The sequence below is a fragment of the Balaenoptera physalus genome (genome assembly GCF_965194825.1).
Source record: "Balaenoptera physalus genome assembly, chromosome: 5".
NCBI classification, from domain to species: domain Eukaryota; kingdom Metazoa; phylum Chordata; class Mammalia; order Artiodactyla; family Balaenopteridae; genus Balaenoptera; species Balaenoptera physalus.
The window spans coordinates 76,404,063-76,548,241 of NC_138884.1; the positions used below are offsets into that span (position 1 = coordinate 76,404,063).

Genomic DNA, 144,179 nt, shown 5'->3' on the forward strand with positions numbered 1-144,179 from the left:
CCTGGTTCTACCATTTCCTAGTTGTGTGGCCTTGGGCCAAGTTACTTTAATTTCCTTTTGCCTCAGTTTGCATATGTGTAAAATAGGAATGAAAATGGTACCTATGTTATAGGGATGTTTGTGAGGCTAAATGTGTTGGTATACGCAAAGTGCTCAGAATAGTGTCTGGAATACTATATATACTATATATACTACATAAGCATTTGTTTCTTTTCCCAAATAGAATAGCTTCTGCCCTCAAGAAGCTCCCACTCTAGTTTAGATCACCTTCTTTCCCTCTTCCTCAGTCACCACAGTCGTTCAGGTGACTGTGGAAGCAGAAGAGGATAAGTGGTGCTCCCCAAAGGGCTTTCACACACTTGTATTGCACACAACCTTTCCTTAATCCTAGGGCACTGGAGCAGCAGTGCTATTTTTCACTAGTAATAAATACTCTGAGCACCACAAACTCTAAGATTGGGACACATAGTGTCAATTTTATGTTAAAAAAGATTTTAAAAATGATCAGTGTGGGGGGGCTTCCCTGATGACGCAGTGGTTAAGAATCCGCCTGCCAATGCAGGGAACACGGGTTCAAGTCCTGGTCCAGGAAGATCCCACATGCCGCGGAGCCGGTGCACCACAACTACTGAGCCTGTGCTCTAGAGCCCGCGTGCCACAACTACTGAGCCCACGTGCCACAACTACTGAAGCCTGCGTGCCTAGAGCCTGTGCTCCGCAGCAAAAGAAGCCACCGCAATGAGAAGCCCGCGCACCACAGTGAAGAGTAGCCCCCCGCTCGATGCAACTAGAGAAAGCCCGCGCACAACAACAAAGACCCAACGCAGCCAAAAATAAATAAAATACATAAATTTTAAAAAAAATGCTAACGATCAGTGTGGGTTGAGAAGATTAACTTCTTTTTTGGAATTATACCTATGAGTAAAGACTAAGTAAGACATTTTATTTGTTTTCCCAGAGGACCAAGAAATTTGAATTTCTCCAGACAATTTAAAACGCTCCTGATGCAATTTAAAATTCTTCCTCTCACGTAGGAAGATGGTACTCATTGCTGGCACCAAATATTTCTGCTCCTAAGGCCATGTTCCCTAATACCACATCTACCCTATCCAAATATTAAGAAATTAGGCTCAAGAACATACAAAATCATACGTTAGTATTATTGTCCTTATCACTCTTCTTAGATAGTAACAGAGATAGAGTAATAAGAAGAAAAATAGCTAACATCTTCTGTGAGATTACCAGGTTCCAGGCACTGTATTCTAGATCCCAACCCATTTGCTTTTTTTGAAAATCTTATGCTAGATATGATTCCTCCCTCAACTAATTTCTTAGGTCAGCCATTCCTCTATTACAAGTTTGGTGTAAATTTGGATATGGCAGTTAAGCAAGGTGTAGGCCTGGGGCTTTGATTTTTCACCAGAGATCTTTATCTCCTCAACCCAGAATTCCACGAGAAAAATTTTCCATGTTGCTTCCTTGGCCCATGGGCAGAATTTTTCTGGTTTCTGTCTTGCAGCCCTTCCTGGTTAGGTGCCATGGTCCTGCCTTGAACCTTCCCAGGCCCAGGTCTCCTATCACAGCATATTGAAACTCCTGCCTTTAGCTGCTGGGACCTACTTCTGGTCCAGTAATTCCCCCTAACCCTTCCCTTCCCAGCCCCATGATGTAGTCTATGAGTCTATCACTCAAGCTTTAGGCTTCATCTTTGCTTCTGGCACTAAAAAACTTTATCCGTCTCTCTTTTGAATTCAGTATTTACTATATTACTAATTTTTAAAACTTAGGCTTTATTTTTTAAGAGCCGTTTTAGACTTTAAGGAAAATTGAGAAGATAATACAGAATGTTCCCTACACTACTGCATGCAAGTTTTCTGTTATTAACATGTTACAGTTACAGTATGTTTGCTAAAATTAATGAACCAACATTGACACATTATTATTAATGAAAGTCCATAGTTTATTCAGATTTTCTTAGTTTTTACCTAAGTTCCTTTTTCTGTTCCAGAGTCCCATCCAGGATGCCACATTACCTTTAGTTGTTATGTCTTCTTAGGCGCCTCTTGGCTGTGACAGTTTCTCAGAGTTTCCTTGTTTTTGATGACCTAGGCAGTCTTCAGGAGTACTGTTAAGGTATTTTGTAGGATGCATCACTACTGGAATTTGTCTAATGTTTTTCTTATGATTAGAATGGGCTTATGGGTTTTGGGGAGGAAGATCAGAAAGGTTAAGTGCCATTTTCATCATATCATAACAAAGGTACATACTATCAACCTAATTTATGGTCAACATGATGTTGACTTTGATTAGCTGGCTGCAGCAGTGTTTGTCAGGTGTCACCACTGTAAAGTTAGTCTTCCCCCCTTTGCTTTGGAAGGAAGTCTCTATGTATGGTCCACACTTAAGGAGTGGGGAGTTATGCTCCCCTTTATTACTGTTTTTTTTTAATGGTTATATTTAATCAAGAGGTTCTGTGTTGGCTCTATCAAATTACTGGTTGTAGAAATTGAGTCCTTCCTCAGGATTTGCTGTTCTCCTTAATACAGTGGACACTGGTTTCTTACACTATCTCTGCAGCATCTCACATGAACAGCTACTACCTCCTTCTTTTACTTTTTTCTCTCCCCTTACTTGTAACACCACACTCTCTGAGCTTGCCTCTCACCACTTTGGCTAGTTTCTCTCAATTTCCTTTGTCAGTCCTTCCTCCTGTCTCCATCTCTACTCACTGTAATTCCTTCACCCTACATCCTCTTATCTTCTCACTCTCTCCCGGGGACCTCACCTCTTGGCTTTTGAGCCATCTAGGGCACTTCTATGGCTACCTTTACCATCTATGAGTTGATGGATCCCAAATGTTTTGTTTTGTTTTTTTTAATTAATTTATTTTATTATTTATTTTTGGCTGTGTTGGGTCTTCGTTTCTGTGCGAGGGCTTTCTCCAGTTGCGGCAAGCGGGGGCCACTCTTCATCGCGGTGCGCGGGCCTCTCACTATCGCGGCCTCTCTTGTTGCGGAGCACAGGCTCCAGACGCGCAGGCTCAGTAATTGTGGCTCACGGGCCTAGTCGCTCCGCGGCATGTGGGATCTTCCCAGGCAAGGGCTCGAACCCATATCCCCTGCATTGGCAGGCAGATTCTCAACCACTGCGCCACCAGGGAAGCCCTCCAAATGTTTTTATTTCCTGCCAAGACTTATCTTTTGAGCCTCTCCCTCTCCTCATTCTCTCTTCTCCCTGTCTTATCTATCTCTTCATTAATCTACCCACACATCTATCCATCTGTCTGTCTAATATCCCTGTCTATCTATCTATGTTCTACTGGGCATCTCCACTGGGTGTCCACTAAATCCATTATTCTCTCCTACAAACCAGGGAAATTTTTAGGTGTAGCTGAACTCAGGGGACTCAGGACATGGTCATCAGGAAAAGTCATGTTTGCTTCATCCCTTGGTTCTGCTTCCCCCAGTGTTGGCATCATTCTTAGACAGTTTCTACTACTGTAAGAGCAACATGGTTCCTAGTAGATTCATAGAAAAAGAGATCCCCCTCTTCCCAATAGTTATGTTAAAAGTTTTGGTATTGAATCTCATTGGTTCTGTCTGAATCATGTATCTGTTCATACCAATCACTCTGCCCCAAGGTATCCCATGCTCTCTGACTCTCTCTGACTTGCCACCCTAGGTGATATGCACACTCTTGGAATTGGGGATGTGCTCAGCTTAACCCAATCATCTGTACTGAGAGTAGGGGAGATATGATTTACCACAAATTGTCCGGGGAGGGGAGGATGAGTGCTGTTTTGCAGAAGTAGGGTATACATGCTGGGTAGGTTGGACTACTGGTTTACCATTTGGGGATTTTTAAAATGCACATCTGATAATATCATGGCTTGGCTTCACATCCTCAGTGTATCTTCCTTACTTTTAGGATGAACTTCTGGCTCTTTACCAAGGCCTTCAAGTTTCTCTCAACCTCTTTTATCCCATTGCATTTTGGCTCTGCCTTCCTTGCTATGGTTCAACCACACTTTGGTTTTTACCTGATTTGGGCCATGTGCTTTTCTGCCTCAGAGTCTTTAAGTATTGCTATAGACTGAATGTTTGTGTTCTCCTCAAATTCCTATGTTGAAATCTTACCCCCCAGTGTGATGGTATCAGGAGGTGGGGCCTTTGGTAGACGATTAGGTCATGAGGGCGGATAAATAAATTTCTGTTGTTCATAAGCTACCTAGTCTATGGTATTCTGTGACAGCAGCCCAAACTAAGACAAACATGCCATTTTCACTACCTTAGAACTTTCTCCTCTTTTCTATTTCCCCACCCCCATACTTTTGCTTAGCTCATTATCTTAAATGTCATTTCCCCAGAGAAGAATTCCTGATTTCTCAGGGTAAGTTAGGTCCATTAGCTCTCATGGTCCCCTGTATTTCTCCACAGGATTGATCACAATTCTGATAGTTAATTATTTTTATAGTTGTCTGTCACCCTTCCCCCATGGACTTTATGCTTCATGAAGGCAGGGACTGTGTTTCATTCACTACCTTATTGCTAAACCCTAGTTCCTGGTGCAGAGTATGGCACACGGGAGTAATTCAGTGCATATTTGTTTAATGAATGAATGAGTGAACAAATGAGGGTTTACATGTTGTCTTAGCTCAGGCTGCTGTAACAAAATACCATAGACTGGGTGGCTTAAACAACAGAAATTTATTTCTCACAAGTTCTGGAGACACTGGAAGTCTGCAGAAAGATCAAAGTGCTCGCCAATTTGGTTCCTGGTGAGAACCAGCTTCCTGGCTTGCAGGTGGAAGTCTTCCTTCTGTGTCCTCACACCAAGGCAAGGGTGGTGGGGAGAGTAAGCTCTCTGGTGACTTCTTTTTTTTTAAAACATCTTTATTGAAGTATAATTGCTTTACAATGGTGTGTTAGTTTCTGCTTTATAACAAAGTGAATCAGTTATACATATACATATGTTCCCATATCTCTTCCCTCGTGCATCTCCCTCCCTCCCACCCTCCCTATCCCACCCCTCTAGGTGGTCACAAAGCATCTGGTGACTTCTTATAAGGACACTAATCCTGTCCTGAGGACCCCAGCCTCATGATCTCATCTAAACCTAATTACCTCCCAAAGGCCCTATCTCCAAATGCCGTCCCCCTGGGGGTTAGGGCTTCTGTATATAAATTTTGGGAGACACAATTCAGCTCATAGCACATGAATTATCTCATTTGACCCTTGATAACCCTATGACATAGGTCCCATTTCAGGATGAAGAAAAGGAAGCTTAGAAAGTTGAAACTACCCAAGGCCACTCAGCTAGGTAATGACAGAACTTGGAAGTTTTCAAATCTAGGGATATTTGCCTTAAAAGCAACTGTAGATTTGCTGCCTCATGAGGCCTCTGAGGCATCTTCCTGTTTGGTTTTGAGCCTTTTGGTGTGAGGGTAAATGTGAAAGTGTGTGAAGCAGGAATGTAAGGGGGAGCTCAAATGGAGGGGAGTCCATACTGCAGAGCGCAGGAGAGCACCTGAATGCTGAGGGAAAAGATACTGAGGAGGGAGATTTGTCCCCAGGAAGAGACTGGAAAATGAGTGTGACAGGAAGCTGGACCCTGGAGGGCTGGAAATGGAGTTTGGGATCATGATGTCAACCATCATCAGGGAAATGTTTGACTCATCTTCCCTCACCCTCTCGGCCTTGTTCCCAGGTCCTACACCCTTTTGCTGGCTCTGACAGGTTTTTCAGAACAGGAAAAAGAAGCGTAAAATAGGAGGAGCAAAAATAAGGTAGCCTCCGCCTTATACTGAGGCAGTGGGAGTTACAAAGTTCTCTCTGTTGAATAGATCTTAGAATAAGAACATTTCTCCCACACAGAACCAGTATTAAGGTAAGGGTGAGATTCTCACAGTCCTCAGAAGCCTAATTAACTCATGATGTTCTGGAAACAGCACCAGTAACAATATATCTCAATTCAGAAAGCATTTATTGAGCTCCTTCTCTGAAGCAGGAGCTATGGCAAGTGCTGGAGATTTAAAGGGCTGTGGGTGACTTCCCCTGCCCTTGGGAAGTTGTCAGCTATGTGATGATTTAGAAACTTTGGGGCACCAACCCCTTATCTTTGCCATTATTTCTACAGAAAGGTGAATTCTCAGTCACAGCACACAGGGTGTGGGCCATGTCTGGAACATACTGACCTTTCTTCCTCTGGTTCCCTTTTCTCACCCTCCCATTTGCAGCCATTCCTTTAACTGAGTGCAGCCACTTGGCCTCCTAGTTCCTGCCAAGAAAGAAATTCAGGAGCTTGGCCTACCCAGTGCACTGAATTGAAGCCCTGAGTTTGACTCTTAGATAGCCATTTGGCTGTAGGGCAGTCACATAGCATCTCTGAAACTAAGGAATAAATTACATCCTAGATTACCTCGCAGAGTTCTTGGGGAATATTAAATGATATATCTGTGCTTCATAAACAGTAAAGCATTACATAATGCAAAAAATTGTGGTGACCCTCATAGAGCTGATTAGTTGGATGGGGCCTTAGAGATCTCCTATTGCCGCCCAATATTTACTGTGTGCCAGGCTTTCTTCTACGTATTTCACATGTAGTAATCTGTTTAATCTGCAGAGCAGCCCAGTGAGGTAGTACTATTATTATCCTCATCTTACACATGAGGAACAGAGAAGTTAAATGACTTGTCCAGGGTCACATTGTAAGGAGCAGAGCTGAGATTCAAAGACAGGCAGTCAGGCAGGCAGTTAATCACCAGACCAAGCTGCCTCCTGTGTGCTCTATTACCACCCTCTGATACTCCTCTGGGAGCACTCGACAGGATGATGATTGCTTGCCTTCGTGATAAATAAGCTACTGGAAGGCAGGAACTGTACCTGATTACACACACACACACCCCCCACAGTGCCTGCCACATGGTTGGAGCTCAGTAAATGTTTGTCGAATGAATAAGTGCTCAGGAGAGATACGTAGCAAGTCTGATACTATCTACTATGTTTTTCCTTCATCTTTTCTTGGCTAACTATGCTCATTTTCTTCAACTATTACCAGTAGGAGGTTCTTTGGCATTTCTCACTCACTGTCCTAATTGCCCTCCCTTGCACTTTCTCAACTTTAACAACCGCCCACCTAAACTGGTAGGAGTGAACACTGTACTTGGAGAATATTCTCACCAGCACTGGGTATGACTACCCTTTCCTGCCCGCACAGTATATGTTCCCTATCCTGGACTCTCTCAGGAGCCCACTCCTGCCCCTGAACTATTTGCCTGGGCAGGTTCTTGACTATGAAGCCAAGTGCCCAATGTGAACCTTAAGCCTTTACTGGTAGCCTAGACTGGTAAGGGGAATCCATTAAACTGTACCTCCCCTCTCCTTCCTTCACTTTTCCTTTCCTGGGAGGAGCTTAAGAACTTAACGGATTCCCTAAGTTCTTAAGGGAGAAAAGAGGTTATGGCTGGTGAAGAAGTTGGGGAAGGAAACTGCTTCTTCTAATCTGGAATCCAGAGAATTTGTCAGTTTTGTTTCATGGCATGACTAAAATGAGTTTTCTTGTAGGAAAAAAAAAATCAGCAGAATTGGCTTCATCTACTGGACTATATTTAAGGGGATAACGGGACAAGATGTTTGATTTTGGACATGTTTTGAAAAATCCTGTATTATAGTGGACAAAAAATATTTGCAGTGTGTCTGTTGGGTTCCTGAAATTGGAAAAGTACAGACTCTGGTTCTCATCACAGACTAAAAAAACTGACGAAAAGTGAGATTCGATTATTAGATAAACTGGCAACCACATGCACAATAAATTCTCTATTCCAACCAGGGTTTTTATTTTTTGTTGTTTCGGTTAGACATTACTCTGGGGAACTAAGTGCGCCACTGGACACTCAGAGATCTGTTCTTTGAGTCGGGGTCAACGCCACCAGCTCCCAGAGACACTCCCTCCTGTGGGTCCGCGACCCCTTTGCTGAGGGGCGGTGCCGCGCCTGCGGGAGCGCGCGTCCGAGGAGCCGTCGGCGGGTGGAAGTGGAGGAACGAAAGCGACCTGGGGGAGCGAGCGAGGCCTCACGTGCGCGCTCCCGCCATCCAGCCCGCGTGCTCGCGCCCGCGCGCCCGCCCGCCCGCCGTCCCGGGAAGTCTCGCGATGCCGTAGCCCGATGCTCCCGCTGCGGGAGGCGCAGGCTGTTGCTGTGGTTGCCTGAGTTGCTGCTGCTGCGGCGGCGGCGGCAGCGCTGGTGGAGGTGTCGGCTTTTGGGCGGATGTTGACATTGTGTTGTTGTTATTGCTGACGGTAATGGCGGCGGCGACGGCCGGGACCCCGTCTCCTCTGTAGCCGACGCCGAGACAGCCCAGAGTGAACTCCGCGGCCTCGGAGCCCGCGGCAGCGACTCCCCTCAGCCTCCGCCGCCTTGCCAGCCCGTATCCCGGCCTCAGCCCCTGGACAGGCCCCTTCGGGCAGGGGGCCTCGGAGGCTCAGGATGGCGGATTTCGACGAGATCTATGAGGAGGAGGAGGACGAGGAGCGGGCCTTGGAGGAGCAGCTGCTCAAGTACTCGCCGGACCCGGTGGTGGTCCGCGGCTCCGGTCACGTCACCGTGTAAGGCCCGGAGGAGGGCGAGGGCGAGGACGGGAGGTGCATGGCTGGGGCGGGCCCCTTACTCCGCGGGGGCCCTCTCGCCCCGGTGTGCGTCTGGTGTCGGAGGCCTGCGGGAGGAGTAGGCGACCAGGAAGTGAAAACTTGCTTTATTTTCATTGGTTTCGGTCTCTGAAGTGGGGACGGACGCTGCCCTCCCTCCCCCCACACCCCTCTTAGTAGGCCCTTCGGGCCTGGGTGCCTTGACGGATCCCAGAAGGAAGGTTATTCTTCAGGGTCTGCCCTTCCGGCCACCCCTTCAGCTTTGGGGTGGAAATACGCATTTCTGAGGTGTCTCCCCCTGTTTTCTCATTCAGTTACCCTGTGGTTCTGTCTCCTCGTCTGTGCCTTTGAGCCTAGTGACATATGGCTCAGAGGCCAGATCTGGGCCGGGTGAGACCCCGGTGACGATCGGTAATGAGTGGTTTCGTGTCCTTGTGTATTTCACACACCCACAGGTCTTCCCAGTTTCTTGCAGAGTCAGTTTCTGCGGAACTAGTGCAAGTTCCTGTAATTGTATATGATAAAAGAAAGTATAGATGAACATATGTATTTAAGATGCAGAACGATGTATGCTTACACATAATTAAAAAAAAAAAATCTATGTGATGGGCACACACCGCTCAGGTTACTGAGGGTTCTCAGTAATCTAAGTCCCTCCTTTGGGCATGAACTCTGGGATGGCTTCTTCATTTGATAAGGGTTCCTGTAAGTCCAATTGGCAACATTTTAAAAGCGCAATATTATTCAAACAATAAGGAAGGAGAGCTTTCTGAAAGGTCATGACTAATAAAGGAATGTGAAAACTTGAACCAAATAATGAGCTGTCCGGAAGCAGGAAGTTTTGTAATGTTTCTCTGAGAAGTCCAGAGTTTTGTACCACTTGAAGTATTTATACTGTTTTTCATTTTAGATCTCTGTTCAAATTCTAGGTCACACTTCATGCTTGTCAGATATCTCCCCACTTCACCTTTTTAGTAAAATAAAAGGGCCAGCAAGTCTGAGACTGCCTGGAACACTTTTTATTATATTTTTGGTTTAGGGTGAGTGGGTCGTGCAGTGAATAACTTTTAGTGAAACAGTAAGACTTCTCATATAAGATCGTCAGCAAAACCCTTGCATTTCTCAGTACATGATGTGACCAGCCATATTGCTGTTTGGGTGTGCTTATGTAATGCTTTGATTTCTTTAGCACCTGTTAGTTTATATTCAGGTGACTTAATCAGGGTGAAAACGCTGCATAAGTGCTGTCACAGTGCCATGAGAAGACAATGGAATTTATCACCACGATAACAGTTACTTAGTATTTTAACTGTTATCACCAGCAGAATTAAGAAATATAACCAAATATAGTGGGATATTAAATCTTTTTTTAACATATATCACAAAAAGTTTTAAGTCTTCAGAGCCTGCCATTTAAGTTTTGTTTGACTATTAGGACCTTTTTACATTCTTTTAAACCTAAGGAGTGCTTAAAGAAGAGTTTTCAAACTTTATCATGTTGTCTGCCCACCCTGCCCCTTACATTCCTCTTGTCAAAAAAAAATCTGGCAAAATTTTATTTAAAAAGGTGCAACTATAGTTATAATGTTTCCGCTGTTTAAGGAAAAGAAAAGCTAAGTACTTTCCTGGGCATGATGGAAAATATAATAGGCGAAGTGCTCAGAACCAAATAGGTGATTAGTAAATTTGATTTTAGTTGGCTGCTTAGAGAGGTTAACAGAGTGGAGAGAATTATTAGTGGTTCTCAATGTTAGTTGCCCATTAGAATCACCTGGGGAGCTTTAAAAAAAAAAAGCCTTGTCTTTGCCCCAGTTGAAAGCCGGTTATCTGGGTGAGTGTCCCAGGCTTGCATAGTTTGTTTAAAAAGTTCCACAGGTGATTCAAATATGTACCCAGGATTGAAAACCACTCTTCCAGAGTGTAAGAGGAACTATATGCCACCAGTAAACAGTATGCCTTTCTACAAGGGGAGTTAATTTTTCTGCGATCTCCCTCAGCAACTTACCTTTCTTTCCTTTTATCTTGGTTCTAGGCTCTGGGTTCAGATCTATCCTCTGCCACTTTTTGGGTAAATTATTTATCTACGACTCTTCATTTAAGATGGGGATAGTCCCTCACTGTTAAAATTATTAAGGATTAATTGAGAAAATACATGCAAAGAATTCATCACATTGTATGGTACTGTGCTCAGTAGATATTAGGCTTTATTAATTATCATTCACACACAGTGTTCCACTTTGAGAAACATAGGTGAAAAGCACAGTACTAAGAAATCCGAACTGCCATTTTCAAACCTAATAGTGATTCACTTTAGTCTTGTTTTTCCATTTCTAGACAGTTTGTATGAGGTTAAATTATTGTGTGAAATATTTCAGTGAGGATCAATAAGAATCTTTCTGCATTGAAAACCTAATCCTGTTTTGTGGTGCCGTATATAAATATAGTAACAGTAATCCAAAACTTTTTTTACATGACTCTGTCATACGTAATTCACAGGCATACTATGCCAATAGGAGCCCAGTTAACACCTATAAAGGTTTTTGAAATTGGTGTTTATGGGTTGCTATATCTGTTGAGCATATTCAGTTTTTCTTGCCTTTAAGTATAAATGGGGGGACTTCTCTGGCGTTCCAGTGGTTAAGACTTCGCCTTCCAATGCAGGGGGTGTGGGTTCGATCCCTGGTTGGGGAGCTAAGATCCCATATGCCTCGCGGCCAAAAAACCAAAACATAAAATAGAAGCAATATTGTAACAAATTCAATAAAGACTTGAAAAATGGTCCACATCAAAAAAAAAATCTTAAGTATAAATGGGAAGAGCTATTAAAATAGTTATAATAAGACTGGTTAAGCTTATCACTGCAGCTGCCCTACCCCCTACCCCTTTATTTAAACTAAGGAACTGTTCAGAGCCCTTTTCCCTTGAAAGTCAATTATAGTGTAATGTATAGAATCATCTGTAATCCAGATCAATCTGAAAAGATTAGATCCATCCATATGTGTTTTTCACAGATTTCACTTTTGAGTAGACCCTTATAGTTGAATATTTCTACTCTTTTTTTCCCCCTATGATTTACTACATCGTATTATAATATTACTCTCATTTTAGACATCACTATATTCTCATATGACGTAATTTGGCACGTCATTATAGTGACGTGAGAAATTAAGTCACCTTCCATTTTCTACTACACAGGCAGGTCTTGGTTAGTTTTGTGGCATAATCAGAATTTGGGAACGTAAGTATTTAAAATGTATAATTTGCCTAAACGAAGCCTGCTTTAATGTAGTTTCTAATAAAATATTTTCATGTTGACCCCAAATCAGGCTTAAACTGTGTACCTCCATTAAGATCAGTATTCTTTCTTGATATTCTTCTAGATGAGTATAATAATTTCCTTCATTTTTGGATTTGCATGTAGCAATAATGAAACAAGGTGGCAGCTCCAACAGGAAGAAATCTTGTGCAGAAGCATGTTTTGAGGAAAGTGGCATTTGAAGGAAGAGAGGGAAATCATAAGTTCCTGTTATTGCATAATGTTTATGTACATGTAATTTAAAAGGCTTGAACTCCCACTTCAATTAAAAGTGGATTTCCTCTGTGTGTGTGTGTGTGTGTGTGTGTTTGTGTGTGTGTGTGTGTGTGTGTGTATTTCTCATTATGTAATGAAGATGAGGGGAAAAAAGTGATTAACTTATTAGGTGGTATTGGCCAAATTGGTTAATATTTTTAAATTATGGCGTTCTTTGCCCCTTAGAGTGAATTTGTGTAAAATATAATGATCATTTGTTGAAGAGTTTGATTTTTCACAATGATGATAGTGATGTGTTAGTATAAAAATTAGAATTTAAAACTAGTTTTAGGCCAGTATTTCCTATCTAAACTATCATTATAACTGACATTAGTTCCTGTCTCATTTCATGCCCTCCCATATCAGAATCAAACTTGGAGCTTTCATAGGGCATGTATAATCTTTGACTTCTAACATAAGCCCTGTCATAGAGCCAACTTATTTTACTGAGGTTTGTTTCTAATTTCACTAAATTATTGTGTCTTCGGGTACTTTCTTCTGAGGTATAATCTTCCTGTCATGTCCACAAATAATTCCTCATCCTTTACCAGTTTTTATCAATGGCTGTGGGACATCACTCTCTTTGTCTTCATCTCAGGTAAGCTGTGGAAAATTGAAAGATTTAGAAATGTGACTTGAAAAAATATGGGAACACTTTGGGATAAAATAGGATCTTTGCATAGGAGACATCACAGGAACACTTCAGTGTATATTGACCTTTCAGATGGTAGAGTTAAAAAAAAATTGTCTTGAAATGTATTGGACCAAGACTGCTACTAGATGCTGTGGTTAGCAACAAGAAACCTGAACATGATTTGCCCGAATAACAGAGTCATTTTAGTTTAACAGTTTTTTTTAAACTTATAACTCCCACCTCCTTTCTTCCACCCAACATAATTATTCCATTTTTAAAGATTAAATTTTTTGTTTGGAGATTTTTGAAGATCTTATTGATATTTCTGCACAAAGCTGGATAGTTCTTTGAGGGCAGGAATTATGCTTCTTGGTTTTTATTTCTCCATTGCTTAATATAGTGTCTGGGATGTTATAGGTCCTGAAATGTTCTCTAAATAAATGAGGTGATTGCATACATCTTTGGATCTTGTTAGAACTGTCAAAGTAATAACTGTTTTCTTCTTTTTTCTGTACCTACTAATGAAGGCAAACAATATTTTACAATAGAACTCTTATGAAATCACATTTATAAGATAAGTGGCTTGTCTTATTTTATTTATTTATTTATTGGCCGTGCTGTGCGGCTTGCAGGAGCTTAGTTCCCTGACCAGGGATTGAACCCGTGCCCTCGGCAGTGAAAGCACAGAGTCTTAACCACTGGACTGCCAGGAAATTCTCTGGCTTGTCTTTTTTTTTTTAATGTATATATTTGTTTATTAAAAATCCATGCACAAACATATTCATTTTTGTAAAAACACATACAAATGAAAAGATGCATGTTAAATATGTTTAATTGATTGCCTAAGAGGAGAGAAAGAAAATAAGAGCAATGTAAATAGGAATAAAAGGAAATTAATTCCCATGTCATGTACCTATCATTTTAAAATAACAATAAAATAAGAATGCCAGGGAATTGAGAAGCCAGGATAGCAAAGGCAGAGAAGAATAGGGGTTGATGCCTAAGTCTGGGCTTCTATTTGCTCCACATGATTCGCAGGGCAGGCTTATGTCTTTTCTTAAAAAACAAAGTTTGGTGAATGTGAGGAAATTGTCAACTTAAAGTAGATATTTTTTTCCCAGAGAATTTTCTTACTCCTTATAGTTTGAGAGGAAATTAGTTTGATTTAGAACATAGCATTGAATGTATCTCTGATAATATTAAGAAAAAAATGCTAAATGTTTTAACTGGATTAACTGCCAAAAATTTTCAATGGGTAGACTTTCTTGAAGAAATGAGAAATATGGTAGTAAACTGAAGTTTCAAAATTTTACTGTATTTGAATTTGAAATTCACATGATATTCCAGTCCAAACAGTTCAATGTGGGATTTCTGCCTGCCAACAGATGTGAAATTAACTAGTACTTAAGATTTTATGTGTCTAGCTAAGTGGAATATAGGAACTAAATGGTGGGACATAAATGATATGAAATTATTTATGATGGTAAGTAATCAAATACTAAATATTATTATTCTGAATAACATTACTCTAAATAATAATGTTATATGCTCTTGAATTCCAACTTGAGTTTATATTCCTAGCAGGTTAAACACCTAGGATATTAGACTAACTATATACTCAGAAGGGAATCTTTTAAGTCTCTCCAGTATCTATGTCTGGCTTAGCTTTCAGATCTGTTATAAAGCTACTTAAGATTTCATTCTCAATAAAATTAAGCTTTAAAATATAACAGCAACAGATGCTGTTAGGTATCCTTACTCCAGTATCTTCTGTGTAAGATTTGTTGGTGACTTTTCATAATTTGTTTCAGAATCCACTTGTAAAATCAGATCTTATACCAGTGTTTCCATGTTCATGCAGTCTAGCTTAATCCCAGTACAATATTTTTTAAACTTGCCTGATTATCAGAATCACTAAGGACATTTTAAAAAATATACATTTCAGGTTCTTACCTAAGACATCCCCAATCAGAATCTTTAGGGGAAGACTAGGAATTTTTATTTTTAATAAGACCTTGGGTGATTCTTATATCAGGTGCATTTGGAAAACAATAGATGGTACTGTGGAAAGAGTGTGGTCTTGGATGTCAGGGAGATTGATTTCAGTTCTGAGAAACTTCCTAACTGTAACCATTAACCTTTCTGAACTTTAGTTTTCTCATCTGCAAAAGGGATATCTACCTCAGAGATTTAGGTGTGACAGTCAGAAATAATTTATCTGATTACCTGGACCCATAGTAGGCATTCAGCAAATGATTACCATATATTTTGATATTTATCCCTTCATGCATATTTTTTGGTTAATCTTTACCGTTTTCTTGGAAATCAGTCTAAAATGTGACATATGCTTTCCTGCTTTAAAGCAAGATCCTGAGCATAAATCAGAATTATCTGATTGAGTAGGGGAAACATTTAATCAAAAGAAGATATTAACAGATTGGTACACAGTGATGTTCTTCGAGGCTGTTGAGGTATTTTGGGGTTTGAGGATCTTCTCTAAATGGCACTTTCTTTTGAATTTCATATGTGAGAGATTTTGCTTTCTGTTTATGTTCTTCTTTTCTTTCTGATTGATCAGTTGTAGGTTGGAAATGAGACAACCAACCTTATTAGAGCTATGTGTAAAGTAAGAGAAGTTGGTTGTGAGTGCTAGATTTAGATGCTTGAATTTTAATACTTGGGTTTTAAGATACTTGTTTGCTCAGAGTATTTTCGACTAATCCTTCATTATCAACTGTCTCATTGAGGTTTCCTGATAAGTAATTTAACAAGTATTTATTAAATTTTATGCTAAGTATCATGTGAGGCTCTGGGTATATAGTTACGAATGAAACATGCATAGTTCCTCTGCCCTCTTGGAGCTTACAACTAATAGACAAATTATGTCTGAGAAAATTGCTGTGAAGGAGACCATTAGAGTCTCTGATAGAAAATAATGTGATCAGGGAGAACGCTTCTGAGAAGGAAACATTTAGGAAGGGTGAAAGAGTCCTGTGAAGAGCATTGCAGGTCTGGAGAACAGCAAAATAAGTTTGACTTGCCTGAGGAACTGAAAGGATACTACTGTATTGTGGCTAGAATGTAGGAAACAAAGGAGATAGTGCCTTGAAATGAGATTGGCGAGCTCAGGTAGGGGCCAGAAAGGATTGCAGAGAGATTAGAGTGAAACTGGGAAGAGTAGTTAGGAGCTCTTGGAACAGTAAAGATGAGATGATAGTGGCCTGGTCTAGGGTGATGGACTTTAGATAAAGGAGGTATTTCAGTTCTGGCTGTAAACCATCAAATTTAGCAACTTTCCTGTGAGGTATGGCAGAACTCGCATTGGCCACTTTTACCATCTCATTCCCCAATTGTGGTATTTTTTGTTTTGTTTTTGGTTTTTGTTTTGGCTTTGTGGAGGGTGAGGTCAAAGAACTGTGGCTGCCCTTACTGTTGACTGGAGACTGTCTTGATGACATACCTACATTTCCTGTTCTGCTGCCACAGGGCAGCTAGTATGCCAAGAGAACAGCATGCGCCAGAAGTGGAGAGGGGCTTTCCCACAAGATCGTGGATTTTGAAGTGAGGACCTTTGTACCCTTTAGCTACAAGATGTGTGATGTTTGACAATGATCTGTTCATTAGATTTGAGGAAAACACTGTGCTTTTTACATTTTTACACTTAAAACTGAATTGTCTACATAAGGATTGAAATTTTCTCAAAGATCGGGAAAAATGATTTTCTTCTTCTTGAGCTCTTTTCCATCCTACATCTAGTAAGTGAAGTTTACTTAGGGTAGAGTTGGTTGGACTTTGTGTTAACTTACCTTTGTTGTTTTGATTGATAAGAAGTGAATGTTTGTGTGTATCTCTATTTGTCTATCTGTCTTGTCTGTCTGTATGCTTCCTGCAAGAGCACCTTGTTTTATTCTCTTTGATCTTGCATTGTATTGATAATTACAATGGAGTCCTTGATTAGTGCGGTGAAGGAGTTCCTGTGTATCCAGCCTTCTTTCTCTGCCCTTTCTAAACTATTCAGTTATAAATGTTACTTGAAATAGATATGTTGGTAGTCTGTACTATAAACCAATTCAACTATATATTATTTCTTAAATGAACATAATTTATCATTGTATTGCTCATAGTATTTATATAAATATGAAGAATATTGTAGAATATATATAAATTAGATATATAAAGTCTTTTTTCCTTGGTCTGGTACAGATAATGTAAAGTAGTTGAGTTGGATTAGTTGAATCTCTATATCATCAGACGTTAATACCATGCAGTTTAATCAGTATACATTTACATAACTTTATTGCTTAACATATGTAATCGTCTCTTAATACTTGAAAATATAATCTTAATAATTGAAAATTAGTAAAATTCTAATGCTAGAATATTATAGAACTGTGTATAATTATGAGGTTATGATAGAGTGATTGTAATACATGATTTAAATAAATTTTTGATTTCACTAGTTTATGAATGAGATTATACTTTCACAGAGCTGGTTGAACCCAAATGTATAGAATTTAGTCACACAGTTAAAATTTTTAGAGTTATATTATGAGACATATATATGTCTCCAACTCCAGGGGTTCTGTATCTTCTGGGTAAATATAGTACACTTTCAGTTCTATCCTTCCATGAGCCACATTGATATTCAGATGTGTATTAAGGCAGACAGATGAATTTAAAGCGTGATTTTTATGCATTGAAATCTGTTAATTTCTTCTATGGTTATGACTTCATCTCCCAAAATAGCGAAAAAGCTGATTCCATTGAGCTCAGAGTTCAGCATTAGGAAATAAGCGTTGTCTTCACTTCCCATTTGCATAACCCATGTGTTCAGGTTGACTCTGAAATTTCTAGTTCATATGTGTTGTCATATCGACAGGAAGATAAAATTCTTTTAGTCTATAGATTTGTACAGGTCAAGTGTCTCAGAGTCCAAAATATCCAAAACTGAATTTATAATCTTCCTCCCAAATCAGCTTCAAGTGCAGCCTTCCCATTTTCAGTTGATGGCAGACCTGGCATCCTATTTGCTTAGACTAAAAAATGTTTGACACATTCTTGATGTCCCTGTTTCTCTTTCACTGCCTCTAATCTGTCAAGAAATCAATCTCTTGGCTCTGTCTTCAGAATATATCCAAAATCTGACCACTTTTTACCATCTGTACTGCTGGTGTGAGTTATCATTTTCTCTCTTCTGCCTTGTACTCAATACTTTTCTTCCCCCTGCTCCCACCTTTGCCTCTCAACCTTTACAGTCTCTTTGGTACATCTGCCACAGTGATTCTTTTAAAACATAAGTCAGATCACATCTCTTTTCTGTATCAGGACTCCCTGAAGCTCCCCGTCTTCAGAATTAAAGTTCCTTTTAATGGCCTGTAAGACCCTACCTGATCTGGCCCATTTCTCTGACTTCTACCATTCTTTCATTTGTTTACCCCAGTCTAGGCACACAAGCCTCCTTTCCATTCCCTGAGTTATTCTAGGCACACTTCTGGTTAGGGCTTTGCACTGGCTGGTTCCACCTTCTGGAATATTCCCCCCAGATACCCAAATGGCTAACTCCTTCACTTTCAAATCTTTCACAATTATCTTAATGCATCCTACCCTACTTTCTACTTAAAATTAAAACTCCTCTACTTCCCCTTACTCTGTGCTTTCTCTTTTTTCATAGTGCTTCCTCTGTCAGAACGTGAGGTGAGTCAGGCTTGGTAGAGTACAAACTTTAGACAACCTTCTCTTGCAAAGAGGAAAACTCTCAAACTTTTTTGACAAGAATAAAGTTTTAAAACTTTCTTCCTTTTTTACAGCAGCTGTTCACCTATAAAATGTGAACCCAGAAAATATTGCTTTTTTTTTTTTCTTAAAAACTTTGAGACTGCATTTGACTTTTGGGCCATAAATGACCCTGAGAAGCATGTTGTCTTACCCGAGCCAAATAAAACCAGAAGGTAGATTTGCTTTGTTGAGATAATATACCTAGTTGATACCTGAACCAGGGTTAGAATTCAGGCATTCTGTCTCTCCATTGTGTTGCTCTTATATTTTCACCACAGTAACTTCTTTGTGCTTTTCAAACTTTGTCTCACCTGCCTGGATTCCTGGCCTCATGCTTGCGCATGATAGCTACAACTGTTTAATTTTGCCTGGCTTTCCTGAACCCAGCACCTCTCTATGTACCCTGTTTCCTCCACATTACCCCTGACCTTGAAGAGGTTGGCAGAAAGTTGGAATATCTTTGACAGTTAACAGTAGCCAGTTTTATCATTGGCTATTCTATTTGCTAAGCTATTTGAAGAGGATATTTGTGAAGTCATTGAGATCTGGACATTCTCTAATTTAGCATTACCTATAGTGGACATTAAATGATAATATTGTCAACTTTATTAGAAGGATGATAACCGTAATAAAAACTAAGCATACATTTACATTGTTTTATAATAATAAAAGCAGTTAAACATATAGAGTTTATGCTGTGCACTGTTGGTGCTTTATGTATATGAACTCATTTAATGAGTTAGGGGTGATTATTATCCCTGGTATATAAATAGGGAAACTGAGGCTCAGAAAAGGTAAACTTGCTCAAAGTGACACATCTAGAAAAGTCAGTATCAAGATTTCTATCAAGGCAGTCTGGCTCCAGGGTATTGTTTGCTTAATTGCTTTTATTTTATTGAACCAGAGCAACAAACTTAAGCATTCTCTATATTATTCATCAACAGAAACACTTATAACAAAATCCTATACATTTTGGGATTTTAGGTACAAATGTGAAAATCTCAAAAACAGATTTTTTCCCCTAGATCCATATGAGAATTTTAACATTTGTTATGTGTTAGTTTTATAATTTCTGTTTGATGGAAAAAGTTTTTTCCCTCCAATTCTCAAATATTTTCTCAATTTAGAGTTTCTAGTTCAAGGAGATAAACATTTTCTATGCTGACAGAGAAAGTTATTAGAGGCATTGTCCTAGAGTAGAAATTGCCCCGGGCTTGGGTTCAGGAGAATAAGGCTCTAGCCTAGATCCTACATATTAATTAGCTGTGAGACCCAAGCTGTTTGTCTTTTATGCATCAGTTTCTTCATCTGCAAAATTAAATGTTTGGACGAAATGATAGTTGTGGTCCTTTCTAGCTCTCAGATTCTGAGATTCTGTTGTGGAATTAGGAATTATTTTTTTCTATTTAATTTTAAAATTCTTTACAGTATACTTAATATATATTTAAATATACTTTAAAAATCCTTAAAATATACTCTAAAATACACTTTAAAACTAGTAGAATTATCTTGAAATCTAGACATGTCAATTGCACATATATTTCCTTAGGCTGAGTTAAAAGTAAAAACAAAACTCCTTTAATCATCTACTTTTTCTTCAGGTTTAGTGCTTTTTCTAATTATAATGAAAAACATAAAGATTATTAAAAATTGGAAAGTAGTACTTCCCAGTGAAGCAGAAAATAAACCATCTATAATCACCAGGAGGAAAAGGTCATTTAATATTTTGGTGTGTTTGTTCCTAGTCCTTATTAAAATATTTTGTTTAGTTTAAAATACTAATATATGTAATTATTGAAAATTTGGAAAACATGAAATTATGAAAATGAAATATCACCCATAATATTTTTGCCTAGGGTTAGCCACTATTAATATTTTGATGGATAAACTTTTTCTGTTTTTCTGTGTATATATAAATATTTTTATTAAAAATTGAGACCATACTTATAAAGTATTTTGTACTCTGCATTTTTCATTTAACATATTGGGAACATTTGCCAATATTATTACAGGTTCTTACATAGTCTGAAACATTAGGCTCTATTAGATTTCAAAGAACAGAACCACCCAGGGGGCCTTAAGCAGTGCACGTTTTTTGTAAGAATGCATGGAGACTAAAGAAGACAGGAAACTTTGCCATTGTATAGCCAGACTTCAAGGAGACTGGAATATTATTATTTTGGATAATTGAGTGCAGCTCTGGTGATGAAGTTATTCTGTCATTTTTCTCAGCAGCATGTGTCCTTTGGTCTAGTGGTCTGTCACAGCGACTTACCTTCTTTCAGTTCTAGCTTGTGCTGTTGCAGTCGTGAACTGGCAGACTGCTTCTCCCCTCTGTCTCATAGTTTCTGCTTACTGTTGGCTTCAGCTTAGTCTTTTTTTTTTTTTAAATTCTTTTTAACCTCTACTTATTCATGACTTTACTATATCTCTGCTTCCGCTTAAGCTTCATGTTACCAGCTATTGTCTCTTATTCAGATACCTCAAGAAAGAGGATCAGATTGAGTTAGTTAATGTTGTCCAAGTTGGGTAGGCCCTGCCATCCCATATGCTGCTAGCCAGCCCAGGAATTAGCTGTTCTTAAAGCAGATGCCTGTTTGTGGTCTAATTCACCAGAGCTTAGGGAGCTCCTAGTCAGGCACGCAGAGTAACAGGCTACGCTCTAGTGTACATGGTTTTGAGCTGTGTAGTATCTTTCAAATTGGTATATCATAATTAATTTCATACAATTGTAGTCTTTCTATTGTTTTAAAACCTTCACTGTTAAAAATAGCGCTGCAACTCAGAAACAAGGAAAATAAACATAGCACAAAACAAAGCTGAAGAAATCAGATTCTTGTACTTCTGTATTTAAAAGACAAAATTTACCATGAGTTCAAAACATATTTTAATTCAAAATAACAATGCATTAGTGAATTCTAAGAGACATTAATATGAGGAGATACAAGGAACACAGAAGAATTAAAAATCGAAGTTAAAAAAAAAAAAGGTCTGGGGATTATGTAGACTAGAACTATAGAAAAGGTTGAAATGCATTCAGGAAAGCTATTGATTAGTGAACCTCAAACTTGTTTACTTATGATAACATACCTAGTTAATGCCAAATAAAAGATTTAAGTAGAAAAAAAATTATACTGACGTTATTGTATATTATAAAATGTGTTTGCTTAGCAATTACTGTACATCTGCTGAAAAACAGATCCTATTTTAAGAAACAACAAATGAAACAAAATGTCTTTAATACTCCCTCACCAAAATAACACTGCAGAATACTTGATTATTCGTGAACATATCTGTGCCACTGTAATTATTTTCTTCTAATACATTTCTAGAAGTAGAATTATTAGGTCAAAAGGTATGAATTTTTTTTAAGACTCTTTTTACATACTATCAAATTGTGCGCTTGAAGGGTCTTTCATTTTGTAAGTTTTTTTCCTTTACATTCTAGATCATATGTTACATGTATGTTTTTGTATTTTCTTTTTAACAGTATATGTACTTTCCATGTTATTAGTTTGCAAACTTCATTTTTAATAGTTGTCTAATATTCTATTATGCTGAGATACTGTAATTAACATTCCCATTATTTTATTTTATTCTTCTCTATTGTGAATAAAGTTTCAGGGAACTTGTTTATGCATATATTTTTATTCACATTTCAGATTATTTTTTAGGCAGGATCCCTAAAGGAGAAATTACTGTGCCAAAGGTATAAATATTTTTAATGCCAAATTGATTTCTGGAATGGTTGTAATAATTTATAGTTCCACCGACAGTACATGGTATTTTCCATCTTAAGACCTTCTTGCTAACATAAAGTGTTTTTTATTTCTATTTCATTTATTAGTCTTTGTAGATAACTAAGATGCCACCCGTCTTGTATTATATCTTTTAAAATTATTAAGTGCTACTTCCAGTTTTTTGGATTAATAGAATGTTAGCTTATTAGGTTTGAAGGGAGTTCAGCTTCCTACCCATTACTCTTCTTTCCAGCATATCAAATTATTATTTTAAGAAATTTGGCCTTTCCATTACTGTCCAGGGCCAACTGTACTTTGACTTAGAATAAACTAAATTATTATTATTATATTTAAAAACTTTAAACTTGAAGGAACATAATGGATAAAAGGAGTAATTTATAATGCTGTCAAGTTAAACTGAAACATATATCTCATTTTCATTGCTAACAAACCCCACCTCCCGCCAAACTTAAAAAAAACCAGCACCACCACCCCCCGAACTGGAACTAAGGTAGTATCAAAACTAAGTAACTTATGTCACATCAAAACCTTTAAAGATGATATTTTGTAGTTATATTAACAAACATGAAGTGTGTGGCTTTTCTTATCCATTTAATAAAAAAGGATGGTTTTGTTAAAACTTTATCTGACAGTATTGTTTGGTTGGCACAGCAAAGGAGGTATTTGCTGTAGCCAATAACAAGTAAAAGATTTGCCCCTCTGGTGCTTAAGCTCTTTGCTAGGAGGAAGCATGCTATATGAAGTGGGACTCGCTGAAGAGAGTGTTTTCAGCTGTTCTGTTGAGAGCAGTCTCATCTGTAAAGAAATGTGAATTAAACCCTGGGTGGTAGTGGTTTGAATAATGAATGGGAGGTGAGATAAAGAGGTGAACGTGGAAGACTCTTTCAAGACACTGGATGAGGAAGGAGAAGAGATGGATGCCATCATGCCTTGAGGGAGAAGAAAATAGGGGTTCAGATTCTCAGGCTGGGTAGACTTATGCAGGATTGTAAGCTATGTGTAAGGAGCCAGAGAGAGGGAGAAACGAGTGAATTGCAGAGGAGACTGAAGGAGATGCAACCAGGAGCAAATGATTAGTTTGCCTCCATTGAGAAAGATGGTAAAGATACTGAAGACATAGGTAAATCTAAAAATGAAAGGGAGAGAAGGCAAAGCAGTTTATGTTCTTGATCTTGTTTCCTCTGGTTGGAGTTAAGGAACCATGGTTATCTGCAAAAAAGTGGGTTGGGAGGATAAGGCTGAGCACCTAGAGGAGCAATTGTGAAGTATGGAAAAGGGAGTTGATTAGGAATGAATAAAGATTGCTATAGCATTAATCTAACTGAAATTAGAAATAATTTGTGTGATTTTTTTCTATTGTAGCTGCAGGCAGTGGGAATTGAAGTGAAGAAAGTAAACATTTCAATAGAATTGGATTGACAGGAGACACTCTAGAGGTGCAGAAAATAAAGGGTTTTGTTGGAGTATGGTTAAATGATTGTGTAGTTCTGGCAGATAAAGGAGGACGTGGAGTCATAGGGAGCAGATTTGGAGTAGAAAAGCAAGGAGGAGTGGTAAGGAGTAGGTTACAACCAGAGACAGAAAAACAAATTTGATAAGGGTGGGAGAAATGAAATGATTGATGGTAGTGGTAAGAGGAGAAATTTACAGTTCAGAATTTCAGAGGTGATACAGTTCCAAATGATGGCTTGGGTTGCTGAATAAATAGAGGTGAATTTCCTCAGAATAGATGAGGTCAGTTAATCAGTTAGGTTTTGGTGCTGAGTATTGAATTATTTGGGATGAAGACAAGAGTTCTTGTAGAAAGAAAAAACTGTGATGTGAATGTCTGTGTCATTAGAGAGTGTGAAGCTGTGCAAAAAAGAGCGCAGCAGACTTGAGACTGCTATCCTTAAAAAGCCTTGCTTACTGTGTCGGCTTTTGGTTGGTTGTCTGAGAACTTGGACTTTGGAAATGTTCCCAGTATGCCCAGAATTGATAAGAATGGCTCACTGTGCCTAAACTGTTTGTACAAACAGTATGGTGTATACTGAACACCTGCTTTCCTTCTGGGAGTCTGGAATTTTGGTACATGCTAAGTAGAGGGGGCCTACGTGACTAGTCCATGGTAAAAGCTTTGGCACTGACTCTCTAATGAGCTTTCCTGGTAGACAACATTATACACATGTTGTGAAAACTAGTTGCTGGAGGAATTGAGCACATCCTGTGTTCTTCACTGAGAAGAGACTCTTGCACGCTTCTGGTTTCCTCTGGATTTCACCCCATATGCCTTATCCCTTTGCTGATTTTGCTTTGTATCCTTTTGCTGTAGTAAATCTAGCTGTGAGTATAGATTTATACTCACAGGACTGTATGCTGAGTCCTGTGAGTCCTCCTAGTGAATCATCAAACCTGAGGGTGGCCTTGGGGACCCCCAACACAGAGGGAGTGACCTGCAAGGCTGAAAATGATTGTTGGGCTTGGAACAATGTGGAAATCATGTGCATCAGAGGAAGAGAGAGCAGTGGTGTGGAAGTTTGCAATGAGGAGGTAGTGGAATGTAGACATTTCTTCTTGCTTGGAAATTATTTAGCAAATATTTCATGGATATTTATCAGGCATTGGACCAGACATTTAGGATATAAAGATTATTAAGATACCGTACCTACCTGTAACCAACTCATTGACTATCAGGGTAGGGAGTTAGGCTTATGACATAATTATAATGAGATACGATAAGGACTATGCAAGAGAGAATATAGTCAAGTATTATGAGGACATGGAAGATGGAGTCTGGAAGATGAACTCCAGGGAATGAGCTATAGTTGAGAATTTCTAAGGAAAGTGTCATTTCAACAGGATTTTTGGTTAAAGTGAAGAAAAAAAAAATTTTTTTAAAGAGAAGATGTAAATAGGTATCCAGGTAGCGGATCAATAGATCAGGGGTTCCAAAGTTAAAGATTAAAAGAGGTTTGGAAGGGGAAGGATCTATCAGGAAAGGGAGGTTCTGCATTAGATGAAGATGAGAGTGCAGGGTAACAGATTAGTTTACTTTTTGAATTTTGGCTATAGGTTTAGGAACGAGGTGACAGTGAAATGGAAGTAAGTGGGATATGAGTAAAACAAGCCTATTTCAAGATTCCATTTAGATTTAGGTGTAAAGTTGCAGTCCCTTTGCAGAGCTTTACCAGGTATAAGAGCTTTGAAAATTACCTCAATTTATATAAAAGTAAAAATTGAGGGAATTCCTTGACGTCCAGTGGTTAGCACTCTGCGCTTTCACTGCTGAGGGCCCAGGTTCAGTCCCCGGTTGGCAAACTAAGATCCCGCAAAAAAAAAAAAAAAAAAAAAAGTAAAAATTGGCCTCGTACATGCATCCTTTTTTTTTCGCCGCACTGTGGGGCATGCAGGATCCTAGTTCCCTGACCAGGGATTGAACCCGTGCCCCCTGTATTGGGAGCGCGGAGTCTTAACCACTGGACCACTAGGGAAGTCCCATGCTTTCTTTCTTAAAAAAAGTTTTTTAAAGCTATATAAGCCTGTTGTAGGACTTTGTGATCATGAAATGTTACATAGAAGGTGCTCAGTAGTTTGATTTGAATGAATTTCTCTCTTTCTCCAAGTACTAGTAGACTAGTAAACTTGTAATAGGTAAGAGTAAAATAGGTTGTTTAATGTGTTTTATCTTCTTGTCATATATGTCATTCCTTGAAAATAGTTTAAATCGTTTATCAATTCTAAAGCCGTGAGTATTTTAAGAGTGATTAAGGACAAGGTCTTTCAGGTCATAGGAATAGATGTAGATGTAGCACATGTCTACATTTTCTTTCAAGCATCTAATGGACTGACAGTTAATAGGTATTGAATGGTAAATAAGACAGTTGTTGGTAGCACTTTGCTAACCCTCACTTTCTTCTTCATTTCTTCTCTCCCTCTTTCCTTCTACTTCCCCTTTCCACCTTTTCCCTGTATTTTTCCTTCTCCTGCTTTTATTGCTTATGCATACCAAGGACGCCTGTTAAAATCCACAGCCATTGCCTATCTCCATTAGTAACATTCAAAGCTAGGAAAAAAAGTCATCTATTTTTTTAAAAATTTATTTTATTGAAGTATAGTTGATTTACAATGTTTTGTTAACTTCTATACAGCAAAGAGATTCAGTTATACATATATATACATTCTTTTTCATATTTTTTTCCATTATGGTTTATCACAGGATATTGAATATAATTCCCTGTGCTATACAGTAGGACCTTGTTGTTTATCCATTCTATATATTAAAATAATATGCTTTGAAGTTAGTTTTAAGGTATAGGTGGTAGCTCAAATTAACCATTTTTTTCTTTTGTTTATATAGTGCTGGTTAGTTATCGTTCAGCCTCTTATTTTTTTCTTTTTTTAAGTAAAGCAAGACTATCACTTCAAGTAAAACAACTGATAGCATTTGTTGTCAATAATTCCAGCTTTCAGATGAAAATTGGAATTTGGGAAAACTTACATCTGCCTCTGTGAGCTTGACAGCTTCTCAATACCTATGATGAGATCAGTGGTCATATTAATGAATGTGATGATTCTGATATCACACGATGAAGTGTGTCAACATTTGGAAATCTGCATAACTCAATCTACCAATATTTTCCAAGGGACAAATATATGAAGTTATAAAATCAGGTATGGGTAAGGAAAAAAAAATTCATTTAAAATGCAAGACATACTGTGGATTTTAATTGAACTGAGTATTAAAAGTTCATTGATAAAGCTTGTTTCCTCCTTTCAAGAAATCCTTAATAAGGTAGCGCTTATCAAGTTTTGTTATAGTATCAAAGAATATACACAATTTTCCAACTACATATCTGGTGAAACTCAATTTTCTTTATAAACATTAACCAAAAGAGCATATCACTACAGATTGAATGCAGAAAGAGATGTGAGAATTCAGCTGTCTTCCATTGTCTGACATTAAAGAGATATGTGAAAATCTCACTAAAATTTTTTGTTTTGAAAAATATTTCTCATAAAAACATTATTTTTGTTAGCGTAAAAATGAGCATTTTGGGCTCATTAATGAATAAAAATTTTAAATGTTTTAGATGTCTCAGTTCTAATGTATAATCAGAAATAGTGATAAATCTAAATCACATAAGCTTAAGCTCAGTGAGGTCCTCAAGGATTTAAGAGACCAAAGAAGTCCTGACACCAAATGTTTGAACACCCCTTGTTCACCCAAATGTTTGAATATAGTAGAGTACTATATTCCAAATGGAAATGAGGAAAGGGTGCCTGGGTATCATGGTATCATGGCTCAATCTGCCTGTAATCATGAAGTACTTGATTTGAATATTAAATGTCTTTAAACATTTTTAAAGTGAAAGCAGATTGCAGTTGGGGTTCACTCCTGTGGGCTGGGGAGACTCCAAGGCCTTCAACAGCAGCATCTTCTTGCCCCTCTTTACAGGTATTCTTGTTCAGCAGGTGGGAAACAAAAGTGAGGGGAAATGGGGCTTCCCTGGTGGCGCAGTGGTTAAGAATCCACCTGCCAATGCAGGGGACACAGGTTCAAGCCCTGGTCCGGGAAGATCCCACATGCCGTGGAGCAGCTGAGCCCGTGCACCACAACTACTGAGGCTGTGCTCTAGAGCCCGCGAGCCACAACTACTGAAGCCCGCACACCTAGAGCCCATGCTCCGCAACAAGAGAAGCCACCGCAATGAGAAGCCCTCGCAATGCAACAAAGAGTAGCCCCTGCTCGCTGCAACTAAAGAAAGCCCCCGCACAGCAACGGAGACCCAACGCAGCCATAAATGAAGGAAGGAAGGAAGAAAGAAAGGGAAGAAGGGAAGGCTGGTGGCAAAGCTAAGCACTCCCATCTATTGTGAACCATGTCATTCTTTTGGGGGTGAGATGAAGAAAGAGAAAGGATTACTGTCTGTTGTTAAGACACAACAAAATTATGACTGCAGAGGAGAGTGCCTAAAGAATGTCCTTGGAACTGCTAGTTCTTACTCAGAAGAATAACTACTAGCCTGACTTAAAAGGAGCCCTGACTTGCAGGAACAGCAGGGCAATTAGCTGGTAGTGCTCCCTGGGCAAAGCATCAACACTCAGCCTTATTATAAGGAAGTGTCCAGGCTTGGAAAAGAAAGGAAATTAAGGTTTATACTCATACTGGATTGCTCCCTCTAAATTAGCATATTACTGGCAAACTATAGGTATTTGATAAAATAATCTGTTCCAAATATTTAATGACTGAAGATGGAAGGGGAAGATACTTATCTTTAGGAGACTTGGAGGTATCTGGTTGTTGCTTTTCTAAAAAAATTTGAGGACCAGTTGGAAGGAGATGGTTAATTGCAATAATAAACATGGTTGAAATGAAACCTATTGCATGAAGGCGAAGATCTTCAGACCAAGGTAGATTACACAAGAGATGGAAATGTATAATCTAGAAGGTCCAGTATTCTATAAACATTTGTTGAATGGTATCTCCTCTAAGGGAAATAGATGAAAAGGGAGTCCATTATCTAGAGACCTCATAGAACTGTCAGCAAGCACTGCATACCTCTTCCTCATGCTAGGGCCTTTACAGTTGTAGGTGAGTTATCTGTAGGGGCATTTTCAAGTAGAACCACATTGCTCTGAGGGCCCTACAGAAAAAACAGGTTTAGCTCGGAGTCTTATTAAGAGAATATCACCAATGCCAGAATTATGTTAAACAGTAATGGTTTGCCAATTTATGTTTAGTGTCAAAACTTTTTTCATAAGTAGTATCCATTGTTTATGAAGACATATTGATGTTATTTCAATGCTGCTATTAAGTAATTTTTGAAAGTACTTTAAGATGATGACAAAATGGTCTCAGATGCCACCATCTACATGTTGTAAGGAAGTCTAGATCATGATGCAAATGACAACCTGACCCACAGAAGTGTTGTGATTGACTTGCACAATATTATAAAGGTGGGAAATTTTGCAGAGAAATCTGGTTTTCCAGCTCCTCTTAGAAGAAGAAAAATACAACCTGTCAAAGGTGGGCCTGCATTCTAGTGTGACAGTAATCAGCTGGATCTGACTCATTACATTCACACACACACAAATTGTATACCTCTACTTGGCTGGTCTCCACCACTCCTTATTGACTTCACACAGCCTACCTTATTTGATTTCTCTTTCTAGCTCCACTGTTGGTTGAGTTAGAACCCCTTGACCTGGCCAGCTGTTTCATACAGAATATCTTAGGGGATCCCTCTTACCAGTGCCAGCTACCGAAGATGCAGTATTGTGTATTCAAGCGTTGCTAAGAGAGTGAATTTTAAGCGTTTTCTTCACAGGAAAAAAAAATGTAACCGTGAGGTGATGGATGTGAACTAAACTTACTGTGGTAATCGTTTCACAGTGCATGCATGTATCAGATCATTAGGTTGTACACCTTAAATTAATGCAATGTTAAATGTCAAGTATATCTCAATAAAACCGGAAAAAAAATTTGGCTCCAGGGTCCAGTAAAAGTCATCATATGTAAGCATCTCAATTTTATTTCCAGGGTGCAGTCTGCTATTACCAATGTTGTCTATGAATGTTTTATTCTTTCCCACTAACTTATGCAAAGAAATAGTCAAGTGCCCAGTCAATCCTCATGATCTTTCAAGACACTTAAAAGGTTAAAGATGTTAAAATGCACTACCTTGGTTTCATTTCTTTGGGGGTGTGTGTAGCAAATGTCTTGGTATTTGAAAGTTGAAGTAGCCGTTTTGTTCCAGGTGTTTTTAACATTCTGTAGCTGTAATAACAGTGTAGATATGCTGATCTCAGAAAATGTAATTTGCATTCTTAGACATGTTATCACTTTTTTGAGAGTTAACAAAATGCTCTTGACCTAAAGAGTAATTAATAGCAGAGATTTTAGCTTTCTGTTACTTAATTGGAAGAATCTTAGTAATTTTGACAAAATTGGACAGTTGTGTTGTTTTCCACATTACTATTTGGCTCACAAAGATAGCTCCAAAGAAGTCATGTCTTTCTATATTCTCAGCCTCTTGTATAAAAGTTTTGATTCAGCTGCTAAAATTGCTTGTTACATTTCGTAAATTGCTGATGATAGTGTGTCTCAAACTTCCATTGTTATTCTGTGTATAAAGTTGCACTCTATTTACTTGACCTTTGATTAAGTTAAAGGTGTATTTGTTGCAACAATGACATGTAATAACATATTTTTCTTTTTTTAAAAAATAGATTTGGACTGAGCAACAAATTTGAATCAGAATTCCCTTCTTCATTAACTGGAAAAGTGAGTGTCAATTATTTAGGTATTATTTTTATGCCTCAAAACTAAAGTCTTTTCCTAACAAATTAGAAAAATTTATGCTAATGAGACATGTTTATTGACATTAATATTGCAGTGTTGTTATTTCTTAAAATTTTTCTTTAGGTAGCTCCTGAAGAATTTAAAGCCAGCATCAACAGAGTTAACAGTTGTCTTAAGAAGAACCTTCCTGTTAATGTACGTTGGCTACTTTGTGGCTGCCTTTGTTGCTGCTGCACACTAGGTTGCAGTATGTGGCCAGTTATTTGCCTCAGTAAAAGAGTAAGTTGAATTTTATATTTTAATTTAAATATAGAAGTTGACAAGCCAAATCTTGCATTTACCTAGTTTTTATTTTTTGTATTGAATGCGTCACACTATTCTGAATACTATACAAAAATAATTTGATCCAATAGAGGAGTGATTAAGTTATGTCCACATGCTGTTATATTAAATAGCAATCTAAAAATTAGACTCATAATTTTTATGACATAGGACATTACGTTAGAGTAGAATATAGCGTTCTCTATGTATACATTGATGGTGGTAATTGAAAATTTGGGTTCAGGTCTGCCACTTATCTCTGACCTTCTAGGCATGTTTCCTAACCTATTTATTTATTTGTTTGTTTGTTTATTTATTGCTGCATTGGGTCTTTGTTGCTGTGCGCAGGCTTTCTCTACTTGTGGTGAGCGGGGGCTATTCTTTGTTGCGAAGCTCGGGCTTCTCATTGTGGTGGCTTTCTCTTGTTGCAGAGCACGGGGTCTAGGCATGCGGGCTTCAGTAGTTGTGGCTCGTGGACTCTAGGGCGCAGGCTCAGTAGTTGTGGCGCACGGGCATAGTTGCTCTGTGGCATGCGGGATCTTCCTGGACCAGGGCTCAAACCCATGTCCCCTGCATTGGCAGGCAGATTCTTAACCACTGCGCCACCAGGAAAGTCCCTTCCTAACCTCTTTAAACTGTAGTTGACATATTTGTAAAATGACAATATTTACCTCCCTACTTGAATAGGACTGTTGTAAGGATAAAATAAAATAGTGTTTGTAAAGCTTTTAGTTGAAGAGCTCAGAGTAAGAGTCTAATCTATATTGATTAATAGCATTATTACTGATATGTAAGATAGTACCCATAGAAGAAATAAAATGGTAATAGTGCTTATTTTTATTTGGTGAAATTATGGGGAATTCTGTTTTCTTTTTTTATTTAAAGAAATTTTTTTTGTTATTTTACAAGTTTCCTGTGATGAGTACATAGTAATCTTGTAATCTGAAAAAATGATCTAAAGTGTAATAATTTTGACTGCTTATAATAAAAAATTTCCAAGATGTTGGTAGAGATGAGGCAAATTAGTATAGATTGAATGTGTTATATTTTTGTTAAAAAGCTTTAAAAAATTGTGGTAATTAAATGTATAAAAATGAAATACCATTACATTGAAATTGAATGTATAGTTTTGTGTGGCTGCATTTCATCTGTCATCAAATGATAGGAAATATGGAAAAGCAAATTTTATTTGTCCTTTTTTGTTTTACATAATAAGGTGTATATTTCTACTGGAAAAATATTTAACTAGTGCATTTTATTAATAGGAAGTAGATATTGCCTTCATAATAAAATTACTATTGTAATATTTACTGTAATATTTGTAATATTTACTTTTTTATATTCCAAGAATATTTCTTTTTTTTCCCCCCATAGTTCTCACCAGATCATCTTCCTACGATAGATTAAAAGGAAAAAAAATATGGTTGTCCCTGCATCCACAGTTGAATTTGTAGCTCTTATAGTTTAGAGCCTCTCACTCCCTCTTACTGTTTGGGCATTTCCATTGTTTAAGTGGCTGCTATATCTTACTTGGTTGGCCGTTTGCTGTTATTTAACCCAAGGAATCAGACAGTTTTATTACTGTAGAAACCTTTGTGACCTAGTTATTTTTATTTTTTTGAGGTTTTGAGATTCTGTTTTTTACTTTTTAAATGAGTAAACAAGATATTGCAATGTGCACACAGTGTAGGATTTAGAAAACAAGAGTAAACTTCCTACCCTTCTCCATGAATTCTTAGTAAGAAGATCATATTTCAGATGCTTTCATTAAATTCCTTCTTATTTGAGACATAAGCTAGATTGACTTTTTTAGGTTATTTCAGTCTGTAGTTTCAGACAGTACATTTCATTCAACTGTGTATTATTACGTATAAGGTCTTTCTTGTATTTATATGATATAATTTTATATGGACTCTTTTGTCCAGTGGGCATAATAAATTTGACTACTGCTTAAAAAACTGTGCATTTCCCTGTCGAGGGTTTAAACTATTTTATAATTGGAGAGAGGGACCCTTCATGCATGTATGAAGAGTATTAGAGGCCCTGAAAAAAGGGGTGCTTTGTAAGATGGGGGCAGGATGATTTGGAGCAGGGATTTTTAACCTTTTATTTATCATAGACCCCTTTGATAGTCTGGGGAAGCCTATGAACCCTTTCTTAGAATAATGTTTTATTTGTATTTGGAAAGGTTTAATGTATCTTAAATGTATATAATCAAATACATTGGATTATTCAGGAAACCAATTACATAGTTATCAAAATACTAAAACCCCTCAAATGTGTGATTTATAAATATTTATTAATGCATGCAAAATAAGATAGCAGGGGACTCATGGTAGTATGATGTGATAGGAAAAATCTGTGATTTCTATGAGTGATAAATATATAGGTCCTATTTAAACTACCACAGTTAGTTGCATGCATTCATAGCCTAAGGAAATGTAACATTTCATATGTAATATTTGTAACATTTCATATGTAACATATGTAACATATGTAACATATGTAACATTTCAGTTAGAGGTTAGTGAAATTAAAGATGAATATTTGTTCTGTCCACTTTCACAGACTGCTGGAATTCTATCTAGGTATTCCATGTGAAGAACCCTTGATTTAGAGGTACTAGTATAATTAAAAGCTAAAACCCAGCCTGATTGCCAGCCTCTGAACCCCTCTGAACCTCTGCTTTGTCCTCGTTTGTGATGTGGAATCGTCTTATACGGTTAGAATTGTCTCACTCTAAGGCAAATCAGGACCAAAGGCATACTCCATATGCAGCTTAGCGTTTTCACCTTCCTAACATTACTTAACAGTTTGAATAACTAGATTTCTGCCTTGCCTTTGAAACCCAACCCCAAATGAGTGATCCTTTTTATGACCTGGCCATGTTCCAGAGACCTGGTTTTTAATCTGTCCTATTATTATTATTATTTTTAGATCTTCCAAATTGCCTTTTCCTTTTAATTAATTTTTTTTAATTTATTTATTTTTTGGCTGCGTTGGGTCTTCATTGCCGCGCTCAGGCTTTCTCTAGTTGCGGGGAGCGGGGACTACTCTTCGTTGTGGTGCACGGGCTTCTCATTGCAGTGGCTTCTCTTGTTGCAGGACATGGGCTCTAGGTGTGCGGGCTCAGTAGTTGTGTCTCGCGGGCTCTAGAGCGTAGGCTCAGTAGTTGTGGCACACGGGCTTAGTTGCTCCGCGGCATGTGGGATCTTCCTGGACCAGGGCTTGAACCCGTGTCCCCTGCCCTGCACTGGCAGGCGGATTCTCAACCACTGTGCCACCAGGGAAGTCTGCCTTTTCCTTTTAAAAAAATTACCTTAGCCTATTTTTGAAAATTATTTAATATACAATAAAACTTTCTCTTTCTGATGTACAGTTCTATGATTTTTGACAAATGCATAGAGTTGTGTAACTACTGCCACAATCAAGATACATTACAGTTCTTTCACTTCAAAAAACTTCCTTTTTCTGTCCCACTGCAGTCACACCCTCTTCAGTTCTTAAACCCTGGCAACACTGATCTGTTCTCTATCCCTATGGTTCTGCCTTTTCTAGAATGTTGTATGAATGGAAGTATACAGTGTATATAGCCACTTGAATCTGGCTTCTTTCATTCAGGTAGTACATTTTAGAGTCATCTATTTTGTTTCATGTATCAATAGTTTATTCTTTTTTATTGCTGAGTAGCATTCTATTGTATGGATGTATCACAATTTGTTATCCATTCACCAATTGAAGGACATCCCTTGTCAGATATATAACTTGCAAATATATTTTTGCAGTCTGTAATTGTCTTTTTTTTTTTTTTAATAGTTGCGGCACGTGGGCTCAGTAGTTGTGGCACACGGGCCCAGTTGCTCCACAGCATGTGGGATCCTCCCGGACCAGGGCTCGAACCCGTGTCCCCTGCGCTGGCAGGCGGACTCCCAACCACTGCGCCACCAAGGAAGCCCCCTCTCTTATTGTCTTTGACAGAGCAAAAGCTTTTTATTTTGCTTAAGTCCAATTTGTTAATTTTTAAAAAATTGATTGTGCATTTGGTGTCATATCTAAGAATTCTTTGCCTAAATTAGGGTCACAACATTTTTCTCCTATGATCTCTTCTGCATTTTACTTTTAGATATATCACCCATTTTGAGTCAGTATTTGTATAGGTGTGAGATATAGATCAAAGTTCATTTTTTGCATATGACTTCAAGTTTTCCAGGATGATTTGTTGAAAAGACTATCCTTTTTCCATTAAATTGCCACTGTATTGGTACATTGTCAAAAGTCAATCAACCATATTTATGTGGATCTATTTCTGGACTCTGTTCTGTTGACTTCTGTGTGTCCATCTTGATTTCAATACCATGTGGTCTTATTTATAATACTTTATAGCTCTATAGTATATAGTATATATATATGCTATAGTGCTATAGTACCTACTATAAAACTATAAAGTACTATAAACAAGATACATCTCTATATATGTATATATAGTATCTAGTGTGTGTGTATATATATATATACATATATATACATATATATGTGTGTGTGTGTGTGTGTGTGTGTATATATATATATATATATATATATAGTTTAGTACCTTATAGCTTCATAGTAAGTGTGGAAATCAGGTAGGGCAAGTCTTCCAAACTTCATTCTTTTTCAGGATTGTTTTGGCTATTCTGATTTCTTTCATTTTTCATATATATTTTAGAGTCAGATTGTCATGTCTAAAAAAATAATGCTGGGATTTTGATGGATTGAAATTATAGATCAATATGGAGAAAATTGACATCTTAACAACAAGTCTTCTAAACCATTAATGTGGCATACCTCTCTATTTATTTAGGTCTTCTTTGATTTCTTTTTCATCAGTATTTTGTAATTTTTTGCATAGCATACAGATCATGCACATATTTTGTTAGCTTTATACGTATTTATTTCTTTGGTTTTGGTGCTATTAATGGTATTTTAAAAATTTTTGATTTCCAGTTGTTCATTGCTAGTACATAAAAAATACAATAGATTTTTGTATATTGACATTGTGTCCTGTGATCTTATTATATTCCGGGAATGTTTTTGTACATTCTATGGGATTTTCTACATAGATAACCATGTTGTTTTATTTCTTGATTTCTAATCTGTATACCTTTTATTTCTTTTTTTCTTTTTTCACTGAGTAGGATTTCCAGTAAAATGTTGGAGTGATGAGAGTAGACTCCTTTAGGCCTGATTTTCTCTATTTTTCTGTTTTCAATTTCACTGATTTTTTGCTCTTATTTTTATTATTTCTTCTCCTTGCTTTGGATTTAATTTGTTTATTTATTTCTAACTGCACTGACTAGAATCTCCAGAAAAACACTGATTAGAAGCAGTGAGAACATATGTCCTTGTCTTGCTCCTGATATTAGGGGGAATGCATTCTCACTTTCATCATTCCATATCATATTAATTACAGGGTTTTGTAGATGTCCTTTATCATCTGAGTAAGTTTTATTCTACTAGTTTGTGGAGAGTTTTTATCAGGAATAGATGTTGGATTTTGTCAGATACCTTTTCTGCTTCTTTAGAGTGGTTATATGGTTTTTCGTTTTTAGTTTAGAAATATGTGGAATTGATTGGATTTTTGGATGTTAAACCAACCTTGCATTCCTGGAATGAACCTCACTTGGTCATGTCTATTTTTCTTTTAATATTTTTGTTGGATTTGATAGACTATAAGTTTGTTTTGAAGTCTTATATCTGTGTTCATGAGGGATATTTTTCTGTAGTCTTTTCTCGTAATGTCTGATTTTGGCATTGGGGTAGTGATAGCCTCACAAAATGAGTTGGGAAGTGTTCCCTCCTCTTCAGTTTTCTGGATGAATTTGTGCAGAATATGCATTATTTCTTCCTTAAATTTTAGGAGCATTCATCAAGGTTCCTCTGTGTTGTAATGTGTATCAATTCTCCATTCTTTTTTATGGTTGAATAATATCCCATTATGCATATATATCACAATTTGTGCTTAACTTCTCGAGGAACCAGAGCAGTGTTTAGTCTAGGGCTGAGCACTAGTGAGGCAAGACCTTCCTGGTTACTTTACTCAGTAGCTTGTTAATTGTGATGTTCTCTAGTCTAGCTCATGGAAAGAGGCTTTGTGCTGGATCTTTGTCAGTTTTGGATACTCTTCCTCTAATCCTTTCTAGTAGTTCTTTGCTCTACCTTTGGTAGTTTCCTTACCCACATGTGCTGCTCAGCACTCACCTTAATACTCAGTAGGGAATATCCGTAGATCTTTGGAGTTCTTTGCAGCACTTTCCTCTCTGGTACTCTGTTCTGTGGCTTCTAGCTGCCTTGGTTTCCTCAGATTCTCAGCTCAGTCTCCTTAACTCAGAGTTGCCAGGCTTTGTCTGGGCTCTCCCTCCATTCACTGTGGCCTGGAAGCTCTCTGACATCAGTAATCATGGGAAATCATAGGGCCTTTCTCATTTGTCTCTGGTCTCCCAGGAATTCTGGTCTTTCGTTGTCGTCCATTGTCTTGAAAACAGTTTCATATGCTTTGAGGGGTATTTTGGTTTTTTGTTTGTTTGTTTGTTTGTTTGTTTTGGTGGTTTCAGGCCAGAGGGTAAATCTGGTGCCTATTGCTGCATCGTCGCTGAAAATGAAAGTCTGAATGTCCTCTTTTTATAGAAGTGTTTTGACAAATAACTACTGTGCTGCGGATTGAAAGATTTATATTAACGCTATACTCAAAGAGCATGTAGTCTATTTGGAGAATTGGCTAGATGAGTGCGGAGGTAGTTTAAGTTTGTAAGTACTTGTCATGTTTTTCATGAAGTAGCTCTAATAACAAAAGACAATAAATATATGTCCTTAGAATTTAGAAATATGAAGTAGCCACCTGCAATCACAAAATATGTTTGAAGTCTTGTGTTACATCTCAGACACTCATCTGAATTTTACATTCTATTACATAACATATATTTGTTTTAATAGAAAATGTTTAAAATGACTTATTGAATAAAGTTGCTACTCTTAGAATATAAGCATATCTGTCTTATGAAATTGCTGGTTTTAGCTACCACTTCTTTATGTTGCTAGTATGCCATTCTCTGGAAGTTACTTATTCATTAATTCAATTAATATTTCTAAAGCTGCACTGTGGGCTTGGTACTGTTTAAGATGCTGTTTAGGTACTGTTTAGAGGTTATATGTTTCCTCTTGTAGACTTAAAAAATAGACAAAAAGCAATGAGGTAATTACAAACAGTGATAAGTGCTTGGAAGACAATAAAACAGAAAACCTCAGCCTTTTGGTGTTCTTTGTAAGAGCTTGAGGAGCTTACAAGCAAATAAAATGCTTCAGCTTCATTAAATAGATTTTATGACCTTTACTTTGCAAAAGCTTATTTTTGTTGATACTTGTGATTATACTTTGCTTTTTGATTGTGCCTTAATTGTAATATTATAGTTTTGAAAATTGATGTCTAAGTAAGTGAACTCTTTATGACTTGTTTTGCTTTCAGCCTGGCTCATTTATTGAGGAAACAAGTTTCATAATTTTACTGTACATTGTGTTACAGTATTTTTTGTTTTAGTTTGTTTTCCATCCTAAAGTAACTATTAGTTTCAGTCTTCTAAGATTTTGCATATATATATAAAATATCCCACATTTAGTGGTTTTATAGACTTTGTTTATATATGCTCTCAGCCATTATCCTTTCTGACTGAAGAACTCTTTAAGTTTTAGAATGTTTATACACCAATTTCTTAATCTTATGAGTTGTCTTACCTCCTTTTTTTAGTGCTTTAATCTCTCTCTTACATATGATGACCAAAATTGTGTGACTTTCTAAAAGTGCTCTCTATATGGATTTGTTGTAAATAGTGTATCTTTCCATTCCCTTTATACTTTTATTTGTATGTCGTCCTATATCAGGGAATCATTTCTTTAGGAATAGGGAAATAGGCTGCAACATGTGGTAGCTGGGACCTGCACTTTGGTGCTAGAGGAACTGGTTTGGAAAGTGGTACTTACTCAGAATGACTAATCAGTTCACTCTCTCTAAACCTCAGTTTTTACCTCTGTAAGATGGCGTTAATCTCTTCTTTGTAGTGTTGTTTTAAAAATTAGAGCAAGTGCATGTAGAGTACTTAGTATAGTATTTTGGCTATAGTGTGTGCTTAGTTAATGGCAGTTGCTATTAATATCATTTTATTATTATTCTTCCCAGTGTCTGTCTTGCTAACTACTATATCCCCAGTGCCTCTCACAGTGCCTCTCATCTACTTTATGTTCAATAAGTATTTGCTGAATGAATAAACCTTTTGGCTTTTGAAATTCTTGAGTAGTAAGAACGTAACATTTCAGAAGATATAGTCCTCACTATTCAAAATAAGATTCCTAAGTAAATAAAAGCATCTTGTCTTTTAGAGTAAATAACATTTTTTTTTTTTTTCCAGGAGCAGTGTGATAAAGTATAAACAATAGTAAATCAGTGTTTGAAGCTGAGTGACTTTGAGAGAGTCGCTTAAAACCTCTCTGAGCCTGGACTTTCACCACCCACCCCCCACCTTCTTTTTCTTTTAATCTCAGAAGAAGAGAGGCTGACTGATCTCTCTAGGTACTTTCCAGCCCTAAAAATCTATAATCCTTTGAAATTGAGCTGTGTAGGTCTACAAAACATCGCTATTTCTAAGCTCTAAGTAAAGAAGTTCTCAATATTGATTTTTATTTCAAATCTAAAGAATTAACATTTTAGTAAAATATTTTCTTTCTTTTTTTTTTAGTTTTTCTTTTACTTTTTTGGCTTCTCTGAGTTTTTTTGGATAATTGCTATTTAGTTTTGAAACTTTGATTAAAAAAAAAAACAAACGGCCTGTATAGGCCTGTATCTAATCTAACTGTATTTCTTTTACTTTAAGTTGTAGTATGCTTAGATTTACTTCTAGATATCTTTTCTCTCAACCTCAAGTTTAGTTATCCAATAATTGTGAGTTACTTTGGTTGGGGTATAGAAGGGGTGGAAAATCCAAATGGAAGAGGTAGAAGCAAAAGGAATATATATAGAGGGTTTTGAGTGAGAATGCAGCCTTGTAAGACTTAAAAAAATTCAAGGGAAAGTGAACCTAGGACAATCATAACCAAAGAGCTGCAAATATTTGTATATGAGAGGAATTTGAAGTATACTTACTCAGTTATACTAACAGTATTAAAAGTTACCCAAAACTTTTAGAACTCTAATTTACTCTGTGTTTGAGATTTGAGCATTTGTATTCAGTAACTCTGAATCATAAGATGAGAATGTCTGTGAACATTTGGATGAAGAATTAGATAAAGAAAAATGCTTCTAACATGTTTCAGGTAATGAAAGCAAAACAAACTTAAAAACATCGTAATGAAATTTTAGTGAAGGGCGATCTTGAAAAGTTTCTGGTAAGCAAGAGATGATGAATTAAATGTATTCTTATGACAGTCATTATTATTAATTGAAAGTATAGGAAAACCAGTGCTAACTTTTTTTTAACGAATGCTATCCAATTGCTTTATTTCTATAAATATAACATATTTATAAGGGCTTTCATATGTTCAAGATAAGTGTACGTCTGTGAAACCAACATTATAAGTGATGCCATAAACCCAACCATCACCTCTAATAATTCACTCCTTTCCTTCCTCTTTTTTTGTGTGTGTAGGTGTGACGAGAACATTTAACATAAGATCTACCCCATGCATTCTTCCCCCACCCCCAGCTTTACTGAGATGTAATTGACACATAACATTGTGTACGTTTAAAGTGTACAACATGATGATCTGATACACATATATATTGCAAAACCCTCATGTTCTCTTCTAATCTTGAGTGTTCACTTTATGCCAGGGTCATTGAGTTAATCAATTTACTTGTACTGTGTCATTCATTCTTCCCCAAATTCCAAGAGTAGGCATTCATATTATTATTTTAAGGATGAGAAAACTGAGGCTCAGAAGTTAAGTAATCTATTTGAGATCCCACAGTCTACAAAGCTAGGCCATAATTTGAACCCAGGCTTAAAGCCTCAGATATGCTTTTTTTTCACTCTTTGATAAGGATACAAAATCAAGCTATTTTTTATTACTTATCATAATTTAATTTTATACATGGAAGCAGGGGGAGTTTAGAGGTTTGGAAGAAACTTAAAAGATCATTATTTCGCAAGATAGGAGATTCAGGCCCATTGAGTGTTGTAAGTTTATCCAGTTGATTTATAAATGGTAACAATGTTCAAGCATTTTATATTAGCTTTTGCAGTACTTTAGTTTTTCAGCAGACTTAGCTTTCCAATTATTTTTTCCCTAATATTTAAACAAATTTGTATTTCTTGAAAATACAAACTAACAGTAAAGGAAGGAGGCCATAAAGGAGGTAAAGATGCAGGAAAACAGTATACTTTAATCAGATTTTATACAAAGTTCCAGTTGGAAAACTAAGAGTTGATATATTCCTTTTGCTTCTATTTTACTGTTATAAAAACAAAAATCAACATCCCTGTCTTTGAAAAATTATCAGGTTCTCACTCCCTAATAAATAAGTACACATTATTTCTGGTAAAGTTTTTTTTTTTTAATAATATTACACCCTTCCTTAAAACTTGTGTATTTACTCTTAGAGAGACTGAGAATGTCATGTAAGGAGTTAATGCAAAGTAGGAGGGACAGGGACTCGCACTGAAGGTAGAGTGTGGTATTCTAACACCCATCTAACCTTAGGTGTTCAGTTTGCAGTTTCTTGCCTCTTCTTCAGTATCTCCCACATTATAAGGATAAAGAAATAGGTTTAACCTCTTTCAAACCTTACTTCAATTGCTGTGGAAAAAGGATCTCATGTAAAAAATTTCTTAGGACCAGAAGAATATATTTATTGCTGTTTCATTTTAAAGAACACTTTAGGCTTGAAACTTAGGAAACTGATTCTTACATAAACTAAATAAATTACTGCCGTTAGTGTGAATGGCACTGACGATTTGTTTTTAGCTGGAGTAAAAACATGTTACTAAATTAAATTCTCATTATGAAAGAGGATATGCAAGAAAGAAGTGTAAACTTTGAGTCTTAAATGTGCAGAGATGGCACTGGGACTTTAAAGATGTGTTAGACTCCTTTAAAATGTGTTTTGCCTAGAGCTGGCTGACATTCAGTTCCCTCTGAACATTTAGAACATAGTATTGGCGTGGTGGTTTATGGAAAGATTTGCTCATCTTCTTCAGTGTCCAGTCTGCTGTTACCCCGTGCCATGAGTTCTTAATTTCAGAGAGTGTATTTTTCAGTTCTAGAAGGTCCATTTGATGTTTTTATAGAGGCTAGTCCTCTTTTGAAATTCTTCATCTTTTCACCCATTTTGTCCATCTTTTCCCTCTATTTAATTGAACGTACTAATCATAGTTAATTTAAATTCCTGTCAACTAATACCAATACTTGGATTATCTGTGGATCTGTTTCTGTGGGTTTTTTCTTTTGATTATTGGTCATTTTTTCCTGGCTCTTACAGTTTTTAATTTTATGCTAGCTGTTATAAACAGAATGAAGTAGAAACTCCAGAAAAAATCTTCCAAAATCAAGGGTCCCATCTGTCCTGTGTTAGGCAGATAGCTTGAGGAGAAGGATCACTTTGATCTAATCAGAGATTGAGGTGGGTTGGGCTGGGTTGCAAGTTTAGTAGATTCAGTCCATCTCTGGTTTTCTGTTTCTTGGGTATGGCCCTTCCAGACTTTTGATTGAGGCCTGGCAGGTCTTTGTCTCCTCTCCTCAGAAGGTTGTATCCTTTGGATATTTTGAGTTTAGCTTTCCATCTTATGCAGGTTCAGGTGTTTTGAGGGGGAGACCAATCATGAGTTTGTTGCAGATCCTCCTCCGTCTAGCAGAATTTTGTCTCCTAAATACTAGGAGACTATGAGTAATTTTTCTCTGCCTTTTTGTCTTGGTCCCCCATCCTTCCATGCTGCCCCAGAATTCAGCAGTGTCTTTAGGGAAAACTGGCTTTGCATTTTCGGGTACATCTAATTTCCAGTCCATTGGGCCAGGCTGTACAACCTACAAAAGCGCTGTTGATTTCCCTTTTCCCTAGTAGAGTCCCACTGGTGCCAAGCCTAATCCTCAGCTGACCTCTCTAATCAACAAAGAAAGAAAATGGCCAGTACATAATCATCAAATGATTTAGAAAGGGCTCTTTCCTTCTCTGGATTTTATTTCATCTAGTCCTTGTTGCTTCCAGAATTTTCTGATGTTTTAAAAATAATGGGTTTTTTTCCTTCTTCAATTTATCCATTTCTATTTGTGATGGGAGTGTTGGCTTGAGTTTGACATCCTACACAGAAATATGTCTCTAGTTACCTTGACTTTACATAAAGATTATGCTATTCTTTGCATGTTGGGAAGGAAAGAATGGTGTGATTATCACTATCTTGTTTTTTAACATTTTGTTTGAAATTTCTTCATATTCGGAATTGAAGAAATCATATTTTAAGGACATTGTATTCATTTTGTTTGTGCCTTGAATGGGAGGATTTATAAATTGATGTCTCTTAATTCAGATGCAAGTAAAAATAGTTATGCTTGCTGAGCCCAAGTGAAAAGAATGTTGGGTTTAAAGTTTAGAGATCTGAGTTTGAATCCTGTCATTACCCTTACTGGTTGTGTGACCTTGGGCAAACTATTTAACTTCTGTAAGCCTGTGTACTTAATCTATAAAATAATAATATACCTCAATTCATGTTTTGTTGCACAAAGCAAGATATAAACAAAAACAAAATACATTTTGGATAAATCTCATTGAGACTTAAGAATAAAGTAGAATGAGTACTTCCTAGACCTTAGAGCTGGAGAAAATTTAGTTTTAGCTTAAGTTGGCTGTTCAAGGCTGATAACCTAGTTAGTGGCTTAAGATACCTTGTGTGTCATAGACATGTTATTCAACAAGTTACAAATTCTTTACAAATTCATAGTTCGTTGACTAATGGAGAGAGCATGATGTTGAAAGCCATACAATCCCGGTTTCAAATTGCAGCTCCACCATTTCCTAGTGTAGCTTTTTTTTTTTTTTTTTTTTTTTTCCTAGTGTAGCTTTAAGTTTCTTAACCCCACTAAGACACAGTTTTCATATGTAAAATAAAAGTTATACAAGCTGCCTTCTAGGTTTATCGTGAAGATTAAATAAGGCAACAAAGGGAAGACACATAGCATGGGGTCACATCCAAAGTGAGGATCAACAAATACTACTCCTTACTCCTTTTTGTTTCTGTTTCTCCAGTTGTCCATTATAATTAATCAGCAGTAATTTTTTTTTACCCCGCCTGTTGGTTCTAGCCAGTGAGTGATTCTTCCTTGTGTAGTTATATAGATTTTTAAAATCCCTGATAGTAATACGTTTGACTATATTAGCTTAGTGAAATTCATTTGTCTTATGAATAATTTTTCTAATTTTCTGCTGTCAATTGAAACTCAGTTTTAGTTTTTTGAGATGTTATCAGTATTTTCTGAAAAGTTATCAGAGGTTTGTGGATAACCCCTTAAAATTGTGTGCAACATTTTACATATTGGTGCATAAATGCCTTTTTCATCATTCACAAAGTAGTCAGAGTAACCTTAAAAAGTTAAGAACCACAAGCCTAGTCATACGCTCTTTTTTTTTTTTTTTAATATAAATTTATTTATTTATTTATTTTTGGCTGTGTTGGGTCTTCTTGCTGCGTGCAGGCTTTCTCTAGTTGCAGCGAGCGGGGGCTACTCTTTGTTGGGGTGTGAGGGCTTCTCCCTGTGGTGGCTTCTCTTGTTGAGGAGCACGGGCTCTAGGCTCTCAGGCTTCAGTAGTTGTGGCTCGCGGGCTGTAGAGCGCAGGCTCGGTAGTTGTGGCGCACGGGCTTAGTTGCTCCGAGGCATGTGGGATCTTCCCGGACTAGGGCTCGAGCCCGTGTCCCCTGCATTGGCAGGTGGATTCTTAACCACTGTGCCACCAGGGAAGCCCTAGTCATATACTCTTGATTAAATTGTATTTAAGCATACCTTGTTTAAGATTAGTACCTGTAAGTCACTGCTCAGTACTAAGTTAAAAGGGCATTTTTGATACACAAAATATTTGCAATTGTTTAGTTTATCTTCATCTAAAAATAGTACTTTTAACAAACAGTATGAAAAGGATTGTTCTGAATATACTTTAGTGGATAGTTAGTTTATCTAGGTTACTTAAAAGTTAATATTCACATAAAATTTTTAAAAGCGGCCTTTAAGTACAGGAAGGGAATTTGTTTAAAAATCCTTTTGGGGAATCTAATCATATTCTAGTTTGTCTTTTGGTGAATATAGATTTTTCATGTATCATAATACTGAGATATGCCATTTAATTTTCTGCACATAACTGCAGTATAAGATTTATGTTAATCCAGAACAGACAGAGGTGAATCAGGTAATTTTCTCTTAAGTTAAAATAATTATTTAAAATTTTGTATGGTTTCTTTCTAATGACTTATAACTAAGAACATTTTTGTTTCACTTATTTTAATGATTTGAATTTGCACAGATGTCAAAAGATAAGTATAGTTCTTATTTGAAAATACTTAAAAGTTTAAAAAATTATGAATACATTCAAAGCATTATTCTAGCTAAAGCTTAATTAATGCATTATAAACTTCGGAGTTTAAAACTAAAACTTGTTTTAAATAAGACATTGAACATTTGAAATTGCACTTTGACCTTCTGTGATGTTATGAATAAATCCTATTCAAATAAGTTAATTTTAAATAGTTGAACTTTTACAAATAGTTATTAGTGAGCTACCCTATTTATACATTTTGTTAACATATCTTAGCATCTTCTGTTCTAAAGACTTTGAGAAAAATTGAGAGAAATTTTGTTACAGCTTCCACATTAAACATTTTTCCTTTGGTTTTAAGTACTTTAAAATCTATGAGATTTCTATTGATTTTATTAGCAAGTTCTAGAAAACTACTTCTTTGAAAAACCATTTTTTCAAACAACTGATTGTGAGTAAATGAATCGTTGGTAGTGAGTATACTGTTAAGTAATAGTGGTAACAAAGTAGGGAAGTAATACATTGAAGATTTTCTAAATGATTTCTTGCTGTCCTGAAAGACTTATTTATATCTAGTGGCACATAATTTGTTTATAGGGAATAATAACATATTCCTTAGAAAGTATGATATTAGAAAAAAATTACAAAAATGTTTCTTCTAATAATAAGTGAAATTTGAATTTTCAGGAAATCCTAATTTTCAATTGCAGTAACTTAACTATATCTAGGTGTTTCATATGTATTTTTCTATTGTAAGCTTACTCTAGATGCTTCTTTGGAAATTGATAGGGCTATATCATACCTAATATTAATTGTTGATTAATCATTATTTAATTAGCCTTTTATGTGAATTATCCAGGCTATTTTACCTCTTTTGCAGTTTGCATGTTTTGACTTATTTCCACAATTCTACCAAAAATTTAAAGGAACCAAAGGAGTAGAAGCCAAAATTTCTATCCTTCTGTTATTACTACTTACTACTCAAGTTGAGTCTATTTAATAAATAAATCAATTAATAATTGAAATGATGTTTTTAAACCTCTATTATTTTTTACTTTAACATTGCTGAACAGCTATATTAGAACTAGTTCACCAGTGAGAAAAATATAATTATAATTAGCAAGGTGCTGAAATGAGGAAATGTGTAAAAGAAAAAAGTTAAAGCGAGAGCTCTGTGATGAGGGAGATGCGTAGGAGTCCAGATGCTTGGAGCAGTCCTTTTCCCAACCAGGTTAGTTGACATGATGTTATTCTCATAAAAAACTTGTTTTGATTACATGGTATGAGTTGGTGATCTTGGTCCTTTTAATTAAGGATAAGAATCCATGATAAAATTAGATTTCGTATTGATCATCTTATGCAGAAGGACTGAGGATTCATTGGTTAAGAACCGCTAACCTGTCCTCTCGCCCCCAGGGTGTGAGCTCTGAAAAGGATTAAGGCCCACTGTAGGGAAGCTTGCACTGAAGCCTGCACTGCCCTTTCCCCTGTTCTTTCAGTTAAATAGAAGATTTTTAGTTCCCATGACTGTCAATCTGGTGCTTTTCACAAGCACCAAATTCTTTTAAGAAAATTAAGATGACTTATTTTTAGATCCACTGGCCTAGAATACGGAAAGATGATTTTTTTTTTTTGGTACTTCATGTTGACAGACCCTATACTATTGTTTTTTTTTCTGATGCATATTAGTTTGCGTTAATTTATGTTGAATTTGGTGATCGATACAAACTTTTAAAAATCAAGGACAGATTTTTATATGGTTAAGTTTGTTTGTCCAGTAGTAATTACAGAGTTTGGCAATGTTAAATCTTATATTTCATTAGAAATAGCTATCTGACAACCCTGTGGACATAAACTCTTAACTTTTATTTCTAGATTACTGCAATAATAAGGTACTTTCTTCTCATGTTTAAAGGCTTTAAATAGCTTTTATAAATGCTGAAGTGTCATATATTTTTTCAATATCTGCCAAATTGGTATTGTATTTAATTGTGAAAATATATTTTGATTTTGTTAACTAAAATAATTGCAAAGTATTAAACATTCTCAGTAGTTAAAGCTTTTTTTTTTCCCCATTTAATTTGAGCTTTTGTTGTTACTAACAAATAATTTGTGGCACAGTTTCTTTTCTTTCTTTCTTTCTTTTCTTTCTTTTTTTTTTTTTTTAATGACTGTTACAATCTATATACTTGTCACCTTAGTGTGCTAGAAATGTTCCACTCAGATGAAGGGTTCCTTTCTGGTTTTGTATGTTCTCACCTGCTCCTCACTGTAAATCATTGAGATGTCAAGTGCAATGATTAATTAAGCTGCACGTGCATGTGCTTTTTTTTTTTCACCTGTCAAGCAGGAAAGAAGTCTTATAGCAAGATTAGATGGTGCTAATTCACAGCTATTACTCCAGACTGTCAAGTGTGTAAAAATATTTTATATTTAGATGCTTACTTAGAATATGACATACCACCGTTTGGTTTAGAATTCTTAAATATTGTAAGATATAATTATTATATCAAACCTTGTCATTAAACTTCCAGTTAGAGGCAAAGGATAAATTCAGAATTCCTACATAAATATTTTGGAATTTAAGGCTCATACTTTATAATTATCTTTTATTCAAATGCTGGTAGTTGATTTATTTAAAGTAAATATTTAAGTTTCTAAATTTGTGTGTGTGTATGTATCATATACACCATGAGATCCATTCATAATGAGATTTGTTCTTGTTATAATATAGTATGGGTTTAAAGTTGTGATGAAACGATGATTGTGGTAACCACACTTTTTTCTGTGAGTAATGAATATTTGCAGAATGTAATGTTAAACTTTTAATTTTTATACATTAATATGAAACAAGAGACTTGGAAAGCTTGTTCTCCCTACCCTACTTCTTTCATACCGCCTGCCCCCTTTTTAAACCATCAGTAAAAAGTAAAACCTCAAATTGTATAGTAATCTTAATCTATTATTAAAAGGTCCTAGAAAGGAAGATTACAAGGTAGATTCAGGTTTTGAATCGGTTTTGCCATTGGTTTAGCAGCGGGTGGGCAGGCAGATGCCTGCTCAGAGTAGAACCTATTGCCATTTTTCACCATTGATAGAGTAGCCTTTCAGAGTCAATGAGCTCTGTCAATGTGAGCTTGTCAAGGCTACAACTTCATAGACCTGAGAGGCGGTTTGAGAGGTCAGCCCTTTTCAGGTTCGCTGTGATGCAAATGAACTTTAATGCTTAAACAACTATTGGAATTTTTATGTCTGCTCCTTGTTCTTTTTTCTTCACAAAGTCATTGACGAGACATTCAGTGCTTTTTAAATTGGAAGTTGCATTGTGCTAAAGACCTAGTACAGATTTACGGAGGGCTGAAAGCAGTTAGATCATGTTCTTTTCATGGTGCGATTAGAATCAAATCGATTTCCCTACAGCCTTCAGCATTCAGATGGCAATTTTAACAAAGCTTGGGGGCTAGACAAGGGACAAAACGACTGAACTGAATGTTAATTACACTCTGCAGCCTTATTTTCTTTTGATTTGGGGCTGACTGGCAACTAAATTAACAAAAAGTGTGACCATAACTGCTGCCCTATTTTCATTTAAAAGGAGAGCTGCCTCTAAAAGGCTATCTTTACAAAGAAACAAGTGAGGTTTGCTGATCATTGTTAACAAGGGCACTTTTTTCCTTTAAAATTCTTGCCAAAAAACTGTTCAAAAAAAGTAATGTAATAAATTAGTCATTGGCATATTATTATCCAGGGAGTTAGTTGATTTTCTGATTTTTATGACATAAGCTTAGAAAATGTAAGGCAGTAAGTAGTAGTTATGAATTATAATTGGCACCTCTGACTGTGGTGTGTCTTTAGCATGTTTAACATGCTAAGAGGTAATATGGTAACTAGATTATAGTAGGTACTTTAAATAAATATTAAACATTTTATTATGTAACATTCAGGTATTCAAAACCAGCTTGATCCTAACAGTTTTTCACCTAGCTCATCCTTGTTTGACATGAAGATTTTCATATTTGATGATTAGTACTTATTTAGTTGTGCCACATTAATGGAGCTGTATGCTTTTTTCCTTTCCTTGCAAGGAAGCTGCAGCTGCAGCAAGTTGCAGTTGCTTCTTGTGGCAACACTGTCCTGTTTGCACCTGCAGCGTGTCAGTCTCATCCTAACACCTGGCGCCATGAATTATCCTCCCCTTTATTCCTCCCAAGCAAGAAACATTTCATGCTGCATAGTATATATTGCAAAAATCAAGTGATCTTAAAGATAAATTTCTTAGTTGATTCCTTTAACAGCAGTATTGAATAAAGAGTTTGATTTTCAAATAAAACCAATTTTGTTTGAAAACCAACAAAAATGATTGGTTTAAATGCAGTTTTGCCTCTGTTTGAAAATCTTTATCTGTGGAATAATAAACTAGCTTTTAAATTTGGACATTATTTTTAAGTATGAGGTAAAAATTAGTTTAATTTGTTAGCAAATTGATTTTTTTATTAACTTTTAATTATTTCCTTTTTAAGTTTACTATAAAGGCCCTTTTCATTTTGATAACTAATGTGTAAATAACCTTTGTTTTAAAATATATATATTAAGGTATTCTTGTTTTACTACTTAAGTATTACAACGATATTTTTGAAAGAAATGGGGATTTAAATTTGTATCATTTGGTAGATAACATTAGCTGTTTAGACTTTGATAGTTTTAATCAGAGGCTAGTAAGTTCGAAACAGTTAAAAAATACAATGCCAAAAAACAAAACAATATCTTTATCAAAATAGAGTACTATTTCTGTTCAGGCTACAATTTAGTGCTTGAATATTGATAGTGTTATAGACCACCCTATACTCAGTCACTGTCTTATACCTCTTTCCTTTTCACACAAAAAGCAGCTGCAAAACAAAGTTTTTCTAAAACTAGTCAAGAGTAAACTTTTTTCTCATTTGTCTTCCAGACACGAAGATCGATTGAGAAGTTATTAGAATGGGAAAACAATAGGTTATACCACAAGGTGAGTACCACAGGGAGCAGCTTCGTACCGTTGGGGTCTGAATTGCACAGTATGGAAACAGATGCTTTTGTTGAACTAAAAATATGAAAGGTGGACAAATGGGTTAGTCTGTGTGCTGCAATAAAATAGAGCTCATTTTTCTTCTTTTACTCTCCTTCTTGTCTAGCTGTGCTTGCACTGGAGACTGAGCAAAAGGAAATGTGAAACGAATAACATGATGGAATATGTAAGTTAAAGGGCTGTTTTGTGAGTTTCTCTATTAAATGATCATTTATTTTGCTTCTGATCTTATTCTTTCCATGATTATTAATCAGCAAAGGTGTCAGGAGCTTAATCTCCTGAGCGCAAGGATTTTCTACGGTTCACAGATGCATGGTTTCATGTGCAAGACTGATTTATAAAGTTATGAATGACTTGAAAACAAGGCTTCACTGTGTTCTGAAAAATAATAAATTAATTGCCAAGATAAAATAGGCTGAACATGTGTTGATGGAGTGTGAAATTTTAGATGCTGTATAAAGAATAACCACAACTTTGGTTACGCAGCAAGTCAGATATGGCTTTTTTATATAATGCTAATCAGGTTTCCAAGTATGGAAGAAAACCTTTCAGTCAAGCCACTGGAGCTTAAGAAAACTTTAGCCTTTATAGATTTTAACTGCCCATACCTCAGTGGCCTTTAAAGAGTCTTTTAAAGTGTTATTGGAATATTATTTTGTAAAAATTATCTTAAAAGTAAACAAGAGATGAGATGTTGCTTATCCTGTGTTTATTCTTTAAAAGATATCTAATGGGCATGTATACACAATGAATTTTAGAGCTTAGAATGGGATTTAATTTACGGACTGCTTGATTTACTTGAACAGTTTTTCTCCTTTTGAAAAGTTCAGAATACTATAGAAAATTATGAATCTTTATTTATTCTCCCTCGAGCTTGGGTGTTTTATTTTAAATATGGAAAGGTAATATACAAAAATAAAAAGATCTGAGGAAGAGTTAAGTACCTGATACATCATTTCTGACAAATTTTATCTATTCTTTGAAACAGTATAGACATCATAGGTTTTGTGTGTGTGTGTGTGTGTGTGTGTGTGTGTATGTATAAAAGATTGATGAAAACAGTGCTTAGATACTGGAAATAGTTGGAAATTATCATAAAATTTTTTTCTCTGTAGCATTTTCTCTTTCTTTCATTAGCACACAATCAAATCCCATTTCTAGCCTTGAACATAAAAGATATCTTTAAAATGTCTCTTCTTTCATAGAACGGCTCTATTCAGTGAACCAAATAATGTAGATTTTATCATTATCTATTATATTAAGCATGTTAATTTATGATGATAAAAAGGCACTTGATACTTCTTTATAATAATAAAAGCACACTCAAATAACTTGTTTTGAGATTGACCTATGGAAATGCTAGTCTTATATTTTCATCATAGATGGTGAGAGAGTTTATGTATTTTGTGAGGAGGGATGGATATGTAAGAGATTTAAAGGATTTTGTGAAAAAAAATTTGCTATATTTATAAACCCAAACACTAAGCTTAAAATGGAGCTTTTTATTTATTTATTTATTTATTTTGCACATTTCTACATTTACTTTGGAAAGCAAAACATAAAAGTTATTCCCAATACTATTATTTCCAGATGGAACTATAAGAATGTCATTCATTCATAAAATATGCATATTATGTTCATGTTTATTTTTACGATGTTCTATTATTAATTAAAATAAAATAATTTCATTTAACCTTCCAAAACATTCTGAACTTATGTGCTCTGTTTGTAAAATAGTTTCCTTTAATTATCATAAATTTTAGATAAACACTTCTAGTGAAAGAGTAGTTTAAAAAAAAATAGGAATTGCTTAAAAAATGTATTTTTCTAAGTTTTCTTGGAGAGAGAGAGTGTGTGTGTGTATATGTGTATGTATATGTATATGTTTGTGATAGTTGAATGGGGGAAAAACATAATTTAAAAAACCCCCTAAAAATAGTTTTGAAAAGTTAAGATAGTGAATAATCTACCATGTATATCTATTTGACCTCAAATTTTATTTAACTTACAGAAATTTCATTTGTTAGTTAAAGGGAAGTAATTCTCCTCGATTATATTTTGAATATTGGAGTAAATCTATGAAAAATACCAACTTGATACCAACTTTTTTTTATTCAGATATGGCAGAGCAGTATGATCTAGAAGAAATGAGACAAGTGGTTAATTTTTATGTGTGGCTTCTGAAGGGAAAAGTTTGTAAGATATATTCTTTAAAAACTAGTAATAATTCAAGTATAGTCAAAGATAGCTTTTATTATTCATTATGTAGTATATACTGTAAAATGTAATTTAATCATCAGATTTTAGAGCTACAAAGAATCTTGTCATCTCTCCAATCCCTTTATTTTATAGATGAGGAAACTGAGAAACAGAGGAATCTAGCTCAAATAAAGAAGCTGGATAGGAAGCTAATAAATATTTTGTAGGCAAATAACAGGTCAGGAGAGTGGCCCAGGGGGCACCAAAGGATAAGTCAACTAGGAGAGGAATATTTGGAGCCACATATGGAAATACCTTCTTTATTGAGACAGATCAAAAGCCAGAACTGAAGAGTGAAAATGAAGGTTTCTGGCCCAGATGGCTAAATGTAGAAGAGTATCCAAACGTGGAGGTCATATCAAGACACAGTTTCTGAAAAAGAATGAGGAGTTCATCAAACTTGGAAACTGTTCAAATCAAATAATTTTTTGTTTAGCATCTATTCCATATAGAGTTGGAACAAGAGGAAGAACTGATTGTAATTTAAGACAGTTCCAAGTTTAGAATAAAAATCAGCTCTGGTTAACTTGTGTCTTTCTGTGTTACTGTGTTTAGTATTTCTTGATTTTCCTTTAGTTTTCTTGTAAAAAGTCTTTTGGAACAAATTTTAACCTTTAATTTTGCTAACCTAAAAAGAAAAGACTGTTTTAAAAAAATTAAGAGAAAGAGGACCAACTCTTTTTCTAGAGATCACATATCCTGGTACAGTAAAATGAGACCAACTCTAGGTAAAAGGGAGGAAGCCTGAGGAAGTGAGTATTGGGTCAGCTACAGCCACCATAGGGCAGTAGAAAGGGCAAGGCTTTGGAGTTAAGACAGTCCTTTGTTCAAATACTGACTCCACAATCCGTGGTGTTACACTTCTCGGATCATCAGTTTTCTCATCTATAAAATGAGTGTGACAATACTTGCCTCACAGAAAATTGTTAGGATTAAATAGATCCATATAGTATGAAACACTTGGTATGTAGTTAGTTCTCAGTAAATGCTAGCTTCCTTTTCTCTTCGTTCATGCATGCATTCTCCTTCTGTCTGTCAGAGGCACTAGCAAAATCATTTTAAGTGATGGAATATAACTGAAGTTTTTTTAAGATAAACTTTTTTTTAAAACTTTTTTTTCTCCTTCTACAGGTCATCCTCATAGAATTTTTACCAAAGACACCGATTTTTCGACCAGATTAGCATTTACTTTATTTATAGAGACTTTCCAAGTATGTTGTCTTTCCAATGGTGCCTTGCTTGGTGCTCTCCTGGTGGTGACATAACATTGGTTCTACAGAATCGTGTGGTGTTTTTTTCCGTTTTTGTTTTTTTAAATAACCGCATGTTCTAAGTGTGCATTTTTGTCAGACTTCGCAACAGTTATTTCATACAGATGTTTAATACTTAAGTTATTGTGCTCTTTTATGTTATATATTCTGATTTTCAAGGATTACTTTTTTGTATTATCAAAAAAATACATTTGAACTTAGCATAAAAAGTGGCCAGCCTTTTTTATTTTACCACCAAGGTACACACAGTCCTTTATTTATTAATTCCTTAATATAGAAAAAGACCTTTGTAAGGCTCTACTTATCTATTCTAGCAAGCACCCTCTTTGTATTATTTTTCTTGCTTTTTAAATTTATTGTCATTATTTTAAAATAGTAAATTTTCTTTCATAGCTTTTTGAACCTTAACATATTCTTTCTCATACAATTCCTAATGCTCTGTTTACAGCAGAAATATCTGTAACATTATGAAGACGTATCAAAAAGTTTTGAAGGTATTTCTGTCTTCGAAAGTAGTAAGGCAGGATTAAATTATTTTCATTAGAATAGACAAATCCCTGAATGGTATGCATGCATCTAATGGTTACTAGAGCTCAGGATCACAAAATATAGTAGCATTACAATCTGTATATTTTTGATCAAGATGATATTAATAATGGCCTTATTTGGGTTATTTTTTATTGTTTATCAAATCTTGTATACAAAAGTATAGAAATACTCCTTTAAAAAATTTCTAAGGAAAATATTTGTCCCAGTCTAACACAACTGTAGAATGGATATGTGTTTCTGAAAAGTTTTTGAAAGAAAGCAAAAGTTGTAGAATTAAATAAAGTAAGCTGGTGTTTAATACCCCACTAATATTTAAAACAGATTATTACTAAGAAATGAAGGGCATATTTAGTACTGTTTTAGTCCACTAGTTTGCTTTCAGTCCAGTTATGTATACTTTTTTGATTGAGAGTGTGACATACAAGTTTGAGTCAGATCAGTTCGTTTCTTTCAAATATGTACAGACATACACTTTTTTCTCCTTTTGGTTGTACATATCTCCATGCATTTTAAAACTTTCTAAATTTCTGAATGGCCTGTGTATAAATTTTTGTTTTTATAAACCTGAAATTATACAAATTTTGTGTGTGTCAAGAACTTGTTCCGTACAACTGTGGTATCGAGCAATAATGTGAATAACTTTTGAAATTATATAAACTATGCTTAATTTGTATTAAGAATTGGTACCACTATATAATACTTTTTTTTCCTTGTATTAAATCTTTTAAATACCAGTTTCATTAATTTATATACCTGTATTTTTAAAAAGTATTTATTTATACTTCTCCAAAGTACTACAATTCTATGTAAATTTGGATAGTTGAATGCCAGTATCTTATATCCTATATTGGACATTAGGAACTGTCTTAAAAACCAGGACTTTTTTTTTTTTTTTTTTTGGTCTGAGATTTATTTGTTTCCTTTGCCTCCCAAAACACCAACTTGAATTTATAAAACACTTTTCCTATGAAAAGCTCAAAGTACAAAGGATTCATACACTTCTCACTTTATTTACCTTGTGTCTTGGGTGTGTCCTATCACCTTAAAGTAGTGCAAATTAAAAGGTAATGCTGTTCGGAAACTCTAGTATTCCTCTGTGGTTTCCCTGTGACAGATTATTGTATGGAGAATGCTAATTCTGCCTCAGGATTCCGAAAGAACAGAAAAATATGATGACTGTGTAGACTATGCAACACAGTTTTCCGAATCTAAAATTTTGTAAATTTGTAAAGCACCATATTCATCAGCTTTATAGGAAGAACTATACCTATTTAGGCATAATTGTTTCTCCTGTTATTCTTCTTTAAATTGTAATTTTGACATTATTATATTCCCATAAGAATATTGTAACAGTAAGACAGTTTTCATACTTGATAATGTTAAGTATAGGATTTTTTAAAACTTTCCTAATTTTATTGAGAAGTATCAACATGTCAGTTGCTTAAAGATTCCCTAGAAATGGGCCCTCTTATATTTCTAATGAATATATAGAAAAGAGCTGTGAATGCTTAATATGTGGCATTACCATAAGCCAGTGATGCTGTGAGGAGTTAGATTTTCACGCTTGGGTTTTCATCAGTACCCCCCAGTGTAAGCCCTCTGGTTTACCCTTTCTTGAATCATGAATTTAAGTGCCCATGTTTTACTGGAAATTAGGAATGTCAGAGATGCCTGTGTTATGTGAACATTAGTCCAAAGAAAGTGTTTTAAATGATGATATTTAGTTTCTGTTTTCTGACTTAAAGTTTGTGAGACATGAACCATAGTACTTGTAAAACTGGCCAAGGAAAGGTATTAGCAGAAAATCTAATGTTTAGATTTTACTTATGATTTTTGTTCATATATTACTGGCATTTTACAATTAGTCCAGTATTCCTTTGTAGAAACATTCCTTTATCAAATAATGTACTTTGCAAACTTTATTATACTTTAGTACATGACTTTTATATACCTGAGTTAAAATATATACTCCAAAACCCAATGACTACAGTAAAACTGAAGTGACACATTTAGCTTTTAATAAAGGTAGATATGCCGGTCTCTCACAACTTCACTTATATCAAATGGTCATCAGATGCTTTTTTAAGACTTTTTAATGACTAGGTTTCATCCACTTAAAATATAAACATGTAATTTTGGCCTAAAATCAACAAGTGTTCAACCTTGAATACTAGTAAACAATGATATCCTTTTCTTACTAGAGAAACTAGTTTTGTAACAACTTTCTCCATGGTTGTATTTTCAGTGTTGTATGTAGAGAGCTTCTGATTGCTTCTTTATGTTAATAGACACAGGCTAACCGTATATAAAATCTTGACAGCATTCCATATCAATCTTGGTTATAAAAAATGATATTAAATAGTAACATGTACAGTTGGATCCATAGTTGCATGAGTTCAAACTACACTGGTTTAATATTTTGTATATAGAGTGTTTCAACTTTTATGGTATTTGCTTCACAGTTATAACCATTAGCTGCTTGCCTGATGTTTCACTGTAAATATTTGCTTTGGCTCAGCTCTTGGTCAGTAGTACTAAATCAAAAGTACCTTGTGTTTGAAACTGTCTTTGACTGAATTCCAGCATCTAGTCCTGGACTCTGTTTCCTTCTCCTATCCCACTGAAGTACTGTGGGTCCTTTTGCTGCCCTCCTGATGTCCAGAGTCTTCACCCAGGTGTGGACATAGTTCAAAATTGCCTTTCTATCTTCCTTCCCCAAAGCTCCCAGTAAGAATGTTAATTTTTTGGCACTCTTAGCTAGGTGTTTAGAAAGCCAGTTAAAGTGATTCAGTCACATTAAGTGATGAATGGCTGACACACTGAATTCTGCTAAAGTGGTACTTGCATTTTTAAAAGGGAATTTTTTAACTTAGATTTCCAATTGGTACAGTGGTACAATTGGTGTTTTCCTTTTCAATAGACCCTATCAGTCTGGACTTTCCAGGAAGGGAGTAATAGAAATGGTTGCATATGGGGCTTCTCAAACCACTATTTCTGAAGAAAGCTGATTTATGTTAGTATTAGGGTGGAAAGAATAGGCTCAAGACCAATCCCAAACCAAACTATTGGTTATCCCATAATAGTCTGTGTTTAAATAAATAAAGCAACTCTTAATTTTCCATGGATATAATAGCCAACTTTATGTTTTTAGGATCATACCTTTTATATAAGCTGAGATTTGAAGGAGATTTGTCTTTAAATCTTGAGTTACCTTGTTCTGTACTTTTACAAAGATTTTTAGATGGTAATTTAGGAGAAACTTAAATATTGTTTACATTATTAGTCATAATTTTGTGTACTTGTTTCTGTTAGAGGGAGCAATAGCCCCCTACCCCTGCCACCTCCCCATGGTAAATTAAAACAGCAGAGGTTGTTTGTAGCCTTAATAGACAGTAATGAAAACAGAAATTCAGATTGCTGATCCTGATTTTGAATTGATTTCTGATGTTCTGCAAGATCATCAAGTTACTTGGCATCTTTGCTTTTCATCTCCACAAAAGGAGGATACTATGACTACCTCATATTTTTTAATCGTTTATTTTGCTGTTATTAAGTCCTATATAGAAGTAAGTAGCTAGATGTTTAATAGTAATGACTGAGTAGCTTTTCTGACTTATTTACAATATCAGCAGAAACTTGAGTTATTATCAAATTTTGCTTTTAAAATTAAAGAGAGTGAGTACTCCCTATATATACTTATAGTAATGCTTTGCTTGTTTAAAAGTCAGGTAAACATTAAATATAATATTTGAGAAAAGTTTCTAATAAGACCTTTTAAAATATAGTTACACCTCCAATATTAAAGTAAAATTACACCTTTCTTTTGGTTTGTTTTTTAACATTTCCTTTCCTTCATAAAAATGGTGCTCTGAATTTGAGAATTGACTGCTTTTTTCTCCTCATGAAAAATAGATAGTATATTGCTTTCTTAGCTCTTTATCTCAGAAATATTTCAGTGAACTAACTATACGAGGTAATACTTAATTTTGGCAGATAAGCTATCTATTCCTTTTTTTTTTTTTTTAAAGAACCATAATGTCAACCAGCCTTCAAGAGAAGATAAGTAACAGGTTGGTGTTTTGGCTGCTCTCCTCTACTGGACCATGATGTACCCTCAAACTGCAGATTTTTCTCTCTTATTATTTTTCCTACTGGTTCTTAATTTAGTAAAACTGGTTCCAGTTCTTCTCAATATAAATGCTATATCGATTTAAAATGTTTTAGAAGAAAAGCACATTCTAGTTCCTCAAGAAACCTTTTGTACTAAATAAAAGACCACCACCTCTTCCTTTTCTTCCAATAGCAGCTTGTTTAACTAGGTAATTACTACAATCTCATTGCATTACCATGAAGTCTTCATAAACAGGAGTTTGTTTTAACTGAAGTTGTCAAATCCCTTTAAAGTCTCTTTCTTTTTACATTTGTTAGGGCTAGTGACATTTTGACCTCTCAGAAGAGTTAAGCATTGTAAAACTGGCAGTGGAAAGCAAGGTAGACATGATTTGGAAAGCAATATGCTGAAATCTACTGTTGGAGAGAAATAACTGCATTGTTATCCTACAGTTTGGTTTACAAAGGGGCAAGTTATGCAATGGCCAAGAATTGCCCACAGCTTTATGTATTACAATGGAAATTATTTTTTGAAAGAAAAATATTGTTCTAGATAGAGTTTTCCTCTGCTATATAATGTCCTTTGAGAAGATAGGAGGCTACCTTGAATACAGTATTCTTCTATTTATTTTTTATAATTTAAGTGTGACAAACAATTTTAAAAAGTACCAAATAAAGGATTTTAGGAATTTGTTCCTATGTCCTTGATGAGCATGGAATAGTTTACAAATAAAATATCAATAATTCATCAGAAATTTTTGATGGGTGAGCAGTTATGCAGACCCAAGAGGTCCCTATTAATTATGCTTTCAGGTAATTCTAATTACATTCGGCTAAGTCTAGTAACATTAAAAAAAAAATGAATACAATTTTGGTAAAATATGCAGTTGAATTTTAAAGGTGTGTATTATATTTTTCTTTCATTATTGAGAAATTAAAGCCATTGTCAAACGAATATCATCTGTTTTTGTTAAGATGAGATTTTTCTTTTGGTTAGATAAAAATTTGTTGGCTTTTATAATTGTGAGGAAATCTGTATTTAAGGTGGCTTAGTTTTTGTTCCAGTGTAGGTTGCAGTATATTTAGTCTTGCAAAATTAAGCCTTCACTGACATGGTTTTCCTAGTAAACAAATGGAGACCTAATTTGAGCTAGGGGATTTTTGTTTTGTTTTGTTTTTAACTTTTACTTTGCTTGCTTGCTTTGCCTAGTTGAGTTTTCATTGTTCTTAAGTGCGTCTGTTGTAACACATGACTTCAACATGTGATTACATGCTCAAAACTGAAATATGGGCTAATTCACAGCATTTGGTCTCTGAAGACTATAATATGTCAAATAAAATTTTAAGCCAATTTAGGTGAAGTTGGAAAAGGGAGTCTGGAATTTTGAGATCAAATCACTTTAAAAGAAATTGACCAAACTTAATAATGTCTGTTGAAATGACCATGGGAATGAATATACATACACATATTCCTTCTGTAGACACAACCTTTACAAGTATCTGGGGATAAGATATCTGACGTTATGAATATGAGTTTAGGAACTAGGAGCAATAAACTTATTAAAGAAAATTTTATATTATTGTGTTCATGAACTTGCTTTAGAGTTGGAACAAAGAAGAGGAAAAAATACAACTTACATATTACCTTTTTTTTCCTCCAAAGATCTTATTTAAGTTGTCCCTAAATTTTTAAAGCCAATACAGCTATTAAGGTTTAGCATCGGTTTTTCAGTTTTTAGGGGGAAGCAGATAATTCTAATCACTATCCCTGTAAATATACACATTTAGCATTTAGCTAAAGTTTATCTGTTGCATTGTATCAAATGACTGTTTGTCATACAGACTTTTATTTTTTTCATCTTACTTGATTGACCCAGGTTCCAGTGCAAACCTTAAAAAAAAAAAACAGTTCCATATATATGGAAAAAAGTGTATGTGTGTGCATATATACACACACAATTCTAAGATAAAGTAATTATAACTAAGACATTATAACTAAGAAATTCACTAAGACATTTCTGCAGTAGGCAGTAGAGATGCTTTTAACACTAAGACATTTCTGCAGTAGGCAATAGAGATGCTTTTAAAACTCCATCACCTGGATTGCTATAGTTAAAATGACAATTGATTCTATTTGAAACATTTAAAAACTAAGGGAAATTTTGTGTTCGTGGATTATTTTTATGTTTCCTTGAATCATCTCAATATTGTAGTTTTAAAAGAATTGATTTCTTATTTTCTGAGTTTTTATTCTTCTACTTATTTTTTTTTTTCATCCTGACAAGAAAAATGCAAGAGTTCTCAGAAGTAAATGAAGTTTCCCTTTTCACAGGTGGAGACCTAAGCAAAAATGCCATTACTGCTTGCATTAGTTACTATCTTAGAATCCATCACAGAAAGCCCAAAAGATAGCCCAACCTTTTGTACCTACAGTCTTAGATATTGTTAGATAGCCATTCAGTTTTCTTTACATTGTGTGTGAGATGAATATTTCTTGAGACTTTTTTGTTTGCTTTACTAAAGAAATCAACGAAGGAAAAAAAGTCCAAAAAACAAAACAAACAAAAAACACCCTGTAACTCATGTGAAGCATGCATGGTGTTGTAATTTCAGTTTGCAAAGTGGTGTGATACAATGTTGCTGAGCCAAAAGCACATGATAGATTTAATGTAGCCAATTGTGTACTTTTGAAAAAAAGAGTAACTGTTCCCTGTGAGTTAATTTTGGATTTTTTCAAAATCTCTCTTTTAGGCTTTGTGCTGGATTCTTCCAGACAAATGCGTATTCCATGTGGGCCACTGTTCTGCTAAATGCTCTCAGTTCTCCTTTTGCAATCAAGATTATGTTGCTAAGGAGATTTTGCTTTTATTGGTGCCATTGATTTGTGTTAATACGTTTTGAATACCTCTCCGTATTCTTCCATAGACAAGGCCAAAAGAAAAACTTCCCCGAGTTTCCCAATTTACATTACAAATGGAGCGGTGGTGTAATGAAGCCGATATAAAGTGGGCAGTTGAAAGGGAACTAAAGAAGGGCACTCAAGTGAGAAATGAAGAAATGTGCTGAGTGTAGTCTGTGGGCTGCCTTTGGTCCAGCTGCAGGAACTGGCTCGGGCCATAGGTAGAGTGAGTGAGCACCTCCCTCTGCAAAGACCACCCACTTTTTGGAGCCCAAGCTGGCATACCATAGATTACCTCATTGACTAATATAGGGCCATTTAAAAAGTGAGAAACTCTTCTGAAGCGGCAAAGAGATTATTCTGTCTCACCCCCAAATCTCTTCTTGAGTCCTTCCTAGAGCATGACGGAGGCTAGACTTCCTATACATTATGACTTTAAGTTATCCTTTAAAGGAAGCCTTATGGATGATTGTGAGGACTAGCATATTCAAGTATTGCTGGTGTGTGTGTAGGTGAGAAGGATGTTAACTAGATTAAATTTAAGGTTTTAGTTATATGCTTCTTACTTTGTATCATATTCTAGACTCCAAAGACCGTCTTCTTAAAAAACTCAAATGTTCTGCGGTGAATGGAAGGAGAATCCAACTTGACATGTTTTACTTGACAAGTAAATCAGTGATTTACTTACAGTGTAGTATCTGAAGGTGCCAAAGAATACCTTTGTGGCACAGTCATACCTTTTAGTGGTTTACATTGTTCACACAGTCTGGTGTTAACCCATATGGTTTTGTTCTGTTGGTCTTTTAATCAAAGCACAAATACTGCACGGATATAACCTGAAGAATTTTTAGACATTTTAAATCAGAAATGTCAATATATTAGAAACTATGAAAAAAATTGCTACACAAGTCTGAATAAATTAAGAATTGATCACAAGGAAAGCATCTCAAGTGTTAAAAGAACAAGCCTGCATTATTTAGAGGTAAAGAATGACTTGTTTCTGTCAAAATAATTTATTAGTTACTTCAGCAAAATAAAAGTCTAAATTAACAGTCCTTTAATGTTGTATGATCTGGTCAAAAAGCATAAATTGCAGAGGCATTCTGCTACCAGTGGGAAATAAGAAATTTATAAAAACATCTGGAAAGGAAATCTTTAATTCCTGTATTTATAGTGTCTCCTCAGTAGGTTTTTTTCTCCAAAAGATACTTGTCAGCTACTGTGCTTCATGGTTAAAATACCAGTTTTCAGACTAAATGTGGTAAGAATTTTTGTCATATATCCCAAAATCTTCGTGTACTGTACTTCTGCGGTTTTTTTCCCTGTAATTTTTTTTAAAGCTTTTAACATTAACTACAGCTTAAAGACTAAAGTTGAAAAATACAGGGATGAATTTATATTTTCAACCTGGTATTTTTGGCTGTATTTGTCAATTTCTGTATTAATGATACCATTCTTCCATGGTATAATCTTAAATTTAAGAATTGTATTATAGGTAAAAGGTAATGAGACAAGTAACACAAATATTTCTGTACTATATATTGAGAGCTTTTTTTTTTTTTTTCCAAGTTGGAATTTAATCTATTGAAACTGACTTAAATTACTTCAAACTTATGCTTGAAAAGACTGACCTGAAGAGGTAGGCAAACCTGTTTGTGTACGTAAAGCATAAGCAATATAGTTTTACTCTGAGCATCAAACATGTAACAAAAACTAATGAAGCTATTTTCCAAAGATAGGTAAAGTTTACCAGAGGCATTCTAAGATTTATGAACTCTGAAAAACCAGCTCTTCATAGTTTTCTGTTTGTAACATTCTATACCTGCTGGAAGGTATTTTTGTAAAAGAATGTAAGTGTAAGAAGTCAACCATTCTTCCCAGATTGACCAATATTTCTTCTATCTACTGTTTAGAGCAAAGATGAGTTAGATGATCTATAAATACATGGTGTGTGTTTAAATACTATCAAACCCATCGACAATTAATCTGCACTAGGAGAGCCTTGCAGAAAGTATGTGTGTAGGAAAGCACTATCTTCTTTTCCAATTCTGTCAGCACAGGGTCTTGCTCTTTAGCCATATAGACCACATCCATTTTTAAAAAGATAGAATCTCAGAGCTGGAAGAAACCCCAGTGGTACCCAATGGGGATGTGCCTTGGAATCAACTGGGGAGTTTTTTGTTTTTGTTTTTTTCAAATACACTTGTCTGTACCGTCCCACCCCCTACCACCCCCATTAGAATTGGGAGGAAAGTAGAACGTGTATATTTTGAAAGATTTTTCTCAATTATGATGACATCGTTCTTCCCCATTCTAACCTTATAATGACCTAAGGAGTTTGTCTTTTATCTGTGCTCACAGATTCTTAGTGACAGAGCTTATGGGGGGGGGGGGGGAGACTTTCCTGCAATAAATACTATAAATAGAATCTTCCTTTTTGCAAACTTAGCAATTTTAAAAAAATCCTAAAAGCTGTCATTTGAAATCCAGAAAGCGTTCTCAAAATTGATTCTTTGCAACTGAAAGACTATCACCTATGCCTAGAGCACCTAAAGGCAAATTGTTGAAGAGAAACAACCCAAAATTGCTTATCTCGCTAAGTGGTGAAATTCTAGCTCTATCTACTGTCCAACCTGAGAACTGTGACTTAAACATTTAATTATTTATAGCTGGTCCGTGTGAAAACATTTAGAATGGCTGGCTGGCAGCCTACCAGACCCTGAGTTAAACATTCTACAGCCTGACTAGACTGCTGGGTAGCCAACTTCACATCAGATTAAACACATTCTCTTCATGATGAATAGCTTGGAACCCAAAAACTTGATTTCCTTACAAAAAAATGCAAGGGGTGTGTTGTTTTCTAAGTTAAAATTATTTTATGTTTTACTGCCACCGTTCTATTTGTGATTGTCAGAAGTATTTTCCTTGGTGGTGGTGAGATAGAAGAGAAATGGACAATGAGGGACTTTTGGTACTAATAAAATTTAAAAAGGACTCCAGCAAGGTTGGACACAATGCAGCCTAGAGGTGAACATTCATGAATTTTGCACAGAAAAAATTTACATTTCATTAACATTTTAAATTACAAAGGCAGGTCTACAAATACCGATTTGTGTGCATGTGTGTTCTCATTGCATTTTCCAAGCAAATGGTGAATAATGTAATGCTAACTATATTCTGTTTCCTTACCATTAATTTCCCTTTTTATTTTAAAGTGTAAGCTAACTGTAATGTGTAGTAACATTAATTTCAGTGAGCCGTACTTTACGTTATCTATGGATCTATGCACGTAAGCTCTGTGTAATGTTCCCTTGTGTAATAAATGCTTCTTCGGGATAATGAAGGGTACTCTGAGCATCATTGCTCAGCTATGTAGTAAACCAGTTCTCCACAGACTTGCCATTCTAGTTCTGCATCCACATGAATAGAAATCAACTCTCTTGATAGTGAATGACAATATGAAAATGAAATATTTGATGATGAACTTTCACTAGATAGGATAGAGTTCAACTCCAGTTGCCATTCTTTCAAATATGTTTTTGGGAAATTTATGCTTTGGGAAAGTCTGTGAAATTACAAAGAATCTGAAAGGGTTACAGAGGAAATGGTGGCTAACTATGTAATGAATTGAAATGTTGGAACTAGGAATTGTGCTCAAGGGAGCTGTCTGTCCAGCAGGCTGCCAGTTGAGAGTAATTGACAAGCAGGTGCCTGAAAAAACGACAGGAAAGGCCTATTTTTAGTTATTGGCATCAATAATAATGACATTATGGCTTTAGGCCATGATTGAAGAAGATATTTTCTGAGAGTAAAGTAGTGTATCATGAATTTAAAGTGTGTTAACTGTTCAACTGCAGGAAGTTACAATGTCTAAAATTTTTTAATGACTGAAAGCCCTTCGACCAGAATCTCTCATTTCAGAACTTGTTCTTGTGCAGTTTGAAATTTTAGCAGCTTAAAAAAAAAATTAGCTTTAGATATATTTTTGATAAAGGAAAACTGTAAAATATACTTTAAAAATCACAAAATGTTTACTACTTTTATGAATGTGTTTTTTCATTTATTGAATGTTTGGAGCACTCTCAGAAATTACATAGTTTTGGAGTTCTCAAGGAAGCAGCCATTAGTGAAGAATATTGATACTGCAGGATTACTGAACTCTTGACAGTTACCTTTCTTACACTGTCTTCTTCTAGCAGTATGGAGTCCCTATAACTATGCTTCAAATGTGCTATGATTTTTTTTTTTTTTCAAATGATCTGATTCTTAAATGCCACATTTTCAAACATGAAAGTGTAACTATGAACAATTTCTTGGTTATCTCCTTTGTTTCCCCATTGAACTACCCTGATTTACTCATCAAAATTGCATTCTTGAAATGAATTTGTATCAAGGTCACAAATGAAATTTATTAAACCATTCAAAATCAACTGGAGAATGTTTTTAATTAAGAAGATGAAGTACAGGAGTTAGCAATGTTGAAACCTAGATTCTTAAATAGTATGTTAAAATTTGTTTTAAGTATGCTTTTGGGGTAATATTTAAATAGCTTAAAACAAAAGGAATAAAAGAAAAATAATGTTTGCTTTTAAATAATTCAAAGTATTGGCCAGAGATAGAAAGTCAGTGGTAGTTCTGCCTTGAAATAATGCTTAGATTTCAAAATTTGAGGTTTATTTTTATGTTTTGATTTTTTACAAAAAGGTTATCTTGCTTTCTTCACAAGAGTGTTTAAGACTTTGAACTTTTTGAAACTGCTAGATGTAATAAGTTTTTAAAACAAACACTGTAGAAATAAAGAGAATGTCAAATATATTTCAAACAGGATAGAATTTACTATTATAGCAAATCTGTTTACTCACAAAATGGCATTTCAAAGATACCTCTTAAAAACAAAAGGGGAAAACAAATTTTTAAAATTTATTGTCATTTTAGTGCGACTTTAAGCATATGTTTTGACCCCGATTTTATTCTTTACAATTTTAAAATAGATGATGGTAATCCTTTTTCCTTCAACAAAAAGGAATCCAGCTCAACTTTTAAAATCTACTTTTAAGAGCTGTCCTGTTAATACACTTTTCTTCATAGGATTGTCCATCACGTTTAAGTAGGTAAATAAGTTACCTCTTAATTATTTTATACTAGCTATATGACTTTATTTTCATTACTTTCAACAGTTACAACTTTAGCTTTAAAGAATACTTTTATCAATTTTTTTGCATCAATTCAAAATTCAGAAGGTACAAAAGACAATGGTAGCTAGTTTCTATTCTCTTCAGTTTGCTTCCACAAAGTGACCGTTCTATGGTGAGTCTTTTTGGTTTTATTTTTGTTAGTATTTATTTTCCTTTTAGTTATCAAAGAGATTTATTTCTGCACTATGTTCCCAAATCATGTTAACTGCTAATCCTGGAATAGCAGATGAAAACTTCCATAAAAAATATATGTTTAGTTCCAAGATATGACACTGCTGTAACGTAAAGACCTGTTGAACTTCTGTTCCTGGGTGAGAAAAATAATCCAGTTAATATCTTCCAAATCCACAATAGATCTAGGAAAATAGTCTGAATACCAGTTGTCCACCATCATGGGTAACGTGCAGATGACTAAATCATTGATGTAGATTTCTTTAGTACCAGGTAACAGAGCTAAACATATGTTACTAATGAAATTGGAGACGTTTGACTTGTTCTCCTTAATAGTGCCATACTCTAAATTGGTTTGGTTAGGGAAGGGTGTAAAGAATATGTGTTAATAAGCTTGGCCTATTCCCCGGCATTATGCCAAGTGCAAAGGCTATCAAGGGAAATAATATCACTCTACTTCTGAAGAGTTTAGGCTGGAGAAATAAACATGTAATGTGGTATAATACGTGCCAGTAATCAAGGGAATTACGTGGTACGGTGGGGCTACAAAGAAGCAATAAATTTTGTATTGGGTGAGAAGGTCAGTGAAGTCCTCAGAGGAGATAATCATGATGATTTTGAAGGATCAGTTGAAAATGGACAGGTGCAAAGGCAGAGAGGGACATAAATAAGTTGCATTTAAAAATGGGTTCTGCATGACTGGAAAATAGGGAAAGACTATCTGGTATGTAGTAATTATCTCAAGTTAATGAATTATGGGAAAACATCAAGAGATAAGGCCAGAAAAGGGAGAAAGGGCATGTGTACCATGCTGAAATTTTTACTCTAACCTGAAGCTATTGAAGGATTTTTAGAAGGTGATTGGACCCGATCAGATCTCTCACTGAAGAACTCACTATTTTAACAATAAGACCAAATAATAGGTAAGATGGCAGGAATAAAGGTGTAGAAAAACAGATCTGACTTTTGTTTAACAGAAAGACTAACCTTCTGACAATTCTGGATAATTACCTGGGACATTATCAAGGAATCTCTGGAGTCAAACCTGGACTCTAATTCTGGCTCTGCCACTTTCTGGCTATTTGACCTTGGAAATATTACTCAACGGTTTTGTGCCTCTGTTTTCTCATTTGTAAAATAGATTTATAATAGCACCTGTTTCAAGAAATGGCTGTGAGGATTAAATAATGTAATGCATATATTCTATTGACAATGCCACCCAACCTAAGATTACCAGGAACACATGAGGAGGTGAACAAAATTGGGTTAATTGTTGAAACTAGAGCGCACACAATGGGGTATCGGTGGAGCTGTTACAATCAGAGGGTGCTGAAAAGGCCTTATAAGATTTGGGCTCGTGTTTGGTGATTTGGAAGAGTTCAAGGAAGCAAGAGTTTGGTCTGGATTGCATCCTCTCAGGAAGTGGGATCATTTTATGATTGGGTATCTTAATGCATCTTGTTTAGATGGTGGGAAGAATGAAGGGAAGTTAAAGCTGTAATTGGTAAAGAAGCAGCAGTCACCTAGTTTTAGGTGGAAGGGGGGATATTTGGTATTTTGTGCTTCGCACTGTGACTTGGCTTTTTATCTGTGCTTAGACAAAATTATGAAGAGGTCTTGCCTGTTTGTCTTATTTCATCAGGGTCACAGAGTGGCCTTGCCTGATATTGATGTTCTGTCAGATTAAATTTATGTTCAACAAGAGAATACCAAGACCTAGCTGATAGTAACAAGCCAGTTCCCAGATGCCAGGGGGCTGCTTTCCTCTTCTCATCACTCAGCATAATGCCTATCATAAACTTAAAGCTTAAAAACTATTTCCTAAGGAATTGTAATATTGAACCCAACTCTCAAATGCATTCTGACCCAGTAGTCACTCCTTTATGTTACTCTGAAGCATTTAATGGACCCTAGTTTAGTTTAGTTTGGTCTATTTTCGACCTACCCTATTGGACTGCTCCTTTTCTATGTGGGTAGATTTTTCTTATGTTTTAGATTTTTACTTTGAGTTAGTATTTTTCATACTCAAAAAGTATAGATCAGAATGTTAAACTTTTTTTTAAAATTAATTTATTTATTTTTGGCTGTGTTGGGCCTTCGTTGCTGCGCACGGGCTTTCTCTAGTTGCGGCGAGAGGGGCTACTCTTCGATGTGGTGCGCGGGCTTCTTATTGTGGTGGCTTCTCTTGTGGAGCACGGGCTCTAGGTGCGTGGGCTTCAGTAGTTGTGGCACGTGGGCTCAGTAGTTGTAGCTCACAGGCTCTAGAGTGCAGGCTCAGTAGTTGTGGCGCATGGGCTTCGTTGCTCCGTGGCATGTGGGATCTTCCCAGACCAGGGATCGAACCTGTGTCCCCTGCATTGGCAGGCGGATTCTTAACTACTGCACCACCAGGGAAGTCCCCAGAATGTTAAACTTATAACAACAGATTCTCTGAACATTTTTGTAAAGGTTTAAAAATTTTTAAATATAACCATTCCAACATCTCCATTTTGTGTAAGTATAACACTGGTCAACCTTTATAGTGTTTCTCATGACTGAACTTTATTTACCAAGTGTAGTTATTTGTGTAATATCTGTGTTCCATTATATACCATGAAACCTGTTAGTCTTGTGTTGTCTTATCTCTAGCACTAAGTGCAATGCCTGGCACACAGTAAGTGTTGAAGAAATGGTTGTTGAATAACTGAAGGAGGAGGAGAAAAGAAATTGTGTTTGGAAAGCAGAACTGAAACTAAAATATTTTGAGCAGTTACTCAATGCCAGGTCCTATTTTAGGCAGGTTGCAAAAGTTATAAGGGAATTCTGGATATAAAGGTTAGTATGTCTATTCTGCAAAGGAAACTTTGACTTAAGCTGAAGATAAGTAACTTGTTCTTCTAGAAAGTGATAAATCTTGATTCCAGACCTGTGTCATGCATCAAACATTTAATAAACACTCATCTTGTATTGCACTGGGAATTGAATTTATCAAAGCCTATCATTAGCGATTGCTGCTTTGTAATTACATCAACTCCTTCAGCTACTCTCCCTCTGTCACAGTCAGCTGGGAGTCTCAACTTGTTTTAAACACAGCTGTCCCCCTACTCTGTGCTGGCACCTAACAGCTGAATGGGGCTGGAGAAAAACCTACAACCAGTGCTCATTTCATTTTCAGTTCATTATCACAAATGTCAAATAGTCACCACCCAAATATCTTACCATACTTCACAAATACGTTTGTTCTCTTACTCTCCAAAATTACTTTGTCATACCTTCACTTCCCACCGCAAATGTTCAACACCAACCTTCTCTTACTACTGGATCTTTCCATCAGCATATGAACATTCTCTTTTACCTCCTATCTTTAAACAAATAAAACCCTCCCTGGACCTCATATTTCCTTCTGCCATGTCTCTCACACCTCACAGAAAGCTTCTCAAAAGCTTCCTCACATTTCAGCTTACCTCTACTGACCCTTACTAGGTTTTGGTTACCCACTCCCCTGAAGCTGCTCTTGTCAAGATTACCAAACACTTCCACTTTGCCAAGTCAGTAGTCACTCCTCTATGTAAAAGCATTTACTCAGTTGACCACTGCATCCTCTTCATACACCTCCTCTTGTCTTCCCTGACAGCATGCTCTCCCAGTTTTTTGCTCCTTGTTCCATCCATTGGCTCCAGCTCCTCTTCACCTTTAAATGTTGGAGTGCTCCAGGACTCAGGTCTCGGACTTAACTTCAGCTCTTCTCTTTTTCTACCCAGTCTCATCTAATCCCATTCTTTAGATACCATCTGTATGCAAATTTATATTGCCAGCTCTGACCTTTCCACTGAGCTCTAAATTTAGATATCTAGATGCCGACTTTACACTTCTCTCCTTGAATAACAAATGGGCATTTCACACTTCTTGGTTTTCTCCCTGTGAAAACTTCTTTTTTTTTTTTTTTTAATAAATTTATTTATTTATTTATTTATTTTTGGCTGTGTTGGGTCTTCGTTTCTGTGCGAGGGCTTTCTCCGTTTGCGGCGAGCGGGGGCCACTCTTCATCGCAGTGCGTGGGCCTCTCACCATCGCGGCCTCTCTTGTTGCGGAGCACAGGCTCCAGACGCGCAGGCTCCGTAGTTGTGGCTCACGGGCTTAGTTGCTCCGCGGCATGTGGGATCTTCCCAGACCAGGGCTCGAACCCGTGTCCCCTGCATTGGCAGGCAGATTCTCAACCACTGTGCCACCAGGGAAGCCCTGCAAAACTTCTTTTTTCATTCTTCCTAACCTCAGTATATGGCACCTCCTTTCACTCAGATATTCAAGACAAGAACCCAGCAATTGTCCTTTTCCCTCCATTTCCCATACTCCCCGTACTCTACCTTGAGAATACATGCTCAGTACATTTCTCTCTGTATCCATTGCTTTCACTTGTGTCTAAGCTTCCATTATCTTATGTCAGTTCTTATCTGAACTATTATGGTAGACTTTTAACTGTTCTTTAGCTTCCTTCCTAATCTGGCTCTTGCCTACCTTTTGACATTTCCTACCACCCAGCACCCAGTCTCACCCACTGCAATCCCACTGCTGAACGGTCTTACTCAAAAGGACGAAGTGTAGTCCTCCTTTGGGGTCTTTCTCTGCCTGGAATGACTAACTTCTGTCATTCAGGTCTCAGCACAAGTGTCCCTTCATCAGTGAAACCTTTCCCAACCATCCAGTCAGTATACTACTGTATTCTCTTGACTGTACTTCTGTAGAGAATTCTGTAGAGAATTAGCACCTCTACCCAGTTAGTATCCTACTGTATTCTCTTGACTGTACTTTTCACTGTCTGCGTTGATCTTATTCATAGTTTTGTCATTTGGTATGTCTTCTATTAGGGTACCAGCCCCACAAATTGGGGCCCTTACCACTATATTCCCAGCACTAAGAACATTGCCTGTCACATGCTAAGTACTCAATAAATTTGTTGAATACATAAATAAATATATGACCATGTTATATATTTCAACCTACCCTATTGGCCTGCTCCTTTTCTATGTGAGTAGATTTTCCTTATGTTTTAGATTTTTACTTTGAAAAAATCCATAAAAAATATATGTTTACATTTCACCCCCACAACTTTGACCCTAGGAAAATGCGCCTCATTTCTCCCATGGCTCTGTGTGTTCATGGCTTCATTACCTCATTTCTTTCTTTCTTTTTTTTTTTAACCTGGAACTAGGTCTGCATCCCTGCTTTGCCTGAGAACCTAAGGTCAGAACATGTGATAGGCAGAATAATGGTCCTTAAAGATATTCACACCCTAATCCCCAGGAGTTTTTTGGTTTTGTTTTGTTTTGCTTTGCTTTTTTAGAGTTCCCTGTGCTATACAGCAGGTTCTTATTAGTTATCCATTTTATACGTATTAGTGTATATATGTCAATCCCGATCTCCCAGTTCATCCCACCCCCTGCTTTCCCCCCTTGGTGACCATATGTTTGTTCTCTATATCTGTGTCTCTATTTCATTACCTCATTTCTTTGAGAAGGTTCGTCACTCTTTTCACCTACACTGTTAAAAAATAATAGTCTCCAAACTCCTTCAGAATGAAAAGAAGGACGATAGTATCTTTGAATAAACATCAGTAAAGAAGCTCATCAGTGAATTATCAATATAGGCCGAAACAAAAAATAGAGACACTGTCATAGAAATCTCCCACATACTTGAGTATTTGGCTTGATTTAAATAAACATATATACGTCCCTGATGTAGCTGGTAAAAGGTAATTTAGTATATGTGATGTAAAGAGAGATGAGACAAAGGCTTGAGTCTACTTTGAAAATATGTCTCTGATTTTAGACCACACATAGACAATCCTATGAGGAACAACACAGAAAAGCAGCATAAACATTTCTATCCTTTTTGTGTTTGTCTAAAGCAGAGTTTAGAGGATAGTCCCAAGGGTCCAATTCTCTCTTCCAAACACAGAATAATGTTTATCTTTCTCCAAATTGTTTTTTTTAATTTTTCAAGTGAGTGAAACAATGAAATTTAGTCTTAATTTAAATGTATTTCCTATCGTAAGGATGTGTGTGTGCCCAGTAAACTTTACTAAGCATTTAAAGGTGGAAAACAGATTACTACTCTTATTTACCTCATCTCTTTTCCCTTAGTCAAAATTTGTTTTTAAATATGGAAACTCTTTTGTATCCTAAGATAGTTAATCTTAGGAAACAACTCATGGGCTAAAATAAAATCTAGCAGTTCATGAATTTAGGGTTGTCTCAATCTAATCTGTTACCGTGTTCACTTTTGCTGTTTAACTTTTACTAGGTCTCTGCTTCCTTACCTGTAGATGTTGGTAGTGTTCTAGTCAACAGTGTTAGGGTACAAAAAAAAAGATGGTACCAAGACAGATTAGGAAAACTTTAAAAATTGGTCAATTGCTTTTGATCTACCCACTTGATTGTTATCTGTAAACAAATGATTTTGAAAAGATTTTGAATTTTACTATATGTTCGAAACAATGCAATAGTTTTTACCAAATAGGTTGGGAATGGGTCATCCCAGAAAAGAAAAGAAAGAAAAAAAGAAACAGATTTTAACAATTAGTCATGAGATTTTTAATTACAACAAAAAATTTTTTATTCCTTTAAGTAACAATGGAAGATAAGCCTTTTTTCCTTCTTTTCTCTAATATTTGCCCATGAATTAGAATATACCAAACACAAGTTTAAAGTAATCCTGAGTGTCATTTATTACTTATCACTTTAGTTCAAGAATAGTGAAGTTAACTACTGATACTGCTGACCAAGTCCTTCTTGCTAAATAATAACTTAGGATAGTGAAAGCTGAATGGGACCTGTTTAGTCCATGGCCTGAGCTTTAGCCATCTCTTCCAACACCGGTTGTATTATTATGTGAAGCTAATTTGACAAGCCCTGGTCATTATTTTACATTTATTCCAGCAAATCTAGCCCTTGTGGCACTTAATACTGCCATTGTCAATCAGTCTACAGTAGTGACTGACTTTAGGGCTTCTGCTGTGTGCCACATCCAGTGTCCACTGGGTTCTGGGAGAGACACCAGAGAAGAGGCCATTTACAGCTCTGCTGAGAGTAAATCAAGCTCTAAGAGGGAAGGCTCAGGGAGGAGGGCTTATTAGTACAGCACAGAAAGGCCTTAAACATTCTCACTTTTGATTGGAATCAGAAGCCCACAATATCAAGGCTTTTCTACAAAGAGATGCACCCTGAAAGATAATACACAGCTCTGAAGAGTGAATTTGGAGGGTACAGGGACCACCCCCACCCCAACTTCCCACACTCCTTTTTCTAAGTGACAAGGTTATGGGGAATGGCTGGCTGTCAGAGATTGAGGTAGGGGAGTTATTGATTTACTTTACTTCCTCGCACTGCAATTTTAAAAAGAACAGAATAGAACAAATGAGCCAGATGAAATCTTTTTTTGTTTGTTTTTTGTTGTTTGTTTGTCTTGCAATGAGGCAGGGTATATATTATTTTAAAAGAAAAGTTAACCTGGAATTCTTGAAAACAAGGGAGCAGTAGGAGAAAATGGGCAAGGGAGAATGTAATAGAAAAATAGCGACACCTATTCCTTTAGGGGAACAGCAAGGGTCACTAAGAATGGGACCCTTTTTCCTGGAAATGCAGACCATGTAGAGCAAGGCAGTATGACTTGTCCACAACTGAAATGCAAAACATAGACGAGCTAAGGAAGTCAACGAAGCACTAGAGTGCATTTATGTAGATTCCGGACATGTACATCTCACAGGGTCTGCATCCCTCTTCTCTGAAAGCCCCTGCACTCTGCATGAGGAGAGAGCAACAGAGAATGGGGAGAAGAAGCAAGAGGACAGGGCCAGCCTTAAATATCTGGTGGTATATTGTCCTCAGCTCACCAAGAGAACTCTGCACAATGCGGCTCCTATTAGCAATGAGAACAAGTACCTATTGTTTAGGCTTAAACAGCTTGAGTGTTTCTTCTAGAGATAATTTAATTAAAATGGTCCCTGAAGCCAAACTGAGCTTCATATTGAGCACTGCACACATTCCTTCCAAATTCCAGCACAGGCTATTCAGGATGAGCAAGCCATCAGCCATGTAACTCAGCAGATGCACTGGGCCTGGTCCCCACAATCTAGCCTTTTCGCTTCCCTTGGAAAGGAGGCCCCAGGTCAGGGGCTAAGACAGGAGGCCCTTCCTAGGCTGAGGGGAGGGCCATTAGTTCTGATGTAGTTAGAGAAAAGATCATCTTTCATCCGTGAATTTAGTTCCAAAAATGATGGGGGCATTTTTTTTCCTTAGGGATCAAGGGAGAAATTTGGCGTACTGACTGCATCCAAATCAACAGTCCTCCCTCAGTGTAGACTCAGTATGTCGGTGCTCAACAAATATACGCTGAATGAATGAGTGGATACATGAATGAAAACCAATCCCTTTGACTGGCTTTCAGCCTGTTTCCTTCTGGAGTAAGAAAGTAAATGTGTAGCATCTGATCTTAGATCAAAGCTACCAAACTGTCAAGTACCCCAATGGGACATAATACAGTGCTGTGGCACTAGATGGTGGTTTATTTGTGGTGGATGTAATTCAACATGTTTGGGATATATGAACAGAATAAAGATCTTTGACATTGTGATCCTTGTTGTCTAGCAAGGGTAGGGGGATGGAAGGCAAACAAAAGCCATAAATAGTAAAATAAACACATGATATGTTAGAAGTTCTATGTGCTAAGAGAATAGTAGTGCAGGGTAAGAGTTCCAAAGGCAGTGTTGGGGGATATGGGAGGGTGGGAGTGGCTTGCAATTTTATAGACGGTAGACAAGGGTAGACAGGGTGGGTCTCTTTGAGAAGGTGATGCTTGAGCAAAAATTAGAGTGGTTAGGGTGTAAGCCCTCTGGGTATCTAGAGACAGTATGTTCTAGGCAAAGGGAAGCCAGTACAAAGGCCAGAGGGCAGGAGTACACCAGGTATGTTTGAGAGCAAAGAATAAAGAAGCTACTGTGATGCACTTTGAAGACAGAAGAAGGGGCCACAAGCCAAGAAATGTTGGTGGCCAGTAGAAGGTGAAAAAGGCAAGGAAACAGATTCTAGTTATTAAAGAACAAACCCTGCCGGCACCTTGACTTTAGCCCAGTGGAACCGATTTCAGTCTTCCTGAACACCGAGATAATAAATTCATGTTGTTATAAGTCAAAAAAAAAAGAAGAAGAAGCTACAGTGGCTTGGAGAGGGAGAAAAGTAACTGTGTCTATGTGGACGCACAGAGAATTGAATTCTTCTATGGTAACAGGCAAAGAGGCAGAGAACAGGCATGCAGCTGTTGGTAGGTGGGTAGATGTGGCTGTGGCAGTCTCTGGGGGTTTTCTCCGGTTCTCTCAAATGTCTTAGAGAAGTAGGAAGCAAAGTAACCAGCTGAGACAAAGGGGAGAGAGGAAGGTATGAACTTGTCCTCTGGGGGAACAGGAGAGTGAATGGACTGGGGAAACGTATGACAAATGCCAGGCAGCATTAAGGGCCCACTTAATGGTTAACGATCACAAACTCAAAATGAGGCCACTCAGCAGTTGAGTCTTTCACCAGGCATACTCAGCTGTTCTGGTACAGGCAGAGTTGGGTTTTGCCAGGGTGGTGGTTTTGCTAAGCAAGTGTGACAAAGTGAGAAAGAGGCAAGGGACTTCAGGGGTTCTGAAGTGAGTCAGTACAACATGATAATGACCAGAGAATCTAAGCCGAGTAAGCAGAGAAGATAGGACCTCAGGTAAAAAGAGGGAAGGATCAAACGGATTAGAAATCCCCATAGTTTAGAAGGATTGGAGGAATAGGGGTGCAAGAAGGAGTGATCTGGAAAAATAGGAGGTGGGGTCAGAATGGAATGCGTCCAATTAAGATTATGAAAATGCATCTAAAATCTTAGGACAGTATCTGGCGCAAATCAGATACTCAACAATAAATAGCTGTTGTTAGAAGTTCATAATATCTTATCCAAAATCTTTGAGGCCAGATATGTTTCATAATCCAGAATTCTTCAGATTGTAGAAAGGTTATCTAGTGCATTTACATCTCCGTTGAGGTCTTGGAAATCTTTTCATAATCAAATACACTTGTATTTCTTCAGTGAAATATATGAATATTCACATTAAGTGGTATACATAGCCTCATGTAAGCTCAGGCCAGACTTTGCTATTCAATAAGTTTTGGCACTAAACTTAAAAACCAAATAACTTTTGTCTTTAAGAGCCTATGAGATTTCAGAATTGCAGACAAGAGAAGGTTAACCTATACTGGCATTTTAACTAAGTTGTGGATTTACGGGCAATCACTTCATCTCTCTAGACACTGGTTATTTCAGTATAAAAAGAGGACTTTGAAAAATTTCTTAGGTACTTTTGAGCTCAACATTTTATGATTCGTTGATACTCATTGCTGAACTTTAAAAAATTGTTTTACTAATAAATTTTCTGTAAGACTGTTGGATAAAGAGGCTGGACCTGGATTTTGTATTAACAAATGAACTTATTTTGATTAACTATTATAGTCCTGCTTAAACTAATAATATTAGAAGAGTTTAGAAACTCTTTTTCCCATATTCAAGGCTAAGAAAAATACAAATCAATCACAGGCATTTAAGCTTCTATCAAATTTGGTGAAACCTCATAGGTCAGATAAGTTAGAAGGAGGTCAGACTGAATTCATACAAAGTTTTAATGAAAGTACTTACGAAATGCTGCATTATGTAATTAAATTCAAGTTCATTTTTATAATGGCTGAGTGTTTCCCAGTAGATGTTAAGCCACGACTTGCTTTGATGACTAGATGAGGCTGATTTTTAATTTAATGCATAGCATCATTTGCATATAGTGTGCTTATAAAATGCTGGGGAAAAAAAAAAAGTGTCCTTGAAGTAGATTAAATACATCCCCTGCTTTTGTTTGCTCTATTCATTATCTTAGCAAATCCTTTCTTTGTGCAGCAAAGGTAAAGGTCAGCCCAGCTTTGTTCAATTACCACATATTCTCCAGGGAAGCTTTCCAATATGGAGTTCACTTTCTGGAAGTGAGCAAAATTGTAAAGAATGGAGCAAAACTCCAAATACTAAGAAATGGAATGTTTTGCATTTTCTATTATATTTTCTGTAAGCAGTGATAAGACATAACTAGTTTAAAATAAAATGGCCCCAGGGACTTCCTCAAATCTATCTTCAGCCCAGGTTGTGCTACTGAGTTTCTATCCACACACCCAATTGCATTGACACTTGTATTTGAGTTTGATTCAATGATTTGGTTGAACTTCTTTTACACAATGGTTATTCTCCTCCAGGTGCCCTTGCTACCCTTCCCATTCTTTTTGCTTAGCTCAGTGTTACTCATTCTTTAATACCCAGCTCAGGTGACATCATTTCAGGAAAGTCTTTCCTGTTTCCATCACCACCCCCATTCCCAAGCCTGGGGTGGGTGTCCTTCCTAAGTGCTCCTATGGTAACATGGGGTGGGTGTCCTTCCTAAGTGCTCCTATGGTAACATGGGGTGGGTGTCCTTCCTAAGTGCTCCTATGGTAACATGGGGTGGGTGCCCTTCCTAAGGGCTCCTATGGTAACACCATATGTTCCCCGTTGTAGTGTGTATCTCTTTAGTGTCCATGTACTTGCCTTGATCTCTCACTAGGCTATCGAGAAGGGAGGGACTGTGTCCGTCTCACACTTTGCTTCTTCAGGGCCTACCTATCTTAAGCTAACTAAAGGTTTAGAGTTCCAGAAGTAGGCCTTTGCACTGCAAACCCAGGGATGGGTAACCCAAAGCAAGATTTAATCCCATTCAGCTTCCTCAGAAAGAAGCCTAGAGGAAAAGAAAGGAGGTGGATCCCTGGCTGGAGAGAGAAGAATTACAGTTCAACACTCCATGCCAGAGGGAGGTGGGGTTGTCCTTGCATCTGACTGGTCCCTAGGGAAACTAGGTCCTTTATCTAGTCAGGGGAGAGATAGCACTCATCTTAGGAGGCCTCAGCAGGTAAAAGAGGAAAAGGGATATAAGATAAAGATTCCATTTTTAAGGCATTCACTCAATAATACAACAAATATTTTCTAAATACCTATGCCAAACAGTGTGTGGCAGCATCTATGTAGGGAGCCCCAGGGCATGCTATTTTTGGGAGCCTGGTCTCTCTAAAGAAAGACTGAAGGGGCTCAAATAAGACAACTATCTGGGCTTATTTACAGAGTTCCCTGTGTGTACCTCTGATCTTATTAAGAAAGGGGTTGGTCTGCCCAGGTACACACATTTAAAGACACATCATTCCACTTCATACAGACAGCTAAACGCTAACTATACTCTTGTATTTCAAACACAACATTGGCTCCTACACTCCAATTGCTGTATTACAATCAGATTGCATCAGCCAGCATTATAGTTAAAACCCACGGGCTTCAACTAATTAAAGAGACTGGTGATTAAAGAAAGAAAGTTTCATTATAAAATGGTATTTGTTTAGCAAGTCCAGGTCCCCAAAATAGGATAGGTCTCCCTATCTAGATATTATCATACAGTGTTTGGCATAGGTGCTTGGTAAATACTTATATTGAGTGAATGCCTTGAAAATGGAATTTTTATATTTTATTCTTTCTTCTCTTTTACATTGTTCCCTGGGTTAAGCATGATGAGTTCCTAGTGACACATGACTTCACATTTCTCTGTGTTCAGGAGAGGTCACTGATAAGTGCACAGCTGAGGCTCCTTATTGGGCTAAAGAGTCCAGCCATGACCCGCATCAGCGATGAGCATTATTATTTATGTGAATGGGGGAGCAGGGGATAGTTGCTTCACAGAGTAGCTCAGAGCCTTGTTACTCAAAGTGTGATCCTTGGGCAAGCAGCATCAGCATCCTCTGGGGGCTTATGTGGAATGCAGCATCTCAGGTCCTACCCTAGATTACCTGGACCAGAATCTGCATTTTTAACCAAACCTTCCAAAGATTTTTAAGCTCACTAAAATGTAAACACTGGCCTAGGGAGTCAAAGGAGGACGAGCACTTGGAACTTACATAAAGATTACCAAGAAGATAGCTCGAAGAAGAGCAGAAAGGGCAGTCTGGAAGGGGTACTGGAGCCACAGGGAAAGAAGGTAAGGCAGGCAACTCAAGGGTGGGGGGTGGAGGGGACACAGGAAAATCAGGAGAGACTTGTGTGTTATACTAGACTTAGAGCTGAAACTTGGAGAGGAACAAGAAGGCCCCAAACCAGTCATGGAGCATCAAGTTAGGGTTTGGAGGGTCATGGCTTTGGGCTCAGAAGAGGTTTAGAATCAGACATCCTTGGAATTCAAATCTTGGCTCAGTTTTCTATTGTTGCATAACAAACCACCCCATGTTTTATTTATTTATTTAAAAATTTCTGGCCACACCATGTGGCATGTGGGATCTTGGTTCCTTGACCAAGGATTGAACCCACGTCCCCAGCATTGGAAGGTGGAGTCTTAACCACTGGACCACCAGGAAAGTCCCAACCACCCCATGTTTTAGTGGCTTAAAACAGCACCTATTTATTTACTCACAAGTCTATGTGGCTGGCAATTTAGGCAGGGCTTAGCTGGGATGGCTCATCTGTGGCCCACGTGGTGTTGGCTGGCCTTACTTCCTTGTTCGTAGTCAGCTGGCAGATCAGCTGGGAGGTGGCTGGTCCCAGATAGTCTCACTGGCTTCATGTGTCTGGTTTGACTGGGATAACTGGGCCTTTCTCTCCATGAAGTCTCTCATCCCCAAGGAGGCAAGCCTGATTTTGTTCACGTGGTAGCAGTGTTCCAAAAAGGCTAGAGCAAAAGCTGCGAGCCTTCCTGAGGTCAAAGCTTTGAAGTCACTTCTCTTAGTCATTCTGTTAGTCAACGTTGGTCAGAAGGCCAGCCTGGGGGGATGCCCTTCAGAGACTGACCAGCTGCCACGCTCTGTCATGTACTAGCTCTTTGACTTGAGGCAAGTTACTTAAACTTCTGAGTCTCAATTTCCTCTTCCCTTAAAATGTAAATAATAATACGTTTTTCATAGGATTATATTATACGAGACAAATAGTTCTAGTGACTGGCATGTTGTTAGCACACAATAAATGGAAACTATTATTGTTAATACATAGCCAAAAGGTGTCTTCTCTCTCTACAGCCATCTTTCCAGCTCTGCATAGCAAGTACTTTTAAAGTGGCTAAAACATTATATTCTCACAGGCAGGTTTGAAAAGGGGCAGAGAGAAGACTGTGTGTGTGTGTGTGTGTGTGTGTGTGTGTGTGTGTGTGTGCGTGTGTGTGCGTGTATGTAAGCGCTAAGGACCCATGACAGAAGGACTTTAGTGAGGGGAAACTAGATGCTTGCTGTGCATGATTTATAGAAATGGGGGCCAGATTGACCGTACAGCTCAAATACCATGAACTATTCAAGTTCTATTCACCATGCTCTGAAGACCAGCAGCACCAGCATCACCAGAGGTTGCTAGAAATGAAGAATCTTGGGCCTCAGCCCATACCTATTGCATCAGAATCTGCACTTGAATGAAATCCCAGGTGATTCATATACACGTCAGATTTTGAGAGGCAGTGCTATTAAAGAGAGCCACTTGCCACTTCACTTGGTCTGCTGTGTCTGAACTTGGGTGGAGCTCTTTGGGAACAAAGAAAACTACTTCTATCTGAGTTGGACCTAAAGGGAAAATGAAGAAAGCCTATGTCAAACTTCCCGTATCTTGTGAGATAAGGTGGGTCATTCGAAGAGGAACAGTTTGGTTTGGATCCATCACTTTGATCAAGTGATAGGCACAGCCAGACAAGGCAAGGGAAACGTGCAGAATTTTAATGGACGTCGCTTATATATTTATAAGGGTCATGGCCTGGTCAAAATGGAAGAACAGAAAAACATTCAGAGTAGAATCAAGAGGGAATTCCCTGGTGGTCCAGTGGTTAGGATGCAGCGCTTTGACTGCCAAGGGCCTGGGTTCAATCCTTGGTCAGGGAACTAAGATCCAATAAGCTGCACAGCATGCCCCACCGCCCCCCCCCCAAAAAAAAAGAAAAAGAAAAAAGAATAGAATCAGGAACAAATAAACTATTCTAGCCAATAAAGTGGTGAGCAAATGGGTGGGATCTGAATTATAGATAAACCAGGTAATGATGTATCTTGAAGCTGAGAGAGACCACCATCCTCCAAACAGTTCACTGTGTCACTCGTCATTGTCACAGAATAAAATCTCATGCCTTGGCCCCAAACCTGCAGCCAACGTGAACACTCATTCCACTAGAGTGGTGACCTCTTGTTTGGGGATGGTGTAATTGTTTTCTTAATGGGGCTTTTAATCCTGTTAAGATTTAGAGTTAAATAGGTAGTGAAGTAAATCAAATCCACAGGGTTAGCATTTTTGCGTAAGTTCAGGAAGAGATTTTTATAATCTTGAGGATGATGTGTGTTCTTTGGTATTTCAAATATTTGTAAGGGAGGATTTAACCTGTTAGAGAATTGCAGTCCCAAGTTAAAGAGTGTAATTTGTAATTATTAGGTAAAATGTATAAAGAGAACTTTAAAAATCTTTTGACTAAGGTTCTAAACCATTTTGGTTTAAAAGAACTAGAGATTAGTTACATTTTGCTAAAGTCATGTAAGTATTTGAGAACATTTTGCTTAGAAGCATTTGAAGTGCTAAAAAAGATCCACTATGTTAAATATATAATGCAGCTTGAAATTTCTAATGGAATTTAATTAATTATTTAAATGAGACTGTTTAGGAGAATTTAATTCCTGCAGCTTTAGCTGACAGAGCTTTAATCCTCTTGAAACTGATGGTTAAAATTTACTTGACTTATAAATAGAATAATAAGGTTTCTACATTGAACTTTAGGTTTAAGGAAAACAGTTTTAGAATTACTTAAAATTTCTTCCTTTAATAAATTTCATATTCATTAAAAAACCCAAGGAATCTGCAAATAGTCTTCATTATGCTCTAAGCTTCCATTAAGGACACCAAAAACTCATGTTAACATAAATAATTTAAATTGTCACCAGTATCTGATAAGTTTAGACGTTTTAAAGCCAAAGGCATGTTTTTTAGTAAGTGTGGGACACTGCTCTTGTGCTAAGATTTTCAAAGCCATAACCTTCAAGCTCACAGGAGAAATACTTTCATATACCATCTGTAGATAACTGGCCAACAGACTGCACACGTAGCCCCTACGGTGGTCCCCCTGCAGTCACTACCACCACCAAGCATTTGTCTCAAGTCCCCTCCTCCTCACACCCAGAAACCCATGACAGCAGAAGACGAAAGCCAGCCAATGAAGCAAAAGCTGAAGTTCTTCCATGATGTCCGCTGACCCACGCCCCTGATTAGAATCACAGTTTGCTCGCTTTTCCTTCTCAAAAAGCCAAGAGCGCAAGCCTGTGTTACAAGTTGCAAATGATTTGGAAAATTCTGTTTTTAAAGTGACGCTTGGCATTCTGAGGAGTATTTTCCTTGAGCAGGAGGGTGCCTCGCCACTGATGGTGATGTCAGGCAGCCAGCTAGATATCCGAATTCAGGGAAGCCTTGGGCCTCCACGGACTGCCAAAAACACCTCTCTTTCAGACTTTGATTCTGTTGGCTCTTCTGAGGATTTAAAAAAAGAGGAAAAAAGATTCACCCTCAACCCTTCCTACAGAAATCGCTTTGCCCCCGAGGGCTTGAGAAATCCGGCTGGCTTCATAACAAAAGTCACTTGAAACTGGCTGAAGCCCCACTGGATGCTCAATGTTGAGAGGTCTGTCCTTTTCCCCACCTTTTGGAAGAATTATAGCTAAGGAGAGAAGGAAGCCCATGGAAACACCATGTGTTTTCGTAATCCAGTATGGTGCAAGGCAAGCTCGGAAAGCTTTTGCTTCTAAATCGATGTACTTCGTGCCGAATTCATTGTCACTGTTGTTGCCCCCTCTGCCCCCTTCTTCCTGAAGCTTTTCCTAGTTTCTCCTTGGGTACCTCCTTATATCACATAGTACTGTAATTTGTATATACTTATTTATTTCCCCCACCCCAGAGTACCTCAGAGCAAAGCTTGCGTTTTATTCATCCTGTATTTCCCTGTTGGCTTCTTCCAGAACAATTCATACATCCTAAGTGCTCAAAAAAGTATTTGTGTAGAGAACAAGTGAATGAACTATAATACTGCTAATTACAGTAGAAATGTTTACAGAAGGGTATATGGAAGGGTTGCTTTCTCAGTTTTTCAAGTTCTGACTTTTTTTCCTACTTTAATTTTTTATTTCTTTGGCCATGCCACGTGGCTTACGGGATCTTAGTTCCCCGACCAGGGATCGAACCCATGTCCCCTGCATTGGAAGTGTGGAGTCTTAACCACTGAACCTCCCAGGACGTCCCCCTACTTTAATTTTTTTTTTAATATTTATTTCATTTATTTATTTGGTTGTGCTGGGTCTTAGTTGTGGCTCGTGGGCTCCTTAGCTGTGGCATGTGAACTCTTAGTTGTGGCACACATGTGGGATCTAGTTCCCTGATCAGCGCTCGAACCCGGGCCCCCTGCATTGGGAGTGTGGAGTCTTAACCACTGCACCACCAGGGAAGTCCCCCTACTTTAAATTTTAAGTGTAGGTTTTACCCTAACTTCATGGCTATAGTGTATTATCAAACATGTGCATATTTTATAGGTAAGGTCTGCCTGTACTAGTGGAGAAAGAATCATAGAATTTATTTATTTATTTATTTTTAATTTTTTTAACATCTTTATTGGAGTATAATTGCTTTACAATGATGTGTTAGTTTCTGCTTTACAACAAAGTGAATCAGCTATACATATATATATATATCCCCATATCTCCTCCCTCTTGCGTCTCCCTCCCACCCTCCTTATCCCACCCCTCTAGGTGGTCACAAAACACCGAGCTGATCTCCCTGTGCTATGCGGCTGCTTCCCACTAGCTATCTGTTTTACATTTGGTAGTGTATATAAGTCCATGCCACTCTCTCACTTCGTCCCAGCTTACCCTTCCCCCTCCCTTTGTCCTCAAGTCCATACTCTGTCTGCGTCTTTATTCCTGTCCTGCCCCTAGATTCTTCAGAACCATTTTTTTTTTTTTTTTAGAGAATCATAGTTTAACCAGAATAGGTCTCAGAGATTATCTACTTGCCAATAATAATAATATCTTATTTATTAAGCATTTACTATATGCAAGGCATAGTATTAAACACTGTATATACCTTATCTCATTAAATGATTGAAACAACCCTAAAAAGTAGGTATTATTATTATTCCCACTTTACTGATCAAGAAAGTATACTCCAAAAAGTTACATAACTTGCCCTGTTTAGCAAAAATCGTTCAAATTTTGTATATCTGACTTTGATCACGGCAGATTTATATTTCCAATACATTTTATTTAAGCTAAAATGAAAATCATTTTATATTAAAAATATATATATATAGTCCCTCTGCTCAAAGAGCCAAACCTCTAATAGTGAGAGCACGTCCTGATTTGACAATACAAGGTAGAGCACGTCAGCCCATGAGAAGAGAACAGATGAAAAGTCAAGGTTCAAACCACAGCGGAGGGAATTGGTATGTGTGTGGAGGGAACCTGGGAAGGGAGCCTTGAAAGATGCAGATTCTGGTTTGGAGGCGATGGGGCAGAGGGACAAAGGGGAGCCCTTCCAGGAGAGAGAAGAGAGTAAGCAAATACAGCTTGAAACAATTAACCAAGTTCTTCAGCTACTCTCTTCCCAACACTACCTCTTCTTACCACAGAGAAAAGTAGTTTGTACCAGTAATAAAAGGCCAATAGCTTCACCTGTGCTTCTAACTCATCACGCTCTCTTCCCTCTGACTAACCTCTCTCAACTGGTTCCCTTCCTATAGCTCATAGGTAGGTTCAGGTTTTCTCCATTAAAAAAAAAAGAAAATCCTCCATTAATCTGTATTTCGCTGTGGGTTGTTTCTTTCCTTCTTATCCCAGTCTTAAAAAACAAAAAAGTCTCTATTTATAGTCTCAACACTCTCAGCCTCTATCCTCTCTTCATCCTAGTACAATTCAGCACTTCTACTTATTGTCCTGACTCTTCCCCACCAGCACCCCACCTCCACCCCCTCAAAAGAGAACACTGCTTGCTAGGATGATCATGACCTCTTCATTGTCAACTCCCATGAACACATGGCCTGTCTGGTAGGTGACATTGTTGCTAACATCCTTCTTCCTGAAAACTCTATCCTCCCCTGGCTTCTGACTACTGCTCTCCCTTGCTGACTCTTCTTTCTATGTCCATATTTAAAGAGTGGTGTCTTAGTCCATTTGGGCTGCTGTAACAAGAATACCATAGACTGGGTAACTTAAAGGACAAGCACTTATTTCTAACAGTTCTGGAGGTTGGGAAATAAAAGATAAAGACATTGTCAGATTTGATGTCTGGTGAGAGTCCACTTCCTGGTTCACAGACAGCTGTCTTCTCACTGTGTCCTCACATGGCAGAAGGGGCAAGAGAGCTGTTTGAGGTCTCTAAGGGCACTAATCTCATTCATGAGGGCTCCATCCTCATGACCTAATCACCTCCCCAAATTTCGAACTCTAAAAATCATCACAATGGGAATTAGGCTTCAGCATATGAATTTTAAGGAGACACAAACATTTCACTACAAATAGTCCCTGAGTGACTGTATTGAATCCAGTGGATTCAATGTCTATCTCTATTCAGGTAAGAACAGAATATCTCTAAGGTTAAGTACCAAGTCTATTTCCTGAGCTCCCTTTCAACATGAGGTCACAGTGCCTGAATGCTCATACTCTCTACTGAAGACATCTCCAGAGCAGATACCTCCATATGGACATCCCACAGTACCCTGAATGGCACAAATCAACTCTTCCCTCATTCCCTAATCCATTCTTCTACTGAATTCCCCATCTTTATTAATGGTACCACTCTTCACCCACATGCCCAAGGAGACAATCTAGCCCCTCTTCCTTATGTCCAATTGGTAATTGGAGTCTTGCCAAAGGTTTACCCTTAAGCTCTCTGGACCTATTTCCTCTCCATGCTCTCTGCTATGCAGCCTCCGCATCTCCTACTTGGAATATCCTAAGAGTCTCCTAAGTCTTCCCCTCTTCAACCTCTTGTCCTTAAAATTCATGCTGCAGGAGTAAATTTCACAAATACCACCTATGCCATATTACTCTTCTCCATCGTGTGGGGGACAGAGACCATGCCCCTCTGTCCTCTGGCTCCAGCCTTCTCCCCCTTCACTCCTCCGCAGCCACCCTGAATACTAGTCCTGCTCGACATCCAGCAGCTTCCCGCTCAGGCCTTTTGTGTGCCCTTTGTATGGTCCCCTCCATCCAGAATGTCCCTGACTCCTGCCCCCTTGGAGAACTAATACCCCCTTGAAAACCTAAACATTCCCGAGCTCTCCAGGCAGGGTGGATGCTCTCAGATTGTGAGGAGTTCCTACAGGGTCCGACTTGGCCTCATTCCTCTTGATATCAAGGGTTGGTAGGCACGGAGAGGCCCTAGGAGATGCCAAAAGAAGAATGAAAATCTAACCATCTCAAGTTTCTACCCTAATCCTAAGCAACAAGCCTCCATGAGGGGTTATCTTTTTTATTAATGCAAAGATTCATGCATACTAAAGGGTAGTTTTCACAGGAGCTAAGACTAATTTCTTTCCTCCTGCTAGATTCCTCGCTGGGGCTTGTCGTGAGGGAAGTGAATTCACTCTCGTGGGAACAAGCAGACCATTTAGGGCCTCTGTTGTCCATCAGCAGCCTCTCTGGCCCTGCACTCAGGATCTCTGCTGTGCTATCCGCTCAAGGAGCTGGCTCCCCATACCCCAGCCCCACCACCTGGCATTAGAAAATGAAGCTGAGAAGCAGATTACTGACTCTCTCTGAAATGTCACTTCTGTAGGTGATCTACCACCTTGCAAAGAGATCGCTATTGTTACACAACATCATTAACGATAGCAGCCTTCCGGAGGATTAAACTGTTATCGATCTTTCATTTTTAAGAATGCGTTTGATTTGCAACACGGAAGAGTGAATTTACAACATTACTGAAACAAAATGAAAGATTAGAGCAATTAAATGAAAACCGCCACCAATTAATTTAATCTAGACTAAGAGCTGCAAAATGGTTACTAATACTGATCATAATTACAATGACATTAAGGCGCCTTTTTGGGTTGCTTTTGTTTCTTTGTAAATGGGATTTAAGTAACATACCCTACGAAGATGATAAATCTGACTGCATGACTACCAGGTGCAAGAATTCTATTTGTGTGGCATGAACAGGGCTGCTAATCCCTCGCTCGTTCCTTTCTGTTTGGCAGCTAAACACTTCCTGGTGTGCCCTGTAATAACAGGCAGCTGTCCTGTCAGCTCCACTGAAAAATGAGATAATAAGGCAGGCAAATGATGTCCTTTATGTCCTGAGTCTACCACTTCCTGCAGTTTTCTTCTCAAATGCTTTAAGTAACAAGGATCTGTGCAATTTTCACACAGTTTCTTCTTCTAAAAAAGTTTGTCCAAATTCTTGGTGAATGTCATTTCCCTTTGGACATTTGGTGGAAAAAGAGGCAGCCTGCTTCATTGCACCAGGACAGAAGGCTTCCAAAAAGCCTCTGAATGGGGTTTATGAATGGAAATCCCCCCTCAAAAGCCACTGAGGTGATCGGAGCTGTAACTCGTGTTTGGAGGGATGGGCTTGGCTCCTCTAAAGACAACTGCCGTGGACCTTTCTGTTCTGCCCCTGGGATAACTGGTCTTTTTAGAGGCAACAGCAAGAGCAGCATTATCCTGCCACACTTGAGAAAGGCTGCCCAGTGGCCTCCTGGCTGGGAAACTTGTGGCCAGATGGGTCTATGCCTGACATCTCACCTGGGGAGCCCAGGCGGTGTAGGATTTGTGAGTTTTGAGGCATCTTGGAGGTCATCTGTATCTCTCCCACCTTTTACCAAAAAGGAAGTGGCTGCTGTATGCTGGAAGGCAGAGTTGGAACTTGAACTCAGGAGTCCTTCTGGCCAGGCTGGTGGTGGTACATTTTCCTAAAACAAGGGTGTGTTTCTTGGCATTCTTTATAATCCACACTGACTCAAGGCTGATAACAATTGAATCCTCGTTTTAAAATCCTATTCATAATGTAGAAGAAGGTTAATGTTCAGAGAATGTATATTTTAGAATGTTTTCAGGGACTCACTCAATTATCTGTCATTCATTCATCCATCCATCCATGAATCCTGCCCTGTGCAGGGGTTAGAGAGACAAGTAGGTCAATTGATCTTGCTGCCTGCAGTGGTGCTTCAGGAAGTGGCAATAACTAGAGAAACACATTCCAGGCATTCTGGACATGTGTGTGTGTGTGTGTGTGTGTGTGTGTGTGTGTGTGTGTGTGTAGGTGGGAAGGACTAACAATCCAAATGAATCCATAAACTTTTTTTTAATAATCATTATTATTCTTTTATTTATTTATTAATTTATTATTTTTGGCCGCGTTGGGTCTTTGTTGCTGCGCGGGCTTTCTCTAGTTGCGCGAACGGGGGCTACTCATCATTGTGGTGCGTGGGCTTCTCACTGCTGTGGCTTCTCTTGTTGCAGAGCACGGGCTGTAGGCGTGCGGGCTTCAGTAGCTGTGGCTCACGGGCTTAGTTGCTCCGCGGCATGTGGGATCTTCCGGACCAGGGTTCGAACCCGTGTCCCCTGCACTGGCAGGTGGGTTCTTAAGCACTGCGCCACCAGGGAAGTCCCTCCATAAACTCTTAAACAGTCTGAGAAAAAAAGACTTGCTTCGGGACTTCCCTGGTGGCGCAGTGCTTAAGAACCCACCTGCCAATGCAGGGGACACGGGTTTGAGCCCTGGTCTGGGAAGATCCCACATGCCGCGGAGCAACTAAGCCCGTGCACCACAACTGCTGAAGCCCGCGCGCCTAGAGCCCCTGCTCCACAAGAGAAGCCACAGCAGTGAGAAGCCCATGCACCACAATGAAGAGTAGCCACACCTAGAGAAAACCCGCACGCAGCAACAAAGGCCCAACACAGCCAAAAATAAATAAAATTTATAAAAAAAAAATAAAGACTTGCCTCACTTCATCAATTTATTCCAACTATTCAGACTGTTTTCCCTGTGGAAGAAAGATCCCACTTCTTGACAGTTTGATTCATCTTTCCTGCCCTTTACTGGAATTAGCCTTAAAAGAGCTGCCGGAGGAGGACTGCCCCGGGGGCTGGGAACACTGTGCCCACTGTTGCCCGCAGGCCCCGGGAAGCCTGTGCAGCCACCTGGGCTCAGAGGCTGAGGCCACAGGGCGGCGGGCATGGAGCGGGGCTTTGTCTCTCCAGGCCCCAGGTGGGGTAGGAGTGGGGAGGGCGTTCAAGCTGAGCTGAGGGCTCGCAGCCGCTCCACAGGGGAGGAGCCCTCTGGGGAAAAGAGGAATTCAGTAAGCGGTTGAAGGAGTCCACTTTCCAGGCCACACTTTTTGCTCACTCTCTTCTCACTGAAGGCAGGTCTCAGCAGACTACGAGGCCTTGGTGGTTTATTTGCACTGTTGACTCACCTTTCCTGAGGGAATAATCGCCCCTTTTATTCACTCAAAAATTCCTCTCTCCAGTCTCCTCCCCTCCTCAAGTATTTTCTCACCTTCCATTTGTATTCTTAGGGAAGAATGATATATCTAATATTTATTGAGCACTTACTATATGCTCCAGCACTTGTTCAACTGCTTTAGAAGTATTAGCTCATTGAATCCTCATAACAACACAATAAGGTATTTCTGTGATTACCCTCATTGTACAGGTGAGCAAACTGAGGCCCAGAGAGGTTGAGTGAAGTGTGCAAAGTCACACTGCTGGTACGTGGAAGGAATTGGGGTTCAAATCCAGGAAGTCTGGCTTCAAAGTTTCTTCCTCTATACAACTCCTCTAGGAGCAGATGATGGGTTCAGCCTAAATTTTCTAGAAATGCACTGTCCAATACAGTAGCCACTGGTCACATGTAGCTATTTAATTTAGCATCTAATTAAGTAAGTTAAACATTCATTTCCTCAGTAGCACTCGTGCCATTTCAAGAGCTCAGTAGTGGCTACCATGTTGGAAAGTGCAGATACCAAACGTTTCCATCGCAGCAGAAAGTGCCCTAGAAAATCCCTGACTTCCTGTAATTTTATTCTGTTTGATAAACATCAAGAACAATAACACAAACAATGGTGATCTGTAAAATCTATATTAAATGAAATTTAATTTTTGAGGATTTTTCATGTGATATTAATAGACTAAAAAAAGTTCTTCCTGGACTTCCGTGGCGGTCCGGTGCTTAAGACTCCGTGCTTCCAAGGCAGGGGGAGCGGGTTCGATCCCTGGCTGGAGAACTAAGATCCCACATGCCGCACGGGGAGGCCAAAGAAAAATAAAAAATAAAAAGATAAAAAAAGTTCTTCCTGGAAAGATGTTTCCAATGCAGTGAGTGAAAAAAGTCAAATACAGGTTTCCCCCACTATCTGAAAGCAGAGGTTCCTATGAAACCTTTCCTAAGCTGAAATGGCCTAAAGTGAAGAAGCAATTACCTGAGGACCTGTCTTGCTAACAGATGCATGAAATCAATTGAGATGAAGCACGGATGCTCACAGACACAGTTCAAAGCTATGGCGGCTGATGCCGAGATGCTGAGTGTATTTCCCAGGAAGGAGCTTGGCGGGGCCGCTCTCTCTGCTGGCTCTGGCTGCCTCTGTAATGGCTGCTGCAAAACCAGTGCTGAATGCTCTTTTTGCTTTTCCTCTTTTTTTGTAAAACTGGAATCTTCTTCAGATTTCTTTCAGTTGTGGAAACTAAGTGCTAATGTAAAAAACCTGTGGCAGAAAGTGAACTTTTGAAAAGTGAGGGATACTTGTATCACTGAAGTATGTAAAGTGGAATGCATTTTTGTTAAAAACAACACATGCGTACACACATGTGTGCACACACAGAGAAACACCTGGAAGGATGCACCCCACACTAAGCCATGGCTATCCTTCCTACAAAGTAGATGGGAGGGGATGATAGCGGGGAGGGGTAGATTTCCTTGTATAGTTTTGTTTTATTTAAAAACATTTTTTACGACATTTATGACTTGCTTTGATAATAGAAAAAACTTCTAGAAAAAGAAAATTTATTGAATAAAAAAAAGATAGGAAAAGTGCTTTGTAAAACATTCTGATTTGGTGTTTGGATAATGTGATCTCCATAATCACAATTTTAAAAGTGCCGTCCCACCCTGAGGACATTTGCATTTTGAGGGAAAATATTAAAGACAGAAGCTGTGAGGAGAGAACTTCAGGTGTCAGGAACCTTAACAGGACCCTGCAGCTCTTCCTGGGGGGTGCAAGGAGCAGAGAGCTGGGGGGATGGGGGTGAAGGCAAGTTGGCGAGCAGTCAACGCAGAGGCCCAGGTGTGGGGAGAGAGACCTGGGTCGGTGCTTCGGACCCAGCAACACAGAGTTTGTGACACTGGCTCAGGACCTGCACTGGCTTTTTGCTCCCCACTCTCACCCACTTGTGACCATCCCCCCACGCCCCATCGCCCCCCTCCCCAGCCAGAGCTAATCAGGGGAAAGCTCCCCCAGGACAGGAATTGCCCTCCCCTGCTCAGCTGAACACCTGGCTTCACCATCACCTCCACTTACCCTCCTGCACTCTCTCCAGGCTTTTCTCTTTTCCAAAATAAAGAAAACCCCAACCCCCAAACACACACACACACACACACACACACACACACACACACAGAGTACATTTTAACACTTGCTAAAAATATTTGCAAAAACAATTCAAAAAGAAAAGAAAGAATGAAGGCAATCTGCACCGTGGTAAATCCTCCGGAATCTACACCTGTTGGCTCTGTGGTCAAGCACAAGTGTGGCCTCCCTCCTGGTCCACCCATCGCTTTATAGCTGTGCTGGCTCCCCCATTTCCCTGTGGAACAGCAGCTGGGGTTTTTGGTGTCACAGCAACAGGCCAAAGGAGACTTCTCGGACAGGCTTCCTAGAGGATGCGTTACGGGAGCAGGCCAGCGGCGAGCAGGCCGAGAGGGGCACGCACGCCTGGGGCCAGCCTGAGGTCCGCAGCAGGTCTGCTGAGGAGGCAAGCCCAAGCTGATGGAGTCCTCATGGCTCCCTGGCGGTGGAGGAAGCAGTTCCCCTCTTCTTTCCCCACCAGCACGGGCCGGCTGCCCAAGCCGTCGGCTGAGGCAAAGACCAAAGTGCTGGTCCCTCGCACATCCTTTCAACATGCAGCACATTTGTGGTTTATAGCTTCTGCCGAGGGATTGAAAGGTCTGAGGTTCAAACTCTCAAGGGAAAAGAAAAGGACTCTTGTTAAGAAAACATTTCTAGCAGCTCATCTCGAAGGATCATTTGTGAGGCCTCAACCCCCGACCTCTGTGTGAGAAAGCGTGTCACTAAGTAGAAAACCGGAAGGCGTTTGACCCCAGTCCGCAGTCACGAATTCCTCCCCGGACTCAGCCACACACACTGCTCTGCTCTGAGCTGCCTAGGCGGCTCGCGAGGGCCCTGAGGGAGGCCGGGCTTCAGGGCCCCTGGGCCGGGGAAGGCCGCACCGAGAGGCCTTTCAGTTCTTTTCTGTGGGAAATGCGTGTCTGGGATGCAGAGCTCAGAACTGTGGCATTTAAGAGCCCGGGGGCCGTGAATGATGGGGAGGGAAGCCTTCTTTTTGTCCCACGAATTTCAATGCAACGAGAAGAAATGCACCACAACTTAGCTGAAAGAGAAATGCAGAGAAAAGAGACTCCATGTCATCGTGAAATGCCTTTCCTTCCAGGAAAGCAAAATTCAGCTAACGTTTGAGGCCCTCAAAGCCTCACAATATGCTTAAACAGCTTTGGAAAGTGAATTACCTGGTATCACTGCTTAAAAACAAACACAGGCTTCTTGTCTTAGGCTGTGTGCCCTAGGAATTAGGACTCTTTACCGGCCATCTATATTAGCAACCGTCTCCTGGGATCCTTTGAATTTATTCTTTCCAGAGTGTGATCTGGCTCCCATTCCAGTCAGGATAAGTCTGGAAGGGTCAGAAACAGACTAAGTGCCAAATAAAGATTTCCGTCTGTTGGTGACAAAATCAGACCCTCTACCCTCTGCCTGAGGGGGAGTAAGGAGTCCCTTGTAAACCTCTGTCCACCTGTCTGTGCCCTGGACCCAGCTTTCTCCTTAGGATTTCATGTGGAAACTATGTGAACACTTTTAGTGACATTATTTATCACTTAGGAGTCTCTTTCAAGACTTTTACACTCACATCAAGAATCTATTGGGGGAGGGGATCCCGCAAATCTGTAGGACAGTAAAAAAAATTCAGGCAGAATTACTACAGAGCTTCTTTTTATCTCAGTTTCTGGAACAGCACATCCAATCCTAAATGGGCCATCACATTCATGGCTTGTCAATGAGAATTTTAGGTCATGCCTGTGAAAAGGTTAAGATCTGGAAAAACGTTTCCAAATATTTTCATTGTATTTCTTTGCAATAATCGTGCAGGAGGTCCCTGTAAGCATTTCCTAGTAACACTGACAGGGTGAGGAAGTGTTTGGAGATACACCAAGTACAGCCCACTCTCGTTACTCGCGGTAGTTATGCTCTAGAAAGTCACTGTGAACAATGAAGTAGCAAATTCTGAACTGTTGTTCCTGGGGAAATACAGAGTTAGCTTCCTTGGGGCCTCTGGTCACAAGGTTTTCATCAATCAAGCAATACATAACCTTGTTTTATGTGTTTCCATTTAAAGACACCTTACTTAATGTATCTATTGTTGATTCATTCACATTGAACTCATGGCCAACGGCACCATAACTCATGACTGAAGGAAGCTCGTCTAACACACGTGTTTTCTCCTCAAGGTGTGTCACAGCCTTCTGGCGCTTAGGAACACTAGGCAGCACTTCAACAACATGTTTGGGGGCCATGAAACAGTGAAATCACCAACAAAAGCACATCAGTACAAAAAACATGGAACTATCAATACATAGATTATGAAAAGGACCGTTGTTACAGTCCGGGATCTAAAACAGGAAAGCAGAGCTAGTTTTACTGTGATCTGGGTGGGACTCATTTTTCAGCCCTCTGCATGTCTGTGAATGACCACAGAATCCCTGCCAATTATTGATTTGGGGGTGACAAGTGAATTTTAGTGGGTAGGCGAAGTCACAAATACAGAATCCGTGAATAATGAAGATCATCTGTGTATCCTTCAGGGTGAGATCTCATTACCCTGGTTCCTGGTCCACAATACTTCCCTGATGTTATAAATTCATCAATTTATAACAAAAAGGCAACAGCCTCCGGGAAGGGAAACGTTTGTATCTTATGGATTTGTTTATCAGCTTCTTTGCTGGAAAGGACCTATCTGAGAGCAGATTTAGAAAGGGTAGTATTTAGAGAGTAGATACGGGCTAGAGGGGATGGAGAAGAATTATAAACATACAGAGAGCAAACTCTTAAGGCAAACTCTAATGTTAGAGTGTGTCTTCATTCTCCCCGAAGGATGGTGGGACACTAGAAGTCCACTTTTCTATGGCTCAAATGCCACCCTGCCCAGCTCCCTTCCCACCCTCCCCCAACCCCCCAGACAATTTGCCAGAATTCAATTGACTTCGGTACTTTGTCCTCAGTCAGCCAGAGCCATTCTCCCCAAATGCAGCTGATTTGCTCACTTATGAAAACACTTCCTGCTTATCACTGGGGCTGGAAACATCTGTTCCAAGACCAAGTTTAAGTCAATCTGATGCAACAACTATTTCTGAGCTTCCACACTGTGCAAGGCTTTGAGTTAGCTGAATTTGAACAGGCAGGTGGAGGGCGGATGAGGACTCTCATCTTACCTTTCAACCTGGACTCTGAAATCTTTGTCTCTTCTCTTGGACCACAGTTTTACGCACCGTGGACTCCTAGGCCTCGGGCTAGACTTCCTGGCTTCCGCCCCTGCCTTGCGACTGACCTCTGCCCTCAGAATTCTCCGTGGTCCTGTCCTGATTTTCCAGTTTCCTGACCTTTTGCTTGGCCTGATCTCCAGTAGCCCCAGGCTTTGTAACCCCCAGCTTGCCAGCTCAGCAGCTTCCTAATGCAGCTACATCCTGCTGGTGTTACACCCTCCCTGCCTCCAATGAGCTGCTTCCATGGTTCAAGTCCCTCTCGGGGGATGGCTCTGCATCCCAGGCCCAGCACGGAGCATTCTGCCAAGTGGGTTAAACCAAGGAAGATCCGAGCCTGGGGGAAGGGCCTTGCTAGTTTCAGGTCTGTAATTGGCTTACTGTGAACTGCTGAGCCGCAATCTGCATCATGAGTGTTTAATGTTCTTCTGGGTCAATGATAATCACAGGATGTTAGAGCCAGAAGTGACACTGTATTCTCTCATGTCAAAGATAAGAAAACTGAGACGCAGAAGTATAAAGGAACTTGCTCAGAGTCATGTAGCTATTAAATAACAGGGGTGGAACTAGAAGCCAGGTCACCTGATCCAAATTCAATGCCCGGTCCCTTATGCTATGTGGCTTCTCCTGTTTAGCTGAAGGGGGCACCTGAGAAAAGAAAGATTACACCGCTCATAATGATTCGAGTTTAAGTGCAGATAATAGAGACCACTTTAGTTGCTTTAAGCAGAAAGGGACTTAATGAGGGAACTAGGTGCCTACAACATTTCTGGAAGGGGATTGACATATACACACTAATATGTATAAAATAGATAACTGATAAGAACCTGCTGTATAGCACAGGGAGCTCCACTTCTCTGTGCAGTAGAAACTAACACAACATTGTAAAACAACTATACCCCAATTAAAAAAAAACAACATTGCTGGAAGGGCTGGAGGAGTGGCCACAGACTGGCCTCTGGGAATGGCTTCTAGGAGGGTGCTGTAGAACTGGCCTGTGGAGGGAACTAACTTCTCTGCCCCAGTGGGGAGATTCAGGAAGTTGCTATCCTAGCCACTGGGTCCAGGACCCCCTATCTTGACTGTGATCTGGGGATCAGGAAGCCACTCCCAGAACTGTAGGCACCAAAGCCTCATATACCTACAATGATCTGCAAAACATAGCCTTGCATGCTGCCTCTTTTCCTGCTTAACTGTGTTTCAAAATCAAGTCTTAAGCCTATGCAGCTGATTGATGGAAGCTAAATCATATCCAGAATCTTATTTGCAAGGGAATCTGGGAAACGTGGACTTTAGCTTTCCAGGCTATGTAATAAAGGAAGGACGGTACATCAGAAGGAAACTGGAATGGATGTTGAGTGAGTTAATCTGTGGCGTTCCCACCACACTGGACCTCAGTTTCCTCATCTGTAGAATGGGAATAATGATTTTACCTACTTCATAGGGTTGTTATAAGCAATGAATAAGCCTATATTACAAGTAAAACACTATTCCTGGGGCATAGTAAATACTCAATAAGTAGTAGTTATTAGTTTCAAAACCTTAGCAGGTTTACAGTCTGCCCTCTTGAATTTTCAGTTCAGTTTTCTGTGTATTCAGCCTAAATTTTTAATCTTGTTCAGCCCTGTCAAATTATGGGGTATGGATGACTTTGTAAAATTGTTTGACTAAAACAAACAAAAAAAAGGTATTATTAAAATAAGGCTTAAACTATTAACAAGTTGATTAGAAATAATTTTATCTCTCCCCATTTTACAGGGAAGAAACTGAGGCCCAGAGAAGTAAGAGGACCTGACCAAAATGAAACCATTAACTAATTTCAAAGCCTGAACTAGAACCCGTCTAATGCTCTTCCCAATACAAATAACCAAAATACATTCCGATGACGGTTGAACCTTCAAATTTGCAAAATGTTACCAAAAATGTAGTGAGTTTCATTTTTTTAAAACCACTCTGCTTTGTAAATATACACAGACTGGGAAAATGAAACAAAACAAACAAACAAGAAACCTCTCATTATATTGTAAAAGAAAAAGCGTGATAAATGCTGTCTCAAATAACAGTCAACACTCTATAAAAAAGTGCAGTATTAGAGGTAATCCTCTTAAGATCATGAATGAGCTGAGGATTTCTCCTATCACCATCATAACTTAGCATTTTTCTACAAGTCGCAGCTAATTCATTGAGAGACGAAAAAATAAAATGCAGTATAACTGTCAGCAGGAAACAGCCAAAATTATCGTTATTTACAAATCTCTAGCATTATATATACTATATAATTATCTACAAAGAAAACACAAAAGAATCATTTGGAAAAGCTACAGTATTCAATATAAGAATCCAGTGACATGGCCAGTTACAAAATAAGTATTTTTAAAATAAACTGCTTTCTTTTATACCAGTAAGAATGAATTAGCAATTATAACACAAAGATAAAATCCTATTCTCAACATGAACACAAGTCATTACCTGGAAACAACAAGAAATATGCTAAACCTACAAGAAGGAAATAACAATATTTTACAAACAGATAGAACAGAGGATTGAATAAATGAAATATATACTTTGTCCCTAGAGGGAAAAGCTAATAATGTAAAGATGTCAATTCTCTCCAAAGTAATAAATCCCTTTAATGCATCTCCAATAAAAATTTTTTAAAAAAGGAGTCTACAGGCATTGTGACAAGATGGTTCTAAAATTCACTTGGAAGAATAAATAAGTGAAAACCCACGAAACAATATGGCATTTTACTTATGGGTAGATGTATATGAAGTTAAAGTTTTAAAACATGGATTGGAAGTTTCCATATCAATTCATGTTTGTGGTCACTTCTAAGCAGGGAGGAAGGGGAGTGGGCCAGGGACTTGGAATCAATCTCTTACATTTTATACCTTTTCCTAAGACACACGCCTGAAGCAGCTATGTTAAAATGTTAATATCTGTTAATAATCTGTGGTAGGTGGTATTGTATTATTCTCTGCAATTTTCTGTTTTTATATATTTTTTTTTCCAAAAAAGAAGACTGAGGGGGATGTGGAGTCCGCACTGCAAGAATTCTCAATAATAAAAAGAGTATCATTTTGCCCGTAAATAAACCAATGACACCGAAAAGAAAGCTAGAAGCAGACCCAAGGGGAGGAGGTATTTCAAATCAGTGAGGGAACCAGCAGAAGTTCTTAGTGATGTTCTCACCATCATGCATCAGAAATTTTTCTAGAGAGGTTAAAAGAAGTGAAACATGAAACCATGAAAGAGCCAAAAGGAAAATACTATTGCCTATTTATCTGATTTCGGGGTAGAGAAGGTCAAAAATCTCCTCATGAGACCTCTTCCCACCCCTGGGCCTTTGCTCAGGCTGTTTCCTGCTTGGAAACCTCTTTCCTTTCCTCTTCACTCGTGCGTTCGTTCCCCAGGAAGCCTTCCCTGTCCTCCCTCATTAGTTGACACCCTGCGTTATGGCTCTCTCGGGCACCATGTACCTCTCCTTTGTGTCATTTGTCGCTTTTGCGATTTTGCATTTGTTTGTGTGATTATTTGACTAATAATCTATCTGTCTCCCAGTAGACAATCAACTCCATGAGGACAGGTCTTGCCTGTTTTACTTGTTCAAAAGTAAAGCACCTTGCCTACAGTGTGTGATACACTGTAAGGGTTTGATAAATGTTGGCTGAATGAATGAATGAATGAATGAGTGGTGGCCAAGAAGAGTTGTTTCGTCCTGCTCATTTTTATGTGTGCTATGCATATGAGGATCTCCCTAATCTATCACTCAGAGCTCCACACCTTTTACATGTTTGGAGCATTGGTGGTCTTCGTGATTGGCAGGGTTGCACATCAGGGACGTGTGACAAACAACTTCTCAGCCTCCCTTCACAGACATCAGATTCTAGAAGTGACTTCTTTTAGAGCTACTGGAAAGCCAATTTTGCCTTAGCTTCTAGAAGAAGGAATCAGCTCACATGTGGGACTGTGAACTTGCTGCTGGCTTTGTCTTCCTTTCTCTAGTGAGTCCTTCCTACCCATGGGGATTGTCCCCAGGAGGTGATGGAATTAAAGTCTCATAGGCATAGAGGACCACAGTCTTTCTCCAGATGGGTCTCCCTGGGCTTTGGGACACAACCAGAATCACAGCCCTGGCCATTCCCTCTCATAACAGTCCCTTCCTGCGGGGATGACCAGATGTCTAGTTCTCCAGCTTCTGCTTCTGTGTGGTCTCGTTAGGTTTTTTATCTTTCTGGCAAATGCATCCAGAAATATAGTTTTGAGAATGACGTGACAATTATTAGTCATGTACTCATCCTGGAGTATAGACAAGAGCTGAGCAGAGGACTGCCGTTCATGCAGGGGCAACCCCTCAAGGGGAGGGAGATGCCCAGGGAAGTCTGCGGGGGGCGCACATCGGCCTGGACGGGCTGCATCGCTGGAACGTGAGAAGCACGTACAACGACTTCAAGCTCCCAGGGGGGAACAGGTGGGTGTGTTCTCTGACCTGCACGGTTACTTAGCCAAATCAGTATTTTCATCCCACTGAGCCCCAGACCCCCAGATGGGCCTGGAGTTAAGGCTGTGGGTCTTGAACCCCAGTGTCCACCCAACATTGTCTCTAGATTGAACAAAGGCTCTGTCCCACACATCCAATGCCCTACTATTTTCAAGATGCTGGTGGATGGCGTTGAGGCCAATAAAATACATTTAAAGTGTGACTGAATGTAGAGAGGCTTTTTGGTTTCATGTGTTTTTTCAATCAAGGATTTAGAAATATATAATTATTATGTTTGGAGGGGTCCCAAAATTTTTTGAGGTATATAAAGGCTATTTGCTGTCACCAAAAAGTACAAGGAGTCATTGATGTAGATGCCATGATTCAGATGACTGAACCTTCCTTTCCAGTCTCTGGCCTAAGTAATCTTAATTAATCAATCTGTCCACTCTGCAGAAAGAGGAACCCAGCCAGCTTTGAGGTGTAATAACAAATAATTGCCACCATTCATTCAATGCTTACCATGTGCCAGACACTGTGCTGTACATAAACTATTCTATTTAATCTTCATGACAAGGCTGTGAGGTATTATCATTCATTTTACAGATGAAGAAACTGAGGATGGAGTCACTTGCCCAAGGTCAATGTGTGAGTGATGGATCTGGGGTACTGTAGCTTTAAATCTCACATTCCTCAATGCCATCTTTCATTCAGTCCACCAGACACTGTGCTTGGCACCAGGCACTTCCCAGCCCACAAGTGCACTTGCTGGGTCAAAGAGTGTGCACAGTTTCACCGTAAACAGGAGACCTCGGAAAAGGTAATATTTCGGTTTGAGTCTGAAGGCAGGGAAAGAGCCGATGCCCTGGTTCAAAGACTATTAGGCAGGAAGAATTGTCTCGTACTTTCTGTTCTATTCAGGCCTTCAAGTGATTGAATGAATCCTCATTTTGATCTCACATTAGTACTTATGAGGGCTGATCACCAGATATGCTATTTCTGCCTTTTGAGCACCTAGTAAGGTTGTAATTCTTGGTTCCCTCTCATCCCTTGGGGTTGGTTGGTACCATGTGATAAATTCAAGGTCAAGCTTTTTAAAAAAAATATTTATTTATTTTGGCTGTTCTGGGTCTTAGTTGTGGCACACGGGATCTTTAGTTGCACCATGCATGCGGGATCTAGTTCCCCAACCAGGGATCGAACCCAGGCCCCCTGCACTGGGAAGGTGGACCCATTGGACCACCAGGGAAGTCCCAAGGTCAAGCTTTGAATTGCTGTTGAGACCCTCCAGAGCTCTTGTTTTTAATCTCTGCCACCATTTCAGAGAGTGGGTGCTTCATCATCTATCTTCCAAGATAATGCATGACAGACACATAGCCCTGTAATGGACACACAGTACAAGCAAGAAACAGACTTTCGTCATTTTGAGCCACTGATAAATAAATTTCGGAAGTTTATTTGTTATTGCAGAATAGCATTGACTATCCTGACTGCTGCACGCTCTTTGGAGAGGGTGGCTGGAGAGACTGCTCTCCAGAAAGCCTCCTTGCCCTCTATGGGGAAAACATTGTGCTTGCGCATAAATGCCCTGTCCTATTTTCACTCTGTGTCATTTTCTGGGAGTACTTAAGACGACAAGTCTACCTCACTCTTTCTGTTTTTAAGATGGCCAATTCAAAGTCAGAATCTTGCAATCCAAGCTTCCAGCCACATGTTTTAATGACCAATTTCCACGAAACATTTAAGATTGTTCTAGAAAATCCAACCTCACCTAATCCAAAGTGACACTTACTCATGTGGTGGCTGCATGAGTTACAAAAAAAAAAAAAAATTCATGAAACATTGCTGAACAGTTATTAAATAGTCTCTAGTCCCTAATGGCAAATTCATTTTCATTTAATAACAAGTTATTGTGAAGTATAATGAAAAATAGAGTGGCATGCAAAATAAGCTGGCCTCTGTTTCCATTGACATAGTGCCAGTTTCTTGGGTGCAGCGTTACAATACTATCCATCTTCATAAAGCAGTCTTTGGACGGCATTATGAAACAGCGGGAAGGAATGGCGGATGACAGCTTCATTAGTCATGAGTAGGTAATCCTGGCCAATTTCTCCTGGGAATTATTAACACGTTCCTAAACACCCCTTGGTTGATGACATCCAAAAAAGAAGAGGAGGAGATCGGTTATAAGATCTTGGACATTATCCAAATCTGGCTACAAGTGAGCTGCAGAAAGTCACGAAGCAGTCCCTCTTTCCCAGAGCTCTCTGGAAGGCTTCTGGGGAATGGGACCTTGTGAGCCAAGATGGACAAGACCTCAGACTCTTGCCCATTGCTGAATACCTAGTGGGAAGAAAAAATCGGGATGGTGTCTACCTGGCAGACAACTTTAGGCTGTATCACTTGGTAAATGGATGAATTAGCCTCAAATTCATTCTCATCACTGACTAGAAAATAGGAACTCCAAGAAGGTATCTTTGGGAGCCTGGTAAGTACACAATAAACACTGAATCCCAGAGGTTCCTGTGAATCCTAGCAACGGGGATCCCTTTGCCAAAGATTACCTAATCCCTCCAGAGTCTGATCACTTAGCCTGAAGGACAATGTGGCCCCTGCCAGTCAAGATTTCTCATGTTTTTGTGACCTTCTCTAGTGAAGCCGCCTTTTCAGTTTCTTGGTGAGTCAGCTGGGTGGGGCTGTATGGGGCTGGCAGGGAAATGGTTTATTCTGCAGGTCAACAAAACTTTATCTGTGGGTTTAGACTCCCATTAACCATGGTTTGGTAATTCATGGTGTAGCAAAAGGGCTTATGAATTGGAGTGAGACTTGAACTCAGATCTTTGCTCAGCCGCTTACTACTGATGGCTGTGGGATCTTGGGCAAGTTAATTAACCCTTCTCAGCCTTAGCTTCCTCATCTGCAAAATTGGGGTGATGATATCTATCTCAGAGTTGTGTGAGGATTACTTACCACAGCTAGGTAAAGCACTTGGCAGAGTGCCTCAGTAAATATTTCTTCCATATATGGAAGCTATGTCCTACTTAAAAAATAAAACCAAAAATAATCAGATTTATAGGAAAGAAAAATCAGTATGAGTTGTTTATATTATCCTGTCCGCTGCCCCCAACTAAATTATAATCTCTTGTTTTCATTTACTTTTAAAAGAAGAGCAGTGATGGCCAAAAACATTTGTAGGCCACCAGACCATTGTCAAATTTTCACATCAACTCTATTGTTGTCCCCATTTTCCAGATGAGGAAACTGAGGCACAGAGGAGAGATAAGTTGTCCAAGGTCACGCCAGCAGTAAGCTTTGGAGCTGGGATTGGAAACCAGATAGTCTGCCAGCAGACTCTGTCCTTACCCATCACAGCTATGTCCATGAACCTTTGTTGAATTGGTTGAATCTAATAGAGAACTCCTATTTAAACAGCAAGTTTCCTAAGGACATTTAAATGTTTACACATTGGTACCCTAGGGTGTCTCCCCGGCTACTCCGTGCAAAGCTAAAGCCTACACACACTCCAGTTCCAGATCCTTCGGAAGTCTCCCTGGATTTGTTCTATCTGCTCTTTCAACAGTCCTAGCCTGAGCCGCACCACCCACTCAGAGCACTCAGATCATTCATCAGTGGCTCCCGAGAAGATGAGAGAGAGTGACAGCTGCAGAGGATGCCAGAGAGAGACAGGCAGAGAGAACAGAAGCCAAAAAGGAGAAAGAGCCAGGGGGAAAAAAGGAAGATAACAAGACAAGAAAGAACCAAAGGTGCTTAAATTTCAAGGTGGATTTTCTTTTTAAGTATGCTGTATCATAAAGTCTGACTATTGTCAGAACACTTTTTTTCCCTGCTGCCTCTGGCTTTTGTGAAACAGTGAAGTGTTTTTGCTTTAGCCATCATGGAAGAATCTTATTTTTAGTGATTCCTTACACCAACTAAATATTTAGCAATCAATGATCACTGTGAAAATTTTTCAAGTATTTTCTTTCAAATCAACTTCAGTTTTTTTTTTTTTTCAGTTTTATGGCATTTGGAAGCTATTTCAGTGATTTCTTTTCTGTAAAAAAAATGTTAAAAATTTTTAATCCACTTGGAATTTAGTACCAGGTATGATCAATTAGGTAAATCTTTATTAAGTGCTTACTACATGCATGTCATTGTGCCAAGTCCCAGACACAAGGGTGAATAAAGATGACCTCTGCTTTGGTGGAAACTCTAGGCTAGCTGGGGCTTGCCAGCCTTGGGGGCATTGCTCTCTTAGGAACCCTGTTAGAAGTCTGCCTGCGTGGGCTCCACTCCAGGACTGCCTGAGTCAGTAGGTGATTCTGATGCATCCCAACGTTCAAGACACACTGGTTGGGGGCAGGCACTATTTGTAGCAATCACGTACCCCAGCTTTAGAGAGCTATCCAGGACTCTGAAAGCTCTGGAGACACCTCAGCTACCCTCTGTCTGCATGCAGCTCCTCAGACCCCAAGAAGGCTCCACCCTAAATAGGGTGGCATGGATGGGCTAGGGCCAGAGACAGATCAGTTTATATCACAACTAATGGAGAGCCGAGTATTCTTGTTAAAAATTCTGAAGGTCCAGAATTAATCTTGGGTAACTGGGAAACATCTTAATTTTAGAGTTTTAAAAATCAGAAAAATTTGATTGGAAAAAACTATTTTTGTGTGTGCCTATCTTACCTCCTGATTTGCAAAAGGGTGAGGGAAGACTTGTCTTCTTAAATCAAATTTGTACATCTCTGGAAATGCCAAATATAGTAAGTTCATAAGTGATCTGATAATACAGAATATATGCTTGTGCTTCTAAACCAGCAAAGTGCTGATGGAAGAATATTCTCCAAGTTCCAATTGTTCCCTCCTCTATGGCTACAAATTTCTATAAACTGTTTTTCTGACCATATTCCTGCCCCACCTTTCTATTTTTTTTTCCCCTCCAAAATAAAATAAAGGCAATGATTCAAATGACTGGCTCTTCATTTCTAAGTAACTTGGGTGAGGTTTCCACAGTGGGTTTTACTTTACACAATTTGAATCAGGTCAATCTGAAAAACAAGAGCAAGATTATGTAACTGTAGAGATTTGTGTGTGTGTTGGGGTAATTGGAACCATTTTTATAGAGCGGTGAGTAGTTTATAGAGAAGCTAGTCGGTGATACTTTTCCATCGTATTTGAACTCATTATTTCAACAAGCCATTTTGAGCACTGACTGTGAGTACCCTTATTCCAAGGGCATCAATATTCTTTTCCTACATAGAATGCAAGTTCCTGAAGGGAGGATTGAGATTATATCCTTTTTTCTTATATACCCAACGTCCCCCTACCCCCCGCCCAGTAAAGAGGGACAGGAGAGGTGGAAAGGGGTGAGGGGGAAGGAAGTGGGATTTAGGTAATAAGGGTCTAGCTCCGCAGGTTAAAGCCGTGTGATTTTAGCACGATAAAGATGTAGGTCAGTGAAACTGGCTAGAGAACTGGACCTAGATCTAAAAATATATAATAATTAAATAAAGGATTATGTGAGCATCACGAAGGGAAAGCAAGAATTATTCAGTAAATGGTCTTGTATACAAAGATTAAAATTAGGGAAAAAGCACTTGAGATTCGTACTTTAAACTGTATCCTGAAACGAATTTACCCTGACACTTGATAATTGTTCCTTAACTTTCTCCCTCTCCATGTGCCAGTCTTCAGAGACCCACTCAGGCTCCACACTGAACTGGTTGTTCATCAGGGTGGCTGCTTTATCACAAGTCACCAGTGCCGCGGCACTGGGGCTGACCTGGGAACAAACCCAGCTGAGTTCCAGAGTGATGTGGTATTTGGGAAAAGGACACACTGCAAATTGATTAGACATCAACTCACGGAAACCCAAAGAGGGTAATCGTGTTTATGAGCTGGAAGGACAGGGGGCATTTGGAGCCCCTCAGCTACTCTGTTACTCTAGCTTCTAATAGAGTACCTGGCATACAGTAGGTGCTGAACAAACGTTTGTGGCCTAAGTGACATTTGTGTCTTGGTGCTTTGCTGGGTAGACCTGAGTGCCGATGGTTGTGTCTGTTGTTGCCTGAGCCCAGAGCTCCCTAAAGTATAAAGAGTCTTCACACTCAAGGTCCCAGGCTTCCAGATGGCTGGCTGGCCACTGCCTCTGGCAGGAAACATTGCCCTTTCCTCCAGAGATGGAATGGCACAGAAAATATTGAACAGAAAAGGGAATGAGAGTTGGGCCTGGGTCTTCCTTCCCCACACTGGCTGCACAGGCGTTCAGCAGGCTTTGCCTCCTGTGTCTACCCAGAACACGGTCTCTGGCCAGTTCCTCTCTCCTCCCTTCCCCTTTGCCTGGAGCGTGAACCCGGAGCTCTGGGATCCCTGTGTTGGGGCAAAGGCGGATGGTAGACACATGGGGCCGAATGCCTGCAGTGCTGGTTGGTCCTGGCTTGGGAGTGATATTTGCTGGTTGGGATGAGGCGGGGCTGGGAAAAAAATTCAAGTCTCATTCTTAAGTGATGTGGAAATGTATTGCCATTGGCTCTTACTAGGTAGCTCTAAGCCAGTGAGGAAAAAAATGTTTTCATTGGCACAAGAACACATTTTACATCCACATATATGTGTGTCTACTTTTGGGCAGACTGCAGAAACTTGTAGCTTCCGGCCTTCCTGCTCCTCTGTCTAGTGAATTCTACCAGTGGTTCAAGGTGTAGCTCAGTGCCTGCCTTGAACAGGAGGATTTTCTTTTCTTTCTTTCTTTCTTTATTTAACATCTTTATTGGAGTATAATTGCTTTACAATGGTGTGTTAGTTTCTGCTGTATAACAAAGTCAACCAGCTATACATATAGATATATCCCCATATCTCCTCCCTCTTGCGTCTCCCACCCATCCTCCCTATCCCACCCCTCTAGGTGGTCACAAAGCACCGAGCTGATCTCCCTGTGCTATGCGGCTGCTTCCCACTAGCTATCTATTTTACATTTGGTAGTGTATATATGTCCATGCCACTCTCTCACTTTGTCACAGCTTACCCTTCCCCCTCCCCGTGTCCTCAAGTCCATTCTCTACATCTGCATCTTTATTCCTGTCCTGCCCCTAGGTTCTTCAGAACCATTTTTTCTTTTTTTTTTTTTTTAGATTCTACATATATGTGTTAGCATATGGTATTTGTTTTTCTCTTTCTGACTTACTTCACTCTGTATGACAGACTCTATCTAGGTCCATCCACCTCACTATAAATAACTCAATTTCATTTCTTTTTATGGCTGAGTAATATTCGAACAGGAGGATTTTCTTGACAACTTCAGTTCACACTGATTTACCCATGATCTCAGCTCTTGCTGCAATTACCATCTTCACCACAGTCAGGGCAGAGTTATTGTAAAGTGAAAGAAGCTTAGGCTTTAGAACTTCTAATAATGTGGTCCTTGCTTGGGTTCATGTGGTCATATGCTTCTGATAAAATTGCAAATGTAAGATATTCAATATTTTAGCTGCAATGGGCTAAGGATATTGTCTTCTTCCACTCAGTTTCCCCCTCCCTTAGTTGTCCCCCCAGGAGTTATGTGTTGATGGAGAGGCCCTGAGCATTCTGGGGACTCCGGCTAAGGAGAAGCTGAGTTGGAGATTTATTTGTTTTGGGCTCAATGGATCTATTCATGTGGTTCACACTTATTTCCGTGTTATCTATTCTCATGTAAGAATGGCTTCCAGGAATACTCCCGATATCCTTGGTACATATTCATCTGGCATCACGGGTCCTATTGCAATATCGGCATGTCCCACTGCGCCTACCACTGGAAACGAAGAAAAAGAGTCAAAATGCGCAGAAACAGACGCTAGTCTGAGGAATGTTCTTTGAATCCTCAGATGTACAAAATTATAAGTGGAATGTTTGATTCTCATTGATGTCTACTCAAAACAGAAATTACCTTCAGGAAAATACTCAATAATGCAGTGTATGGGATTATAACATAGCCTACTACCATGCTTTTAAAATGGGAATCAGTGCAAAATAGAATTGACCAGAATTCTTGTGTTAGCAGGGCACAAAATGGTAGCAATACTGTAAACTGTGAAGTAGGATTTTTATGCCTCCCAACATAAAAACCGATGGGGATCTCAACTGATCCCCATTGGACCAGTCTTAGCATATCTGCAATGCCTTGTCCTGATGAAGCCTGGTAATTTCAGAAAAAAAAGAAAAAATGACATTCGAAAGCTCTAAAATCACAGCAAAGCAACCTAAGTGCTCCTGTGACAAAACTCCCACGCATATTCATCTATAAGTTATTGTACATAGTTTAAGGGTTATTTGATTAAACAATTATGTAGCTCAATCCAATATAATGGCATTTCATAATGCACTTGAATCGCTTTCTCTTTTCTCCATGAAAATGATATTACAGAATTATTGTCCATGAAGAGATGATCATACAGAGTATACAACCCAAAAAATAGGAAAAAGTATAACAGAAGTATACTATGTAATTTTTCACAGTTTTATTATATTTACAGTATTTGTCACCTTCTAAAAATTTGTAATGATTTTTTCAATCAAAATACATTCCACTTTCATACCTAATTTTGTATTCCTGTTTTGAATTCTTTTCCTTAAAGAGCCTCCCCTCCATGTATGAGCTTCAGGACCCACGTAACCTGAATCTGCCCTTGACCACAGTTGAGCAATTTCTCCTTATATTATTCTTGTAACAGTTATTGAATTTTATTTTATTATTATTTTATTTTTTATTTTTAAATTTTTATTGGCGTATAGTTGATCTACAATGTTGTATTAGTTTCAGGTGTACAGCAAAGTGAATCAGTTATAAATACACATATATCCACTCTTTTAAAGATTCTTTTCCCATATAGGTCATTACAGAGTATTGAGTAGAGTTCCCCGTAGTTATTGAATTTTAAAGGTAACCATAATAGTTTATGTATGGGAAATAATTTTCAACAATGCAGAGCTTTGTGTAGAAAGTGAATAATGTGGTCTCCTAATACTAATACTTATTTTGTTTTTTGTTTATTTTTGGCCATGCTGCACGGCTTGCAGGATTTTAGTTCCCCGATCTTAGTTCAAGGGGTCGAACCCATGCCCTCTGTAGTGGAAGCACGGAGTCCTAACCAACCACTGGACCGCCAGGGAATTCCCTCCTAATACTTCTTGCTCCCCAGGGATAACCAATCTTCTTGCTCCCCAGGGATAACCAATGTTAATTTGATGTCCCTCCTCAAATGCCTTTTTTTTTTCAGCCAGTTCATGATGAGTAAGTGTGGGCTTTGGAGCTAGCTGCCTGGGTTTCATTTTCACTTCTGCCCTTGTGACCTTGGGAAAATTACAAAATCTCTTAGTGCCTCACCTGGAAAAGGAGGGTTTGATTGTTCTGTACGTGTCTCAGGAGTCCTGGGAGAAGAGTTAAGGGCTTAGGTAGAACAGCACCTGACATGCTGTACTCATCATATGTTGGTTTTATTGGTAAATGAATATATTACAATTTCTTATCGGTTATCTTATGTGACCAGGTATATTGCTCTCCCTTCCCCCAAGTCTGTAAGCTTCTCAAGTTTGAGTACTAATGGGAAATGTCTTTGAAATCTCCTTATTCCTCCGAATTGTGAGGATGTGAGCGCCCTCTAGCTGCATTATTTTGTGGTTCCGCTGATCACCAGGCGGAGTTCCACTGATCTGGCTGTTCTGGCTCAAAGAATAATACTAGATTTGTCAGAAACTGGAGGGCAGCTGGGGATGTGACAAAAATTCAGAACCAACATATCAGGAGTCACTCCTGAGAAGCTAGAGATGCGTCAGAAACAGAAGAGTCTCTCTGAAATGTGATGAGACGATGTCCAGGAGAAAACAGGACAGTGCTGGATTTATACAAAACGCCTAGGAGCACACAGTAAACGCTTGTCTCTGCACTTCATTGAAACAGCACCCGGAAGTGTCGCTAAAATGCTCTTCAACGAAGGCCTGGGGAAACGGGGGGAAAGGGAACTTGGGGCCTTCCCAAGATAACACAGCTCCACAACTACGTACAAAAGGAGCTGGGAAAAAAAAAAAGAAAAGGGAGATGATAAAATATCAAGGGATGATGAGATTCAGGTGGGGGAAGATTGTTTGGGTATATACCCTATTATCGTAGAAGATTCTCCTTAGGAAACAAATACTGATAGATTAATCAATCTCAGGCTAGGTAATGAAGTACACAATAGCTGCTCAGGCCTCTCCCGCCCCAATTCACAATCTGATACGGAGTGAAAAAAGCTTGTTCCAGAAGACTATGAACTCAGTTTTGTTTTAAAAAATTTATAAGTGCACAAGACTAGAAAAATGACAGAAAAAAAAATAGAGAAATATAAACTGTAGTTATTGGGGGAATGCAATTTTGTGGGAAGCTTTTGTTCCTTGTGTTATTATGGAATCCCTTCCCCTAATTATAATAAACATGTATTTCTTCTGTAATTAGAACAATACCTATTTTAAAACAATCATTAGATATCTTTTAACTTATTGTAGTTCTTCGCATTCTTGTTTCTATAATATTTTTTTTATTATATGGCCCAGTATTAAATTGTAATTGAGCTTAAAAACAACTTGCCTCACAAAAGTATATGCCCCCCAAAATGCAGTATAATGTGCCACATATTCTAGAATCAATCCCTGTAAATCAAAACTCTTGACTGACCTATCACTCTATGAATAAGAAGTCTTGCTAGGGAATTCCCTGGTGGTCCAGCAGTTAGAACTCCGTGCTTTCACAGCTGAGGGTGCAAGTTCAATCCCTAGTTGGGGAGTTGAGATCCCTCAAGTGGCGAGGCCAAAAAGAAAGTCTTTTTAGCATGATATAAAACCAAAAACCATCTAATCTGTCGATTAAAAAATGTCTGGAAGAATAATCAAACTCCTAATAGTAGGTATTGCTGAGGGTGGGAGGGAATTGGGCACTAATATTGTCTGTTTTATACACTTCTGTTTTCTTTGAATTTTTCACAACTATGTGTTACTTTTATAATTAGAAAAAAAAATTCCTTTCACATAAAAAAATAACTTCTGCACCAGGCCCTGCAAAGCTTTCCTGTCAGCCCCTTTCCCATCAGAATATCCATCTAATTATATCAGATGTCTTTAACCTCCTCACCTGGAGTATATTTGCCTTTTCCTAGTCTGTTTTAGCGTGGACTTGGATTTGAATCTGGCTTTGTAGGTTACAGCAGCTCTGTGACCGTGGTGATAAAGGACTGTTCCCAGCCTTCACTCATAAGGAAAAGCATGATAGTGATCCCTACCTCACGGCTGCCCAACAGCAAATGTCTGTGATTTCTCTCTTTATTTTCTCTCACTGCAGTTCCCCTGTGGGGTAGGGCAGAGATCCATGTCCTGAATTCTGCCCTCAAAGCCCTCATGGTCTAGTGTGTTAGCTGTTACCGGGTCATCAAGTGGAGATGACTTTCAGCTGGGCTGCGTGCTTGCTGGAGGGCTCAGAGGCTCAAAAGAGCCGTGAGGGGAGGTACGTCTGCACAGGTGCGTCTCAGTAAGGCCAAGGCTAGCAGGACTGTGGACTTGCTCCCATTTTGCCACCCCCATCGGCTGTGCTGGCGTGAAGGGCTCCTGTTGGCCTGGACCCCGTGGTTCTCATCCCCAGATGTCTGGTTTCAACTGAGGCTGCCTTGTCCTCTGTCACCACCCCAAAGGCTGTGACTTTCTGCACCGACCTCAGGTACCGCAGGCTTTTTGTTGTTTTTCTGGCTGATTGTTAGTGAATTCATTCAGTTGTTTCTTACCAAAGACTCCTTGGAGACTCAGAAACCTGCACTCCTCTAAAATAACTAACTCCCAGTCACTGCCTGACCTCCAGCTGATTCTAACCTTGGTCTTGGATCAGTCAGGCCACCGCCCTGCGTCTGTCTCCTCTTCTCTGGTGATAATGGTGATGACGATGTGTAGCTCAGGGTCCCTGGAAACAGCCTGAGACGGAGATTCTTGTGTGTGTGAGTTATGGGAGGGGGGGGTGCCGTCAGGAGAAGGGGGTGAGGAGGCAGGACAGGAAAGGGGAATATGTCCAGATGGATTCCAGCTCAGTCTGCTCTCCTGGGGACTCTGGAGCACAGACTGCAACTTGAAGTCCACCCTACCTTGAGGTCGGGCCGGCTTTCGTAGCCCATGTCAGCCAGGCATTGACTATGAGTATAGGGGACAGCTCGGGCACTGGGGAGCCAGAGGGTAACCATCTGGGCGAGGCTGAGGGCAAGTCTCCAAAGAAAGGGGAGAGTCGGGGCCATCAGCAGCCAGCCTTACTGCAGCGGAGACGAAATCGGTGCACCTCTGGGCCAGGTGTCCATGGTGTCATTGCGATGATAGTGATAAACTCTGGCGTTCACGAGCACTTAATTATACGCCAGGCACTGTTTTAAGGGCCTTATATACACTAACATTTTTTTTTTAATTTTATTTATTTATTTTTTTATCTATGGCTGTGTTGGGTCTTCGTTTCTGTGCGAGGGCTTTCTCTAGTTGTGGCAAGTGGGGGCCACTCTTCATCGCGGTGCGCGGGCCTCTCACTATGGAGGCCTCTCTTGTTGCGGAGCACAGGCTCCAGACGCGCGGGCTCAGTGGTTGTGGCTCACGGGCCCAGTTGCTCCGCGGCCTGTGGGATCTTCCCAGAGCAGGGCTCGAAACCATGTCCCCTGCATTGGCAGGCAGATTCTCAACCACTGCGCCACCAGGGAAGCCCCTACACTAACATTTGATGCCCGTGGCCACCCTATGAAACAGATATATCATTCTACTATCCGCGTTTTCCAGATGAGGCTGAGGCACAGAGAGGTGAAGTAACTTACCCAAGGCCACACAACTAGTAAGAAGTAGAACTGGGCTGGGGAAAATGATCTCTAATATCTTCCTATGACCTTATAGAAGAGTCACGTTCGTTAGCAAGTTAAGAATGGTGTCATTTATTTATTCAGTCAGTTACCCATTCATTCCACATTTATCGAGAGCCTCCCAGGTATCAGAAATGACAAAAGTCAATCAAGCCCATCTCCAGCCTTCCAGGAACTTCAGGGAGGAGCACACGAGAGGACAGTGCACTGGGCTCCCCGGGGAGAGGGAAGTACAGACATTAAACGAGTGCCTCAAGGAAAAGACAAGGATCCAGTTCGGTCCGGAAAGCTTGGCAGATACTAACATTTGGAGGACAGAGCAGGGCCTTTCTGGTAGAGGGAACACCATGGGCAAAGGTGAGGCGGGCGAAAGCCTGGCGTGGGTGGGGGAGGGTGGCAAGTGCTTGGCGACAGGCTGGGGTGACAGCAGGTTGTGAGGGGCCTGGAGGGTCAGGCGAGATGGTTCAGAGCAGTGGCCGCCAAACCGTACTGTCTGCGAGGCTGGCCTGTGGTCCGTCTTCAGCTCCAACAAGCTGGTTCGGTGCCAGTGTCCAAGGGTGACTGTCCAGGTCCAGAACTCTCTCACTACCTGGACCTGGATGAGGAGAGATGCCCCACCTGCCCTCGACTCAGCTTGGTGCCACCACCTCTCTGAGCCAGAGGTAGGTTGGAAAAGTGATGCTGAGCAAGTTCCACAGGCAGGCAAGGGGTAAACTCCGGAGATTATGGTCTCGGGGAACATTTGGAATTGACTCAATAAGAATACGGAATTTTATAATCAAAAAGGGAGTCACAGGGACTTCCCTGGCAGTCCAGTGGTTAAGACTCTGAGCTTCCGATGCAGGGGGCGCGGGTTTGACATGCTGCACAGTGCGGCCCGGAATGGGGGGCTGGGGCTGGGGAGGAGTTACAGTAGAGATCCCCTGTCACATGTCTCTCTCCAGCTATCTTGGGCACTCCTCTCAAAAACAAAAAACAAAAAACAAGGAGCACAGGGCATAGCTCTTATCTTTCTGCTCATCCTGTCGAAATCTAACTGTGACCCTTGGCAGGTCTAGCGCACACTCCCACCTTTATCAAAGCCTTTGCTTGGGGCTAGATAAGCACTGGGGAAGGTGGGAGTGGTGGCCAGGCCAGATGAAGTTCAGAGTTCACTCCCAGTTGGCTGTCTGGGTACGATTCAACTATTTATGATGTAACCAGGGTCAAGGGAAAACATTGCCAAGAACTGGGACACCTTCTTTGTCTCATCATTAAAGGGCAATACAATTAGTTAAGTCTTCAGAGGGGGTGTGTGACCCTACAATTACTAAGGACCACTAAGAAAGCAGAAGTTTTCTTTAATTCACCAAGATGTCTTTGTCTTCAGTGCCTTGCACGGTACCTGGCAAGTTTATTACTCCTTGTGAAAGATGAGCTTTTTTTTTTAAAGATTGATTGATTGATTGATTGATTGATTGATTGCTATGTTGGGTCTTCGTTTTTGTGCTAGGGCTTTCTCTAGTTGCGGCGAGCGGGGGCCACTCTTCATCGTGGTGCACGGGCCTCTCACTATCGTGGCCTCTCTTGTTGTGGAGCACAGGCTCCAGACGCGCAGGCTCAGTAGTTGTGGCTCACGGGCCTAGTTGCTCCGCGGCATGTTGGATCTTCCCAGACCAGGGCTCGAACCCGTGTCCCCTGCATTAGCAGGCAGATTCTCAACCACTGCGCCACCAGGGAAACCCGAAAGATGAGCTTTTGTTTTTCCCTATGTCTCCTTCTTTCTAGTGACTATACAAAGCCTGTTGATGAATCCTAGCATCTCAGGGTTTTAGAAGATCGCCTAAGATTTTCACGTCTACCCTAGGCCTAAGTCATAATGGTTAATATTGACTGAGTGTTATGTGCCAGGCTCTGTGCTAAAAGCTGTAATAATAATGATGGTAATCATAAAATTATACATAATGTCAATACTTATAGAAGGCGTGGTGCTCCAAGGACAATGATGCTTCAAGGACAAAGGACGACCCTGCCTGGAAAGTTTCAGCGTTACACCCCCTACCGGACTCTTAATCGCCCTCCACACCCTGTTGCAATGGTTACGAAATTCCACCTGGGCAAAAGGACCTGTCCCAAATAAGGAAAGGCATATGCCCTGTCCCACTCCCACCCTATAGAAGGAAGGTATATGTGCCTCGACCAATCAGTAAACGAAATTTTCGCCTTGGACCATTCTTTTGTTTTCTGGCTATAAAAACGGATCAATAGCACATGTTCAGGCTCGACTCTCCCAGACTACTAGGAAGTCAGCCTGCTGTTCTGGCAGTGACCCTTCCCTCTAACAAATTCTATCTTCTTTACATTCTGCCTTGTGTCTGGAAATTCTTTTCCAATCCGTGTTCGGACCACGACAGAAGGTACGATTGTAAGTGCTTTGCATGTAGTAGCTCATTTAATCCTTGCAAGAACTCTGAAGCAGGTATTACTATCATCATTTTACCAGTGAGGCAGATGCGGCTGATGGGGTTTTGTGACCTGCCCATAGTAACTTAACCTGGAATTCTAACCCAGGACTCCACATCTACAGCATGGAAGAAGAATGTTTAGGCCTGTCCTAGACCTAGCTCACTCCCTGGCGGCAGCATCACAAGGGTTCCCAGAGCCTGGTTTGAGGTCTGGCCCCTGTGACACCCTTCCCAAGGTCCTCAAATGTGGGATGGATATGGAAGTGATCCCTGTCGCCATCTTGGTACCACTGGAACCATTACTCTGGGCCTGGAAGGCAGAACTGTGCCTTGAATCATTTCCTGGGATGGCCTGTCTAATGGCCTCAAGCCTATCTGTGTTTCCTTTTTGGGGTGGCCACTTAAAAAAGCTTCCCAGTGGATTTCTGGGAGCAGCTAAGCCCAATGGATGAGGTGCAGGATAGAACTGCTCCATGCCCTTCTCAGAAAAAGGAAAGCTGTGTCTCTGAAGCCCTTGGTTTCCTTCTAGTGACATGACCTTTGTGGTCAGACAGGGGCTTCTCTGTAGATTTGAACAGCGGTGGCACTTTCCGGAGAGGTGAAGGTCTTCTGAGAGGTCAAGGGGCAGGCAGCGCTCAACTGGACTTAACGATTTCTGAGAGTTTGTTGAAATAAAAATCTCTTCTCCTCCCAATACATTGTTACGTATAGACTATAGTTAACCTGAGGGCAAGGATGGAGTCTGGCTCCAACACCCCACACTGCCTGGGTGGATGCAGAGTCACAGCAAAGATCTGGCACTGAACCGGCTCGAATTCCCTTTGGTTGTCTGTCTTTTCACTTTATGCCATTAGACGTTCGTTTTAACTTTAAACGTTTCTTCATTGGGTGTTTTTGCAAAACCTCTTAAACACTTTAAGTGAATTGCCCAATAGTGCTGAACTATTTGTGTGCAAGTTTACAAAGTTAGGAGACTTTACAAGGTTCCGGGGGAGGCCACTGTGGTGGTCTCCCCATAATCATTTGTTGACAAAATGGATGAATGGATATTTTAATCAATTAATGTAACCATCACGAAGGTTGAAATATGAGTCGAATATCATGGAATTAATTCTTTTCCTCATAGTGATGGCTAAAATTTATGTGAAAAAGGAATGCGAAAAAGGGACGAATCAAGGCAAACTCTTAGGTTTGGGGTCCGAGCAGCTTGTGAGTGATGGCGCCTTTTACAGAGAGAAGAATGGATTTGGGCCACAGAAGGCAAGAGTTCTGTTTTCAGGGTTTCTCAGCCTTGGCATGGTTTGAGTCGCATAGCTCTTGGTTGTGAAGGCTGTCCTGTGCACTGAAGGATGCCTAACAGCCTCTCTGGCCCCTGCCCCCTCGGTGCCAGTAGCATATCTCCTCCCTCAGTTGTGACTCCCAAAATATCTCCAGCTGTGGCACAATGTCCCTGGGGCAGAGGCACAACTCCCCTGCCGGAGAAGCATTGGGTTAGGTGAACACCCTATGAAATTGCCACAGCCGGCGGAGAGAGGGGTGTCAAATAGGCAGGGAGAGACGAGGGACAGATGTACATTATAGCAGATGAGATTTATAATAGATCTTGAGAAGAACTTTCTGACACATGATAAGATCCCGAAATGGATTGCTTTTGGTCTCAGAAATTATAGGGAAAAGGACCAAGAGCTGGCTGGGACACCCCAGAAATGCTGAGTCTGGAGCCAGATGGGTCTGGCTGGAACCAGATTCAGGCACGTGGCGAAGCTTAGCAACTCTGGGCCCATTTCCTCGTCTGTTAAATACGGCTAATAGCATCTGCCTCCTGGAGCTGATAAGATTAGAGGCATGTGTAGAAGATACCTAGCGCAGTGGCATGAATTAGGGCCCTCAAAAAGAGTAGAAATCGCTGTTACTGTTACTACTCGGGTTTTATGTGGGCTCCTTCCTGCTGGGGCTCGGGAACTAATAGCGGGCCACCGAAAGCCTTTTTGAGTCTATCATCTTCATTGAAATCTGTGCAGACCTTCCTGTGGCAGTTCTGGGGACAGAAAATGCAGTTGTCTAGAAAGCAATTACCACTTAAATGGTCACAGAAGAGGTTAGAACCACACGGTGGATATTTTGATATTCCAGTCCAAGTGTATCTGAAGCGGTTACCTCTTCCTGGCAGGTAGCACTCAATATGTACTTAACAGCTGACAGGACCCACTGAGGTAGGTACTTAAGGTTTTTCTAGGGGAAAACCTCCTTTCTGTCTAGAAATGTTTCATTTGTTATTTTTTATATCTTGCAAACAATGGAAATGTCATGTACCCTCTGTTGGCTGGGTACCCCACCCACTGAGGAGGCAATTAAAACACAGAGAGGTCAGGTATTTACCCAAAGTCACACAGCTCAAAAGTGGCAGAGTAAGAATTTGAAACTAGACATTCTGCCTGCAAAGCCTGAACTTTTAATCACTACACTGCATAGTTCAGTTGAAGGTTGAAGGGAAAACTTCTGGAGACATTAACAACATCTAGAGGACTGTTTCCTCATTTATTATCTACTTGTCCGCGTTCCCCATTTTATTTTCTTACACACACACATCTGTTGGCGTTCCATTTCATTTCAATTCTTTTCATCTTTTTTTTTCCCCCCAAGAACTATTTTATTCTCATATTTTATTACTATATTTAAAACACCCGGCACATGAGGACCCCTTCAAAAGAAAAAGCACAGAGGCTGTCGGGAGCAAATACCTCTGCAGTGGTCTTTATCTCATACAGCTGAATGTAATTTCCCCCCCAGATGTGACTTTAGTAACTTATTAAATTAATCCTTAGTGTTTCAAAACCAATAGTAACTCCACCACGATCTGAGCTAGCCAAGGGGACCTGCAAACCTGGGCAACTGATGAATTTGTAAACAGTCCCTTGGGCCTGTTTGATCTTCACGCACAACCTCTTAGTTAAGCTGATTGAGGATAAGACAATTGGAGTCTTTGCATATTCAAACCTTCCAGCCTCCTCTTCCTTGGTGTGAATGAGTGGGACAGTGGGAGTGATCCAACTGTCTGAGCCAGAAATATTGGGTGGGTCCTTTCCTGGGGCAAACACATCGTCACCACTGTTCGCAGGGCTCTTGACTGAGTGTCCATCCCTGCTGTGCTGGAGCCCAAATGCAAGTCCATACGGTTGGGGCACGTGGCTGCCTGGGGCTGGTTGGTGTGTCAATGGAGACACTTTGCTTCCTGTAAGGCCCTTTAGCAATTTTGTGGACCGGAGCTTCCTGATTTTCCAAAAGGAAAAGCCACTCCCCAGGAAGGCTCCCAGGAGAAGAATCTGCTAGTCCGATAGAGGGACGGATTGAGTCCCTGCTGATCTCTGGTAGGACCTTGGCCCTTCTGAATTCACAAGTCACCACGACTCGTTTCTGTCCTACACGTCGGTCTTTTGCTTTTTTAAGGGGTTGCCGAGGAAATTATAATCGAGGACTTTGGTTATGGCATCAAGAAAACGTCGGCAAGAGAAAAAAAAAAAAAGAGGGTGTACAGGGATCTTCTTCTACCTTCTCTGCCCTGCTCACCCCCACTGCTATAAACAGACTCACAAATTGTCCAGAGCCCGAGCCCTGGCTGGGGTTCGGCCCCCTGGAGCCTGGACTCGTCACTCTCCTAAGGTGGCCGAAGTCCCCCCAATGGGAGGTGCTAACAAGCTTTGAAGAGGAACCAAACAGAAGCAGCTCAAAAGCGCAGAAACTGTCAAAGGGGCTATTTTGGGAGGCTTCTGCTGGAGCTTGTCTCTCGTGTTCACTAAGAGCTGTTCAACTTTTAAATGTTGAAATCATTAGCCCTATTATTGTGTCATTCTGCCGCATTTACTTCCATCCTTCCTTCTCTCTCCACCCACCAGCCACCCCTGCTCCCCCCACAAGCTGAATAACACCCTATTCAAATCTTCTGAGACAGAACTCCCTAAAATATGCTCTTCTTTCAAAATATGTTGATATTCGAGTCACTCAGGGGCTCTGTCGCTGAGTCAAGGACTTAAAGACATTTTAAGGAAGAGGAGAGAGGTGGGAACTAGGGCCTTTGGTCCCATGTCTGTGTAGTCCTCTGATTCCTCATTCGACCCCTGCCCATCCCTCCATCCCACCCCTTAGTCATGGCTCTTGGCTGTTCCCTGACGCAGGGAGCTCAGAGGAACACAGAGAGAAGCTGGGGTGCACAGTCAGACCAGAGGGCAGAATTAGCAGGAGCCAAAAGGTTCAAGACGCTGAGTTTTGCTGGTGTTAGTCGCGACCCTAGAGAGACCCCGGAGCCCTTCTGCTCGGACCCTGCCTCTGCGCGGTGCTTCTCTCCCCTGGCAACCCTCCCCCCGCCCAGCCCAGCCAGCCCTCTGTTCCCCCAGGGTCCACGCCCTGACTCTGAGCCAAGGCTTCAGGTCTGACATCTGTGTGACCTTGACCAGGTCCCTTACCCTCTCTAGGCTCAGGTTTCTCACGGGAATAACAACATTAGTACCTAATTTGTAGGGTTTTTGTAAAGACGACATGAGCAAATGTATGCATGTGATTTTTACCAAAAAATTGAGTTGAAATTCACACAGGATAAAATTAACCATTTTAAAGCGAACAATTCAGTGGCATTTAGGACACTCACAATGTCATGTAACCACCACCTCTACTTCGAAAGCACTCTCCCCGCCCCAGATCAAGCGCATACTCATTAAGCAGTCAGGCCTTCCAGCCTCTGGCAACCACCAATTTGCTTTCTGTCTCTATGGATTTAGGGGCATTTCCTATCAGTGGAATCATACAGTATGTGACCTTTTGTGTCTGGCTCCTTTCACTCAGCATAATGTTTTTGAAGTTCATCCATGTTGTAGCAGTTATCACGACTTCATTCTGCTTTATGGCTGAATGATATTCAATTGTGTTTATGCACCACAATTTATTTATCCATTCATCTGTTAATGGACATTTGGGTGGTTTCTACCTTTTGGCTATTATTAATAGTGCTGCTATGAATATTTGTGTGTATGTGCTATTTTATTTTTTAAAGAAAGCAGTAAGCTCTTTTTTTTTTTTCTCCTCTCATTTTATTACAATGAAGTTTAACAGTATAGATAAGTCACATGACCTTGGTGGGCAGAAAGTAGTAAGCTCTTAATAAATGTCAAAGAAGCAAACCAAAGACCAGGGTCCTGTACTGATGACTAGAAGATTCCTTGTCTCCTCAGCATCCCACACAGAGGTTACTCACAGTGTTAATTTTCATGAATGCCAGCGCTTTTCAAATCTGTGCTCATATAAGATCTAATCTCCCCTCACTGCCGCATTATAAGTGGGTGTGAGTGTGAAAAAAACATGCTGAGTCCTGCTCAGGTACACTTGTTTGGCTGAATGACTTAACCAGGCCAGTGCATGGCTAGTATTTCTAAGGAATTAGAAAAATTAGAATCTCACTAAGCCTCAGTTTTCCCACTGTAAAATGGGGTGATAGTAGAAATGACCAATTGTTCTCGTTTACATGGGAAACTAACCATCAACTCAGGATAGGACCTGAACACAGATTTCCTCTTCCTTACCTCCTACTAAAAACAAATATATATTGAAATAATAATTCCCTAAGAGAGAAAGATAACATAATACACTTTAATTGACACAGCAAATATTCTTTGAACCCCTGCTATGTGCCAGGCACCGTTCTACCCTCTGGGGATACAGCAGTGAACAAACCAGAGAAAATCCCTGTCCTCATGAAGTGTATATTCAAGTGGGAGGGGATGGACAGTATATAAATAAGTTAGAAAGATGTTCGTTTATTAGAAGGTGGTAAGTACTTTGGAGAAAAATAAATCTGGTGGGAGAGGGACGGGGTATGTTGGCCAGAGGGTAAGAGTGGAGTTTTGCAATTTTCCAAAGAGTGGTGTGGCCAGGATTGATTTCCTTGAGAAAGTGACATTTGGAGAATGATTTGAAAGAGGTGAAGGGGAGAGGTAGGTGAGTTTCTGGGGGACAAGCAGATCGTGTTGAGAGAGGCAGGGACATGGGCCCTGAGGCAGGAGCAGGGCTGGAAGCGTCGAGAAAGGGCAAGACGGCCACCAGTGAGCAAGGAGGCGCCCCGCTGGGGGAGGTCAGAGAGGTGATGGGAGCCGGATGGTGTAGGTCACGCAGTCAGGACTTTGGTTGTTGGGTGGAGAGAGCTGGCAGGGCTGGGGCGAGGAGTGGCAAAGTCCGCCAGAGGCTCTCCAGCTCATTTGGACGAAAGCCAAAGTCTTTGCGATGGCTGCCAATAACTTCCATTACGTAGAAATCAGAACCTGTGATCCAATCCCCAGCCCAAACGTGTCCCTCCTTTCCCATCTTCTTCATCCCAGCCGCTCAAACCAAATGTTTCAGAGTTGTGTTTTGATTATTCTCATTCTCACACACCTCTGTCCATTCTAACAGCAAGTTCTGCCAACCCTACTTCCCAAACAGATGCCAAATCTGCCCGCTTCTCCTTCCCACGGCTGCCAGCCTCATCCGAGTCACCAGCTCTCCGACCCGGCGTGCTGCTGTGGCCTCCCCATACTGTCCCCACAGAGCGGCCAGAAGGATCATTTAAAACATGAATGAGCCGTGCCAGTCTCCCTTCTTAAAGAGGCTGCAGAGGCTTCCAACCTCAGGGAAAAGTTCAATCCCCTCACTGTGGCTGACGAGGCACCTGTCTGGCCAGGCTGCCCCCCTGATTTTGTCTGCCTGCCCACTCAGTCACTCCAGCCACACGGACCCTCATCCCACCGCAGGGCCTTTGCATCTGCACTCACCTTTGCCCTCTGCCCCAAATGCTCTTCTCCCAGTTTCTGTGTCACTCTGGTCCCAGCTTGAATGTCACTGGGGTTTCCAAGACCACCCAGTCTAAAGTAGGCACCCCTCCTCAACAAACCTGTTACGCTGTGTTAAATATCCCGTTTTATGGTCTCTATAGCACTTAACCCTCTTAGACGTTATCTTATTTATTAGATATAAAAAGGGTTTGTTTATAAAGCATATAAACTACTTGAGAGCTGGGACCTCGTCTGCCTGTCCACTCTTGTGCTCCCCAAACCTAGAGCCGTGCCTAGCCCATAATAGGTGTTCAATAAACACTTGAATAAATGAAAATATAGTGAGTTGTAGAGCTTACAAAGCATCCTCTGGAGTCCCATAGCACCCTGTCTTTCCCTCATTAGAGCTCGTACTACCTTACGTTGTGATGACTTGTATATGCCATGTCTGCCCCTCTGGTTCTCTAAGGAAAGGAAGTATTTTTTGCATCTGTCTCAGCGCCTAATATTTGCCTGGCACGTGATAGGTACTCAATAAATGCTCTTTGTACCAATGGATGAATGAGGATATGCCCCAAATAAGTGGCTTAAAAAAATGTTATTTCCCTCTCATACACAATTCTAAACTGGTACACTGGCTTTGCTACATAAGTGTTTAAGAGCTCACTTTGTGCCTTCCTCTGAATGGCCTGAGATGGCTCATTACCTTCTCTGCTTCCAATGCTCAGGGAAGGGAAAGGGGAGAAGGGCACATCCCTCTCTCTAAGGGTAAGACCTTGAAATTGCCATATCACTTCAGCTCACATCCCATTGGCCAGAATTAAGTCACATGGCCCCTTCTAGCTGCAAGGGAGGCTGGGAAGTGTAGTCTTTTACTGGAAGGAAGGATGTGCCCAGCTCACAATTGTATTAGAGTGGAAGAAGGGAAGATGGGCTACTGAGGGAGGACTCGGCATCTCTGTTGCACACATCCATTACTTCACTGGACCCTCACAACTGTCTTATTATAGCAGCAGTGTATGCGTTGTGACCTCCATTATACTGTTGAGAGAATTGACACTTAGGTTAAGTGACTGAGTTTATTATAATATAATATTATAATATATAATATGTAAATGGTTATGTAAATATAACCAAGCTCATAAATACAGAACAGATTGGCGGTTGCCAGACGCCAGGTGTGGGGCGATGAGAGAAATGGATGAAGGGGGTCAAAAGGTTAAAAAAAAGATAGTTGCCTCAGCTCCCCACTTTGCCTGTGTAGACACAGACTCCACGTTCTATCCACGTGAAGATGTTTAAATCTGGAACTCGGTTTGTCAGGAGGCAATGGCTAGGTGGGGAGTGGAGAAAGAAGACAAAGAGGGAAAACGTAGTAAAATATCAACGAGAAGGAAAATAAAGCGCAAAGCCCTAAAAAACAAACTGAGTGAAATACACTGAAAACAACAAAATTCCATTCAAGCAATGTGATTCTTGTAGAAGCAGTGAGTGAAGACTTGCGTAGACATAATCAAGTCTGGCATGTGCTGGGAGTTGAGTACATTTGCAAATGTGGATTCCCAGTGAGTTAGAAAGCTGAGGGATAAGGCAGAAAGTTCAATAAATAAGATGAATCCATCCCGTGGTCTGAAAATATGTACGTGCATGGCTGAGTTAGATGTATTAAAAAATAAATAAACATAAAAAGATACCTAATCACACTATTACTCCTAGACATGCAAACTAAAACCATGATAAGCTGTTAGTTCACACCCACCAGACTGGCAAAAATTTGATAATAAAGCTATAAATCATTACCTAATAACACTGAATATGCACATATTGTCTATCTTGACAATTTAGCTCCTACAAGTCTATACCCTTGACAAACTGAGTGTGTCTAGCAGGCAGCTCTGTTCATAATATCAAAAACTTCAAAAAATAGTAAATAAATAAGTAAATTGTGAATATAAAAATATTACACATATGTGGAAATGAATAAACTACAAGTTCTCACAGTAATGTGGTTGCTTCATAAAAGGGCAAAAAAAAGCACTAGACAGGAGGGGCCCAGGATGCAAGCAGGGAGACAAGGTAGAGGCTGTTGTAAAGGGTGGTGGCTTGGCCACTTGATGACATTAGTGTCTGGGTGCCAGGCTGGAGGCAGACAGGCTGGCCCACCACTTAGCAGCCACAGACCTGGCTCCGGCTTTCCTGGAACCCTGTTGGAGCAGACTGCAGCCCCCTTGAGAAGCACAGTCTAAGAAGCCTCGGCCCGTGTAGGCACGCGCCTCCCCCACCCATGGAGGACAGTATGCCTTTGCCCTGTGATAACACTGTAAGTCACCATCCACTGAGCATGTACTGTGTGTCAAGCCCTCCAGTAAGCCTTCTGCATACCCATCTCTTTATGCCTCACGTGAGGAATCTCAGAAGGAAGCTGTGACTGAGAGAGCTCAGTAACTTGCCCAAGACTGCACTGGGGCAAGTGGCAGAGCTGGGAAGCAAAGCGCGTTCATCTCACTGGGGCCTGGGCTCTTCACCACCATGTTATGCCGTGTCTTCCTAGAAGGCACCCTAGGGAAGGAGGAGGGGACGGCTCAGCTCTGCTCCGAGCTGTTAGTCAAATTGCAAAGAACAAGCCTCCCCCAGCTTGATATGAATCTCTCCCAGGCCTTTGCTTTCTTGTCTTCCAGATAAGTTAGCCAGACAGGCCGCTGATTAAGAAACCGTCCTATTTTTAAAGAGGAGAACGTTCCATAATTTCCTCTAGTAACTCAGTTGCTTCTGGTAAACAATGACTCTCCTAAATGTCACCCAGTGGGTTGGAGCCATATCTTTTCATCTAGTGCCTAACAGGATGCTGACTCAATTAGTATTTGCCAAACAGATAATTGGAAATAATGGGGTTATCAGAGAATTCGACTGAAGATGAGTGAGCCCCGCAGAATGGACTGGCTCAGAGGTGAGAGCGCGGTAAATCTGAGACTGATCCCAATACACAACTTTCCTGCAAAACCCGACCTTTAACCTTTTGGGGGCAAGAAGGGAAGGAGGGGGATGAGCGGGACAGAGGTAGCTCCAGCAGGGAAATTCTCAGTGAAAGAGAGGGAACAGAAAGCCCTTTATTTTGCTTTCTCTTGATCAAATTATGTGTGGTTGTATTTTTCAAGAGTTCTGGGTTTAAGCTCCAGCTTTGTCATTGAAGGCGTGTAATATCGAGCTGGTGCTTAGCCGTTTTGAGCCTCGGTTTTCTCCCTGGGAGAGTGTGGGTAACAGTGCACTTTTAGAGTGTGTACTTGCTGTGTCACAGGCCCTGACCTAGAAGCTTTCACAGTCATGTTCCTTAAGCTCTGTGATAACTGATGCGTGGGCGATACTTCCATTAGCTCTGCTTTACAGAGGCAACACTGAGGCACAGAGAGAGCAAGTGACTGCCCGGGGGCCACATGGCTAATGAGCAGGGGAGCGGGGATGTGACCCCCGCAGGCTGTGCCTTGTTAGTTTCTCACAGCCTTGTCATGGGGTTCAAAGAAAATATTGCTCCTGAAAGCACATGCAATCTAGGATCCAGAATAGTGCCATGAAGACTGTTAACGCTTAGTATTAAGTCAAGATTTTGAGGATGGTCTGACTCTTTCCTGGAGGCCAAGAGAATAAGGAGCGGGGAAGGGCCCCCTCATCTGGTCCCGGAGTATGGGGAGAAGGGTCTGGCGCCATTTGGAGTTCTGAGCTCCTAGACGTAACGCCTCTGGTTCATGTCTGAAGTGCTTGTCCTCTAGTTAAGGGCAGGACCTGCATTCCATGTTATTGATTTAAAAAACCCCAAACCCCAAAACCGAAAATACTTACAAGAGCGCAAAGCTCTGAAGAAGAATCATGGCCTGGGGGAGATGGTGTGTCCCATGTCACTCCGCAAAGATGGGAAGGAGACAGGGGGAGGCGCTCATTTTGGTACAAGAGAGGTTTCCAACTGGACTACGCAAGGAGGCCTCGGATCTTTATTAAGCAGCCCCTCTGCGCCAGGAACTGTGCAAAGCACTTTCACATGCATTGCCTGTGTAACGCTCGCTTTGGGCAGAACATTCTATTTTCTTATGTTTGTGCTCACAAAGCTAGTAAGGGGCAAAGCCACGTCTAAACCTGATTCCAGATCTTTCCGTTGTACCATACTGCCTCCTAATGTCCCATCTTCATTTCCAATACCGTTGTTTCAATTTGCCCCAGGAATGAAGCAGCAAGGCTGTGTGAATCACTAGAATATACCTTGGTTTCAAACGAAGGTTTGCCTAGAAGTCTGTGTTTAAATTGATTATATACGGGCCAGATTATATTTTTAAAATGCCTTCAAAGCCCTTTAATGGGATTCAATGATAAAGCATTTTCTATCTGAATAATCCTTTTGTAAAGAAAATATGAATTTCCTTCCCTTTTTCCAGGACTAATTTGCATTTCACATTAATCCTTTTATGAACTGGGCTTCCTTAGGCTACTGTATACCAATATCAAGACAAGTAGAAACCAAAAGAGATGCAAGAATGCAACATTCCCAAATCAACAGCACCTTGAGAGAGGTCTGCAAACTGCCTTAGACCACGGTTTGGGGTAACAAGAGGGTGGAACCTTCTAGAATGGCAATCTTCAGACATCACCTTGGTTTACTTCAAACTGGAATGTGCTGTTCTTTTGACCTGTCTCTGAGAACCCGTCCTGGTTTTCAGCCATCCCTTGGACATCTCGATATTGATATTTTGTAGGAGTCTCGAAGTCAACACACCCAGGCCCAAGCCATGATCACCTTCCCCCAGACCAGCTTCTCCACCTTCCCTTTGTGCCTCTACTAATGACACTTTCACTGCGAACTCACTCTGGCCCCCTGCCTGCTGCCCTGCCTTCCCCGCTCAGTAGGTACGTTGCTGCCAAACCTTTAAGGCCACTGTCCCCTTCTTTCCTTTTGCACTGGCTACCACAGCATTTCATCCCAAGTGTTTCTGCAGTAATAGTGCCTTAACTGGTCTCCTCGCTTCCTGCTACCCTCCTTGAATCCCCTCTCCTTCTCCATGTCAGACTAATTTTCCTAAAATTAACTCTAATCCTGGTCCTGCTTGCCTCAAACCTCCAATGGTTTCCTATTATTGCCTTTTGGAATCAAGTCCACCGGCCTAATGCTGAAGCTCTCCACGGTGTGGCTTTAGCTAGCATTTCCAGCCTCTTCTTTTACCTCTTCTTTCTACAAGCATTAGCAACGGGCTGTTGGCTGCTCGGGACTGGCCGCATCCCTCTCTGCCAACCTGCCTTTGCTCAGTCCTGGGTTTCTCTTCTCTGACCATCCATTCATCTGCCTTGGGAAACCTACCTATTCTTCAGGGTCCCATGTAAAGGCTCTTTCTTTTATGAGGTTTCCCTTCAGCCTTCCGCTCCAGATGAATACAACCTCTCCTTTTGCTATTTGTTTGTATTTTTCTTCTACGTGAACTCCATTCTGCCTTGTTTCATGGTTATTTAAGGCCTCATCTGATTATTTTAACCTGATTTTAGCCTTTAGTCTCTTAAAGGCTAGAACAGTGTCCTTTTCACCTTTGTGTGTCCAACACAGAGGCTTACACACGTCAGGAGTTCAAAAATGTGCGTAGAAAGGAGTGAATTAATCTGGGATTAAAGAGTACTTTCTTATCAAAAGAGAAGACAGTAGATATACATATAGTTAAAAAATAGGTGGATATGTTGGTAAAATGTGCATTTTTGAATGCTCAGGTTGTAATCCTTTATTAGGTAAAATAGTATGTCCATGGAAACTCTTTCTCCAAAATGTAAATCTAGTCCAACCCAATAAGGTGCCATCCCAGGCAGGAGACAGGATTCCCTTGTTAGGTCCTAGTTTCTTTATGCACAGGGCATACAGGAGTCTTATTTTGAAGTGACTGAAATTCCTCTAAGTACCTCCGGGAGGAAAATCCGACTCCCTTTCCCCACATGCTGATAATAAAATCTGAACACAAAGAGAAGCAAATGATAAATGTCCAGACCTGGTCCTCGTCTTCAGAAGGAAGGGTTGGAACTCAATGAGCCTTTATGAGATGTTACAGTTTGAAAAAGACGACCTCTTCCTTTATTTTCTTTGAGAGGTTTAGTCCATCTGAATAAAAAACAAGACCAAAAAGCTCTCCCTGGGTCAGAGGGGAAAAAAAAGGGATTTTTACAAACGCACTGCTCATTCTGCGGTGACTGCAGAGTCCAATATCTAATCTACTTCCCCACTTCCTGTGTTATGAAATGCTGGGCATAGTTTTCTCTTGGCTCAGTTGCATTTCCGTACAGAGCAAAGAGCCAGAATGAAAGACACAGCGAGCACTGCCCTCTTTTGTCCACCCGGGGTCTCTGCCGATTCTTCTGGATGAGGGTGTATCAGGCAGACAAGAGTTAAAGTTAGGCTGAGTAAACCTTGGAGCTGAATTTCGTTTTAGTTGTTCCCTGCGTGCCTCTGAGGTTTTAGCAGCGTGGAACCTCTTTATTTTGGTGTCACAAACATTTTAGCTTACCCAAGGCCGCTGCTTTGCACCAAAAACCATTTAATAATGGTTGTTCTGTGCTGACCCAAAAAAGTGGGTGTAAAGCAGAAAAGAGGCTCTTTTGTTTGAGGTTTCCCCACTCCGTTTGGATTACTAGGGAGCTAAAGATAAAACCCAGGCAGAAAGCGACGTGTCAGCAGGAATGGAGCAAGATTCCCTCTCTCATTGGGTAACCCCTCGCTTGGAAGAGACGGCTTTGTCTGAGTGGCCTGAGAAATTCTTCTCAGATAATTTGGTTATGATGTTCTTGTAAGTGTGTCATGGGAGATAGGAAGGAAGGGACTTCGTGAGCTGAATATATTGCCAGAGAGCTTGAACCGATTGAAGCAGTACGGGCAAGGAAGCGCATTTCTGTTTGTGGAACAACTTATACATTTTTCGGAGGCATATGTAGAAACTAAAAATTTATATGACCTCCTTTCTTGGTTGAATCACACTTGACAGTCACTTCTTTCTTGTGAGAGTGCATATGTATTTGGAGGGGCTGCTGAGAGCACCAGGGATAAAGAAGAAGGGCCAGGCGCACTGTTTAGGAAGACGGTTTAGAGTCCTCTTGGCTCGGTGCCCAAATGCAAATCACTTCCTTTGGTCTGAAAGCTTTAAAAGTCATATTGCAGAGGTCTCAGTGCATCAATTAATCATCTACTGTGTCTGTACATCTGTTGTGTATGCAACCAGGCATCAAGGTGCATAGGAAAGATGTGTTCTGATGGCAAAGGGAAGATTTAATTGCGGATTCGAATTCAAGGAAATCGAGTTTGCAGTCCGCACCCCATCTCTTTGTTCTTAAATTTTAGCCCGAGTTCCAGCAACTTTGGGTCCTTCATTTCCCAAGAGAGTTCTGGGGACAGATATTCAGCTCCATTGTGCTCCTAAGGGAACTTGTGCTTTGATGGGTCATTTGGAAAACATGGTGAGATAAAGTCATTATCAGCGCAAATGGAGCAGTCGGGGAATGGGTCCCAGGGAACTTTTTCCATTCCTGTTGCTCTTTTTTTTTTTTAAATATTGCTTTCCCTCTTTTTTTTTTTTATTTTTTTAATAGGGAGCATTTTCTTTTTTCAAATTTTATTTATTTATTTTATTTATGGCTGTGTTGGGTCTTCGTTTCTGTGCGAGGGCTTTCTCTAGTTGTGGCAAGGGGGGCCACTCTTCATCGCGGTGCGCGGGCCTCTCACTATCGCGGCCTCTCTTGTTGCGGAGCACAGGCTCCAGACGCGCAGGCTCAGTAATTGTGGCTCACGGGCCCAGTTGCTCCGTGGCATGTGGGATCCTCCCAGACCAGGACTCGAACCCGTGTCCCCTGCATTGGCAGGCAGATTCTCAACCACTGCGCCACCAGGGAAGCCCTCCTGTTGCTCTTTGAAAAGCCCTGCAAAGATGCTATTGCCAATTCCGGTCTCATCAAGCCAGGATGTTACCTTTACAAAAGCAACGTTAGGACATTTCACATCCATGATATCCTCTCAGCAATGGTAGATCTCTAAATTATCAGGGGTAAAGTATATTTAAGAGTAAGAATATATTCATCGAAGAACAAAGTCAGGAAACATCTATTTAGTTGTTTTCCTTCTGCTAAAGGTCTTTGAGGAAGCATTTACATTGGCTTATGCCCAGGTGTCTAGAATCAGCCAGACACAAGTGGGGAATTATCAGCCGGGTGGTGGTCAGAATGCTTCATCTATATGAGAGCTTCCATTCAGATACACGGAGCTGGAATCTTGAACTCAGATCTTTAGTAACTTACTTGTATAGAGCTCCACAGTAGCCTGGTTAGGAATGGTTAATGTGTTGAAATATTTTGAAAATACTGACACCAAAAGATTTTATTCTGAAAAATTATTATCCAATGAGGAAAAAGAAAAGGGACAAATTACAGAAAATTCTAGAGTCCCTGCGGATCGATTATAGAGCACATCATTTAAATGAATGCTACTTCAGAGAAAAGCAGTACTGGCTTTACATGCTTTCTTTAGGAAATACGAATTCTTAGTCCTTGTGTCCAACACAGGCAGATTAGAGGGAAGGAAATGTTTATTAACAAGAAAATGTACATTTGCTTCAAAAGCGAAGGGGATGTTTCTTTTATAATATCCTTGTAAGTTTCTCTGTTGGCAATGTGAATGAAATACTGAATACTGATTTTTTGCATTTATATAGCACTCTGCTTGTCGGAGATCTTTCTCAAGGATGGGATCATTTGGTAATAGAGATGAGCCGTGGGGGTAAGATTAGGAGACAAGCCAGTTTACAGTGTTAGCTCATGAAGCAAACTGGAAACAGAAACTAAAGAATGTTACTTTCCCTCATTTGAGTAACAGACTGGTGTTTGGCAACCTGTCCCAGGAGATATTCAAGAGAAGAGCAAGCATCCTCATTAAAGACTTCTCTCGCCTCTTTTCCTCCCCACACCTCTTCTCTGACCACAGTTTGAACACATTTCAATCAGCAGCAGCCCCAACTGGGCAAGGCTGCCACGTGCTCGCTAATAGTGTCCCAAAGGCGGCACCCCAGGGACTCTTCCCGGAAGCGCCGCTATAGACCAGCGAGTTACCGTATTTCCCCTGCAATTGCCGCCTCCAACACTGAAGCAGCAGGGCTGGGTTGCCAGCCGCTGCTCTGCGAGGGCGCTGGATGTACCACACTTCCAGGCCCAGCCTGGTAGTCCAAAATAATAAAGGGCAAGCAGGCACCTATAAAGTGTAACGACTGTTTAGTTGGAATGGGCTGATTTAGAGCTGGTCTGGGAATCCCCCCGTCCCTCAGGTCCCAGTGTTCAAGGGCTTTTCCCGCAGACTGGCTTAAGCCATTGCAGCATTAAATAAATAAATGAAAGCACAATGCTGCTAACTTCTCGGGAAGACAGCAGATTCTTCTGGGCATGGGGGAACATAGTGAGCTGTGCGTGGAGCCTCCCTGAACCATTAGCTGCCAGCTTCCCATCTGACAAAACAGATTTGCTAGCCTGACTTTGAACTTAAGTCAACAAAGACAGAAAAAGGGTGGGAAATGCAGTCATTTAAAAGGAGGGCCCAGTAACTATTTTGCGAACTAAGGAAGGCTCTTTACAAAGGTATTAGTAGTTTATTTTTCAGAGCCTTCCATAAGACAATACATATGAAAGTATTCTGTAAACCGTGGAGTCTTTCATAAATGGCAGCTACTCTGCTGAGACATTTCTAAACTCATCAGAGTGAAAGTACGAAGAATATCAGACAAGAGTGGACAGAAGCGCAAAAGAGACATTGACAAGTCCTTTCTAGGCCCACAAGACAGCATGTTCATTTTTAGAGGTCTTATTAAAGAGAGTGAAGAGACTAGAACAATTTAGAATACAACCTCTACCCTCGTAGAAGCTGATGCAAAATTATAGAAGACAAAGGAGGAGACCTTAAGGTTTTAGCCATTCTTCCATACGGTTCCCGTTACTCTATAAATCCTCTCTTCCCTTTGTCAGATCAACAGTTCTTTAAAATGGGGGAAAAAACCCTAACTCAGCCAAGAGGAACCTGGCGGATCCCCTTGGATTACTGTTCAGGCTTACCCGATATTCTCCAGTTTGCTCACTTGGGATCGAGAAGCCGGCCAAGGAAGGGTGACCCATCCCAGTTTGGGGGAGAGCTAAGCTGTGGGATCCATGGCTGTCTCCTCCACTCATCAGCCATTAGGCTTGTCACCAGCTGCTGACATCTAAAGCTGAAAAGAGGGATGTTATGGCACAATAAAATGGACAAGACCATAAACCCCTCCTTGGCGATTGGTCATGCTCTTCGGCATCCTGCCTGGCCTTTGGCCATTTTTATCACTGGGTACGTGGCAGTCCCCCACTCAGAGCTTGTCCACAACAAAGGCGCATTCGTTCCAGACGGAAGCATTGCCCCTATAGCAGCCCCTACTTTCTCTTAAGCAAGAAGACCAAGGAAAAAGCAACAATAACAGCAATAATAACAACAGACCAATTTAAGACTGGATGCTCACTTAGCAACACCTTTGTCTGGGGAGACCTCGTCTGGGCTGAGCTTGGTGCTGGTTCCTATGAAGGAGTGTTTTGCATTGGCATCACCGTTGCTGGAGATGAAGGTTCTCTGGGGTGCCCATGCCATGTTTGTTTATCTTTGGAGACTCAAGCCCCATGTGGAGGGAGTGCAAGACTTGGAAGGAGCAATTCACAGACAGACTAGCCAGGCCCTAAGCTTTCTGTGGAATGGTCCACATTCGTGGCTCAGGGAGATGCTGCCCAGAGCTGAGTCTTCACTGCCAGGAAAGGAGAGATCTCTATGCTGTCATATCAGCTATTGTGGCACGTTATAATGGTTCATAGAGAACTTCTACCTAGTCCTCAAAACCTCTCAAGATGGCTGTTTCCCTTCTCAGCTGCAAATGTGACTCTCAATCATAAAGCCTTTGTTCTTGTGCCAACCCTGCCACTTTATAGATATGTGCAACCCTGAGCAAAACACAGGTGAGAAAACCAAGGCTCAAGAGAGTTAAGTGACTTGTTTCTTCCTGGCAGAAGAGAGAGCACGTGCAAAGGTCCTGAGGTAGGAACAAGCATGGTCTATTGGTCCCTATTCTCAGAATGAACTGGTGTTGGTGCCTGACCAGATCTCACACCTGCTTCCTTCTCTTCATTTAAGTCTCCTTAGTGAAGAGTTCTCTGGTACTCCACTACATCTCTATCCCATTCTCCTTCCTGAGGGAGTTTTTCCAGAACACCTGTCTCCTTCAGAAATGATCTTATTTGCTTCTGTGTTATTGCCTGGCTAGCTGGAAAGCAAACTCCATGACAGCAAGGACCTTGATTTTATTCCACCCACCACTGTATTCTCAGCCCCTACAACAATGCCTCATACACATCCAAACAGATACACATCCCAAACCCCTTATCTGAAACCCGTGGGGTCCAAGCGTTTTGGGAATTCAGAATTTTCACATTTTAGAAAGGTCATGGGGTCCAGTCCACTAAGTTATGTAACACCCCCAAGGGCCTGGGGTGGCATCCTATGATCAAACACATTTGCAGATCTGCAGTGAAAGGTGCAGAATATACGAATATTCACATTAAGGGAGATCAATAATGACTTTGAATAGCTTCATGTCTATTTAGGTCAGGAGTACCTACCAATGAAGCTTGCCATCCTTTTCAGGGCTTTTTGGAGTTTGGAATTGCAAATAGCGGACTGTTGATCTGCATTCAATTAATATGTATCAGATGCATAAATTAACAAATACGCTTGCATGGCTCCTGTGTGTCCAGGCACTGTGGCAAAGCTGGCTCTGCAGCAATTAAATAAAACAGATTTGATCCCTTCCAGCTCAGACCTGCAGAGAAAACAGGCAGTTGAACAATGAATTTCCACACCACTTCAAATAAGATGCCTTTTCTAAGGAGAGCAAACCTGTAGTTTTCACAGGCATCAGAGAAAGTAGCTTACTAATGATTTCTCTCCCCACACACATTGATCCTATCTTGGATCCAAGCAAAGGCAGCCACAGGCTTTTAGAGCCTGATCTTAAAATGTATTCCTTAGTATGACAATAGAACCAGAGGTGGGAGAGAGGGAATTTTCACCCCAGATTCCAGTGTTTCTCCGTCCCTTCCCTCCCCATTCTCTCCCCAGCAGGTCACAGTGTCAAGCCATTCAGGGTTTGAACCTCCTTTAGGGATTACTAATGCCAGGTAGAAATGCTGATATGCCTATAGGTGTGGTAGAATGCTCCTCTGTCAGGGAAAGGCATTGGAGATGCCAGCAGCATTTGTCACAGAGGCAGGAAGCTGATTCTCTGATTCCACATTGCCAAGGTCATCCATCTCATAAGGCAAAGGACTGTTGGCCTTTTTTTCCTTGATGGTCCTCTGAGAAGCCCTCCCTCCCTTCGTCCCTCCCACCCATCCACCCACCCACCCACCCACCCAACGAGTATTCATTGAACACCTGCTCTGTGCCTGGTCCTGTCCTGGATATAATGGCAATCTGGCCAAAATTAGAGCACGTAGATTATAGGAACAAAACACTATTGATTTCACTGCCCCTCCTAAAAGGGAAAACTTTTGCTGAGTGACTTGGTATTATGGAAATTTGGGAGACTGGAAGGTGCAACAGTTAGGGATTTTGCAGACCTGGATTCAAACACTAGCTCTGCTGCTTACTAGCAAGTTTTAAAACTTGAAGTTACTAAGCCTCAGTTATTTCATCTGTAAAATGTGGATTACAATCCAACTACATGGGACTGTTGGGATGATGAGATGGGAAAGATCATGAATAGGAAAACGACGAGCGTAGCATCAGGCACATGATCAATACACAGTCATCGGCTCGTTGAGTGTCCACTCTTGTGTCAGGCTCTACGCTAGATGCTGAGGACACAGAAATAAGTAAGACAAGACCCCCATCTTCCAGAACCCTTAAAAGCCTACACTAATTAGATTTCCTAAGTATTTAAAGTGGAGTTTGAATTCAGGTAGGCAGATGTTTTCTTTTAAAAGAATAAACATTGTTACGATTATGATAAACGAAATCCATGCTCATTAAAGGAAAATTGGAAGGAAAATAGAAGTAGAAATGCACAATGGTTATTCACTCACGTTCAATGCACTCAACAAATTTAAACATCAAGCACCTACTATGCGCCAGCACTGTTTCAGGCACTGGGGACGTGGCAGTGAAAAGCCAGACAAAACCTTTGTGCTCAATATTTTGGTGGGAAGAGAGATGATAAGCAAATAAATAATTCCCGATAGTGATAAGTGCCATAGAGAAAGAAGGTGATATGTTTAAGAGGAGGGCGTGGGGTTGAGTGTCAGGGAAAGAAACTCCGAGGTGGTGACAATGGAGCTGAGACCAGAGTGGCAAGGAATCGGCTGAGTGAAGGTTTGGGAAAAGTGTTGTTAACCAACTCGAGTTTTTCCAGTGGTTTTTCTATCCAAACACCCAGCTGTTCCTCATCTACTCCCAGAGGAAAATGACATAGAAAAAACTGTGTTGCCAAAGATTTATAATTTAACCTTTCTGGCTCTAGAGCCAGTTTTTCCAGCAGCAAAGAAATGCTCTTAACTCTTTAGTGCCTTCTGCTATTCAGAATTTGAAAATCCCTCTGAGAGGGGATCAGATGGGGTTGGGCTCTCGACCGACATGGAGACAGTGATTTATGTTTATAGGAACATGACACACAAGCCTCAGGATCCTTCTCTAGACTTGGCATCCTCCAGGCTCTTTTCCAAAGTTTTATGTTCTCGGCTGGTCTCTGGAGGGATTGAGCCATAGCCAGCAGTATGTGGCCACTCCATTTAAAACAAAGTTGAATGGTGTCCTCAGATATATGGAGATTTATGAAAAGGGTAACACTGCGTGCTTCCACTGAGACGAGAGAGTGAGCGCTCCAAGGAGGATTTGCCCAGACAGATGGTCAGTCTTTATCTTGGCTGTCCAACACAGCTCTGATTTTATGAAAATTAATTCTTTTCAACAAATGGCATTTATTTATTAAAAGCATAAATAAGTGTGATTTAACTTTTATGCCTTTTTGCAAGAGTTTTCAAAAATCCTTTGTCATAAAAAGTGTTTCCATGTTAGATTCTAAATAGATGGTCACTGTAGTCAAAGGAAAGCAGTCTACTGTGGATTAAACTTTGGAAATACAACACTTAAGGCAGTTATTTGATGGCAGTTATAAAAAAATAGGGTTGGTAAACATACCCTTTTGCCTTCATGGAGGAGATGTAGTTCTGCCTTCGGGTAAGGAGACTTAGTTAGAGATGAACTCACTCTCCCCATCCCCAACGGTATGGCAAAAGCAACATTAAAAGAAAGTTCCAGGGACTTCCCTGGTGGTCCAGTGGTTAATATTCCGTGCTTCCAATGCAAGGGGTGCAGGTTCAATCCCTGGCTGGGGAACTAGGGTTAAAAAAAAAAAAAAAAAATCCCATCATCTGAGCAAAGCAATGTTTCATGCGTCCACATTATCTTCTATCACATTTATCTTTTTTTTTTAATGTCAATTAACTGAATTATACAGGAAGCCATTATTTTAATTTATTTATTTTATTCATTTATGGCTGTGTTGGGTCTTCGTTTCTGTGCGAGGGCTTTCTCTAGTTGTGGCAAGCGGGGGCCACTCTTCATCGCGGTGCGCGGGCCTCTCACTATCGCGGCCTCTCTTGTTGCGGAGCACAGGCTCCAGACGCACAGGCTCAGTAATTGTGGCTCACGGGCCCAGTTGCTCCGTGGCATGTGGGATCTTCCCGGACCAGGGCTCGAACCCGTGTCCCCTGCATTGGCAGGCAGATTCTCAACCACTGCGCCACCAGGGAAGCCCCACGTTTATCTTTATGCACATATAATATGTGCATCTTTGTAATAATATTACAGATAGAATTTTATTGAATTTAATTAATTTATTGCTTGTTTTTTAAAAACTTTATTGAGATGTAATTGACATATAACATATGTAAGTTTAAGGTGTACAGCCAAATCCATTGAGACACATATATATTGTGAAATCATTACCACAATGAGGTTAGTTAATACCTCCATCATCTTAAGTAATTACCCTTTTTTTGTTTATGGTGGTGATAACATTTAAGAATTACTTCCTTAGCAATTTTCAACTGTTTAATACAGTCGTGTTAACTACAGTCACCATGCAGTACATTAGGTCCCTAGAACCTATTTATCTTATAACTAGAAGTTTGTACTCTTTGACCAACATCTCCCCAGTCCCCCCCCCACCCCCCATCCCACACCCAGCGACTGGCAACCACCATTCTACTCTCTATTATAGATAGAATTTTAAAATAACAAAAACACTCATTTACTACTAGTATGTGCCAGGCTCTGTCCTAAGCTCTTTAAATACATTAATTCATTTGATTGTTAGAATAACCCTCTGAGACAAGTACTGTTACTGTATCACTTTACACACGGGGAATTAAGGGAGTATTTTCTATTATCTAGTCTACATTTGGCTTTAGATTATAGTATTTTTCTCAAATTTTCATTTTACCTAGTCTTTTCCCCCTCTATCTTCCTCTCCCTCCCTCCCTCCTCAGACTATATCTATTTTTCCCCATCCTGTTTTTCTCACCTAATAAATGCATTGTAGACATTTCTTTAGATAAATAGATGTGGATCTCACTCTTTCTTTTTACATTGCTGCTTAATACCACATAGTACAAATGTTACACGTATATCCTTATATACTGGGTAGATTTATTTCTAACAGATAGATTTCCAGAAGTGGAAATGCTGGATGAAAGAAAATGTATGTTTTTAATTTTAAAAGATACTACCAGATTCATTTCCAAAATTGTGCAACAATTCAAGTTCCTGCCAACAAACTATGAACATGTGTGTCCTTGTATCTTTGTCAGTTTCAGTGTTTTGATATTCAAATGGGTGAAATGGTATCAAGATGACAATTTAAATTTCCTCCAGCTTTGAAATATTATAGTTTCAAAATTTTTTGTTTTATCATAGAGGTCAATTTAAATGAGTTTGTCACCATATGATAGAATCATCAAGAAAACAAAAATGTGAAGAGTAATTGTAAGGAGTTTTCATGACAGGTCTTAGTCTGGCAAACTGAAGGGACAGTGAGATCCACTGATATTTGACCTGAATGCTCAGGGCAGACGAAGGAAGATTTTCTGAGGGGATAGAGTTCTGGTTCTCAGTGATCATTCATTCCCCGGCTGGCTTGGGCCTTTTCTCTTACTGAGGAATCACTTGCTGTCTGAGACAACTGCCCAAGTCCCATGTAACTTTGCTTTTTCACTTCAATAAGGTGAACCATGGGATCTCTTACTCTCATTTCTCTTTAAATTGTTATCTTCCTGGTGATGCTTTGCACTCAAGACAAAAAGTTGTTTTTAATGGAGTGGATAGACAAATGGAATTTTTTAAAAGAAAATTCAGTAAGGAGGAGACAGGATTTGGAGATGGCATGGTAGTACATTGCTTATGCCTTCAACCTGAATAAGCTACTGAAACACTCACACACAATGACATCCTGTGCGTGGCCTTCTACCCATACTAGGTTTTGGAAAGATAGGTGGATATCAGTGAACCATTAACCTGTTGCCTGTAAATCACTTAATTTAATGATGGGTTGAGAAAATATTTTCACCACTCACTCTGTGGGTCATATCTTTGCTTGCGTGACTATATGATACTAGCTGTAGAGTATCTCTTAAGAGCATGGGTTCAAGAATCAGACCTGGGTTCAAATCCTTGCTCTGCCTTTTCCTGTATGATTTTGATGTCTATGTACCTCAGTTTTCTCATCTGTGAATGGGGATAATAGTCGGATTTTACATGATTGTTATGATGATTAAATGAGTTAATTTGTATAAAGTGCCTAAAAATTAATACATGCTTATGGTACTGTAGGTAACATTTTTGATATGGATTTAATTTTTTCCCAATAATAAAGATTAATCATGTACAACATGTAGTATATTCAGGCAGAAATAATCTTAAGACTAAATTCTGTAGAGAGTTACAGATTTAAAAAATTCCTTATAACAAAGTTGGGTGGTTAAAATCTGGGCATTGGGGGGTCACAGAGATTGGATTCAAGTTCTAGTTTTCTCACTTATTAGCTGAGTAACTTTGGGCAAATTACTTAATCTTTTAAAGCCTCTGTTTGTCTGTAAAATAGGATTTATAATGTTTACTACCTCATTCAATTGTTTTGGCAGTAAAATAAAAAATATTTGTAAAGGGCTTGGCACAAATTAAAAATAGTTGGTAGCTCTTATTCGATTTGGTTTTGTTCACGTTGGCATCAGAATTTAGACGATGATTGGCAGGTAGAGTGCCCCTAAGCACAGCCACCATAACTATTTTCGAGGGGGTTCTTTAAGTCAAGAACTTTATGAAGTTGACAACAGTTTTGTTGAAAATCATTGACATTTAGCGGATGTACCAGCTCTATTTGCTCCTCCCTAGGGAAAAACAGATCCTCCAAAAAAACTAGTCTGGGCCAGCCTGGATTAAGCTAGTTTTAGTTTTAGTCTGTTTTGGGGACACATATGTAGATGGCATTTTGCGTCAGGCCATATAGTACCATTAGGAGGCCTTCATCTAATATCAGGTTTTTATTTATTTATTTATTTATTTATTTATTTATTTTTATTTATTTATTTTTTTAACATCTTTACTGAAGTATAATTGCCTTACAATGGTGTGTTAGCTTCTGCTTTATAACAAAGTGAATCAGTTATACATATACAATATGTTCCCATATCTCTTCCCTCTTGCGTCTCCCTCCCTCCCACCCTCCCCATCCCACCCCTCTAGGTGGTCACAAAGCACCGAGCTGATCTCCCTGTGCTATGCTGCTTCCCGTAATATCAGGGTTTTAAATGCTCATTGTAGAAAGTTCTTCGACTTTACATTTCTTGAGAATACAGTCTTCAAGTACTAAGTTTTTAGCAAGTGTTTTCTTTGGAAGGCATGGTTTGCCTCACCATGCTATGCTAAAGGCTATCTTTTTGCCTTAGCAGCTGAGTAGAAATGGCTGTGTTGCTACAGCTGTCTCTCTGCCTCGGCTGACTCATTCTGTCACTTTGCATTCTTAGGTCTCTCACCTCTGCCAAGATAATTTTAAAATAGCATTTTTGGTGTGTTCCGGTAATGGGGAGGGTATTTTAATCTCTTTTGAGTGGAAAAATCCACTTTTTGTGGGAGTCAGAGGCCAAATTATTGCCACCCTGGGGTGGGCTCTTACACTTCTCAGAAACATCAATATCCACTCTAACCTTTTCCTCACTCCTGTAGTCCTGTAGTTCATTTCTTTTTTTAATTTATCTATTATTTTTAAAATTTATTTTTGGCTGCATTGGGTCTTCATTGCTGCCCACGGGCTTTCTCTAGTTGCAGTGAGCAGGGGCTGCTCTTCCTTGCGGTGCTCAGGCTACTCATTGCTGTGGCTTCTCTTGTTGCAGAGCATGGGCTCTAGGCTCATGGGCTCAGTAGTTGTGGCACGCGGACTCAGTAGTTGTGGCTAGTGGGCTCTAGAGCGCAGGCTCAGTAGTTGTGGCTCACGGGCTTAGTTGCTCTGCGGCATGTGGGATCTTCCCGGACCAGGGCTCGAACCCGTGTCCCCTGCATTGGCAGACGGATTCTTAACCACTGCGCCACCAGGGAAGACCCCTGTAGTTCATTTCTGCTTAATCACTTACTGTTTAATTTCTAACACCATGTAAGCAATTCATGCTTATTGTAGAAAACTTGAAAAAAAGGTATGAAAATGGAGATAAAAAATTACTCTCCAAAGACAACATCTGTCACACTTTAGCATATTACCTTCCAGTCCTTCAGGGTTTGATTTTTTTCCCCCTTTTTATTATTGTTTTAAAATATGAAGTAGAGAGCATACTGCTTACATAATTTCCTTACTGATTCTTTTTGCTGGACATTACAATAAGCGTTCCTTTGTGATTTGTGACATTTTTTGCAGAGATAGCCAAACTGATCGTTACTGGGTCTTTACTTATTCCAAGAGTAAAACATGTTTTTTATTAAATTTGAAAACATAGATAAACTCAAATTAGAAATGCATTAAAACCAGGCACAATCCCACCACTCAGAGACACCTTCTGCTAATATTTTGGTGTATTTCCTTCTGTATTTAGATTATCTATATTTTAGATCTACATAGAGAACATATTCTACATTCCATTTTAAACATGTGTTAGTCACTTAAAAATACTTGGGCTCACCTTTTTAATAAAACCTTACAATTGTTGTGGAGGAGGGAGGTGGGCAAAATGGGTGAAGGAGGCCAAAAGGTACAAACTTAGAGGTATAAAATAAAGGAGTCCTGGGGACGTAATGTACAGCATGGTGACTATAGTTAATAAACTGTATTGTATATACAGCTGCTAAGAGAGTAGATAGATCTTAAAAGTTCTCACCACAAGAAAAAAATGTGTAACTGTGTGTGGTGATGCATGTTAACTAGACTTACTGTGGTGATCATTTTGCAATATGTACAAGTATTGAATTATTACGTTAGACACCTGAAACCAATATAATGTTATATGTCAATTATGCCTCAATTTTAAAAAAAGACCTACAATTCTACCAATGTTTGTATAGAAGTCTATTTTATGGGATTATTTTTTATTCGAAGAGTTTCTATTGTTGGACTTAGTTTGAAATTATTGCCTGATGGCCCAGTGTATCCTGTGGGTACCTGCGGTCTCTTCCATGTCTCTTCTATGAGCCTCGGGTGCCTGGAGGTCAGAAAGAATTCCTGAGTCATCTTAGCAGCCTGCTGCCCAGCACCCAGCGCCCAGCACATGGTCCACACGATAAATGTTGGCTGGATGAATGAACTCTTACTATGCTCAGATGGCCTGGGAGACAGCGCAGTACAGAGTTCATGAAGTTCAGAACAGAACAGGTTGCTGGTCTTGGGGGAGCGGCCATCCTGGGACTGAGACTATCTTCCTCCTCTACCCCCATTTGAATTTCCTCCATTACCATGCAGTTTACACACGTTTATTCTTTAATTATGTGCCACTGGGTGCTGTCTGCCTCTTTCAAAGAAGAGAACCATAGTGAATTCTCATTATTTGGAGAAAGCATTTTGGAAGATGATGGAAGGCCCCATAGTAGAAAGAACTCTGATTTTGGAGTACAAAGACCTAGGTTCAATTCCTTGCTCACCACTCAGCTTTGCAATCTCAGGAGTCTCACCCAGCCTTCCAGGCTTTAGTGTCCTTCTTTATCAAGTGGAAAACTATGAATACACACTCTTCCTCTGCATAAAGGCTTATTGAGAAGAGCAACCATCCTGTAGATGTGAGCTGGGCTGAGTGGGTAGACGAATGGGGTGGGGAGGGGAGCCAAGGAAGCCCTTTGGCCTCACATTCACAAATTGTCTCAAATTTATATTTTTGAAAATTATACACACACATGTATATACATACACTGTCAATGAGATGCAGTTGTGTTGCATTGAATGGCGTTTGTGTATGCACATTAAAAGTAATATTTGCCCAGTATGAATGTTTTAACAGTTCCATAATTTTTTATAACTTTCTTTTGGTCTTTTTCCCCTTCATTTTGAGTATGCTGGCAGCCTCAGTCAAAGGAAGTGGCTTAGGTCTCCTAACTTGTGGGAAACCCTGTTTGCCAAAGCACCTCATAAACTATACACCACTCTGACAACGCTGGAAACAAAATAGGGGAGGGATGAGTAGGGTTGTTCTTTGATGGGAGAGGGGTGATGATGGAGAGAAAGTTGGAGAATGAATAGGAGATTGTGGGCAACTGGCTCCCCTAGGGTTGTCTACCTCAGGCTAGTCCAACTGGAAGCAGAGTTGGTAAAGTGATAGCAGCGAAGAATTCATTTTGAACGTTGCCTTTCTTTCCCCAGAAAGACTGTTACTTTTCAGTTAGTGGAACAGGGATTTTCAGAGTAAAAATTGTGGCATTAAAAAAAAAAGAGAGAGAGAAAATAGAAAACACCCAAAGGCAGTTAACTGCTATTCCCAGGGAGTCACTTAGGACCCCTTGAAGGTACTAATTGTAATGGTAACAATGTTACTGTGGATGAACTCCGTGTTCCAGGCAGCAATCGGCAGTGGATCCAAGGTCAACAGTTTTCCTTATGCCATTTTACCCACAGCTCATTTTATGCCACCATTTATTACAGGGGACAGTTTGTATCATAAATCTCATAAATTTGCTGCAATTCCAAGTTTAATCATGCAATCAGAAAGGAAGTTACCTCACTATTTAATAAGGTAAAAACAAACATTTTTACCATTATCATATGTTTTATATTTGGCTCGAGTGAACAGTTCTCCCCTTTCATTTATGGAAGGTGGGCCTCGGCTGTCTCACATTTGGAATTTTCCAGGGCAGTCCTGCCTTTGAATCTTCTGTACTGGTGGCCATTGGGCATGGACAATGGTTTATGTTAGGCCTTCACATCCTGGTCTGGTTCTGGAGCGATGGCTGTGCCCCTTTTTGTGTGGGAAGCAGAGACCAGTTCTTCCCTCAGGCAAATGTCTATCTCCCACTAAGTCACTGTTCCCAGGATCTCAAACTTGTTCCAGAGGAGGACGGGGGCCCAGAATCCATGATCCTCTTTTGCAGAACATTCATCATAAGGTGC

The 144,179-nt window shown here is 39.6% G+C and overlaps 1 protein-coding gene and 1 long non-coding RNA gene across 5 annotated transcripts; both read left to right on the forward strand.

The window, feature by feature from the left end:
* Positions 1-7,744: 7,744 nt before the first annotated feature.
* CHIC2 (cysteine rich hydrophobic domain 2) lies at positions 7,745-78,095 on the forward strand. 4 transcript variants are annotated; one of them, XM_082462326.1, is made up of 7 exons: positions 7,769-8,601; positions 30,590-30,644; positions 30,786-30,941; positions 50,471-50,527; positions 50,694-50,753; positions 58,695-58,736; positions 75,315-78,095. In XM_082462326.1, exons 1-6 carry the CDS (start codon positions 8,483-8,485, stop codon positions 58,731-58,733), a joined length of 486 nt encoding a protein of 161 aa, XP_082318452.1. In that variant the 5' UTR covers positions 7,769-8,482; the 3' UTR covers positions 58,734-58,736; positions 75,315-78,095. The 4 variants fall into 4 exon arrangements, with proteins under 4 accessions (XP_082318454.1, XP_082318452.1, XP_082318453.1 ...); XM_082462328.1 differs by lacking the exons at positions 58,695-58,736; positions 75,315-78,095 and adding an exon at positions 47,870-47,931 and having other exon boundaries at positions 7,745-8,601; positions 50,694-50,732; XM_082462327.1 differs by lacking the exons at positions 58,695-58,736; positions 75,315-78,095 and adding an exon at positions 52,940-53,970 and having other exon boundaries at positions 7,770-8,601.
* A 17,239-nt stretch (positions 78,096-95,334) lies between these two features.
* LOC309661063 lies at positions 95,335-110,363 on the forward strand. The gene is made up of 2 exons (XR_014263842.1): positions 95,335-102,869; positions 103,962-110,363. It is a non-coding gene; the product is annotated as an uncharacterized lncRNA (long non-coding RNA).
* Positions 110,364-144,179: the final 33,816 nt, after the last annotated feature.

Excerpts from the sequence above, each read along its gene's own strand:
- CHIC2 (XM_082462325.1), top strand. The coding sequence starts at position 8,483 with ATGGCGGATTTCGACGAGATCTATGAGGAGGAGGAGGACGAGGAGCGG. Across the intron at positions 30,645-30,785 it reads CTTCTTCATTAACTGGAAAA|GTAGCTCCTGAAGAATTTAA; the intron begins GTGAGTGTCAAT and ends ATTTTTCTTTAG. Across the intron at positions 50,754-53,977 it reads CGAATAACATGATGGAATAT|GTCATCCTCATAGAATTTTT; the intron begins GTAAGTTAAAGG and ends CTCCTTCTACAG.